This window comes from Pipistrellus kuhlii, unplaced genomic scaffold, assembly GCF_014108245.1.
Source record: "Pipistrellus kuhlii isolate mPipKuh1 unplaced genomic scaffold, mPipKuh1.p scaffold_m20_p_13, whole genome shotgun sequence".
NCBI classification, from domain to species: domain Eukaryota; kingdom Metazoa; phylum Chordata; class Mammalia; order Chiroptera; family Vespertilionidae; genus Pipistrellus; species Pipistrellus kuhlii.
Window position 1 is genome coordinate 39,227,366 of NW_023425438.1, and position 143,808 is coordinate 39,371,173.

The 143,808-nt window shown below is 45.8% G+C and overlaps 2 protein-coding genes and 2 pseudogenes across 5 annotated transcripts in view; 2 read left to right on the plus strand and 2 right to left on the minus strand.

Annotated features, from left to right (window-relative positions):
• Positions 1 to 6,312: 6,312 nt before the first annotated feature.
• Positions 6,313 to 6,666, minus strand: LOC118717821 (annotated as a pseudogene).
• Positions 6,667 to 20,415: 13,749 nt separating this feature from the next.
• On the minus strand, positions 20,416 to 20,579 carry LOC118717889 (annotated as a pseudogene).
• Positions 20,580 to 41,243: 20,664 nt separating this feature from the next.
• Positions 41,244 to 99,920, plus strand: HK2 (hexokinase 2). Of its 4 annotated transcripts, XM_036435818.2 has the most exons (18): positions 41,245 to 41,771; positions 60,740 to 60,902; positions 75,169 to 75,317; positions 79,189 to 79,308; positions 79,917 to 80,012; positions 80,803 to 80,902; positions 81,233 to 81,416; positions 84,388 to 84,543; positions 86,111 to 86,344; positions 87,800 to 88,104; positions 89,747 to 89,895; positions 90,144 to 90,263; positions 92,545 to 92,640; positions 93,167 to 93,266; positions 93,364 to 93,547; positions 94,661 to 94,816; positions 95,429 to 95,662; positions 97,619 to 99,920. In XM_036435818.2, the coding sequence occupies exons 1-18, from the start codon at positions 41,709 to 41,711 to the stop codon at positions 97,761 to 97,763; spliced, it is 2,754 nt and encodes a 917-aa protein (XP_036291711.1). In that variant the 5' UTR covers positions 41,245 to 41,708; the 3' UTR covers positions 97,764 to 99,920. The 4 variants fall into 4 exon arrangements, with proteins under 4 accessions (XP_036291712.1, XP_036291713.1, XP_036291714.1 ...); XM_036435819.2 differs by lacking the exon at positions 92,545 to 92,640 and having other exon boundaries at positions 41,244 to 41,771; XM_036435820.2 differs by lacking the exon at positions 90,144 to 90,263 and having other exon boundaries at positions 41,244 to 41,771.
• Positions 99,921 to 135,082: 35,162 nt separating this feature from the next.
• POLE4 (DNA polymerase epsilon 4, accessory subunit) overlaps positions 135,083 to 143,808 on the plus strand; it is an 11,751-nt gene continuing 3,025 nt past the window's right edge. Inside the window, exons 1-3 of the mRNA XM_036435823.2 lie at positions 135,083 to 135,353; positions 136,088 to 136,172; positions 136,835 to 136,876. Coding sequence (XP_036291716.1) covers positions 135,141 to 135,353; positions 136,088 to 136,172; positions 136,835 to 136,876 — 340 coding nt within the window. The 5' untranslated portion in view covers positions 135,083 to 135,140. The remainder of the gene's footprint in view (positions 135,354 to 136,087; positions 136,173 to 136,834; positions 136,877 to 143,808) is intronic.

Genomic DNA, 143,808 nt, shown 5'->3' on the forward strand with positions numbered 1-143,808 from the left:
ATTTCATAACATTTTATCACATCTGGTTTGGCTCTGCACATGTACATTTGCTGAGCCAAATAAGTAATAGCAAATATAGTAGCAAATATTAATATGGCATTTTACTAAGGTCATAATGATCTTACTGTTCTAAGGTCATTAAATTTGTGAACCTTTTTAATTCTCAAAATAACTCTATGAGGTATTATTATCCTTATTTTACAGATGCCTAGAGAGTTTAAATAACTTACCCAAGTCACCCAGATATTAAATGGTGGAAGCAGGAATTTTTCTCTCTTCTGAAGTCAGTTTGGGTAGTTTAGATTTATTAAATGGTATTAGCATAATGGAGTAGCCTTCAGGGGAAAACAAAACAAAACAAACTAGGTTGAGTTTCATATCACACTTTACCTTTACTACAAATTCCAGATGAATCAAAAACTTAAATATAAAAGATAAAATCTTAAATATTAGAAAACTGGTTCTCAATACTGGCTGAGCTTCAGAATCACCTGGGGAATTTATCCAAGAATTATCTATTTAGCCCCAGCTGGTTTGGCTTAGTGGATAGAGAATCAGCCTACAGACTGAAGAGTCCTGGGTTCCATTCTAGTCAAGGGCCCTGGTTGCGGGCTTAATCCCCAGTAGAGGGTGTGCAGGAGGCAGTCGATCAATGATTCTCTCTCATCATTGATGTTTCTATCTCTCCCTTCCTCTCAAAAATAAATAAAAATATAGTGAGGGAAAAAGAGAATTATCTGTATAGCCCAGGTTGGGTGGCTCAGTTGATTGAAATGTTGACCCGTACACCAAAAGGTTGTGGACTGAATCCCCCGTTGGAGCATGTATGGGAGGGGTGGATGGGGGCTCAGAGGATGGGCCGAGACCTGCCCCTGGAACCACTGCAGCCTCATGGCCCACAGTTCTCCTATTGGGGATTGAGCCCACAACACGGGCATGTGCCCTTGACTGAAATTGTACCTGGGACCCTTCAGTTTATAGGCTGACGCTCTATCCACTGAGCCAAACTAGCTAAGACTATGTTTCTTAATATTGATTTTTAAAAATAAAATCTTGTCAATGTTTAACCTTTCCCAAATAATTCTTTATTCTCTAAATAAACTTTCACTGGGGAGGGAAAGAACACTATAAAATGGAATCTGGTAGAACAGAGCGTTAAGGGTTTATTGCAGTGGTCAGCAAACTTATTATTCAACAGAGCCAAATATCAACAGTACAATGATTGAAATTTCTTTTGAGAGCCGAAAACCAACTTCTCTGCATGGGCCACAAAGTTTCAATCGCACTGTACCTGCGCACCCGCACGTGGTATTTTGTGGAAGACCCACACTCAAGGTGCCGAAGAGCCACGTGTGGCTCGCAAGCCACGGTTTGCCGACCAATGGTTTATTGTCATCTGCCTTTGTTTTTACTTTATTACTATTATTATTTTTATTCATTGCTGACACTATTATAGGTGTTCCCCATCTTCTGCCTCTTTGCTCACCTCCACCCAGTCCCAACCCCCTCTCTGCCCATCACCACACTGTTGTCTGTCTATGGGTTATGCATGTATGTTCCTTGACTAATCCCTTCATCTTTTTTAAACAGCTGGGGGGAAGACTCAGGTATGTTTATGTTGAGAAGACTAACCCCCATTTTGTAAAACTACTGTTTGGAATTCTCTGCCATTTTTTTTTAGACAGACTCTTATTCTAAAAAAAAATATTGATAACTTTGCCTACCAGCCTGCTTTAGCCTGCTTGAATAATGAGGAAGATAAACTTAGCTGTCTGACCTTGTAGGCCAGAGATTAGATATGCCCATTCTCTCAATGCCATGCCAGGTGCATTTTTTAATTGGATAGAACTGTGTTGTTTTCGAGGCCAGCAGTGAGATAACCACTAAGCACATATAGGGTTGGCTGGCTCTTTAATAAAAAGGGAAGTTCTGCTTGTAGCCTTGCTTAGAATTTGAATTCATTTTCTCTGAGCCCACCGCGGTGAATAAAGTATGACTCCAAACTCTCTGAGCGTTGCTTGGTTCTTCTCCGGTTTTCTGTAACAATGGGATGCAGGGGTAACTTCAGAAGAAAGTTGTTTGGGGAGGGAAAGCAGGATCACTAGGGAAGCCTTAGCTTTGGGCATATCTCCTTCCCTGCGATAAGGGGAGGACTGGTCCTCAGAAGACACAACTGGGGGCAAAAATGTCCAAAGCGCTCAAAGAGATGACCATCCTGGCAGGCAGGTGGAAACTAGACAGGTAGGTATGCATTCCTTGAATCCGGCAGTGGCCGTGTGGCCCCAGCTTCTGAATAGTTGGATATCCTGTGGCTACTTCTTGCCGCAATCTCCCAGCTTTTAACTTCAGTGGCGTCCGCCACCTGGAGCCTTTCCAGGTCTGTCTGGGTCTGCTAGCAGACTGGGGGGGACATCTGCACCAGGATCTCCAGAAAGGCTCTTCGATAAGGCATTCGGGTTGGACCTGAGTCCCCGGACATGCCCTGGGAGGAGTTGTTGCAAAGCTTCCATCAGGCCTTTCACCTCTGCAGGACGAAGTTCTGTCTAACTGCCCTGGAGGGCTGCCCTGGCCAGGGCTTGATGGGGTGGGGCCTTGTCCAGAGGGACTGGGAGCCCGAAGCTTCAGCCCTTCAGCCGCTCAGCCTTTGTTTTCAGAGGAAATGATAAGTTGTCTGCTGCTAATGAGGGAGGAGATGGTGGCCCCTGGAGCAGGGGTGAGGGCGGAGGCAAACACCTGCGGTTAAAATTTACGGCAGCTGCTGTGTGAGAGTGAGCCAGCACGGGGGAGGCTCTGAACTCTGAAGGTAACAGTTTGGCAGATCGGAGGTCCCCAGGAACCTCAAGGGATGGCAGGCTGTGTGGCTGAGGTTTCTCTAGCAGTTTCCAGGATCCAAGGACACCGAGTGAAGAAGGGAAGGAGCTGGCAGATTGGGGGTTTCAGAAGGGATGCTGACTGAGGCCAAGTGGGGAGAGGAGAAGCAGTGATGTCCTGTGGCTGCCTCTTTGTCTCTCCCCAGTGGACTAGACCCCTTTTCACCCTCAGGACAGGGAGCCCCATCCCATCTGGGGCCTCAGACGGTGCCTGATCAGGGGACACACTCCTCACCATCTGGGGCCTCAGACGGTGCCTGATCAGGGGACACACGTGAAATGGTTTCCTGAATTACTCATGGACCCTGTAAAAACAATAACCACACACACCAACTAACCCTAGCATTTATCATTTGGTTAAAGCTGGAAGGACTCTTTTATCCCTCATGGTGTTATCTGGCTTATTTACCTAACTTGTTCATCAGACTCGTCTGCTATCCCAAATATGAAAACTACTTAAGAAGATGCATTGACTGCATGCAGTAATGCAGTGCTGTGGGACTTGTAAGGAATTAGCTTGCATTCAGCACTTTTCCTAAGAAACATACAGCAATGAAATGTCCCCTTAATAATGTGAAACCCACTTTCAAAGGAAGATAAAGAACAATGTTTTTAATGATGATCCAGGCTATGATTATGTTGGCAAATAATTTTCAGGACAGTGTGCATCTCCTCCCCTTTTCTAAAAGCAGTTTCATGGCTGGTGCTTGAAATTCCATTCTTGGGCATCCTTTGCTGCATACCTCTCTCCCAAAGTGTGTGTGCTTCAGGGGTAGGGGTTGTGGGGGGACGGCTCTGTAGAGGGAGGGGAACATGCTCCTGGGCAGGACAACACTTTGTTACTGACTTTTCCTTCCTTCCTTCCTTTCTTCCTTCCTTCCTTCCTTCCTTCCTTCCTTCCTTCCTTCTTCTTTTTTTTTTTTTTTAATATGTTTTTATTTTTAAAGAGTCAGGGAAGGAGAGGGAGAGAGAGCGAGAGAAAGCTAGAAACATCAGTGAAGAGAGAGAATCATTGATCGGCTCCCCCCCACCCTGGGGATGGAGCTGGAACCCCGGCATGTGTCCTGATAGGGAATCCAGCTGTGACCTCTTGGTTCATAGGTCACAATGCAACCACTGAGCCACGCCCCGCTGGGCTGTGACTGACTCTTTTTCTAAAATATGTATCTTTATAGCTGAAAGTATTACAGATGTCCCCTTTCCCCCAACAATGACCCCCTCCACCCTGCATCCGTTTAGCACTGGTGGCTTGCAGCTCAGAGAGGCCAGCAGACACTTGGTGTGTGAGGAGTGCAAAGCGGAGGCTCTCTGGTGCCATTTGGAGATGGATATGCATCCTCCATAGTTGGGAAGGGCCTACTGCAGGCTCTGCTCCGGTTTTCTCGCACCTGCAGGAGCAAAGGAACTTCGAGAGACTCGCGTGCCCAGCCATTCATCCAACAGCTGCGCGCCAGCTCCTGTCCAGGAGGAGGATGTGAAGGTGCCCAAGTTCCAGTCTCTTCCCGGAGGGTCTGTTTCCTCAGCTCCCCTGGCTCAAGGTCCCACGGACGCCTCGGATATTATTATCTAAATACCAGGATTAGCAACTCATTCCTGAACCCTGAGCCGGAGAGAGAGAGGGCACGGTCCAATGTTTTCCAAGGACCAGGGAGAGCGCACATGCCGGGCAGCACGTAGCCGCCGGGGCAGGGCATGTCCGTGTTGCTATGGAAACAGCTCAGGCAGCCTTCCCAGTGACAACCTCTAGGTTGCTGTCTCTGTGCCATTTGTTCCAAGGACACACGTGCATAGCTGTTTCCTTTTTATCATCTCTGCGAGCTGTTGACAAATGGGGTGGGGAGGGGTTGAGTGGAGCCTGGGTAGGGAAACAGCTGGTGGGAGGTGGGACAGCGGGACAGCGGCTCAAGTCCCAGCTCCCAGCCTCTGCCACTGTGGCTTAAAAGCCCCTCAGACCTGATCACGTTACACCACACCCACTGCCCACCCCTCTCCCAGCCCCCTCAGGCTGCATGGTGTTTAGGAGCAAGGCCAGAAAAAGCAGGGCTCCTGCTCGGTATCCCAGAGGCGGGAGCGGGAGTCTGGGGACTCCAAGGCTGCGTGCACTGTCTACTGTCGTTGCAAGAGCATTGGACTTGGAGCCGGGAAGCCTGGATCCTGGTCCTAATCCTGGCACAGTGTGACTTAGGCAAATCCTTTTCACCCCCCACCCCTGGCTCAGTTTGCTCATCCAGAAGACAAGAGGACTGAAATGGAGCAATGATTCCTGAGTGTTGCACCAGAGTCATCTGAGAATCTTTGTGCAAAAGGCAGGTTTCTAGGCTCAACTCCAGGGAGTCCTATTAAACATGTGTCCCAATTATGAATTGATTATCTGTCTAGACTTGGTGGGACTAACGCAGGTGGCCTGTCCCCTGGCTAGACAGCTGAGCCGAACTGGAACACAGGACACACAAGACAGATTAGTATGCAATCACACAGGGTTTATTTACCTATTCCTAGCGGGTCCTGGGCTCCAGCAAAGGCCACACTGAAGGACGGACAACGAAAACAGACAGGCAGGCGCCACAGTTGGTTCAGGCTCACACAGCAGAGCAGTCAGGGGCTTGTCTCAGGGAGTGACGTGGAGTCCTCCTCTTATCGGGCAGGAGACGTCAACTGAAGATGGTCCCAGGCTTATATAGACGGAAGTAAACAACGTGTGTCCTTATCAGTGTGGGCCACACGGTGTGCCTTACGCTAGGAGTAGAGCTTTTACATCAAGATAGTGGGAAATTCATTTTGGAATTTACAGAGTATTGGGGTTTCCACACAGCCAACATTTCACACGATAATTACTTCATACATTAGAGGGGTTTTCTCATGACCATAGGGCTGTGGCCGCTCTAAGCCTGGCCCAAGCCATGAGTGGTTGCAGGCTCAATCCTTGGTGGGGGTGAGCACAGAAGGCAACCAGTTGGTGTCTCTCTTTGTCTCTCCTCCTCCCTTCCACTGTCTCTGAAAATCAGTGGGAAAAAATATCCTCAGGTGAGGATTAACAACAACAAAAACAGTTCTCTGCCTTTAATGCAATCCTATCCCACATCCTCTACTCATCCAGGCCCAGGTCAGGTCCTCAGTTGCCTTCAGTCTTCCCAGAGACTGGTGGTTGCACTTGTTGCCAAGTGGCTTTTACTGGGAAGTCTCAGCCCTCTGGGGATTAGCCACCTAGAAGGCTTGGCTCTGGGGGGAGAGGGATAAGCATGCTCTGTGAGCAGCCTGGCCTTCCCTGTTTGGAAAATAAATGTTTCCACCTCAGAATTTTAATTTGGGCTTTGTCAACATTTAGCTAAGAAGACAGATAAGACTTAATTACACACCTGTCTTCCTCAAAGCATTTATTTGAACAAGATTCTCCCAGGAGATTGGCTGAAGATAAAGCAGAGGGAAGAATTTGTTTATTTTCTTTTTTATATTGAAATTATTTTAATTTAGAAACAGAAAACATCTTGGAAAGAAAAGGAAGAACACACAACATGCAGGTGATATTTTTTTTACTTTATGAGGTTCTCAAATCTGCACTGTCCACCAATCTCTCCAAGATGAAACCCTCATCCACAGGCCTCCAGCCACTGACAATGACGTTATTAATGGGGATGTGGATCAATTTTATGAAAAAGCCAATGAAACCCATTATAGCAAATCCTACGGCAATCTCCCAGAATTCTTTTCTGTTGGGTTTGGTAGATCAATTGACTAGCCTGGTGGAATCCTTCACAAACTGCAGACTTGGCTCAACAAACTGCATTACTTGGTCCATGACACATAGCATTGGCAGAATTTGTTTCTTAGGAGTCATTTTTTCCTCTTATAATCTCAGCATTAGCTTTTGGAGCTGGTCTCCGATGGGGTTATCCTGGAGCTTGATGTGGACACAGCAGGCTCTGGCCATTGATATGGTGCCCCAAACTGACAGGTGAAGACAAGGATGAACTGAGTGTGGAGAGAAGGGTGGGCCAAGGAGGGGAGAAGGGAGGATACTCCTTGGGATCCAGTTTGATGAAGAGGACATTGAACAAGATAGAGAATATAGGAGGAATAATGCATTTGGGGGAAGACATCATGACCTCAGTTCTAAATGTTTGGAGAAGGGCTAATTTGAGATAAAACCTGTTCTTTTGTTTTGATTTCTGTAAATATTGTTTGATGTGGTGTAGTAACTAGTAATAACAACAATAAGATTTTTAAAGTCTCCTCATAAAATTGGTTAGTAAATACTTAAAAAACAAAAACCCTTCTTTAATAAATTCCAGTCTTTTTTCAGATAAAGGAAAGGATCACTCAACTTAATTCTAGTATAATGATAGCTTCCAACTTCTGGGACCAAAAGGGGTCCTACCCTAATCCCTCTACTCCTTCCAAACAATCATGTACACGGAAATTACACTGGATCTGAGCTGGTCCTGGGCAGGAAGGTGGTTAAAGGGCCCCAGGGGTGAGCTGTGGAAGGCTGGCTGAGGCATGGCAGGGTGGGGTAGGTTGGTGTTGCTGTGTGGGGAACTTGCAGAAACAAGCTCAATGTCTGGCATACGGTATGCACTTAATAAATGGTTGTTGTTACACTACTTGTACACTATTGTTTTTCAAAGCATTCTGTATATTGAAAATCCCAGACAATATAAATGTTAGTAGATATGAGAATGCAAGTGAGTTTATGGTAGCAGGGACCATATCCATGGAGGCAGGGACGGTGGGGATACATTCACCCCCAAATCCACAGGGCCCAGCAAACTATCCAGCACATAGGAGATGCTCAATAAATATTTATTGGCTAAGTAAATTAATAAATAAAGTCAAGCCAAAGCCATTGATCTCTGCAGAGATATAGTAAAATGTACTGATTAAAAAAAGACTCCAAACAAGGTGCTGGTGTTCATATTCTGATACTGATTAGCTGGGAGACCTTGTGCAAGCTACCTAACCATTTGGTGCCTTGGTTTGTGCATCTGAAAAAGGGAATGATAGTAAAAGTAACTTCCTCAAAAGATTGTTGGGAGGTTTAGGCGAATTAATATCTGTGATGTGCCCAGAACAGTCTCTGGCACAAAGTAAGAGCTCTATAGTGGTTTGCTATTATTGTGGTGTCTTTTTTTAAAGTTTTTAAAAAAATATATATTTTATTGACTTTTTACAGAGAGGAAGGGAGAGAGATAGTTAGAAACATCGATGAGAGAGAAACATTGATCAGCTGCCTCCTGCACACCCTCTACTGGGGATGTGTCTGCAACCAAGATATATGCCCTTGACCAGAATCGAACCTGGGACACGTCAGTCCGCAGGCCACGCTCTATCCACTGAGCCAAACTGGTTAGGGCTATTATGGTGTCTTTGGGAGCATTTGCATTTTGAGAAGAGACTCTCAATGTAGAAGAAGCATTGATGTCTGGGTATAGCCCACAGAATGAGTCAGTAATGACTGAATTCTAGTATCTTTCAAAATACACCAAGAAGGCAATCAGTGTCGTCCCCATCCCAGGTCAGATGTTATTGTGCTGAGTCTGAGAAGATTTAGGAAAATCATTGGAGCAAGGAGGGTGGTTCTTGCTTCCAAGCAGCCAGAAAAAAAGCCATCTCCTGTTTCTGAGGGAGGAAACGCGTGGGAGAGGGCCACACCAACTGTCTTGTGAGGGCGGGAGGGAGGAGGTGCCTCAGAGTGATGCTGAGTCTGTCCACCTCTAACCCTGCCTGCACCTTCCCGTGGGCCTGAGTCTTGAGGAATTTTCTCAGCACTGGGTGGAACCTTGTAGCATTAGAAATGCTTCCTGTCCAGGTTGGGATCTCAAAACAAGGGCATTTTCTTTCTTTCTTTCTTCCTTCCTTCCTTCCTTCCTTCCTTTCTTTCTTTCTCTTTTTTTTTTTTTCAGAGAAGAAGAGAGAGGGATAGAGAGAAACATCGATGAGAGAGAATCATCGATCAGCTGCCTCTTGCACATCCCCCACTGGGGATGTGCCCACAACTAAGGTACATGCCCTTGACTGGAACTGAACCCGGGACCTTTCAGTCCAAAGGCTGACGCTTTATCCACTGAGCCAAACCAGTTTCGGCGAAATGAGGGCATTTTCATTTAATGAGATCATACCTGGCCAATAGCAGAAGTTTGGAGTTAGGAGAGAAGTGTTCCTTACCAGTAATCCTACTTGTAATAAAATATGCTACATTGTTTTATTGGTCCAGGTTCAGTCAGGGAAGTGGATCCCTATGAGTTTTATAGAATAAGTTGGAGGAATGATACCTTACACGACTGTGGGAGAGTCTGAGAGAGCACAGGTCTGGGAAGAGGACTGAAGAGTCACTAACCAGCCCTAGTGCTGGTCACTGAGCTGAGACTTTTAGGGAAGTCAGGAGGTTGGGCACGTCCTGCAGCTGGAGTTCCCCTGCAAGGGGGGGTGGAGGGGCTGGTGTAGAAGTTAAGTCTGTGGAAGGTGGAGGGTTTGGCATGGCTAGTGCTCCTCCTGGTTTGAAGCAGAGTGTCTGGTGGTGGCATCTGGGCTAACTGCTGGTCCACAGGGCTGGCAACTGGACAGAGCTAAGAGAGGAACCCGCCTGTGTCTCTGTGAGTGTCTCACCTCCTCTAATGAGGGAGGCCTTCGCTGCTGCTTCTGCCCCCACATCTCATTCAACTTCCCCTCTGAGACCCACAATCATACAGTCAAAGGGGTTTTGTCATATAGTTCTCATCACAGACAAGTTGATGATAGAAAAATTGAGCACATTTATAATGATGTAATACAATCCATAGTTTTTTGTTGTTGTTGTTTATAGTTTTATTAATTCCCATTTTGCCTTATTTCAGAAGTGGCAAGGAGAAAACAGTTATAATTGAGTAGAATTTTATTATTATTATTATTTAAAATTTGTTTTATTTATTTTTTACAGAGAGGAAGGGAGAGCGATAGACAGGAACATGAATGAGAAAGAAGCAATGATCAGCTGCCTCCTACACTCCCCCTCTCTCCACATGTGCCCACAACCAAAGTACATGCCCTTGACCAGAATCGAACCCAGGATCCTTCAGTCCCAAGGCCAGAGAGCCAAATCAGCTAGCGCAATTGAGTAGAATTTTAAAAGAAAGCGATGAAAGCTAAGAAAAAAATGTAGGGCAATAAAATAGTTCCAGGGAATATTAGTGTTCAAGAAATTCATCTAAGAGCCTGTTCCTTGAAGATGGCCTATAGATTGGGCTTTGAGCCTCCTTGGAGCCCAAGCAAATGTTTTGTGGTAGGGCTTGTCACAAAGGAGTGGCACAGATTATCCCGGTCCTGAGACCGAAGAGAAATATCTCCTGGGGTCCTCAAAAACAGCTCTGGGGTCAATAGTGCCTCAGGACTGTTCAATGAAAGCTGTCTTACAAGGGGACAAAGCAAAGCAGACCTCGCATGAGCCCCAGGCTCTCTGGACCCTAACCAGACTCTTTCCTGCCAGAAAAGGGGCAGGAGACAGATTCTAAATATTATATCTAGATGAATGGATGGTCTGCATATCTTTCAAACCAGGAATTGACAAACATTTTTTATCAAGGGCCCGATAGCAAATATTTTATACATTGAGGAAGTGATGTCAGTGCTGTCATTATGGGGTAAAAGCAGTCTCAGAGAATCAGTGTAGCTGGGATCCAATAAAACTTCCTTAAGGGACACTAAAATTAGAATTTTCTATAATGTTCAGGTGTCACAAACTTATTTTCTCTAGTCTTTTTTTCTCTAGCTATTTATTTTTTTAATTTAATTTAATTTAAAAAAATATATTTTATTGATTTTTCTTACAGAGAGGAAGGGAGAGAGATAGAGAGCTAGAAATGTCGATGAGAGAGATACATCGACCAGCTGCCTCTTGCACACCCCCTACCGGGGAGGTGCCCGCAACCAATGTACATGCCCTTGACCGGAATTGAACCTGGGATCTTTCAGTTCGCAGACTGACGCTCTACCGCTGAGCCAAACAGGTTTCGGCTCTCTAGCTATTTAAACCCTTCCTAGCTGTAGACTGCAGCCATACAGAAACAGGCAGCAGGCGGGGTTTGGCCCACACGCCATGGTTTGCTGACCCTAGCTTCAGATGATCTTCTATAAACAGTGATTTTTAAACTGATCAAGAAAGTGGGTGGTGAAGGGTTTGAGGTTAGGTTGGGTAACATTAACTATTGTAAGAGACAAACCTCAAAATCTCAGTGGCTTACCACGAGTGTATTTCTGCCTGTGTAACGTCCAAGCAGGTCTTCTTGGCGGGTGGGCTGCTCACCTCTGGGTAACGCAGGGACCTGGGCTCCCTTCACCTTGCAGTTCCACTCCCAGTTAGCAGATGTGGGAAGACGAGGTGATAGTGAGCCTGCTTCTCAACCACATCAGCCCAGAAGTGACACCCCTCTGCATATAAAAGGGGTTTATATGCAAAGGGGTTGGTGGGGGTTGTGCTGAGAAAAAAGCCGGCCACTGCCTGATAATGATGCTCGCCTGTGAAAAGGAGTGTGAGTCTGTCCTGGGTTACTAGCTCTCCCTGCTACAGCGATGTTCTTGGGCAAGAATTTGAGTGTAGATAGCGATGCTGACAGAGTGTAAAGAAAACATTCTATAAAAGTTAAAGCCACTAACCAGCAAACACAGAGGGCCAAGAGTCTGCCCCGAAAACTACTCTGGGTGTGTCCAGTGCAAGCTCCAACATGCAGGTAGAAGCTTCAAATGTTCTTCATTCAAAAGCATGATTGTAACATATGTTTTTTTCTGGAAAAACTTCAAAGAGTTGTGACCAATTTCTCAACATGGCCATAACAAATCATCATTATAGGGATCTCTTTCACGACCCGCATGGGAAGAGTTCCAATTCAGAGTTTGCGTTCTGGAGAAGGGCGCACACGAATGAAAAGACTTGAGACTTGAAGAAATTCAATTTGGCGATATGGGGGGCCTGGTGGTAGTCCAACTCTAATGGGAGAACTACTACTGCTCTGGCCCTGCCATCTCCTTTAATTTGTGGTAGGGCTTGTCACAAAGGAGTGGCACAGATTATCCAGGAGAACTACTACTTTGGGGAAATCATCTTAGGCTACATAAATAGAAATTTACATGTGGCCCTTAGGCAGGAAATAACAGAAACTTACATGGGACAAACGAGGTGGAGTCTGCTTCAGCTAACAATGTCTCAACTAAAGGGTGAGTGGTTAGAGCAATTAAGGTTGTTGACCAGCCTTCCTGGCTTCCTGTCAACATCTCTTTTATGTGAAACTGATTTGTTTTCCAGCATATCATCAACCAAGAATTCAGGGAATTTATAGTATTAAGCAATATATTCTCCCACTGAAAATTCCAAAAATATAGTCATCTTTTTTGTTTGTTTGTTTGTTAATCGTCATTGAGAATATTTTTCCATTGATTTTTTTTGAGAGAGTGGAAGAGACACAGAGAGAGAAACATTGATGTGAGAAAGACACGCTGATTAATTACCTCCCACACATGCCCAGACCTGGATGGGGGATCGAGCCTGCAACTGAGTTACATGCCCTTGACCGGAATCTTCAATCTGTGGGCCATTGCTCCAGTGAGGGCCAAAAATATAGTCACCTTAAAATAGTATTTCCGTGTGACTCAGGGATTCTCAGCCTTGGCACTCTTCCTATTTTGGGCCAGATAACTCTTTGGCATGGAGGCTGCCTAGTGCATTACAGGAATTTAGTAGCTTCCCCAGCCAGCTTCTACATACTAGCTGCCTGTAGTATCCTCTGTACACCCTGCCACCCCTCACTCCTCTAGATGCGACAACCAAAAATGTTACTAGACATTGTCAAGTGTCTTATGGGGGGCAAAATTGCTCCCTATTGAGAAATATTAAATAACTAAATGATAAAACTTACCAAATAAAATTGAAAACGAGCCAATCAAATGTTGTAGGACTAAAGCCATGAATGACTATGCTGATTTTAGAGTGGTTGGTCTTGGGTCATGCTTTCTGACAATTAGGAATTGGGCTGATCTGTTAAGACATCTCTTGGTAAAAGAAGATAGCATTCGATCAGCAGTGTAGACTAGAATAGCTGCCTTTAGTGTGTTCCTTTCAATTCTCAATAGCAGGAGAGTATTCAGCCATACACCCCAAGGTGGTTCCATGTCAATATATTTAAAGTAAATACAATAAAGCCTAAGATATTGGGGTTAAACTATGCCAGAATTGACTTGCCTGAAACTAGTTTCCAAACTGCCAGATTGTTCCTCACCCTGAAGGTGACTGTAAGTCATAAGCTCTAAATACAGGAGTATTGCTCAGAGCCTCTGATTTTTACTATTTTCTGGTTTCAGTCTCAGAGGTAAAGATGTGTCAAATAAATGCTGAAAATGAATTCATTCCTAAGTGTGATGGCAGAAATAGAATAGATAATAAATGCTAATTATCTTTGTCATTATTATTGCTATTATTATTATTACTAGAGGTCTCATGCATAAATTCATGCATGGGTGCGGTCCCTTGGCAATTGAGGCCTATTGGGGGACTGGCCAGCTGAGGAGAGGGACCCTGGGAGGTTGGCTGACCAGGCCCCTGATCGAGACCTATGGGGGCTGGGGGAGGCTGGCCAGCCAGGGGGAAGAGCCGCAGAGCTTGGCTGTGGGAGCGCACTGACCATCAGAGGGCAACTCCTGTGCTGAGCATCTGCCCCCTAGTGGTCAATACGCACCATAGCAACTGGTTGACCAGACGTTCTGGTCATGTGGTTGAAATGCTCACTTAGGCTTTTATATATTTAGATTACTACTACTACTACTACTACTACTACTACTGACAATTATGGAATGGCTTTGCTGGAAGTCTTGCATGCTGATAGTATAGAATATCTCTCTGCCTCCTCGTTCATTAAAGAGGAAATTTGAACAGAGTATAATTCAGGCTCTTTAACAGAACCTTCAAGACCCTGAGTGATCCAGCTTCTGCCTAAATCTAACCTGATCTTTTTTTGTTAATTCTCACTAAGGATATTTTCCCCCTATTGATTTTTAGAGAGTGTAGAAGGAAAGAGAAAGAAACATTGATATGAGAGAGACATATCCTCTGGTTGCCTGCTGCATGAGCCCTGACTGGGGCCGGGGATTGAGCCTGCAACTGAGATACATGCCCCTGACTGGAACTGAAACCTCAACCCTTCAGTAAGATGGCCAACGCTCCAACCACTGAGCAACCAGCCAGGGCTAGCCTGATCTTGCCCCACCAGACTCTCTATTCCAGTTCTCTCCTTATATGCACTTCTTCCACTCCCTGCTTCTCCTACTGCAGAAGCTTCAAGATTCTGCTCACACTGGGCCCTGGGAAGATGCTGCCCATTGGCCTCCCTCCAGCTTCCTATTCTTTAGTGGGGCCGGTAGAGCTCACTGCTGCTGTTTGACACAGTGAATCTTGTATTTGCTTTTTGGACTTGAACTAGCTATGGACCCAAAGTACCTAGTGGGCAAACCCATGTAAGTGATGAAGATAGGACTTCAGTGTCTAAAAAATGAATGAGTAGGGGAAGGGAGGGAGAATGAAGTAGGAATGTAGCTGAGGGTGTTGAAGAGGCTGGTAAGAGAGGCAGAGAGACAGTGCTTAGAGGTCTGGGAGCATTTCAGCCAGAACTAAAACAGGTCTGAGGATCTGATCATTACCACCTGATGCCATCAGCAGGGCATGCCAGGAAAGCTCAAGTAGGGGGTTTTGGGCGGGTAAGGTTGAAATCAATTCTGCATGGAGACAGATGAGAGGTGACCTGAGCTGGAAATAGACTCCATGCAGGTAGTCACTGTGCAGTAAGATTTAGAGCCCTGCTTTTCTAGCTCATCCAGCTCCCTGACCTAGACACTTGCAGGGCATAGTGGAGACAGAGTGGGGGAGGGTACACCACTACAGGGGTAGACAGTGTGCTTGCTTTTGTCAAGAGACCATCCCAGGAAGTGGTCAATCATGTTGCGGTAACAATAATGAGGCCCTGGTAGGAAAACCTCAAAAGCAGAGCCTGGAGCCAGAGACCAGGATTCCAGTCTTGATTCTGTTGATTAGACCTTGAGTAAGTCTGGGCTCTCATTCAGCAAACACTTAACACAAAGAAGACAACATATGCCAAAGTGCTTTGTAAATTGCTATACAAAAACAAGACATCATTCCCCAAATTGGGCAACTTTCATTAAGAGGGCAATCCTTGCACATGGGAGAATGCCTTCCTGTGGCGAGGGGGCTGCTGCTTCACACTCCAACATTGAAAAGCAGGCACTTGAGCCAAAACCAGTTTGGCTCAGTGGATAGAGCGTTAGCCTGTGGACTGAAAGGTCCCGGGTTTGATTCCGGTCAAGGGCATGTACCTTGGTTGCGGGCACATCCCCAGTGTGGGGGGGGGGGGGGTTTGCAGGAGGCAGCTGATTGAGGTTTCTAACTTTCTATCCCTCTCCCTTCCTCTCTGTAAAAAAATCAATAAAATATCTTTAAAAAATAAAATAAAAGCAGGCACTTGAAAGATTTGTTTGCAAACTTTCCTCCAATGTAACTTGCAGGCAACTCATTCAGTTCTTACCAAGCACACCCATATGTCAGTGGCAGTTATCTCTGGGTAGGATAATTAGAGTTGATGCTTATTTTATTTTTATAGAGTTCTGCATTAAAAAAATAACAAAATCATGGGCATGTGACATAGTGGGGAAAGTTTGGGGGGACTACAGAGGTCAGGTGTGACTGGAAGGTGGGGTATGTGGAGAAGTGGTAGATGGGGCGGGAGTTCAATGCCAGCAATAATGGATTGTTGTTTGTGAGTTCTTTGATAAAAGGCTGTTTAACTGCTCTGCTCCAGTTTGAAGACTGGGCTTTCCAAGTGTGTTGCCCAGAGTAGCAGCATTGACCTCACCTGGGAACTTGTTAGAAATGCTAAATTTCAGACCCAATCCTAGATGTATTGTACTAGCAAACCTAGGGTAGCCTGGCCTGGCATGGCTCAGTGGTTGGGTGTTGACCTATGAAACAGGAGGTCATGGTTTGGTTCCTCTTCAGGGTACGTACCTGAGTTGCAGTCTCGACCCCCCAGTGTGGGGTATGCAGGAGGCAGCCAACCAATGATTCTCTCTCACCATTGATGTTTCTCTCTCTCTCTCCCTTACTCTCTGGAATAAATTTTTAAAAAAGATATATTTTTAAAGAAAATCTGGGGTAGAGCCCAACTCTCTTTTAATAAGCCTGCCAGGTGATTTTGATGCATGTTGAAGCCTGAAAACCACTGAACTGAAGTGTTCCCAAGTCTGGACAATGCTCTCTGCCCCCAGGGAGCTAGCAAAACAGAGACAATGCCCTTGATTATCTATTGGTCCATCCTCTGGTGTCTGGTCCCCCAGGTTGGTTCTCCAAGTCCCAGAAGTCCTCTTCTCTGACATGATGGTAGTGAGGTGAGGACTTGCCTCTGAATGATTAGTTGGGATTTTCTTTACCGCCAGAGGGACCGCCTTCACAGTGCTTGCTCAAATCTAGTTGCTTCTCATTTTGGGTTAAAAAAGATCTGGAAACAACCCAAAAGAGATACTGAGAAGGCACTGAGCCATCTAGTTCTGAGTGTTACAATGTGTTCTCTGCTGGCTCTCCAGACTCTGGCTGTGCCTGCTTGTTCCCATTATCCAAGGACAGAGCCTCCCACCTGGGCCTCCCACGGACAGGAGACCAAGGGTGCATTGAATTGCTGTGAGTTCCGTGGGGCCAGATCTGCCACCTCTGACCCTCAGATTTCTCACCTGGATGCCATCCCCGCTTCACCTGCACTTACTCTGACCACACCACCTGGAATTACAGCTATCTCTGTATGTCTCATCTTCCTTACAGTTCACAGTATTCAGCATAAAAATAAAAAGTAAATAAGTAAATAAAGGGATCAGCATATAAGCTCATGATAGTTATAGTAAATGATAGTTATTACATTGTTATTATTGTTTTGTGCCAAACAGTGGAGTCTTAGGTAGAGGAAACAGGAGAGTTAGCTACATAATTTGTGGGGCCTGATGCAAAGTGAAAACATGAGGCCCAATGTCCCAAACCATGTCTGATGGGTAACTCCAAGAGACTGCAACCTCTCTGCAGGGTCATGCTTGGAACCTGGATCAGGGGTGGCTGAGAGGCCCCCACTGAGTCACTTGCCAAAGACAATCTATCACCAGGGCACTGCTAGCCTGGGCAGGGATGGCTGCCACCGCATCCTACAGGGAACAGGCCCATCTTGACCCTCCCCACTCATGCCGGCCCTGGCTGGGGCTGGATGGCAATGGAAGAGTGACCTAATTGTTGCCCAGGCAGAGAGCAGAAGCTGTTATGGAGAGTCAGAGGTGTCAATTCTAGCCCTGAGGCTCTCACAGCAACTCAGTACACCCGTGGTCTCCTTGTTCTGTGTCCCATGGAGTGGGAAGGGTGATATTGGACTCCCACGTCAAGGACCAGGTGGCCAAGAACTCATCCCATGAGCTGAGGCTTCAAGCTCCTGGTGCACATCCCATTGAACTTTGCTTACAGGTTCAAAGACATAGTTATTAAGAATGTCAAGTCAGCGATCAGAGTATTAAATTGTAAGCATGGGGCCTTCTGAGTGCGAAGCCCTGTGTTACTGTGCTGGTCACATTCTCATGAGGCCAGATCTGTGGAACAGAATATGTAAAGATGTGGCATATTAGTGGAATTGAAAGGTGTTCTTCCACTAGAGAAGAGTAAATACTGAGGTGAGGAGGGACAAACACTGAGATTGGGAAGGCAGATAAGGACATAATATTTAACAGATAGGGAAAAGAAAAGCTATAGACTCATTTATGTTAAAGAACATAGTTTATATAGAAAAATTAGAAATATTCAACTGTATTAGTCCTAGAGCTGCTGTAACAAATAACCACAAAACTGGCCTAAAGAAACAGACATTTATTCTCTTCTAGTTTAGGAGACCAGGCATCTAAAATCAAGGTGTTACAGGCTTGGTTCCTTCTGGAGTCTCTGAGGGAAAACCATCTGATGTCTCTTTCCTAGTTTCCTAGTTGCTGGCAATCAGTTATTGGATTTTGGACCCACCTTAAATTCAAGATGATTTTATTTCAAGATCTTTAATTACATCTGCAAAGATTCTTTTCCCAAATAAGATCGTATTCTAAGGTTCCGAATGGACATGAATTTTGGGAGGGCACTATTCAAGTCATTATAGGACAGTAAATGGATGGAGAATAAATCACCCATGTTTCTGCTACCTAGAATAAACAATGTCGGTAGCTCAAAATCAGCCATGTTGGAAGTGTTTATAGATATTGGCAAGTCAGGACTTATTTAATCATTTTTAGAAGACCCAATTTACTAGTACATCAGTGGACTCTTACCTGTCAGAGAAGAGAGAGAAGAAGAAGATTCTAGGCAGAGAGGATTTTAAGACACGAGGCAGGTTGATACAAATGCTTGTTTGGAAAAGCCACCTCTCTGCTGTCCTAGAGAGGAGCTAACTGGACTAAGGCTGGAGTGAAGGATGGAAGGTTTTGTTGGGAGGGCCCTTATGAGCCATGCAAAAGCACTGGGGTTATATTTTAGAAAGATAATAACAGAGTAGTTGGTAGATGGATGTGAAGTTGAACTGACATCAGGGAGACTAGGTAAGAGGCACCTGTAATAATACCGGTGACAACACGAGAGTCTTAACAGAACATCTCCAAGTCTCAGTTTGTGCTGGTCCCAAGGCAATTCTAACAGCAAGATTTCCTTCTGGACCTGAGCCCAGCTAGTCGCACTAAACTTCAAGTAAAAGTATAGTAAAATTCATGCTATTAAATAAATAAACAAATAATAATAAACAAACAAACAAACAAACAAACAAATAAATAAATTTTAATTGTTTTTGAGAAAGAGAGAAAGAGACAGACATCGATGTGAGAGGGAAACATCTATTGGTTGTCTCCCATACAGATCCTGACTAGGGATCCACAACCTGGGTATACGCCCTGACCAGAAATTGAACTCACCAACTTTTGGTGTACAGGACAACACTCCAACCAATTGAGCCACCTAACCAGGGCCTTGCTTATAATTTAAAACTTCAAATGTCTGCTAACCTCAGAATTCAAGTCCCATTACAATATATCTCTGGAACCTGGTTTATAGTAACAGGTTCCAGACAAGCAAACAGAATTTGGTTCTCTCTGGAGAGCACAAGGCTGTTTATTCACAGCTCCCATCTAGAGAGTTGAGGGAAGGTTGTCAGAATTCTTCTAGCAAAATTTCCTCCAAAAATTTCCCCCACTTCTTTTAAAGCCCTTTCTCCTTTGGAGCAGTACTAGCTTGTCTTACCAATGAGCTCTGTGTTTCTTCTTCCTAATCCTTGATGTCCAAAGGACCCAGATCATGAGGTGGATCCACCCTATATCTAAAGTTCCCTGATCCCATGGTTGACTTAATAAATCTGTATTAAATTTTGTATTCTACAAACAGATAATACACTATATTTTCCAGCACTCCTGGGATATTTAGCAGGAAGCAGAAGTTATCACTATTCTCCAAACTCTTTCCTAACACATCACTTTTCTATTGTCTCCTTTGTTTTTCAGAAACCAACTCTTTTGAGGACCATGCTATCTGATGATGCCACTTTGTCTCATCACTGACATCTATAGTCCATGGGCATGTGACCTGGACAGTCACACAGGGGCCCACACTCAGAAGCACCCCACACTTGCTTTAATGCTCTGCTCTTGGCATCTTAAAATTCTGTGTCTGAACTTGTGTTTAATAAGTGAAATCCAATGGGACAAATGGAGCATGCATGTGAAGAGAGGAGATACATGCAACATGTGTGCCCACCATTAATTGCTGCCTCAATTGTATGGCATTTATGATGCCCCAGGAGCACAGAATCCTGGCATATTCATGATGAGTGGGAGTTCAATGTGACTTAAAGTGAGTACAGGGTAAGTGGGTTACGTCAATAACTGAGTAAATGAGGGCATTTATAGCTCCAGAAGCCACACTTTTCTGATCAACTACAACAGGTAGCAAGTGCAGAAAGAAGGCATTAAAAAAACAACAACCATCAAGGAACCCTATCAAATCCTTTCTAACTGTGTCAGCCAACCACTTTGAAAATGATGACAAGGAAGGAAAGGGAAAGATTGGGCAACCCATAGTTCCTTACTAAGGTAGAGTGTTAGTAGAAATATGTATACATTGGGAAGTGAAATACAAGCAGGTGAGTTAGTTTTGTTTTGATAAGAATGACATACACATGCATGTACCAGTTACAAAATACAAATTCTGTGATTTCAGTGATTCCATGTATGTGTTAAATATTTTTATGTGCATTTATAACTGACATTGCACGACATAAAGATAAACAGCAAAATTCAGGACAATAATTTTAAATTTTAATTTCCTGTACTCAGAATGACATTCGATAGTAAATTAAACACATCATGACCAGCCAAGAGAAGGAATGTGGAAGAAAGAAGAAAAGCTTTATAGACCCACAGGCTTCCTTTCTACTCTAAGACCTGGGATCTCACCCTGCCATTTCAATGTTCATATGATTGATCCACAGTCCAGAGATAAATGTTTTATTTTTTATTTTATTTTATTTTATTTTTTCAAGTCATCATGGCGGAGTATGGGGAAAAGTTTTCAATTAGCAACAATTGAGCCTCGGATAAACCTCATTGGCTACGATACTGCTACTGGGCAAAGCTGAGAGAGATAAATGTTTTAGAAAAGAGGATGTATTATCTTCAGATACAAAGTCGTATGTACATGGAATACTTAGAAAATGTTTATTTCAATGTTTCTTAAAATAGCATAAGTTAAGAAGCAGAGATGATGTGGTGCATCAAGAATGTACAGTATTGAGTGGAAAGGCAGGGGAAACAGAAGGAATGATTCTTGAGTTCCATAAAGCAACATTAATTTACTGGGAATCTGCTAATGCCAGGTACTAAGCATGTGTATGAATGTTCCACAGGGTAACATGAAAGAGCCAAGTAATGTATACATGGGTGGTTGGTTACATTGTAAGAAAAGAATCCCAAGTTCAGGATCTTTTCTCTCTCTCTCTCTCTCCCTCTCTCCCTCCCTCCCTCTCTCTCTCCCTCTCTCTCTCCCTCCCTCTCCCTCCCTCCCTCCCTCCCTCCCTCCCTCCCTCCCTCCCTCCCTCCCTCCCTCCCTCCCTCTCTCTCCCTCCCTCCCTCCCTCCCTCCCTCCCTCCCTCCCTCTCTCCCTACCTTCCTTCCTTCCTTTTAAAAAAAAAACCCCAACATATTTTATTGATTTTTTACAGAGAGGAAGAGAGAGGGATAGAGAGCTAGAAACACCAATGAGAGAGAAACATCCACCAGCTGCCTCCTGCACACCGCCTTACTGGGGATGTGTACCGTGTACATGCCCTTGACAGGAATCGAACCCGGGACTTTTCAGTCTGCAGGCTGACGCTCTGTCCACTGAACCAAACCGGTTTCGGCTCAGGGTCTTTTCTAATGGGCAGTAAGCCTACCTGAACTTTGGCCTGAAGGGACACACTATCTTTATTATACCAAACAGTAAACAAATTTGCCGGTGCTTTGGAGGGATGCGTTATTTCCATCTTCCAAGACTGTTTGCTATACTGACATTTAAAAACAGATAGTGTGGAATAAAGGCTCAGCGGTGTCTGCCCCCAAGATATAAAGAAATGCCTGAGAACGGTGGAGAATTGCCTCTTAACATGACGTGGTTCTGATCGTGATGACAATTTCCTTCACCCCCCCTTTTCTTCATTGGATCCGTAACGCACAGGTGACTTTTTCCAGTAACAGAAAAGGTCAAACCTCTATTACACTGACATTTTTTACAATGTCTCAGAGATCTGACTGCTAGCTATTTGAAATTCTAAAGGGAAGTTCAACTTGTTTGTACGTGGTTAGTTTAATGATTCGTCACTGGTGGGTTCTTCAAGCTACTTGGATTTGTTTTATCTCAAAGTTCTTAGCTTCCTTACTAACTTGAACTTTATTTTTTGTTAATCATCATCTGAGGATATTTTTCCCATTGATTTTTAGAGAGAGTGAAGGGACAGGGGAGAGAGAGATAGCAGCATCTATGTGAGAGAGGCACATTGATTGGTTGCCTCTCACAACTGCCTCAACCGGCGCTGGGCATCCAGCCTGCATCCAAGGTACATGCCTTGACTGGAATCAAACCCGGGACCCTTCAGTCTTCCAGCCAAAACTCTAAGCACTGAGTAAAACCAGCTAGGTCACTAACATGAAATTTTGTAAAACTGAATCAATCTTATTTACTTGGACCCAAATGCCCAGCTCATAATTAAGAGATATATAAGGAATGTTCAGAAATTATCCTACATTTTTTCTCAAGTTTGAGAGAAATAAAATGCATATAGAAATTTTCAGATGGAAGTTGTATAATAGAGCAGCTGACACCCCAATGAAATATTTTTATGAGACAGTTAAAGAGAGTAATTTTCCACATCTTAAAGGTTTTTCTAAGTCACCAGTCTTGTTACTTTACAATCTGACCCGACTGGAGATTCATATTCTGGCACCTTTAGATGAGGATGAGTGGTAGCGAGAGCCTCAAAGGTAAAACCAGGCAAAGTCAATGCTCTACACGGGGATGTATCCTCAGCTTTTTCTGAGACCAGACCACTCAAATAGGGGCTGCATCCTATGATAGTGGCTTAGGCCTGTACATGAGTGAAACTTACCTTGTTTCTATTACAATGACTGACTTCACCAGTGGTCATTATCAATACCAAAGGCAACTAGCTACAGATTTGACATCATGGAGCTCAACCCATTGATAGGAGAAAAACCCAATTTAGTACAGGGGAGCCATATTGGATGGGACAAACAAGCTCAACCAAATCCTCTCTATTGAAGAAAAAATACAAATGTCAGATCCACAGAGAGATGTTGGCATACCCTTAGTAAGCGACACTGTCAGCGTTCACTTCTCCTTGAGCCCAGGATATGTTGCAACCAGACGAACTGAAGAGTTAAGAACAAAGAGCTCCTGCATGCCTTCACGTTCCTCGTTTTGCATCCATCCTGAAACCTTAAAGTGTAAGATTATTATGCTTTGAAACAATGAGAGGGCCTTTGACTCAAGGTGTGACTAGACCCAGAATCAGAAGGGGGGAATAAATTGAGGAGTCACACATATGTGAGAGCCGAGAGGCTGGGAAACAAGGCCGTCATTCTACTCCAGCCCAGGACACCACAAACACCAAGTTGGTGCAACACCTGCTGGTAAGGAGAGAAGTTAGCTTTGCTGTGTTGTTCTGTTAAAGATGAAGGCAAGGACATGCTCCCAGCTGCTCAGGAAAAACGTCATGTAATGCGGTCCACATATGTGGGAGACTGAACATTTTAAGCACGTTTGAAAATAAAGCTTCTTTGTCCACACTTCTTCTACCCCCAACTTGGGGTTCACCCTTACCCAAAGCTTTAAATGAAACCTTATGCTGACAACTCCCATACTTTGTCTTCAGTCAAATCTCTGATACAAAGAAAAATTCATAGAACCAGCTGTCTACTTGTCATTGCCATTTAAATGATCACCAGCATTCTAGTTTAGCATGTGGGAAATGGAACACGGGGCCCAACCACTGAATCTGGTCTCTGCATATTCCCCTCTCTCAATAAATGGTACTGCCCATTGGCTTAAGCCAGAAACTTGAAGTCATTTAAAAAAATATATATATTTTATTGATTTTTTCCAGAGAGGAAGGGAAAGGGATAGAGAGCTAGAAACATCGATGAGAGATAAACATTGACCAGCTGCCTCCTGCACACCCACTACCAGGGATGTGCCCAAAACCAATGTACATGCCCTTGACCGGAATTGAACCTGGGACCCTTCAGTCCGCAGGTCAATGCTCTATCCACTGAGCCAAACCGGTTTTGGCTTGAAGTCATTCTTTATCTCTCACACCCAATCTACCAGCAATTATTGTCAGTTCAATCTGTAAACATGTCTTGTTTCCATCCATTGTTCTCTTTCTGGCTACCATCATTGCCAAGTCACCTTCATGTTTTGCCTGGTTGACTCTGTGATCTCTTAACTACTAGTTACCTCTTCCTCCTCCTCTTCCTCCTTCTCCTCCTCTTCCTCCTCCTCCTCTTCTTCTTTTTCTTTTTTGTTAATTCTCACCTGAGGATATTTCCCATTGATTTTTAGGGATAGTTGAAAAGAGAGGGAAAGACAGAGAGAAACATTGATGTGAGAGAAACACATCGATTGGTTGCCTCCTGCACGAGTCCTGACCGGGGGCCCCAGACCAGGGAGGAATTTGCAACCAAAGTACGTGCCCTTAACTGGAATTGAAACTGGGACCCTTTGGTCCACAGGCCAATGCTCTGTCCACTGAGCCAAACTGGTTAGGCCACCACTTCTTATTCTGCTCTCTTCTAATCCATGCTCCAGACAGCAGCCAAAGTGTCTTATATATATATATAAGTGTCATATATATATATATATATATATATATATATATATATATATATATATATATGTATATACACACACACACACACACACACACACATTGAACCATGTTACACACCTGCTTAGTACCCTTGAACCTTCCAATAGAATTTAGAATATAAATCCCACCTTCCTCACATGGTCTTCCACATTCTCCATGAATCTGAGCCTCAGTTCCCCCTAACCCCCCACGCCCCTCAGCTTCTTCTATGTTGCCTCTACTTTGTATTTCTGCAGTGGCTTCTCTGTGCCAAAATGTTTGCTATTCTGGTGTCTTTGGACATACCTTTCCCTCTCCTGAAAGTCACTGTGGCCCCACTCCGCCGTGCACAGTTTCCTGTGTGCAATATCTGTGCATTGAGAAACCCCTTGCTCCTGATCACACAATCTGAAATGGACTGCCAGCTTCTCACTCTCAGTGCACATTTCCCCCCTCATAGCATGTAATACAATTTTTTAAAATATATTTTATTAATTTTGTACAGAGAGGAAGGGAGAGAGATAGAGAGTTAGAAACATCGATGAGAGAGAGTCATCGATCAGCTGCCTCTTGCACACCCCCTACCGGGGATATGCCCGCAACCAAGGTACATGCCCTTGACCGGAATCGAACCCGGGACCTTTCAGTCCCTAAGCCGACGCTCTGTCCATTGAGCCAAACCGGTTTCAGCAGCATGTAATACAATTGGTATTATATATTTATTTGGGTTTATACCTTTTAACTGTCTGTGTCTTCCCTAAACCGTAGGCTCCATGGAGGTAAGATCATATCTATCACATTAACCACTGTCTCTCTGGGTTTGATATAGAGCTTGACATCATAGGCAGTTAATGAATCCTCATGGAATGAATGAATGAGTGAATGAATGACTGTCTAAAGGGCAAAGGGGACAGGGTCCTACAGGGCTGGGTAAGGAAGAATTAAACAGATGCCCGGTATCAATATTGAGAAAACTTGGAGCTTGACATCGTGGGTGTTTCTCTCTGAGAGTCCCATCTGTCCAAGCTCTTAGAACTGTGTGCTGAGCGTTCTCTAAGTGGGGATAAATATTAACACACTGTCATTACTCTGAGCGTGACCTCAACCTGCACAATGCTAGTTGAAGACATTATCTCTTGATATGATCATCAGACACACAAAATAGAGATTTGGCAGTCTCTACCTTGGCCACACTGAAACCTTTCTCCTTTTCTTCTCCTACTCCATACCCTGGTATTCTTTGCCCTCTCAAGCCGATGTGTTCTGCCTCTGCTACTTATTTACGTTTTGTGCACTCCCTTCTCCATGCCAGAAGGCTGCCATTTCTTTAGGTCACTGCGTTCCAGAGGGGTCTCAGGCATTTTGCCCTTTAACCTGAGTCGTGACTGTGGAACCAACAAGCCCTGTGCTCCTGTCTTCCCCCTGGTCTTGCTGACTGTCTTGGCTGAAGAGTCCCTGCCCCCAACCCTCACTGGCTCTCACCGATCAGTATGTCACCCTCTGAGGCTCTCAGAGGGAGGAAGAGCCATTTCTCATGCTCCTGTTTGAGAAAGCAGGCATTACTTCATATCCAAGTTTCCTGGAGAAACCAAACCCCAGAATAAAAACAGACATTCTCTCTAGTCTCTTTCTACTTCCTTTTTAAATTTCCCTTTTTTTGCTTGTTTACATATACAGTCAACAGAAATTAGGACTATAACTCAGTGGATACCAAAGTTTCTGCTGGGAAAACTGGTGGCATTTGATAATATTTATTATTATTATTTAAAATTTTATTTCATTTAATAATGATGCTCATGCTAGAATATTCAATGGATATAAACAAGTAAACACGAAATGTTAAGTCTCTCTCCAGTGCCCACACTGTCCCCACTTCCCCTCTGTCAGTTTCTGTCTAACCTTCCTGAGATGTCTAGGCACTTACAAACCTGCATATACTAGTGTTTTCACGCTCCTTCGCCTCCCCCGTCTTACATTGCTCTGTGTCTTGCTCTTTTCTCTGAATATGTTCTGCATCAATAATCCAAAAGCTTTACAACTTTTTATAGCTGCACAGTTTTGCATTAGTTGGACATATCACAATTCACATTAATAAAATGATATATGTAATTTCACACATATTTAAATACATTTGTGAATATGTTCTTAGAAATCAAAGGGCATGCTTATTTTTAATATAATAAAGATTTGTCAATTGCACAGTGGAGAAATTTATGAGAGTGCTTGTTTCCATATATTTTTATCAGTATAGTTTCAAAAATCTTTCAATGTTGCCCATCTGTGAGCTGCACAATGCATTGCCATTGTAATTTCAATTTTTCTTATTATAAGGGATCCTGAGTATATTTTTATTCATTTAGAACATTTATATTTTATTTTCTATGAATTATTCATAGTCTTGCCCCCCCCCCCTTTTTAAATGGGACAATAGTCTTTTTCTTAGTGATTTGTAAAAATTATTTATACTTTAAGGAAGTTTACTTATAGTAGTTTTATCTTGAAGAATTAAAAATATTTTAATGTAGCTAAATTCATCTTTCATTGGAGTCATCTGGTTTTTTGTGTGATGCTTAGAAAAGCTTTAGTTGGAAGTTATTACCAAAATTCTCCCATGACTTTTTCATATAATTTGATGCTTTTACATGGAGTTTGGAATTTATTTTGTTATAAGCAGTAAGATAAGAATCCAAAATAATTTTCTCTCCAGATGGCCACCCTGATGTTCCAATACCATTTATTAGTCAATCTGTCTTTTCCTTGCCTATCTGAAAAACTACACTAAGCATATACTAAACCCTATGTGTCTCTGGATCTGTTTCTGGGCTTTTTAATTCTGCACACTGGTCTGTCTGTTTAATAAAGTCTGGCTGCATGTTTTAAACTCTTTAACTTCTATCATTATGTTAAAGGGGTTATATCAAGATTTTAGGCTAGTGTTAGGAATGCTCTTGATATCTGGCAAAATGAACTGGCCCTATGGGGACTGAATCCTTAATCCTGGTCCAAATCAGTCTTCATTCAGCCTTTGCCAATCACAACAATCTAACACTCAGGGGGCAATGGGCCCGGGAAGTCTAGACACCACATCCTGTTCTCAGTTAAGTCTCACAACTACCTCACAGGGTAGTAAGTTCCTCAGGTTATTGTGATCATAAGAAACAGAGACTCACTGGGGCTGGTTCAAATAATAAGGAGTGAATTGTTTATAAATACACACACACACACACACTGAGTGGCCAGATTATTATGATCTCTGAATGCATGATAATCTGGCCACTCAATGTGTGTGTGTATGTGCGCGTGCGCACATATATGTATATATATATTAGAGGCCCGATGCATGAATTTGTGCATGGGTGGGTGGGGTCTGGCCAGCCTGGCCTGGGGGAGAGAACATGGACAGTTGGCCGGCCTGCCTGCTGGTAGAACTCCTGGTTGAGGGGACAATTTGCATATTAGCCTTTTATTATATAGGATATACACTGAGTAGCCAGATCATTATGCAATCAGAGATCATAATAATCTGGCCACTCATTTTATTATTAAAATCCTATATAATAAAGTTGTAATATGCAAACGGTCATTATGATATGAAGCATAATGACTGACTGCATAACAATTGACCACGTAATGACTAGATTGAGAATCTTCAGGAAGGTGGGGTAGCAACTACAAGCAGGTCACAGAGAGTTACAGGAGGGAGCAGGCAGCAAGCTATGAGGGGGAAAAGGCAAAGGGAACTACAGGAGGGTGGGGCAGTAGGCAGAGAGCTACAGGAGGGTGGCAGTGAGCTACTAGTGAGCTACTGGCACACGGTTTTGTGTGCAGAGCTACTAGTAACCTATCTAATAAAAGAGTAATATGCAAATTGATCGTCACTCCAAGACACAAGATGGCCACCCCCAAGTAGTCAAAGATGGCTACCCCCATGTGGACACAAGATGGCTCCCACAAGATGACCTGCAGGGGAGGGCAGTTGTGGACAGTTAGGGGTGACCAGGTCAGAAGAGGAGGGCAGTTGGAGGTGGCCAGGCCAGAAGAGAGGGCAGTTGGGGGGGTGACCTAGGCCTACAGGGGAGTGCAGTTGGGGGCATCCAGGCCTGCTGAATAGAGCAGTTAGGGGGACTGGGCCTATAGGAGAGGGCAGTTGTGGGTGATCGGGCAAGCAGGGAGAGCATTTAGTAGTGACTGGGCTGGCAGAGGAGGGCAGATGAGGGGAGACCAGGTCAGCAGGAGAGGGCAGTTAGGGGTGACTGGGCCAGCAGAGGAGGGCAGTTGGAAGAGACCAGGCCTGCAATGGAGGGCAGTTGGGGGTGACCAGGCCTGTAGGGGAGGACAGTTAGGGGTGACCATACTGGCAAGGGAGTGCAGTTAGGGGCAATCAGGCTGGCCAGGAGCAATTAGGTGTCAATCAAGCTGGCAGGGGAGCGGTTAGGGAGTGATTAGGCTGGCAGGTAGAAGCGGTTTGGGGCAATCAGGCAGAGACAGGAGAGTAGTTGGGAACCAGCAGTCCTGGATTTTGAGAGGGATGTCCTACCGAGATTGGGCCTAATGGGCAGTTGGACATCCTTCAAGGGTTCCAGATTGGAGAGGGTGCAGGCTGGGCTGAGGGACACACCCCTCCCCCATGCATGAATTTCATGCACAAATACACACACACACACACACATTAGAGGCCCATTGCAAGAAGATTCCTGCAATAGGCCTTCCTGCTGTGGTCACCACCCCACCTGTTTCCCTCCCTTCTCCCCTGGCCCATCTGTTTCCCTTCCTCCTCCACTTCCCTGCTTGCTTGTTTCTCTGCAGCTTTGCTCCCTTCTGCAGCACTTGGCTTCTTCCTACACTGTCTTCAGTCTTGGCTCTGGCCTATATATGCAAATTATTCGCCATCTTGGTTAGGTTAATTTGCATACTCACCCTGATTGGCTGGTGGGCATGGGCATAGCAAAGGTATAGTCAATTTGCATGTTTCTCTTTTATTAGACAGGATATATATATATGTGTGTGTGTGTGTGTGTGTGTGTGTGTGTGTGTGTGTGAGAGAGAGAGAGAGAGAGAGAGAGAGGGAGAGAGAGAGAGAGAGAGAGAGGAATCCTAGCTACCTTGTAGGAGAAGCCACAAGGAAGGAACCACATAGGAAGGACTCATACTTTTTTTAAATTGCACATCACTTATGTAATTTAAAAACATAAGCGTACAAAACTCATTTTATAAGGGTGAAAACCTGCATATTTAAGAACTTATATCAACTGTATTATAGTGCTGGCCTATGACAAGGGCTGGAGAGGAAAAAGTTTTAGGAGTCAGGGTTGAATGGTTTAAGAAAATGAAAATGAAAAGAAATAAAGTACAAACAGAGGGAACTTTCATGGGTGAATGACATTGTGCTATGCATTGAAGAATAGCAATTCCTATCTGAGGCCCTTTAAAAAATTAAAGGTCAAAATGTAAGAGGCCATGCAGAACCCACAGTTCACTGGACTCCTTGGGTTAGGACTCTAGTTGTTGGCAGGTTCCATGGGGACTGATTAGCACTTAAAAAGGTAGCAATGGGCTCTTCTCATAGGACGAACAAAAGCACAGGGCAGCTAGGGTTTCATGGACACTTAGTTCCTTACCATTCAAAATAAGGTCCATGGATTAGAGGTATGGCCATAACCTCGGAGCTTGTTAGAAATGCAGAGTCTCAGGTCTCACTTCAGATCTACCTTTAAAAAAAGTATTTTTTCCATTGATTTCAGAGAGGAAGGGAGAGGGAGAGATAGAAACATCGATGAGAAACATCAATGATGAGAGAGTCATCAATTGGCTGCCTCCTGCACACCCCCTATAGGGGATTGAGCCTACAACCCAGGCATGTGCCCTCAGTGGGAATAGAACCTGGGACTCTGCATTCCTCAGGGCAATGCTTTATCCTCTGAGCCAAACTGGCCAGGACACTCCAGACCTACTTAAGTAGAGTCTGTCTTTTAACAAGATTCCTGATTACAATAAATCATTAAAATTTGAGAACCTCTGCTCTCGGACATATGCACTCTGGGAAGTGGAAAGTTGCTTAGGATCCAGGGTAGCTCAACCTACTCAGTCTTCGCATTGTCTCTCCACAGTGGTCATCACAGCTTTGACTACAGAAGGGAAGCAGTTCTGAGTGGTGTGGCAGGGTTTAGGATATAGTTTCGGAGAGAGTGACCAGAATACAAAGAGGGTGAAGGTCATTGGGTTTGGAAAGGTCAAGAAGCTATAAGGCCAGGGTGTTTGATAGCTGTCCATAGGTCACTGAAGTCAACCAGGATTTGGCAGGACTTGCAGAAGAGCGGGAACTATGATCCAGGTGCCCAAGGGCGCAGTGAAAGAGAAGATGTGACCAGATATCAGTAAAATGAGAAAAGAACGGGGGTGATCCAGCTGGAGGTTGTGAGCCTTTTTTTTTTTTTTTTTTTTTAATTTTAATACATTTTTATTGATTTGAGAGAGAGAGAGAGAGAGAGAGAGAGAGAGAGAGAGAGAGAGAGAGAGAGGGAGAAACATCAATGATGAGAATCATTGATAAGTTGCCTTCTGAATGCCCGCTACTGGAGATTGAGCCCGCAACCTAGGCATGTACCTTTGAACCCGGGTCCCTTCAGTCCACAGGTTGAGCCAAACCAGCGAGGGAGCGGTCATGAGTCTTAGAGGACTCATACTCAGGGGCAGAAGCAGCGTTGATCTGGAAATACCAATCTCACCTCCCAACATTCAGGGTGGACTTTGTGGGAGGAGAAACCTCTGGAGGAGAGGTAGGTAAGACCCAGGAATGCAGGCCAGGTTCTGTGGAGAAGCTGAGGATGCAGGGGGAATTCTTGGGCTCAAAATTGGGGCTCCAGAAAGCACACTGTAGATATTGGGATGTGAAGAGAAGTCCAAAACTAGATGGAAGAGAGCAAACTTGGGGCAACACAGGGAGAAGAAGTAGGGAGAAACAAAAGATTGGAGGGAAGCCAGCATGTTGGGATTGTCAGGATATATTACTGCAGTAAATGACCTTAAATCTCAGTGGCTTAAAGCTACAAAGGTTTTTCTTGTTTATACTATTTGTCCACTACAGGCTGACAGAAGCTCTGTGTCTGTGCTTCCATGTGGTCAAAGCCCAACATTTTGTGTACACTTGCTGGAGTTTTCATTGACCAAAGCAAGTCACATCTAAATTTAAAGGGACAGAGTTATGTAATCATACACGAACTTAGAGGGAAAACTAGAAATGTTGAGTGGTGAGGACTAATTATTACTACAGGTCATAACCATAACATATAAGGATGTGAGCCATAGAATGAATTAACCCTAATTTAAGTTTTGGAACAGAACTCTGGGACAGGGTCATGTTGGCATGGAAACCAGCTGCCATTCACAGGAGGAGGGAGGCTGAGTCCTGATGACACCAAAGTCTGTGCCTCTCCTGTGGGCATGTTTTTAAGGTATTTTCAGAGGCCTGGTAACCAGAAATCTACACAGGTACACAATTCCTAGGATGGCATATCAACCCTGCACTTTGCTGTAAAAGTTGGTATTTGTAATGAATGGTTTTGTGTATGGGTCAAAGAGATATTAAATAAATAACTGTATCAGCAAGAAACAAAGAACAGGCATATGTTATTCTTCTGGATGTTTCAGCTGATACTTTAATCTTGACTCCTTGAACTCCCACGTCTCCTGGAAATATGCACCAATGTTGCAAGTGGGAGCAGAAAAGTTCACATTTTCCCTAATGGCTAAAATCCTAACAATAGTAAAATCTCTCTCTCTCTCTCTCTCGTGTGTGTGTGTGTGTGTGTGTGTGTGTGTGTGTGTGTGTGAGAGAGAGAGAGAGAGAGAGAGAGAGAGAGAGAGAGAGAGAGAAAGAGAGAGAGAAGAAAATTTGTTATGCTCTTGGCTGATCAATGAATGAGTGTCCTATGGTCATTTTGAATGCCAGCCTTCTAGTTATGCAAAAATATAAATATTAAATAAAAAATGTTAGTCTTATTGAGTCCTGGAATTATAGATCCATGTAATCTATTGCATCCACATGTGTCAAACACAAGGCCCGCGGGCCAAATCCGTCCCGCCAGGCCTTGCAATGTGGCCCGCACCGCGCTGTCATCACTGCACTCCGCTGCGTTTCCATCGCAATGACAGTTTATGACTGTTCAGTAAACCATTCGGCCCGCGATTTAGGCTGGATTTTAGATTTTGGCCCCTTCTCTGATTGAGTTTGACACCCCTAGATTAGACAATAATTTTTTTATTTTTGGATTAGACCATAATTTTTTTAAAACATTTTTTATTGATTTTTAGAGAGAGAGGAATGGAGAGGGAAAGAGACATAGAAACATCAACGAGAGAAAAATTTACATTGATTGACTGCCTCCTGCATGTCCTCCTTTCTCACAGCCGGTACTCAAACCCAGAACCTGGGCATATGCCCTGACCGGGAATCAAACCAGTGACTTCCTGGTTCAATGCTCAACTACTACTGAGTCACATGGGCTGGGTTAGACCAATTTTTAACTTCCCCATCTGGATGCTAGACCCCCCGCACCTCTAATACAGTAATATAGGGGACATTGTTGGCTGTCATTTCTTCTTCTCCCTAAAAAAAAAAACCAACCTGATATTGTTTAGGATTTACCAAATGACCTCAGATCTAGGTGTGGGTCCTGATTAATCTAAGCCAGGATGTCTCCATCTTGACACTCAACATTTTGGGCTGGAAAATTCTTTGTTTGGAGCTGTCTTATGTATTACGGGATGTGTGTCACATCTCTGCCAGCAGCAACCCCTGATTCCAGTTGAAACTGTCTCTAGAAATTGTCAAACGTCTCCTGAGAGGCAAAATCACCCCAGCTGAGAATCACAGTGTAACCAGCTATGATAATCCCATTCTTCTTTCTAGATAACTGTGCTAGAATGGGCATATGACAATTCGGCCAATAAGATCCAGGGGAAAGGAGGCTGTTGCGGAGTTTTAGAAAATATATTTTCCTGATAAGGGAGAGACTGAGGAGGCAACAATGTCTTTTCCTTTCTCTGGATCTTGTACTTTATGGATGAAATCTGGACATGTTGCAGCCATTTCACTGTCAGCATGAAGATGAAGCTGACTCAGGAGCAAGGCAGGGCCAGGAGATGCTCAGGAAAGAAGGGCTAGAGCCCTGACTCACCAGCCTGCAGCGTGGCCCACCCGCAGGAAACTTTTCATTTGAAACAACAAATACCTTTATTGCTGGAGCTGGATTGTTCCGCTCCTGGCACCTGAAACCATCTGAACTGAAGTCATCAGGAGAGAGTAGCACAGAGAGACAGGGCCTTCAGTCATTTCTGCTGGGACAAGTGCCTTCTTTAGTATAAGTACAGTAACACATTCCCATCATCGAAGTATTGAAGAGACAGGCGGTTAGAAAGTTTAGTTGGATTTTTGCCAAGTTCATAAAAACAGCTGCTGCTGTTGGAGAGGGGAGGGAGGAGGCCACTACAAAGATAAGGACCAGATGCTGCTGAGTCAGGAACAGGAAAAAAAAAAAAAAATCAGACAAATGCAAGGGGATTAAGCTGGTGCTTAGCCCGAGGAAGTCAGATTTAGATGCTAAGACTGACACAGGTTAAGCCCCGAGACTGAAGCCAAAACACCCAGAGTCACACTACGGCTGCTGTTTTTACCACTGGATGCACATTAGAGTCATCAGGAAGCTTTAACAAGAACTGACTCTTAAGTCCACCCCAGACACACTGATGTAATTGGACTGGAGTGTGCCCTGGGCATCATCGTTTTTTAACTTAAATTTTTGGTGGATTCAGGTGTCTAATCCTATGTCCTTTCCAATTTATTGTGTTGTCTTTACATGAGTAGGCACTTTTCTTAATTTTATTTCATTTTTGTGTGTGACTAACTGATACTTGCACCTGTAAAAAAAGACTATAGGACCAAGTTTCTCCCCCATGCCTGACTCCCAGTCACCCAGTCCTCTGCTTAGAGTAGGGGTGTCGAACTCAATCAGAGAAGGGGCCAAAATCTAAAATCCAGCCTAAATCGCGGGCCGAATGGTTTACTGAACAGTCATAAACTGTCATTGTGATGGAAACGCAGCGGAGTGCAGTGATGACAGCGCGGTGCGGGCCACATTGCAAGGCCTGGCGGGACGGATTTGGCCCGCGGGCCTTGTGTTTGACACATGTGGCTTAGAGGAAAGTTTATGACTACACACAGGTATATGCTTGTTTTATCTTTAGTTTCTTTTTTATACACTTTAAATTTTCTGATGCAGCATAGTCAGTGACTACTGGGTGTGGCAACCAGATGTAAGATGTCAATTTGGAAGCAAATACCATAAAGAGGTGCTGTCTTGGCTGGTATGGCTCAGTTGGTTGGGTATCGACCTATGATGACTGTATATGTATACTCTTCAATATCTTGTGCTTTTGACTTAACTGTATCTGGGAGATCATTCCATACTAATATTTACAGAGCTTTAAAAAAATATGCAGTTAAGTTATTCCATTGTATGGATGTGCTTTCTCCTACTTAACCCATCCTCAAATGATAGGATTTAGGTTGTTTTCAGCCTTGCTATGGCAAACAACGCCCTAGTGAATAACCTGGCACAGCATATGTCAGTATACTAATAAGAAAAATGAGATCTCAGGGTCAACAGGCAGGTGTACTTGTAATTGATGGAGAGTGTCTAATTGATCTCATGGAGGCCGTGTTCTCCCATCAACAACATGTTGGGAGAGAGAATCTCTCTTCCTCCAGGAAAGTAAGGTGTATTATTATTATTTGACTAGAGGCCTGGTGTATGAATTCGTGCACGGATTGGGTCCTTAGGACTGGTGGGTGATCAGGGCCAATCAGGGCCATCTTGCCCAGTCCAAATTGGAGCCTGCTGGCTGGGGCTTGCCAGTTGAGGGAAGGGACCAGCCTGAGGGAGGGATGGGGGAGGTGTACTGGCTGTGGGAGTGCACTGATGACCAGGGGGCAGCTCCTGTGTTGTGTCTTCCCCCTGGTGGTCAGTGTGCATCATAGTGACTGGTCAACTGGTTATTCCAGTCATTTGGTATAATGGCTACTTAGGCTTTTACATATATAGATTTTTGCCAAGCTGCTGAGTAATACACGGTATAGTTAAAATCTTCATTTTTACTATTCTGAGTGATGTTAATCATCTTTTCATACATCAAACAACTATTTGTTCTTTTTCTGTGAACTTTCTGTATCCTTTACCAAAGAGTTCTTGATTTCTCTTATTAATTTGAAGAAGCTCTTTATCTAGTAGAAAAATGAGCCTTTTGTATCTGGTATATGTTTTTGTCTAGGTTGTCTTTTGACTCTGATTAATAGAAACTTTTTTATGGGTCATTTATGACATTTGTGATTTTAGTCTTTCTTAGCAAATGAACAGTTTTTTTCCTTGGTTTACAAACTTTTGGGTGACAGTATTCTTTACTTTTTTTGTATGAATGTTAGAATCAGCCTTTTTTAATGCATTATTTTTAGTTGAATTGCATTTACAACTAAGAGGAAATGAAATCCAGTGAAGCAATGTTAAGCCTCTTTACTTGTCATCTGAGTTCCTTGTACCTTTAAATTCCTAGACATTTTGTCTTTTTGTTCACTATTACAATAGAAGAAATCAAATTTCTTGATTGTTTATATGGAATCAGGATTTGTAAAAGCTCTCCAGCTGATTCTAGAACAGCCAAGGGTGAGAACCACTAATTTTGGAGCCTTTTCTGTCCCATCCCTCACACTCAATCATTTATCCTGTCTTGTTTGGGCCATCTCTTACTTTTCTCACTTCTTTCACTTCTCTGTCCTTCTACCATAAGTCTAGTAGAGACTTCTACATCCTGCCCTAGGATTCGTCTCAGTCCTCACCAAACTGCTCTCCATGCTGCATCCAGTCCAGGTGCTGTGTCTTTGAGTGCCGATGGGATTCTGTTACTCTTCTTTTGGCTGTACCTTCCCTGCCAATCTGCCTAACCTTCCTCCTGCCATCCTCCTGAAATCATCTCTCTAGACAAGAGCATCACAGGCCATTAGAACAAACCTATCTCTTCCATGTTCTTGAGATTCTGCATTTGCTATTCCTGACATCTGACATTTTTCCTTAATGACCGAGTTCTTTTTGCATAGAAGACTTGATATTATGAATGATGCATTTAGGAAACTGGTAGTCAGGGTCTGTCTACTACGTACCACGCTCTAAACTAAAGGTGTTGCCTATTCCATACCATGATTTCCACTTTGCAGAAGAGAAAACGGGGTCTCAGGAAGGCCCAAGACCACACAGTGTTCCCATGCCAGCCTCAGCATGCCACCATGCTCTTCTCAAGCAAACTATTTGGGGGAATACATGTCCCCATGGCCATCAGAGTGACAGGCTGAGACATGATATCCTTCAAGATTTGGAATGGAATCGGAGGGGGCCTCCTGGCAGTATTTCACAGTGGCCTTTTCCTCATTTACTGTGACACCGACTACATCATTTAGCCTATTGACTACTTCCTCCCCAATATACCTCCCATTGAGAACAGATGTGCTATATTTTAATATTTTTGATATATTTTGTAATTTTAAGAAGCCAATTTGTTGAAGGGCACTTTAAATTTCTGATGCAGCATATTCAGTGACTACTGGGTGTGGCAACTAGCTGTAAGATGTCAATTTGGAAGCAAATACCGTAAAGAAGGAGGTGCTGTCCTGGCTGGTATGGCTCAGTTGGTTGGGTATCGACCTATGAACCAAGGAGGTCACAGTTCGATTCCCAGTCAGGGCATATGCACGGGTTGCAGGCTGATCCCCAGTGTGGGGCATGCAGGCGGTAGCTAGTCAATGATTCTCTCTTATCATTGATGTTTCTATCTCTCTCTGTCCCAACCTATCTGAAATCAATAAAAATATATTTGTCAAAGTTAGCTGTGGCATATCTGGGCTCCTAGTTTAAAATCCTGTGCGCAGGATCAGTGGTGTGGGCAGAGATGCCTGAGCCCAGTGGCCATAGCACTAGCATTTCCACTAGTGGAGTTCAGTGGTATGACGTGGATGGCTCTCCTCTGAGCCTGGTTCTCTGGCTCTCCTGAAGATCCTGAAAGGCACAACTATTCTCTGTCCACTCCCTTTCTGCTTAAAGTAGCTTGAGTGGGTTCTGTTTTCACATGTGACTGATAAAATGAGGTTGATGTATATCCCATGGCTTCCATTTTTCTTTTTAAACTACTTTTCAATGCCTTTCTTTCCCAATCTTTCAAATTCATACATTATAATTGAGCCATACAGATAATTAGGACCCAATATTAAAGACATCATGATGTGAGGAGTCCTATGTATTTACACTTAGGGCAGGCCCACCCTCAGTCTTTAAGTCTCTACATAATTCCACACATATAAGATGCTGCAAACTTGATAAATCCTAATTAGAAAAAGGAATATATGGCAGCTGATGGTCTTTTAGTAAAGAAACATCTTCCAGAACAGCTCCCGGAAGCCTAAGCCGGGCTCAGGTCAGTCCTATGTGAGGCCAGACCCAGACTGGCATTTGTTTCCATCAGACTACCTTTGGCTGGGGCTCGTCTTTTCCTCCCCCAAAACTCCATCACCTATAAAGCAACACACACATTTGGCTCTCGATGGCAGACTTTTCCATTCTGTAATCATTGTTTCATGTATGGATTTTATATCTCTGATTAAAGAGATAATCCCTAAGGAGCCAGGACCACATCTTGTGTTTCTTTTGCTTTTCTCACAGCACTGAGCAGACTGTATAAACATTGTAAGGGTTTGTTTAATGAGCATTTGCTGATTGATTTCTCTCTTGGGGCTATGGAATCTAAATTACATGGCTGTCTCATCACTCTTCAATGAGAGAGGGAGAGAGAGAGAGAGAGAGAGAGAGAGAGAGAGAGAGAGAGAGAGAGAGAGAGAGAGAGAGAGAGAGAGAGAGAGAGAGAGAGAGAGAGAGAGATCCGAGAATCAATATACAATAAACTTGGAGCATGAAGTTTAGAGCCAGAAAAATTGAAGACAAAAGCCTCAGCCTTTTGTGAGTAACCAACCTTAGTTTGTCATGTATAAATTGAGGTTGAAATAAACCTATCCCAACCACCTCCCAGGCTTGGGAGCATTGTAAGAGATAATATGCTCTTAAAGTATTGTATATTGTGATTATTATTTGGTCCACATAAAATGGGACCAGAGAGGGGAGTGGAGAAGACAATTAAAATTAGTGTGTGGAGAAGGGATTATAGCTGATATGACTCACTGGGTTTGGTCCCACCTGCCTGGGGCCAGTGGGTTTTGTAGCTCAGGCTTATTGGGCTTCTAAGTGTATTAGGGAACTTGAATCCTCTTCATCCACCACTCCTAACCACAGCCATCAATTCTACCTCAGACTTTAAAACATCTAAACCCACACCTTAGCTGGTTTGTCCCATTGGTTAGAGCGTCCACCTGCGGACTGAAAGGTCCTGGGTTCGATTCCAGTCAACGGCACATACCTGGGTTTCGGGCTTGATCTCATGCAGGGGCCATGCAGGAGGCAGCCAATCAATGATTCTCTCTCATTATTGATGTTTCTATCTCTCCCTATCCCTTCTTCTCTGAAATAAAACACATTAAAAATATCTAAACCCATACCTCATGCCCTGGCTCCCCGCCCCCTGCCCCCCATGATTCAGGTTCTCTCCCACAGCTTTGGCTGCTTTCTCTCTGGTATTTGACCCTCCACTCTCCCTCCTTCCCTCCCCCATCCACATGGAGGAAGTCTATATAGTCTTAGTGATTCTTGTCAGAGATTTAAATTTTCATCTAAGATTGGAAGCCATTAAAAGTGGCTTTGAGCCATATATATATATATATATATATATATATATATATATATATATATATATATAGGTTTATATATTAAACAGGTCACTTTGGCTTCTCAATGAAGGAGAGCCGATAGGGGTCAGAGTAGAGATAGGTATGAATAGAGTTAAGGGACAAGGTAGGATGGTGTGTCATTGGCTCTGGCTTGACTAGGACGTGTCCCAGGACACGAAGAAAGTGGTCAATTACAGGTTCCACTTTATGGGTCACACTGACTGCTTGCTGATGGAATGGCTAGATATGAGGGTGGATGGCAGGAAGGAACAAGGATGGCTTAGGGTGGATGGTGATGCCATTTAGTGAGACAACTGGGAAAACAGTTTTGGGAAGAAGGGTTGACTTCATCTTTGGACATGCTCAGTGTGAGAAGCCAGTCACTTCAGTGGACATGACACACGGTAGCTGGAGAAATATGTCTGGAGTTCTGGGAGAGGTCCTCACTGTGAATTTACGGGTGTGAGTCACCAGCGTGTAGATGATATAACAGTCATGGGGCTGGGAGGGAATACCCGGGGAGAATGTAACCAGATCGGGGAAGAGGGAGGAGGACAGCCCTCCTTTCTAGTAGAAAAAAACCAGGGCTGAGTTGCCTGGAGGCTGAGAATAGAGGGAAAGCAGGAGGGCGGAGCTTCCCAGGCTCCCACAGAGGAAGGTGTGTCCATTGTGCCTGACATCCCTGAGAGGTGCAGCAAGACAAGGGAAGAAAAGTGATGGGAACCCAGGATCTGGTGACCTGTAGGTCATTATGGTGATTGTGACAGAAGCAGTTTGGGACCCAAGCCTGACTGGAGTGCAGAGAAGGAGGGCTGAGAATGCGTAGCTGGCAAGGGGACCTAGCTTTCAGGACATTTTGCTGAGAGGCTGGATCATGGGTGCTTTTGCTTTTCCTGTTGGTATATTCTTATTTCCCAACAACAACCATTCATTACTTGTATGATATATACATTGCAGATAGCACTTCACTGTTGATGAGAAAAGGGGTGAATTTCTAGTAAAATATGGCAGACTTTCATCTACCTCCCTTTACTGTGACCTCTCCAACCCCAGGCTTGCTATTCTCCACAAGCAGCAATCTCTTGTCTGCTGAAGCCATTATTTCACACCAGCTTCCACAGTGTTTATAAATTTGGAGTCTGGCATCAGTGGTGGCTGTGGCTTCCATTCCTCTTAGCACCCAAAAGCCACCCCACCCCAACCCACACATGTCCAGGATTATTTGGGTACCCATTTGCCACTCACCCAGTTTCACCCACGCATCAGTCCCCCAACTGCTTAAAAAGCTCATTTCCTCCTGCCTTCTACTTTCCTGGCTGGCAGAGTGTCAGGATGGGGTAATCGGGGAAAGAATAGGGTCTCCAAGTCAGACGCATACGGGTTCCTTCCCCCCCCCCCCCCCCCTTATTATCAGTGTGACCTTAGGCTAGTAAGTCTATCTCCTAAGGGCCCTGAGCCTCAGTTTCCTCACCGGTAAACGAGGCTAGTAAAAGCCACATCCCATTAGTTTGGCGATGGCTTGAATAAAGTAAGCAGCAGCGGCGGTGGCTCATTTTGCATCAGCGTTGCGAGGATGGTTGAGCCACAAGAGGTGAGAACTAAGATGCTTCAGAAACGTGACCTGCCAGGGGGGCCCCCTCACATGACTGGGAGATGCCAGACTGTATCTCTCTCTCCTCTCCTAGGGCGTGTGCTGGTCGGGTGACCCGTCTTTCCAGTCGCCTCACACACCAGGTCTGTGATCACGCGCCCCCCAACCCAACCCATCTTGGAGCCTGACCTGGCGGCGGTTCAGGCGCCTTTCCAGCCCAGCCTCTTGCCACGGACCACACGTCGCATCCCGGCCGCCGGCCCCGCCCCCGACCCCGGGCGCGCCCCTCTGGCTCGGAGGCTCGGGTGTCTGAGCGGCCGCGCCCACGGGCTCTGCGCGCTCATTGGCTGAGCGGAGGTGGTGGGCGGTCCGGGGCGCACACACCCTCCCCGCGCAGCCAATGGGCGTGCCCGCGTCACTGACTGGGCGGCCCGCGCGCCGGCAGCCCCTCAATAAGCCACATTGTTGCACGAAACTCTAAGCGCTGGACTCCCGGGCCGCCGCCAGCAACGCCGAGTCACCGAGCCCAGAAGGTCCGCGGGCGAGAGCAAGAGAGGTCCGATCACCCCGTGGAGCCGGGTGGAGATTCTTCCCAAGTTGAGCCTTCGTGATCCTGTGGCTGCAGTTAGCGCCTTGACAGCGGGGCCACCCGACACGTCGCCGGGAGTGATTCCTTTTTTTGGGGAAGTCTTTTAGCAGTTGTGACTCCCCAAAACCTGATCCTAGAGACCAGAGACCCTTCCGCCGGCGGGCCATCATCGCTTGTGAGCCTTCTTGGCGGGCAGCTCGGATTCACAGCGCCCGGTCCCTCCAAAGCAGTCTGACTGCGCCGCCCTCCTTCCCCACAAGCGCTCCAGGCTTGGTTTCCCTCCAACTCGGCGCCGTCGGGCCGTGGCACAATGATCGCCTCGCATCTGCTTGCTTACTTCTTCACGGAGCTCAACCATGACCAAGTGCAGAAGGTAAGGAAGCGCGGGGCTGGGGCGGCTGGGCTCGCCTCTGGCAAAGTTGTGTGGTTCCCTCAGCCATGCTCTCCCGGGTCCCGGCCGAAACTCTCCTTCACCTTGCGGGGGCACTCTTCCCCCCGATTCGGGGCGTCTCGGCGGCCGGGAAACTCCTGGGCATCCGGAGCCACGTCCGCTAGTCCCGGGCAGGCGGGTGCGCGTGTGCTGGGCAGGGGGCTGGCGCGCACTCCGCTCTCCCTCCCCACCGCCCTGCGCACGCTCCTGCTTTTCTTTTCTTTTCTGGAGGGGCGGGTCGCTTGGCCAGTAGTCTTAGATTGATGGGCCCACGTGGGAGGAGCCCCTCATTCGCTGCCTGAATTCCGGCGAGAGCACGTGGGGAGGATCGTGGCTTGGGGAGCAGGCTCCGCTGCCGCGTGGGGCTCGCCCGGACGCTGCCCGCGCGAAAGGGCCGCGTTTTGGGGAAGCGTGCTTCCCTTTAGGGCTTCCACAAGGCCCTGCAGACGTGGGCTCGGAGAGAGACGACCAGAGAGAGAGAGAGAGAGAGAGAGAGAGAGAGAGAGAGAGAGATAGTAAAGAGACAGGGGAACTCCGCCCGCCGCGCCCCCTCCCCGGAACTGAGGTGCCCGGAACTGAGGCTCCGCGTGGGGCGCCCATCACCTCCCCCCAGCTGCCTCCGAACCGCCCCGCCTGGGGCCCCCGGGCCCGCCTCCAAGTGGGGGGAGGGCTTGGGAGGTTACTTTTGGTTACTTCTGTGCGTTTTACATTCGGAGAGGACCCGCTGCCCCCGGCGCCCGTCTCCCTGAGATTTTGGTGGTTCCGAAAATCAGCGTTTTCCTGACCCCATTGGCCCTGGAACTAGCAGCCCTCACCTCCCTCTGCCCCAGGCCGAGTCCTGTCTGCGGCGCGGTCATTTACATAAGAAAGCGCCTCTGCCCGGGCCGCGAGCCTAGCTCCGCGCGCCTCCGGCTCTGGGGTTGGGGATGGGGGTGGGGCTGGGCCGGGCCCCAGCCGCTCCCTCTCCGGGTTGAATTGTTTCTCAAATGCTCTGGATTTCAGGATTGGCTCTCCTGGCCACGGGCTTCAGCTAGATTTGGGAAGAGGGGATGGGCTGGGGCGGGGTTGGGGGTTGGGGTTGGGGTGTCTAGTGCTGTTAGGCAATGACAGAGAATTGCTCAATGACCTCCTTGAAGTTTCTGCGTTTTAGTGGGAACGTATTTTTTGGGAAAAAAAAAAATCTCTCGACGTTGTCTTTGGGTGGGGCAACCTGCTCATGCTCCCATGTTGGGGGTCCTGAGAGTAAAGGATAGATGGTGGGCTGCCGTGTGGGTGTTTTTGAGCCGTGGCAGACGATCACGCAAGTAAAGCATGGCATTTGCCTGCCTCAGCCTGGAGTCGGAGCAGAGAGGTTGGCTGTTTGAGTTGAGTTTTTACTCTTCGTACCTACAGCTGTCACTCTCTAACTCATTCCTGGGATGTCGCCCTGCTCTGCACTTTAGTTCAGTTTATTTAAGAACACGTCTGTGAGCCGGCAGAATCTTGGCAACGACGTTGGGCTTCTCTGCCCAAGGAGTGAGTTAACACTTGGAAGACTGTCATCCCTTGGCAAGTCCTAAAATGCAAAGCTGTTGTATCTTTCCTCCATGCCCGGGTCTCCTTTGTTGGGCAAATATCGATCACCCCAGGACATTTGAATTCTTTTACAAATTCGCTACCCCCCCAATCCAGAGGGAGGAAGTTAGGGAACTGTGGAGTTGTTCCACTCCGATCTGGAAGAGGGGGCCATCTCTTTGGAAAGAGAATTAGCCAGGGTATCTGGGAATGAGTTCTAATCTCTGTTTCGGGGTGTATGTTTGTTTTTTTTTTAAACCACAGGACCTCTTTGGCTCTTTGGACTGTCGATTTCTTTTTGTAAAATGAGTATGACAACAGCGGCCTTGCCCACTTTATGGAGTTGTGATGATAAATGAGAAAATGTCCTTCTTCTAGGCTTCTCTCTCTACCCTGGCAGCTAGCTTTCTCCTTTCTGCCTGTGAAGTATCTGAGTGTATTTCCTCTAAATTACCAATGGGGGCAGAGTTGAGTCAGGCCTTTAACTCATCAGGTGTCAGAACCTAAGACTCTGCCTCCTGACTTAGGTGAGCATACTAGTAGCTATTATATTTGATTCCATAGGAAGAAGGAAGAGAATCAGAGAGAATATTGTGGAAGTATCTTTTCATGTTGCCCCTGGAAGGAAGAATAGGGAGATAAGACATGATTTTAATTTTAGAGTCTTTTTGAAAAGGCCTTGATTTTGATTCTGCAGAAATCTATCCTCTCACATCTTCTGGGTTGTAGTCTGAGGCATGGAAAGCTTGGGCGCACCTGCCCAGAACTAGCCCTGTCAGAGTCACTTGTCTCTTGATGGACAAGCCTAGTGTTTTGTGCCATTAAAAGGGGAGTAAGGGCTATTTGTTCATTTTTGCCAATTGACACTTTGAAAATCAAGAAAAACACACATAGCATATACTGTTTTAAGCTCTACACGTATGTTAACTCATTAATAACCCCATGAGGTAGATACAATAATAATATGTCATCACTTATTATAATAGGCCTGGCTCAATGTTTGAGCGTTGACTTATGAATCAGGAAGTTATGGTTCGATTCCCAGTCAGGGCACATGTCTGGGTTGTGGGCTCCATACCCAGTCTGAGGCGTGCAGGAGGCAGCCGATCAGTGATTCTCTTTCGTCATTGATGTCTCTATATCTCTTTCTGTTTCTATCTCTCTCCCTTCCTCTCTGAAATCAATAAACATATATTAAAAAAAGTAGCAGGCCGAAACCGGTTTGGCTCAGTGGATAGAGTGTTGTGGACTGAAGGGTCCCAGGTTTGATTCCGGTCAAGGGTATGTACCTTGGTTGCAGATACATCCCCAGTGGGGGCTGTGCAGGAGGCAGCTGATCAAAGTTTCTCTCCTATTGATGTTTCTAACTCCCTATCCCTCTCCCTTCCTCTCTGTAAAAAAATCAATAAAATATATTAAAAAAAATAATAGGCTCTATGACTTTAAGTTAAATGATGTACTATGTGGTTAATGAGGTACAGTTTGTCTCTTAGTCTTTCAACTTGTAACCAAATACTTAGTATCCTAATATTGTCCCTTCCTTGCTCAGAAGATAACGGATGGCAGTAGGAATATTTTTTAGCTTTTGCCTACCATTTGTTTTGTATTATCAAACTTATATTTCAGAGAGCTCTAGGAAGCACTTTGTTCTTTATCCCCGAATGAATTAAAATTCCCTCAGAGGCTCCTCAGACAAAGCCAACATTTAAAAAACCCCACATTTTTACTTTCAAAGTTAAACGTTTTCAGCACCCCAAGGGGTTTGAGGGCAGTGAGGGGCCCTTTTACAGGGGGAATCAAAACAACTCAAACCACAACAGTTTTCTCGAAAAAATCTGGCAGTCAGAGTAAGGAGATCTGAGGTACTAAAAGAACTCAAGAACCCCAGAAAACTGGCTTCCTTTGTTCAGATACTTCTGGTTTATAAGACAACTCCTGATAACAGGTTTCTCATTATCATTGTTGGGTTTTGAAGTCAGCAAGTTTGGTTTGTTTTCCAACACTGTGTGTTGTCTGTCTTAGCCTTTCTAAAGCAGTAGGAGGGCAGTGGAGAGTGGGGGGTGGCAGAGGGGGGCAAATCAAATCCCAGAATTCATTGGCTGTGTCTTAATATCACACTCCATGGATCACAGGGCATGCTTCCTTGCACTTGAGTGGCTGTTTCTGCTAATTTCTAAAGCAGGTCTCTCCACCTCAGCAATATTGACATTTTGGGATGGATAATCTCATGTGAGGGGCTGTCCTACCCTATCTTAGAGCAAGAATTCCAAAACCTGTTTTATGTTGTTGTTGTTACTCTTCCTTTAGAGCAGTGGTTTTCAAATATTCATAATTTTTGGAAACATTTGGTTGTTTCAAGGAAGGTGGGTGGCAATGTGTTATTACGTCTAATAAGTAGAAGCAAGAGGTGCAGCTAACATCCTACAATGCACGTTACAGCGCCTCCACAACAAAGACTTTTTTGGTCCAAAATGTGTACAGGTTGAGTGGAAAACTGTGTTAGAAGATCAGGGTATGTACTCCACCCCAACCCCCCCTTTAGTTTTTCAGTGGCCTTACAGCCAGTTAGCAGCTGCAATGAGCACCATAGCTCTTAGCCCTCAGCGTGCCATGCCATGGGACAGTCATGGTGGGAGTGGCCTTTCACAAAAGATGAATTTAAGGTGAGATCCACAGTAACGAGAGGATCTTCATTATTCATTACCCTTAGCTGAAGGGTGGGCTACCTGGGTTACTGTTTTTCTGCCTTCAACCAGGAGAATGTGAGCAATATTGGCATTCCAGAAAGCCAGTGGGAGGGAAATCTGCTCAGTGGTCCCAGAAGAGTCTCACCCTGCTGTTGCTGGTCAAGTGTCTGAACAAGGCAGGTGTGTGTGCTGGTGCTGGATGAACGTGAGCTCGGGAGCTTCCATAGCTGGGAGCAAAGAAGAGGGGCCATGACACCCACTGAGGGACAGTCAGTGGGAGAGGCTTCATGGTGAGGTCTAGAACCAGGCTCCCTGGGCTTGAATCCTGGCTCACCATGGAACCAGCTGTGTGCACTTGGGCTGGTTATTTAACCTTTCTACGCCTGTTCTTCCTCTAGGAAAATGGAGAGTGTTTGGTTATCACCTTGATAGGGCTGTTGTAAGGATGAAATAGAGAGGTAATGTATGTGAAGCTCTTAGAGCTGTGCCTGACACATGATCAGTACTTTGTGTGTTCAGGATCAGTACATAGAGAAAGATACCTTTACATACCCTACTGCACTATCCATCTGGGCAAGAGCAAGATACCCTATTATTTCTTTTTTTCCTCCCAAGGGCTTTTAGGACATACACGTTTGGCCCACTTGTGCTCTCTGTCTGATGTCGGATTAGAGCAGAGGACAGGGAGGGCAGAAAAATGGAAAGTTCTTAAAGCTGAGGTATAAGGGAGCGTCCTCATTGTCCCTTCAACTGCTAAACCCTCCTCTTTCTTGGACAGAAGAGACCCATCATTGAGCTCTTCCTCCATTTGCTCTCCTTTTGGTTTTCTGGGGAGCTAGCACCCTACTGGGGAGTCTCTGGGTCACCTTGGTCATTGGTGAACCTCAGATTGAAGCATCCTCCTTGGGAAGCCACGAGAGACACAGTTGCACTGAAGAGTCACGGCATTAGTTCAGCCCCTTCACTGTAGAAACCTAGTCCCCTCCTCGATGTCCATTCCTCCCCCCTAACCCCCCAGAGGGCAGAAGGACAGAGGCTCCCAGGGCAGTTGCTGAGGCCACTTTTGCTGGTGTTGGCCAAGGAGACACTTGCCCATCCTTCCTCACATCTGGCCCTGGCTCTGGCTTCCCAAGGGAGAAACTGCCTGAGTTGCCCTGGGCTGTCATAGGTGTAGGTCATGGTAGGTTTTGGTCCTACTGACCCCTGTGGTTTCCCTGAAGGGAACAGTCATTCCCACATTGTTTTGTTGTATTGGGTGTAGGGTCCTTAGCCATTTTGGGTCTCAGCAAAGAGCTTTTTGGCCCTCATAAATAGGATCTGGACTGTCCATTGTGGCCCCTCCTGACACTGGGATGTCTGGGGTTCTTGACAGAATCAAGAGGACCCTCTGTTGGGATCCACACTCCACTCTCAGCCCTGTCCAGCCTTTGTCTTGTCTAAACCCAGTGGGGAGTCTTGGCTTTGTTCCCACGGGAACAGAAGCCAAAGGATCCCGTTTCCCCTGGAGTGCTGCCCTCTTTTAGTGGTGGCTGTGCTTTTTGCATTTTCATCTGTGGATCTGTATGCATTTCCTTGACATTCCTTCCTTGGAGGGACTTTGATTAAAACTTATCTTGGAATTAATCAAGAGAGTGAATCAAGCCCAAGAACTTGGTTGTGGGAGCCCATGGCACCCACCCAGCCAACCATCCTGCCCCTCTTCACCCTCAGCTCAGCAGCCCCTTCCTGAAGAGGATCCCTATTTTTGAAAGGCCTTATTCCCAGTCTCTTCCTTTGGCACCTCCATATTGTCTGATAAAGGAATGAAGCCAGATAAGCCAGAAGGCGGCTTTAATGAGGGTCAAATGAAGGCGTTAGAAGCTACCACTTATCTTTTTATCCATTTGAGGGGTTTTCCCCTCTGCTTCCTGCTTCCTCCTCAATTTTCCTATCTCATCCCCTCCCAAATAAGCCTCCCAGTCTGGTCCATCAATTCCTTTCCCCCTCAACTCCCAAAGGTCTTAAAACAACAAACAGTGCCGCACTTACAGTGCAGGGCCTTTTACTATAACTCAGGCCTTCCGCAAACAGCCCTCCAGGGTAGACACTGCTGTTACCTAGTATTCTACGAGGCACAGAAGGTACTGGCCCAAGGGCAAGTCAGGATTCAAACCCAGGCAGCCTGACTCCAGAGCCCAGGTCCTGATCCCCAGCCTGGGGCTCCCGGGATAACTAGAGATGGCCATCTTGTGTTTCAGCTTCATGGGATTATGAGTTGGGTGCCAGTTGAGAAGGAAGACCTTGGGGTTATCTAGTCCAGCCCTTCATTTTACAGACCAGCCCAAGCTTCAGAGCAAGAACCTATTTGCTCGGTTTCCATCCTGTTCCTTTCAGCATCCTTTGTGTAGTATGAGATCTCATGGTTCAGCCGTGGGTTCCCTGAGAAGAGAGGCAGGCTTTGCTTTGTGGCCTGTACCTGGGGTGGACCAATCATTTATATCGTCCAAACTTGGTCACTGCTTTGTTTTGTTAATCCTCACCCGAGAATAGATTTCCATTGATTTTTAGAGAGAGTGGAAGGGAAGAGGAGAGACAAGAGAGAGAAATGCTGATGTGAGAGTTGGTTGCCTCCCACACTTGCCTGGACCAGGGCTGGGGATCGAGCCTGCGGTCTAGGTGTATATACCATTGACTGGAATCAAATTCTGGACCTTCAGTCTGCAGGCTAATGCTCTGTCCACTGAGCAAAACCAGCTAGGGCCAAACTCTGTCACTTTTTCTCTTTATTTCAAAGAGTAAAGGAGAGGGAGAGAGAGATAGAAACATCAATGATGAGAGAGAATTATTGATTGGCTGCCTTCTGCATGCCCCACACTAGGGATTGAGCCTGCAACCCTGGGCATGTGCCCTGACCAGGAATCGAACCATGACCTGGTTCATAGATTGATGCTCAACTACTGAGCCACACTGGCTGGGTCAAACTCGGTCACTTTTTAGGGTGAAATGAGGCACCATGAATAGTTACTTATTTTGCTACCACAGTGTAAGCTGAGATTGTCCCAGGCAAATGGGACCTAAGGTAGGTGTAATTGTGGGTGGGACGGCAGACTGGGAAAGTCTGGGGCTGAACATGGTACAGAAGCACAGACACAAATGGATTTGGTCCAGCAGGTGGACAGTGGACACCAGGTGAGAGTGGGGGCATTTGGGAGGAGACAGAATCTGACCCTTAGGGGACCTGGGTTATTGGCCTGAGCAGACAGGTAGATGGAGAGGAAATTGTGCTGCTGGCAGGATCATGGACAGCAAGTGCCCAGACCTGAAGAACAAGGTCAAGCTCAGAGCCCCTGGCAGTCTGGAGGAGCTAGTTCTTGCCCTTCACCCAAGTTACTCTGCTCCTTTCTTTGGCACTACTGAGGCCCCTTGTATGTAATCGTAACAAATACGTCTTGGGCACCGACTATATCTCGCTACTGAGATAGCTGCTGGCATCACAAATATGAAGTTGGGAACAGGGAGTCAGTGTCTTTAGTCCTTTGGGACCCATGAGGGTGTCAGAAGTGGCTTGGCATCATGGCTGGGGAATTTGGGGAGGCATTTGGGGAGAGGCCCTGAAGGGCAAATGGGAGTTCGTTAGGCCAGAGGAGGAGGACATTCTAGGCATGGCGTCAGCATATACGCTTTTCTAACCTTTGCAAGACAAACACTCCTCAGAATTGTACTGATGATTGTGACAGATTGTCGAATCTCAGAGGGAAGGCAGGGGTGGGTGGGTGGATGGGAAGAGATCTACCAAAAAACTAATATGCATAACACATGGACACGACAATAGGGTGATGAGGGCCTGAGGAGGGGGTGGTGCGGGAGGGCTATAGGGGAATCAATAGAGAACAAAGGGGAAGTATGTAATACTTTCAGCAATGAAGATTTAAAACTTTTTTTTTTATAAAATAAAAAGATTTAATTTATTATGAATCTGTATTTTATTACAGTGAAAGAAACTGCCTAATCTCTGCCCTGACCTTCAGTTTGCAATTATTTGCTGACATATTTGCCTCCCACCAATAGACTGAGCTCCTTGCAGGCAAAGCCTGGGGTTTCCTTGATGCCAATGTCCTCAATGCCTGTCGCTGGCACACTCAATTTAGTTTTCATTCAATATGTGTGGGTAAGTGAACTGTGCCACCGTCATGCACAGTTGGGACATATTATTCATTTGTCCTGCTCCCTGCACTCAGAACAGAATGTTTGAGGACAGGAGGGTCCCGTGGTGGTTGTCCCAAATGCCCATCTCTGGACCCCTGACAGGTGCTGCTGCCCAAAGTCTGTCGGCTGTAATCTGAGGCAGCTCAGAGCAAGAACTGGAAGAACAGGAAACCCTGTGACTCACAATCGCGCAACAGGATCCTGGAGGAGTGCCTGTCAGCTCCACACTTACCCTGCCACCCAGGGTTGTTAGTACACAGCGCTCAGAGCTGGAGTCTCCCCGAGGTGCAGGGTGGGACAGCGGACTGGGAAGGTCTGGGGCTGAACATAGTGCAGAAGCACAGACACAGAAGTACAGGGTCTGCCTTGCCCCATCAAAGAGTGTTGTGGCTTATCTATTCCTTTTTGTTAGCTGTGTTTCAGAGGTCTGGAGCCTTAAAGAATCCAGGGTCTGGCTCAGCCAGTGTGGCTCAGTAGTTGAGCATCAACCCATGAAACCAGAAGTCCCTGGTTTGATTCCTTGTCTGGGAACATGCCCTGATGTGGGCTCGATCCCCAGTAGAGGGATGTGCAGGAGGCTGCCGACTGATCTCTCATTGACATTCTTATCTCTCTCTCCCTCTCCCTCCCTCTCTAAAATCAATAAAAATAAGGTGGCTTCATCGCGCAATGGATAGCGCATTGGACTTCTAAAATCAATAAAAACATTAAAAAAAACACACAATAGAATCTAGGATCTGCCCTGTCTTTTCCTCCTCCACTCATCTTTTTGCTGCTCTTTGCACAGCCTTTGTCTTCTCAGGAGTCTGAAGGCATTATTATTGTTTTCTTCTCTTTCTTTTCCTCTAGTCTTTTTTCTTCTTCCTCCTTTTCATTTCCTCTTTCCTCCCCTTCCCCCTCCCCTCCCTTCCTTCCTCCCTTCCTTTCCTTTGAGAGAGAAAGGGAGACAGAGAGAGAGAAGAAAAAAAACAACACATTGATATGAGAGAGAAACATCAATCATTTGCCTTCTGCACGCACTCTGACCAGGAATTGAACCTGCAACCTGGGCATGTGCCCTGACTGGAAATGGACCCAGTGAACTTTTGGTGCATGGGACTATACCCAACCAACTGAGCCACACAGGCCACAGTGACATTATTATTAACGAGGTCACTGACAGCAGTTACCTGGCTTTCCTAGGATGTGCCCCAGGTTAGGGCATTCACCTGGCCACCAGGTGTGTGGGTCCTGCCTTGGTTTCCTCATCAAAGATTTGTAGTAAAACACTGGCAAAGGAATTGCACAAAAAATATTAAATTATTTAAATTTTTTTAAAATTGATTTTTAGAGAGAGAGGAAGGAGAGGGAGAGATAGAAACATCAATGTGAGAGTGATACATCAACCAACTGTGCATGGGATGACGCCCAACCACCTGAGCTACACTGGCCAGGGCTGAAATTCTTTCAAAACTAAGTTGCAAATAGTCATAGCACATAAGAGCACATAGTCATTGGAAGGTCATGTGTGACTGCATTTAGATTATGGCTCTCCCCTCTGGCTTGACCACTCTTGAGCTCTGAACTCCTTAGGCTCTCTGACCATACATAGTGGATAGACTAGGGCTTAGTCAATGCCTTGCCATTGTTTCTTCCTACATTTTATTATTTATTTATTTCAAAAAATATTTTTATTGATATCAGAGAGGAAGAAGAGGGGGAGAGAGAGAAAGAAACATCAATGATGAGAGAAAATCATTGATTGGCTGCCTCCTGCATGGTCGCACCTAGGCATGTGACCCTATCAGAAATGGAATCATGACCTTCTGGTTCATAGGTTGATGCTCAACCACTGAGCCATGATGGCTGGGTTCTTCCTACATTTTTAAATTGGAGATTATATACACAGGAAACAACACCTCCCAGTACCACCATCAGCACTAACCACTACTTAATCACCATGCTGACTTGTACCAGCATAAGTCTATTTCTGTCCTTAGTATAAATGGATTTAAATATGGTGTCTCTCCTATGTATGTTGTTACATGTGGTGGTAGGTGATGCATTCTTTATGCTATGTAGTATCCCTGCCCTGCACCTCCAATCCTGTTTTGAATTGTTGAATTAAAACAGAAGAGGCTAGTCAAGAGGGCATGGTGCTTCTTAAAATTCTTCCAGAGAGGCTAAGTTGGAGCCATATATATTTCTTGACTTTTATATTACCTTATTGTATCTTCAGGACAAGAACAGAGTACTAGGAAAGCTTAAATGTGGTCTGCTGGAGGTCTAGAAGAAGCTGAAAGGTAGGAATTAGCTAGTGTTCATCAGCATTTCTTAGAGAGAAGGCTTTAGTTACTAAATCAGAGATATCCAAAGACTGGAGGAAGGAAGTCCAGTGGTGCCTCTGTGTCTTTGGCCCTGATGCTTATATGCTTACGGAATTGCTTTCTTATCCGGTTTGGTCACTTGAGTTCATTCTTCTACCAGGAGGGTGTGTCCTGTAGAAATGAGCATTTGTTCAATCATGTATTTCTGTCTACTTACTAAAAGGCTTAGGTGATATGGTTCAGCTGCCAATAAAAAATAAAATAAAATCCTGGCATAAAAAAATTCCTAGAACAAGAGTCATAGAACAGGCAGGAATGATTGCCAAGAAAACTTAAGGCTGAGGGTGGTTCATTGGATTTGAGTACAGAGCTCTGAGCTTCTTGTCAAAGCTAAAAGAACAACTCTTGCCCAGTTGGTATGGCTCAATGGTTGTGCGTCAGTCTACCTATGAACCAGAAGGTCACGGTTGGATTCCAGGTCAAGGCACATGGTTGGGCTGTGTACTCAATCCCTAGTAGGGGGTGTGCAGGAAGCAGCTGATCAATGATTCTTTCTCATCGTTGGTGTGTCTATCTCTCTCTCCCTCTCCCTTCCTCTCTGAAATCAATATATATAGCTATTAGAGACTTCGTATATGAATTCATGCATGGGTAGGGTTCAGCTGACCCTGCTCCAATAGGGGCCAGGCCTGTGGTGGGCGGGGTGTAGGGGGGGAGGGGGGGAGGAAAGTGAGAAGGAGATGGCAGGAGGTGGCCAGCAGGCCCATGGGGATTTGCCCAATCAGGGCCTGGCTGGCTGCAGGGGGAGGGGGGAGGTTAGCTGGCTGGCTCCACACCCCCATCGGGCTGTCAGTGGCTTTTTATATATACAGGTATTTTTAAAAAGGACAGTTTTCCTTGATTTGGTCATTTTAATTTCACTTAGCAGGAGGCACAGCAAGTCTGGGCAGCCAGACTTTCTCCTGAATTAACCCTACAGAGAACTGACTGGCCAGTGCAACTTTCCTCAGTGGGGTGATCTTTATGATCCTTCCCTCCCATCATCCCTTGATTAAAAGTGATAGGATTAAATCATACTAATTATGAAGACATTGCATTTAGGAGGTAATGTTATGTAGTGAGGTGAGTAGCTTTCTGGTTCTAGAATTCACAATGTCCTTCCAGGATCTTGGGTTGCCCTCACCTCTGAACCTTTTCATATGACTTCCCTACTCTCTCCAGGTCAACATATATCCACTGACTGACATATGTGTATATTCTTAGCCCTGAATGCTGGTCTCACAGACCACTTATTCATACCTGTGACACTTCCCATGGGGGCCTGACATTGTGCTTGCCTTTGTTATCTGCTGAAACCCATCCCTTCATTTCAGAGACATTTATTGGGTCTATAATATGAGCTGAGTTCTGTGCTCTAAAGTTCTAAGGAATAAGAACTTTGATTTCTTTAAAAATTTGTTTTGTGTGTATGCATTGTTATTGTTATATTATCCCCCTCCAGAATTGATTTCTTTTCAAATTATGTTCCTGTACACCATTGTGCTATGCATAAACTGGTTTTCAATAAAAGCTGTAAAATGGGAGAAGCTGGGGTTCCAGCAGTGGTCAGTGACCCAGGGGATAGATAGTGAACTGCTTTGCAAAAACACAGGTTTCTGACCCATTTTATCTTGAAGCATGATGGAACACACACACACACACACACACACACACACACACACACACACTTGCCATCTTACAGAGAAAAATATCCAAAAGAAAAAAAACATTCAAAAGAGACTAAAATAAAGCAAATACAAAAGCCAACAACCCATTTGCAATACAATAGGGGAAAGAAGGATTTTAAAGAAAGTAGAATCTTAAAGATTTAAATGTTGAAATTTAAAGTTTCTTCTTCACTGCCCTTGGAAATCACCTAAGGCAGTGATCGGCAAACAGAGCCAAATATCAACAGTACAACAATTGAAATTTCTTTTAAGAGCCAAATTTTTAAAACTTAAACTTCTTCTAATGCCACTTCTTCAAAATAGACTCGCCCAGGCTGTGGTGTTTTGTGGAAAAGCCACACTCAAGAGGCATGTGGCTCTCGAACTGCAGTTTGCCGACCACTGGCCTAAGGTATTCAAGGTAGGATTTACAGTACTTTAGATAACCAACTGTCGAAGTTGGAATAGTGCTCATTCTACATATAAATAGTTTGATCAGGACCATTTTCCCACTGGGACTCAGGACCCAGGCAGTAGCACCAGCCATTAATAGGAATCAGCCTGCAGGATGACATGGGCCCTTCTGGACTTGGAGTAGGATTGCCATTTATTGTTTTTAACAGTAGACTAAGGTGTCTAGGGATCCAGATTCTAATCTCAAGTGTGTGGCCTCAGGTCAAGTCTACTTCCTGGCCTCAGTTTCTTTGAGATCTAGATCTCACCCCCATGCCATTCCTTCCAGGGCTTCTGCATACCTGGCAGGGGCTGTGTCTGTCCCACCAGGCTACTGTACACTTTGAAGTGGAGCTCCACCAGGGTGACCTTTTACTCCCTCCATTCCTTGCAGCGTTGCTGTGACATGATTTCCTCTCTTTTTAGTGCTGGTCTGGAGGAAAATGTTGGCCCTTAAGGAAATGGGGTTTCCACTTGGATGCCTTCCTATTTCATAAGGAGTTTGGGGTTAATTTCTCTTTATAGCTTTTCCTGCCTCTACCCATAATTTCATAGAGGAAGTGTGTCTTATGGGAAGAAATAAAATGACCTAAATTGCCTCAATGAGGAAGTCCTAATCTCCTCAGCATTGATAAGTAGGTGTCCTCTGAAACTTCTGTCTCTTTCTCTTTAATGCACACCCTTGTCTATGCAGGCAGGTGGCCTTCCCATACCTCAGCCAGGTTTTGTTCCTGGCCTACCTCTGTTTCCCCAGCCTGGAATGACCCCTTCTTTCCCTTTTTCTCCCCAGTAGAGATTTAAAGAGAAGTGGTCCAAGGTAATAGGCCACACACCCACCACAGAAACAGAAGGGACATTTTGGAGAAACAGCCTCTTTTTGTTAATCCCGAATGTGACTAAATAGAGTTAAGAAATGCCTTTGATCTTCCAAGAGGGTGCCAAGGGAACTGTGGGAGAGAAAGGAGAAGGGGTGCAAATAATAAGGGATTTATAGAGCTTTACATTCACCATCCCATTTATGCCGGTGACTGTTGTGTAGGGCTATGCATCTCTGCATAGGGAGGAAATGAGCTCAGATGGAGAGTGACTCATCCAATATTACACCTATACACAAGCTGGAGCCAGGATTTGAACATTGATTTTTTCCGGTGCCACAGCCTGCACTTTACCATCAGCAGCTACAAATGAAGTTTGGCCTGAATGGTTCTGTTTTGATAATTCCCAACAAGTACTAGGTTTGTCTTTCCATTCCCAGCACCCAGGATCAACCATTTTACGCTTAGCCTAATATCTTAACTATACGGACTTTCAAAGACCCCAGGCAGAAAAATGGTAAAAATGACCTTGAGCAATGTTGGCCAGAACACAGCCCACCATTATCGCATTATTGGCTTGGTGTGTATCAATCCAAAGAGATGGGAAGATGTTCGGGCACAGATCTTTGGAATTCTTAATATTTCTTAAAAAAAAAAACTCCTTGTGTCATTCTAATATGCAGACAAGTTGGGAAGTCTTGCCCCAAGTGGCAGCATGGAGGCTAAAACAGAAGTTATCAGAAAATAGATTTATCTTAAACCAAAGAAAAGCTTTCTAACAAATAGAGCTGACCAACGATAGAAACTAACTTAGAGAAGTAGTGAGCCTGTTAGCTTGGAAGCATTCAAACTCAGGCCCGATGACTTTAGGGTTAGGGGGACAAACCAGACAGACTCGAATGCTGTCTGTGTTCAGTGGAATTAAGCTTGCTTCCCCAAGGGCCTTTCCTTTCTAAGAGTGAGTGTTTTCTAGCCGAAGTCCTACTGTCCCGTGCACATTTGTTATCTCTTAAATGACTTTCTCCCATGACTTTGGGCTTGGTGCTCCCTCCCTCTGGCTGCACTGTGGGTGAATGTTGGCAGGATTCCGCAAAGTGCATTCACTTCCTCCCCATTCCGGGAAAACTTTCTTTGTATGGAGGCTGCTTCTAGCTTCTGACTTCTGCTTCCCTTGGCCACCCTTCACCCAGCACAGCAGTGCCCGCCATGGCTGGGTGGGCCCCAGTGGTGTGTTTAAGAAGCTGTGACATTAGATAATTAATCATCCCTCCTTGAATAGTCTAATAAATTCAGGGTGGATACACCATCGTGTTGTGTAAGAGGGGAAGTTTGGGCCAAGGTGATACAGTCATGTTTTTTATAGCTGTTTCACATCCTTTCTTGATTTCATGTGACAGAGAGGAAACTAAGGCCCCAGGGTCATCCAAGAAACACTCTCTGCCCATACTAAGAGGACCCAGAGGACAGGTGAGACCAGGTGCTGGTCCAGCGGCCTAGCTTTAGAGCCAGATATACCTCACTTCCAGCTCTGCCCCTCACCACCAAGTGACCTGTTACAAAAGGTCAGTGAATGCCTGGCCCATGTGGCTCAGTGACCTATGAATCAAGAGATCACTGTTCAGTTACTGATCAGGGCACATGCCCGGGTTGTGGGCTCAATCCCCAGTAGGGGGGATGCAGGAGGTAGCTGATTAATGTTTCTATCTCTTTCTCCCTTCCTCTCTGAAATCAATAAAATAAAAAAAAAAGTGTATAACACACACACACACACACACACAGACAATGGAGGTCAAATCAGTAAAGCCATAGGTTTGTGTCTTGCACGTAAGAAAGACTTGATAAACTTTAGCTGATAATAAACTTTCATCATTTTCTTCTGTCATTGAACACTGAAAGATGAATATAATCTCTTGAGTAAGGGAGATCATTACTGAGTAAAGGTTTACTGTTTAGTGTGTTAGAGTTTTTTGATGGTTAATGATGAGGAGTGTCAGCTGGATTTCCGATAAACCTTGTCACAGCTTACTCTTCATGTCTGCATCCAGCATTTGGCAGCAAGAGAAGATGGCTTTTTGTTTTATTTTAATTTATTTTATTACTTTTAAATATATATATATTTCTTGATTTCAGAGAAGAAAGGAGAGAGAAATAGAAACATCAATGATGAGAGGGAATAATTGGTCAGCTGCCTTCTGCATGCCCCCTACTGGGGATTGAGCCTGGAATCCTGGGCACATGTCGTCTCTGGGAATCAAACCATGACCTCCTGGTTCATAAGTAGATACTCAACCACTGGGTCACACCAGTGGGGCAGAAGATGACCAAAAGGGTGTGGTTAGCCTAAACGTCCCACAGTGCCATTTGGGCATTCATCTGGCGGAGTGGACAAGAACACAGGTGAGCCAGGTGCCCAGTCTAATCTTGGCTTGGCTTTTTGTGTTTATGTGACTTTGGGCACATTTCCTTTCCCTCTTGGTAGAAGGTGGTTATAACACTACTTATATAACACTATTTATAATTAGCCCCGTGAAAACTAAATGACTTAATGGGTGTGAAAACCTTGAGAATAGTGCCACGGAGGGTTTGCTGTTATTACTATTGCTCTTGAGGTCATCCTGGACTGTTCCTGGATGTGGCCTGGTGTTGATCGCTGTCTTGTGGTCCCAGACTTTGTACATTCAAGATGTGTAAGCCATGAGGCAGTGCTTTTGGACCAGCCCAGGTGTCATTGGATCTGGAATCAGCAGTCTCTGCAGTGATTAAAGTTGTCCTGGGCCCAGGGTCACCAGAGATGTGTCTCCCATACACTAACAGAGGGGACTTGCCTGAAGCTATACTCTTTGACTTCTTGGTAAGCCTCAAACAACATTGTGGGAGAGGCCAGGCCTCCTCAGGAGCACCCTGGGATCCCACATCAGTGACCCAGCTTGGGCTGGGGCTGGTGCCACACAGCCTGGGTGGCTGAGTCACACAGTGGGCTCCAGACAAGTAAGGTACCAGGAACCTAAAATCAGAAAACAGAATGGACAGTTGGATTCTTCCTGATTTAGACTGGTGGACTTACTCTGGGGCAGCTCTTTAACAAATGCTGGCAAGAGGGAGTTCTGGGAAATCCTCATTTCTCCAAATTGGAAACGCTGTATGACAAGCCTGATCTCTCAGCTGGCTGGGGAGGGAGAGAAGTGGCGAGGGCCTTTACCACATCTCTGCTGCTACTCACCCTTTCCCACCCTGTGGGAGGATGGTTGCTGCTGATTTTGCTGTATTATAACCACATAGCTGTTGTGAGAAGGGGTAGACCAATTCGATTCATCAGAGGCCTTCACCTTGCTTACAGCTGCTCCCAGCATTTTACTCCACACACTGATCTTCACCTTGTGGGATTTTATGAGAATGTTAAATGAGTACTGATCAGGATATTGGAAATGATCTCAGGAGGGCCACTCTCATTCTACAGTGGCAGAAACAGGCCCAAAGAGGACATGCATGAACCCATAGGAAATTAGGATACACCCAGGAAGAGAGCAAATGTGAGTAAGGAGACACAAGGGATTGTCCTTTTCTTAAAGGATTTCTCTGGAAATCTGAGGCTGTGTTTGTTTAAAAGGAAATCCAAGAAGACCTGACTCAAAATGCTGGAAACTATATAATAAGCTATAATATTAATTAGGATTTTGGGAAAGCTAATAAAAATGTATGCTTCTTTGTCAGACCTGGGTAAAGGTGAGGGACAGGTGGGCACTGACTTGTGTTACCATCCGGAATAGCAGTGGTGGTCTTCATTAGCCAAGCTTTGCCTTTGGGAAGCCTGGAGTTTCAGAGCTGGGTGAAGCAGGGTTCCTTCTGGTCCCTCAGTTTGCTGACAGGACTGGGAGGACCACCATCTTCACACCTTGAGGGCACTGCTGGGGCCTGGTCCAAGGTTCCTGATTCTCTAGCTCCACCCTCTATGGTCAGCAGTCTTCCCTGTCCATGCATACTGTTGCTGAGAAGAGGGATATTGTGGAAAGCTTTGTCCCTTCTTGGATGAATTTCTATTCAATCTTTTCCTAGTAGGAGAAAACTGGGAATATTTATGGCCAAAGCAGACGGGTGTTTTCAAGAAGGAAACTGTTTGAGAAGGACTCCTGGTGCTTCTCCTGGTTTTAAATTGGAAAAAGTTCTTGTAAATTTATGTTGGAAATAAGATCAATGAAAGAGCTATGGAAAGTTGCCTCTGAAGGGAGGAGAGGTTGGATAACTATATATGTAGAGTCTCTATTGTGCATCAGGCATTGTGCTAGGCTCCAGGGATGCAGGGAGCAGAGAGATGAGGCTCTTCTGTGGTGCTTATATTTGGACACTATTAAATGTATATTTCCAAATTGCGGGTGGTTTTGTGAAGAGAAAGGTCTGAGTTCTTAGAATAATGGGAGACCTGACTATTTTATTGGGAGAAGGCCTTCGTGGAGAGAGGTTTCAAGGATTGATAGGAGGTCCGATGGCAGCTAAGCGTGAGGTGAGGAGCTGTAGGGCCCTTGTGAACAGGCTCCAGGGCAGGAAGTGTGAATTGGGTGAGGTGGGGACTGAACCGAGGATCAAGTCTGCACAGGAGTGAAGAGACATGCAATGAAATTAGAAGAGGAGGGTGTGGGGAGGCCAGACCACATAAAGCCTTGGAAGGATTTCCAAGGAGTTTGGTTCTAATGGAAAGCCATTGAAAGAGTTTAAGCAGGGGAACAATAGCCATGTTTGCTGGGGGTGGAAAGTGAATGGGAGAGATAAAAGTAGAATTGGGGATTGTGAAGTCCAGGTAAGAGGTGATGTAAGGCTTGGCCTACATTGAGGGGTGATAAGATTGGCATGACTGGCCTTGTGAGGTGTGTGTGAGGGCACAAGAGATGAGGGTCAGTAAAGAACTCTGGATTAAAGGATGTTTGAGACATTAAAACTCAATGTTTCCAAAAAGAATTCTCCTTTTCCCTAATAGGCCCTTCCTCCAGAAATAAAATTAAACCTATTTTTCTAATTTCAATTTTTTGTTCAGTTTCTTTTTAAATACAAAGTCCTAAAAAGAAGATTCTGGTTAAATGGTCTTTACATAATAACTGTCTGTTTATGACAGATTTTATTCTTTTGAAGGGCTGAGTGATGTTCTTTGACATAGATGCATGCTGTACATTATTTAACTTATAGGTGTCTACCCTTGTTTTTCCCCTTCTGCAGGTTGACCAGTACCTCTATCACATGCGTCTTTCTGATGAGACCCTTTTGGAGATCTCTAAGCGGTTTCGTAAGGAAATGGAGAAAGGGCTTGGAGCTACCACCCACCCCACTGCTTCAGTGAAAATGCTGCCCACCTTCGTGAGGTCTACTCCAGACGGGACAGGTACTGCCCTGTGGGGCAGCGTGGTGGAGGGCATGACTCTGGCTGCTTCTTTGCTGGTGGGATATTTGGATGGCTTTGCTCAGGGACCTTAAGAACAGTGAAGGTTCTTTGGTTTGAAGCCCCAGAAATCAACACTGGCTATTTTAAGCATACAGGGAATTTTAACGAAGTCTGTGGGATGGATTAGATAGGAAGACTGGGAAAACAGGTAGCCTTGGCAGTTAAGGTAGAAGTACATCCTTGTCAACCCAACTGGGGCCTCTCTGTCATGCGTTTGTTTCCCATTCATTGTGTGCTGAGAAAGGCTGCTGGGCTCAGTTTGTAATTTTATGGTCCTGCTGAGATTCTATTCAATGATGGTCACGAACAACAAACGTGCCTAAGATGGTTATGGCCATGGGCCACGCTATCTCTGGCCCACCTGACTGGCACATTCCAAAGTCTTGCTGGAGAAACAACATGGTACAGATTGTCCTAGATTGTCCTTGAACTCCATGAAAATAGAGTATTACACGTCTGAATAAACTTAGGAGAATGTGAAGAGCCACAGTGCATAATATCAGGGTATTAAAGGCTCTGAACTTGTGCAATAAGAATCTGTCAAGCTTTGTTTAATCCCCTTATTTGGATACAGAATTCCTATATCATGGTGCAGCACCCAGCAGACTGAATCAAACTGGAGAAAAGGGCCGTGGTGGATTGAAATTGGAAGGTGGGCTGGGGCTGGATCACAGAAGGCCTTGCATGCCTGCCTGAAACATTGAGTCTTTCTCCAGTCTGCACTGGGGAGTAGCTGAAAGGTTTGAGGGATGGGAGAACTGTCTTGGTGTGGCAGGTAGCATCAGCAGTACATGCAGAGTGTGGGAGGGGTGAAGCAGCCATAGGACAATAGTGCCAGTGGGGTATGGTGAGCAGGACTGAGAGAGGATTGAAAGTGATGCCAGGATGTTGGGCCCAGCAGTCTGGGGGTGGCAGCATCCTCAGAGAAGGGAACAGAGCTAAGTTGTATCACACAGATTGTTTCATTTAATTAAGCCTTCTAATAATCCTCCATTTTATTTATTTATTTAAAAATATATTTTATTGATTTTTTACAGAGAGAAAGAGAGAGGGATAGAGAGTTAGAAACATCGATGAGAGAGAGACGTCAATCAGCTGCCTCTTGCACACCCCCTACTGGGGATGTGCCCACAACCAAGGTACATGCCCTTGACCGGAATCGAACCTGGGACCTTTCAGTCCGCAGGCCGACACTCTATCCACTAAGCCAAACAGGTTTTGGCTAATCTTTTATTTTAGAGAGGAGGTATTCGTGGGGCCATGAAGGGTAAAGGGTGTGGGATAGCTACCCACTTCTAGAGGGTGGGAGAAAGAGCCCAAGGGGCAGCTGCCAGGACAGTGGAGGAACCAGGAAGTTTGAGATCTTGAGGGAGAAGAGAGCCAAGAAGCCGGTCACTAGTGAGGCATTTGCAGAGAAGGCCCGAGGATGGGGGTTAGGGGAGGGCATGGGATAGGGCTTGTTCACACTCCACGTGCCTTCGGTATTTCCACCCGTGTCCTTAAGGCTTATGTGCCTGAGAACCTCTAAGGGACCTAGTTTGTCTAACAAGACTTTGTACCTTTCTATGATTACTAAAATAAGTACGTGTTTGCCGAGGCCTTGGGACCCAGCCTGGACCTGAGGGTGTGATTGTTCAGGATTGTTCTCTGTGTGTCTGAGCCCTTCAAAGAGCTCCTTGAGTGAGGGCCTCCCCTCGTTCTTGACTGTTCCTCATATGCCCTCGATGTTGGCACGTTTTTGGTACCTGCCGCTCCCTCTGACGGGCGGCCACACCTGTTTCTATTGTTTCTATTTGACATTCGGATAAATTTACCTTCTTAGGGCCAGGGACCTTGTCTTTATTTCAGGCAGGAGCACTAATCCTGTACCAGAATATTTACTAAATCTATTGTATGGGTGAGGGCTTTTCTGAGCTCCTACGGGCATTAACTCATTTACTTTTCACTAGACCCTACAAGGAAGTAGGTACCAATTTTATCTATACTTTTTTCAGGCGAGGAATTTGAAGCTTGGATGATCAAATAACCTGCCTACGGCCACAGAGCTAATGAGGGGCCGAGTCAGGGTTCAAACTCATCTATGCCACAGGTCAGGCATCAAGACTGCACGGATCCTTCCTGTATGTGAGCACGAGCAGAGAGCACAGCACATGCTCAGCTGAGCCTTTTTAAAAATGTATTTTTATTGGTTTCAGAGAGGAAGGGAGAGAGAGAAACATCAACAATGAGAGAGAATCACCAATCGGCCTCCCCCTGCACAGCCGATACTGGGCATTGAGCCTGTAACCTGGGCATGTGCCCTGACCATGAGTTGAACCGTGACCTCCTGGTTCATAGGTTGACACTCAACAACTAAGCCACCCTGGCTGGGCTCAGCTGACGTTTTTTGAATTCAGTTTGGGTTTGGATGCTGATTACAACCCATGGCATTGTTTTCAACTTGCAGATGGAAAGCCACTGCCTTCAGTGCTCCTCAGCAGCCTTGTGCTAGACAGGCATCTGTAAAATTGGCTGCTTCTTGCCAGGGACGAGAGGTGGTTTCAGGACTCTGTGGTGAGAAGTGAAGATCAAAATTCTAGGTTTCAATGAGGATAAATAAGAACATGGAGGATCAGGGCATAAAAGGTTTCAATGAGGATAAATAATTCTAGGTTTCAATGAGGATAAATAAGAACATGGAGGATCAGGGCATAAATTCAAGCTGTGTGTTGTAGAGCATTTCTTTTATGCCCTGATCCTCTATGTTCTTATTTATAAAAAGGAATCATTAGAGGGTTGACTAAACCAAGAATTAATGGATAATCAGATATGTGGCCTTCCATAAACAATCCTGTGTAGCCACAACCCAACCCCTACAGCAAGAGGCATGCCTAGCACCAGTTTTATGGAGAGAGGGTCAGTGAGCCTCCCAGGGTCCTTTTAGAGGGAGCAGGTCAGAGGGATCACCCCCATCACCAGAGGCCCTGCATTAGGAGTGAGGACCAGACCCTGCCTTTCTTTTACTAGGACATAGGTCCTAGCTGTCTAATGGTGACCGAAGTCCTGGTAGAAATGTGAGAGAGATGTCAGAATGTTTCAGGTCAATCATTTAAATGATAGAGACCTTCATTACACTGAAGAATAATGAACCCCAAGCTGGTTTGAGTTCTTGGTGGGAAGGAAGGGAATGTCAGAAGCCACTGAGCCCTGTGGGGGCTGATTCTAAAACAAACATGCTTCATAGACATGTGGACTTCTCAGTATGAATAAACATGGTTGGTGCAGATAAAAATGAAACATATAGCCCTCGCCAGTTTTGCTTAATGGTTAGGGCCTCAGACTGAAGGGTCCGAAGGTTTGATTCCGGTCAAGGGCATGTACCTTGGTTGCAGGCTCCATCCCCTGTTAGGGTGTATGTGAAGGCAACCAATCTATGTGTCTCTCACATTAGTGTCTCCCTTCTATTCTCTCTTAAAAAAAAAAAAATCAATGGGAAAATAAATACCCTCGAGTAAGGATTAACAACGACAACAAAACCCCCACAAAAAAAACAAAAAAACCCACAAGTGAAATATACATAAATGGTCCAAGAATATCTTACTTAGATGACTGAATTTGGTGTCAGCCAGAATATGCATATAAAAATGCCCCCCCTCTCCCCCCCGCCCCAAACAGTTTTTTAAAAGTTGAAGAACTGTGTGGTGAACATTCATTCATGGGTCTATCTATTGTAGATTTCACATTGGTATTTACTAGGTTTGCTTTGTGACATTCCTCCATCCTTCCATGTATCAGGCCGCTTTGTTTTCTTTGAGGCATTGCGAAGTAAATTGCAGTTCAAACCTGACACCTCAACATGCACATAATTAAGTAGAGTTTAGTATTTTCTCTTGGCGCAAAATTTAGTATCATCTGATGATTTGACATACACCCACCTGTTTAATGCAGTCCCTGATAAGTAGAGAACATTACCATCAGCTCAGGAAGTCCTCTCATGCCCCTTCCCTGGCAATCTCTATGCCTAGAAGCAAACACCATTTAAACTTATTCACCTCTATTAGTTTTGCCTGTTGTAGAACATTCCATAAGTACAATCGAACAGTTATTTTGCCTTTATGCAAGGCTTCATGTACCCACTACAATGCAGGTTTTATCCATGTTGTGTGTATTAGTAGTTCGTTCCTTTTTGGGTGCAGATGAGAAGGCAGGGCGGGGCGAGGCTAACTCCTGACTCCATTTGTACTTTGGGGCAGGGCGGAGCTATCCTCCATTTTGTGTAACCGGACCCTAACCCTCACCCAACCAATCAGGGTCAGCTAAAGCAGTGACATCACCACCCATATAAAACCCCTTGACTTGTCGAAGTTCGGTCTCTCGTCCACCATGCTGTCAGTGTGAGTGGGACATAGCCCATTGCTAGCTTGAAATTCAGGCTTTCTGCAATTGCATTGGATTCGGCTCTCTGGTGGTCCTTGGGCATCACGAAATCTGGGCACAACACTTCCAGATCTTTTCCCAAAGTGGTTGAACCATTTTACAATCCCAACAATGATATATGAGAGTTCCATGTGGGATACCTTAACACGACCTGCCTGGTTCAGGATTCCTCTTCAGGGTCCCGTTTCTGGAGAAGGCCGCACTCAAATGAATAGACTGGAAAAAAGTTAATTTGGGAAAATGGAGGCCAGGAGGGAGTCCACCTCTCAGGGGAGGACTACCCCTGCTCTGGCCTTTTGCCATTCCTTTTATTGAGATTCTGAGACAAAGTCATCTTTTAGGCAGAAAATTCCAACAACAGAAAATCAAGAATTTACATATGATTAACAAATTAAAGTTGCCACAACTACCACTATCTCAATTAAACAATGAGTTAATAGCTCCGGCCATTCAGAGCCATCAAGGTTGACCAACTCCTTTTACATTTTACTACCAGTGACAATGTTCGATTTCAGTTGGCCAGCTCTTTTTACATTTTACCACTAGTGACTCAATCTAGACAATGAGTTAATAGCTCTGACCATTCAGAGCTATCAAGGTTGGCCAGCTCCCTTTACATTTTAACACTAGTGACAATGTTCAGTTCTGGCCTGCCATTCCACTTGCCCAATATCACCAATGTTTGTTGTCTGTAACTCCCCCTACCCTGCCTGCCGCCCTTTTGCTTTTGGCAGTGCAGAGTTGAGTAAAGAGGTTGTTCATTTGTCTTCACCAGGAATCTCACCATCATAACCTCTGTAGGCAATCCTAACCTAAGCTATGGCTATTTATGTGATTGTCCTGCCAGTCCAACCACAGTCCTGGGGCTCACCACACACATCACAGGAGACTGACAGTTTCACCTTAAAGAGCAAATGCAGGAATAATTGGCACCATTTAATGGCACCCACAATGTCTGTGTTAGGCTACTTACATAAATAATCTGTTTTACTCTCCATGCAAACCCTATAAGAGACACGTTCCTAATTTAAACATGAGGCAGCTATTGAAGGTTGGTGCCTGTGGCCAGTTAGTGGCAGAGGTGGGATTTAAGCATTGGTAGTCCTGACTCCATGGCCATAGTCTTATCTACATTGGTTCATGTGGCTGAATACATCTCTACAGCACATCAGAAGGTTATCTTTTTAAAAAGATAATAGATATAGGTTGGCTTTGTAGCATAAGAAGAAACTCAAGTACAACTCATTGAAAATCTTTGAGTAGTCCAAGTGCATATTCCCACTTAGAAATAAATTATCTTTTAGTGTCTCCATCATCCTTGTCTTGACATTGAGATACAACAAATGTCTTATGGATAGAGTGAGATGAAGGTTTTGCTGTATTCATCATTTGACACTTTCCCACTTCCCCAAATCATGAATTATTTTCACAGGTGAGTATATCTCCAATCTCTAGCCAGACTTAACCACTTAGAGAGCAGGGAACGATGATGGTGATGATGACAGTGATGATAATGAAAAGTTGTAGGCTTTCTAAATGCCAGGTACAGTGGTAAGCAATGCTTTTGAGCTATTTTGTTAATTCTCACAGTGACCCAATGTTAAGCATTTTGAACCCTATTTTATAGAAAAAGACTAGATTTAAAGAGATTAGGCAACTTGCCCAAAGTCACGTAGTGAGCAAGTGGAAAAGTTGGGATTTGAACCCAGCTAGCTGTGTGCCAAGCCTGGGCCTGGCCATACCACTAGCAGTGCATTTTATGCTTATCTATCATGTTCCTCGCATCCAGTACTAACACAATGCATTAATTTTTCTATTAGTAACCTAGCCTCGCTGTTCAGTTCATTCAATAGAGACCCCTCCGAAGCTGGTCTTCTGTAAGGCTGAGCTGCCATGTGCCCTGCCTTTGAAGAGGGAATATTGGCCTGGGGAAAGTAAGCTTACACAGTGAAATGATTACAGAATGATATGGGCCATATAATGCAAGCACATGATATGATAAAGAGAGAGTAGGCTCGTGATAGATTGCATGGAGGCTGGCAAACCCTGAAAGGAGCCCTTATCTTGGTTGCTCAGCATCGTATCAACAGCCAGGCAGTGGAGATAGAGCAATAGCACACACGCAAGTTAAGAAGTGGGGTTATATGGTGCCTACAATATAAACTGAGGATTGTGTTGATAAATGGCCTCCTTATAGTAGTAGCTAGAGTTTATTAAACATTTACATGCACCGGGCATTGTGCCAAACACCTATGCCTTCTTTGCAATGAATTTTGACCAAAAACTTTGTGTGTGTGTATGTTTCCCCATGTCCTGGGTAGTGAAGCGGGGAAGGTGCTGGCTAGACAGGAGGTTATTACTATCCCCTTTTAGCAGATGATGAAATCTGAGTATCAGATTTCTAATAATTTATCCTAAACGTATGGTTAGTACATGTTCAAACAGGATTTGAACCCAGGTTTGCCTGCGTAAAAATGTTAACACACTCAGCACCTGCACAGTATTGAAACATAGTCATGTTTTAGTCCTTCAAAGGGTGATTTCACATCTGGAGCTAATGCAGTACTCTGTGACTGGCACATATTTTGAGCTTAAGAAACATTTCCTGATATAAAACCACCAGGCAGGTGCATTCCAATGGTGTTCTGGATGCTTTGGGGTGGGGGGCTCTTACAACGTGTTTATGTACTGCAGGCCCCTTCCTCCCAGCGGAGCAGCTCTATTTTTCTCTGTCTCTGCATTTTGGCATTTGACATTCTGTTGCTTAAAATAGTTAGAAAACCAATGACGGAGAAGATCCGATTTCCCATTCCTTGACTGTGGCGAACACCAGCACTAACTGACTGTGGTGATTCGATACCTTTAATAACATGGAGTTACTTTATTTCTGAACTACAGAATGGAGACCGGACTTATATAATTATATATAATGGAACCTTGGATTTTAAAAAGAGGCTGTCTGAAAAAAGAGGCTGCCAGATGTGGTCCTGCTGTGGTGGTCCCAGGCACGTGGGAAACATGGGTCTTAGAACCTGTGTCTGGGAAAGTTTGTTTTGTTGGATTACCTACCCAGGACCTGGAGATTTATCTTTTTTTGATTAGTCTCTTATTGTTGTTAATTCTCACCCGAGGATATTTTTTCCATTGATTTTTAGAGAGACTGCAAGGGAGGGAGGAAGGAAGGGGAGAGGGAGAGAGAGAGAGAGAGAGAGAGAGAGAGAGAGAGAGAGACAGAGACAGAGACAGAGAGACAGAGAGAAGATTGGGAGAGAGAGAGAGAGAGAGAGAGAGAGAGAGAGAGAGAGAGAGAGAGAGAGACAGAGAGAGAGAGAAGATTGGTTGCTTCTACCAGGCACCCCAACCAGAGCCAGGGGTCAAGCTTGCAACCCAGATACACACCCTTGACCAGGAATCAAACCTGCTACTACCCTTTAGTGCCCAGGCTGACACTCTAACCACTGAGCTATGCTAGAGCTAGAGAGCTATCTTTTTAGTTCTCTTAATTGGAGTCCATTGAGGTGTTCTAGCAGGCACTGGAAAATGAAAGGACAAACAAGGCCTTACTCAACCTAGAGGAAGATCAGAATGTTCAGCACAGTCACCTGGGGACCCCCCAACATTCCTGCTTTCACACAGTGGGTAGGACTGTGTGAAAGCAGGAATGTGAAAGCGGCTCTCTAATAATTCAATGTCCCTTTGGGAGCATTGAATTATTAGAGAGCCGCTTCAGGAACTTGATGGGAAAGGATGGCTGTGTGTCTTTGACCTACCTCAAAGTTCAAGGCTGCAAGCCTGGGGCAGTGGGTGCCAAGGAAGGGCTGATGCCCCAATGGTTGGATCTAACATGGCTCTCGGGTGACCAGCTATTCTGTTTTGCCCAGAACTCTCCTAGTTTTAGCACTAAAAATCCCATGTCAATCCTGGGCCCACCAGAGTGGTTGGGCACCCTACATGGCCATGGAACCCAGGCCTTCAGCACTGCTTGGCTCGACTAGATGGAAACAGCCTCTTCCCCAGCTGCTGGCTCTGGACCCATCATCTACAGTGCTACTGAGTCACAAATCTGACACAAATTGGAAACACAAATCTGACCCTTAGCCTAAAAACCAAAGCCCTTGTGTCCTGGCTATGTCCTCACATCATCTGGTATTCCTAAAGATTGATTGTGGGGTTCAATCCCTGGACAAGAGGCAACCCATTGTTTTTCTGTCATGTTGATGTTTTCTCTCTGTCCATTCCTCTTTCAAAAAAAAAAAAAAATCAATAAATATATCCTTGGGTGATGATTCAAAACACACACACACACACACACACACACACACACACACACAAAACAAAGTCCTTAGCATTGGCATTTACTGTGTTCTTGTAGCCATATTACAGGAGCCACTCTGGATGTGCCATTCTTTGAGCATGCCACGGACTCCTATATATGTTTCCTTTTCTCTGATCGGCAACTTCATAGCCGTCCACCGAGAGCTGGCTGTCTCCTGTTGCCTTGGAGAAGCCTTCCTTATCTGAGCAGAAACAATGGTTCCTTCTCTAGCACTCCTACCCCTGCCCTTGCCCAGTGCATCTCACTGCCCCCTTTCTCCCTGTCCAGTCAGGCAGTAGGCTGCGCACAGCACCAGGCAGCTAAGAAGCTTTTGGTAACTGTCTTCAGTGCTCACTGTCCAAATAACTATCCACAGTGGAAAGTATTTGGTTGGTAAAGCCTAAAACAGATTCAGTGTTTGACTCCCAAATGAGTGATTTTAAAAACTTTTTTTGTGTCGACCCCATGCTCAACTTTAAGCAGAATGAAATCTTTTATGTTGAATGCCATTGGTAAGACAATAGGGAAAAGAAACAAAACTGGAAGTGAGGAGGCAGGAGGTGATTCTGTGCCTTAGTTGGCCACCCTTAACCCTCACCAAGGCAGATCTTGCCACCTTCAAGGACCCTGGAACCCCGGGAACACTGTACAAGCCACTGGTTTCAAAGGAGGCTGCTGGAACTTGTGGTTCTGAAGAAGCCCTGGAGGGAGAGGCTGGGCTCTGGCTCCAACCTTAACTTGAGAGGTCCAACCATTGAGGCATCAGCCCTTCCTTGGGCACCGTCCCTTCTGAGCACGGCTGCCTTCCACCTTACAAATCCCCAGCTGAATCTGCAAGTCACTCTTAGAGCCCGGGCTGGCACACCGCTCCAAGTGCCTGATGCGAGGAACAGGTGGAGATCTATTTTAATTAGTGGCAAATACCTAGTGATTGAAAATAGACCCTTTTGGAAAATTCCGCTGGCCTTGCCCCTCACCCCCCAACATTGCATGGGCATTGCCAGGTACTAAGCTATGTTAACAGTGCTGGCGGTATGGCCTGCTCAGATACAGTCCTGATGATGTGTCAATTAAGATGACGGTGACTGTCATGTGTGGGCAGTTAGCCAAATGCCACCTGAGTCCTTCTCAGAGACAGGTGAGTTCCCAGGAGAAATAAAAGCACGTTATCTTGCTGACCTAATGCATTTGTTAAGAGCCTCACTGAAAGTGGGCAGAGTGATAGGGAGTTCATGATGGGAAATCACTTAACAAATATTAGTTTCTCGTCCATAAAAAACACCTGCATGTTGGGCCGTCCATCAACTAAGTCTCCTCACACCTGCCTCTGTCAGCAAAGCTACTAACAACCTGATCTTAACTGTTGGGCAATTTGAAGGAAGGTGACATGACCTAATCTCATTGCCAATTCCTCTTAACTGTGGGCCAGCGTCACTTCTTTAAGTCCTATTTTCGTTTATTAGAGGGGTTGGTACCTTTTTTCTTGTCTATTTTTTTTTTTTTTTTGAGGATACTTCTAATTAGAAAGATCTTCAGCTAAGAGGGCTTGGCGAGTATCCAATAAGGAGGGAGTAGAGGTTTGGTATAATTGCATGAGATGACACGTATTTGTGGCTACAATAAAGCCTGCATCAACCAGCTTAGTAGACTCTGGGTTCCCCTGGGGAGAAGGGCGTGCCACTTCTTGCCAGTGGGTGTGTGTCTGGCGCCTGCCACTCAATTCTGAAAGCATTTGGCCACAGTTACTGATAAAGATTAGGGCATCTTTGCTTTCATTTTTACCACTTTATGGCTTATTTGCTTCCATCCTGGATTCTGTGCTGGGCCATCCTCAGCTTCCAGGAACCAGGGCCACAAGAGAAGTGGGTGTGGTGCAGAGAGCCAGGCATGGGCTGTGGGGTCTGCCAATACCCATTGACCCCTGCATGACCTTCACGAAGTGATTCAATTTATGAACCACAGTGTCACTTCCTCTGCCACCCAGGCCAGCTTGGAGACTGCTGGTAACCTTTGAGTTTTATGCTCTTGGCGCTGTGAGTGAAGATTTCCTTATTTAAGGATTGACAAATGTGCCCTTGGGCAGCCTCCTTGCTCATCAATGTTAGTTTCTCGTCCATTAAAAACACCTGCATGTTGGGCCTTCAATCAGCTAAATCTCCCTCACAGCTGCCTCTGTCTTTCGTTGTTTTATTCTTACAATAGTCCAGGTGCCAGCGGGCAAGTGTGAACTCTGTCCTAGGGACAAGAGAGACAAAGACAGGATTCTTTGCTTCATTTTTCAAAATGGTCACCTAAGGTAGAAGGTAAATTTTATTTTTTAACCAAAGCGATGGTGAAACCTTGCTTCCTTTACTTGAGCAGTGGTGGTGTCCACATTTGGAGGAATCAGAGCGATTTAGAAAGAGGGTGAGCTAATGTAATCTTCAGAATTTCTTGGGACATAACCTAAAACCCAGAAACAGAAATACTTTGACAACATAAAAAAAAAACACACACACAACCCCCACCCCCCCCCACACACACACACATTTCTGAATAGCAAAAATACCTTGGGACAAGGAGGCGAGAAGGAGGAGAGGGATCTGTTCATGGCCTCGAGGAGTCACCTGAAGATTTGACTCCTGGGTTCGTGATGCTGGGACTGCGCCCGAGATTGCGGACTTTGGGAAGAATCTAGTCCTGGGCTGTGGTCGTGGTGGTGTGTTATTGTGGAGGTGGTGCTGAGGAGGAGGGAAGCAGAGGAATGTCTGTTCCAGCGGATTCCGAAAAGAAAGCAAAGATGACATTCTGACTTGGGAACAGAACTATTGGCAGCACTTCATTATTTGTGGTTTCCCTTCAGTCCATTAGAAAATACTACTGCAAAACTGCCATTCTTTAAAAAATAATAATAATATTCGATAACATAAGAATAAGTATATGTTGATTTCAGAGAGGAAGAAAGAGAAAGAGAAAAAGAGAGACATCAGTGATGAGAGAGGATCATTGGTTGGCTGCCTTTTGCATGCCCCCTACTTGGGTCTAGCCCACAACACAAGCATGTGCCTTCGACCGGAATCAAACCCAGGACCCTTCAGTCCGAAGGCCAACGCTCTATCCACTGAGCCAAACCAGCCAGGGCAAAAGCACTACTATCGATGGAGCTTCGTCTGTCCCTCCAGTGAACTGAGCTGGGATCGGGACCAGCCAGCGGGCAGCCTCCGCTGCCTCAGTCCCCGGTGGCTGCCGATTCAGCAGGCTGCGTGTGTCCGGCTGCAGAGTGCTGATGCGGGCAGTTCCTCTTTGATTTCTTTTTATCCCTCATGCAACCACACATAGTGTTTCCTACAATCTGGCTGAGGTCCCGCTCCCTGGGGAGGCCCAGAATTGGGGTGCCTGGAAGCATCGCCCATGGCCAGGTGGGGAGCAGAGTCCCCCAGACGGGGCTGAGGTTGTCCCAGCTACTCAACAAGTAGATAGTAAAGCAGGAGGGGGCTCTAGATGCCCGGGAGGGGACAGAAAGCTCGCACCCCCCTGGAGGAATGCCCACGTCACGGGAGCAGATTCCAGTGGCTTTTCTTGGACTGGTCACTTCAGTCTCCCCTGGACGTTGATGTGACTTTTCATTCTGAGAGGCAACCCTAACTCTGGGCCTGGGAGGCTCGGGTCTAGGCCCGTGGGAACCTGGATGGAAAGTTTCTTTTACTTATGTTGTGTGTCCCAAGCGCTTGGCCCCGTGCTAGGTGCCTGAGGCACATTTTCTAGTTTTTCCTCTCAGAACAGCCACGCCGTGACTGATGTTGCCATTTTAGAGGTGAGGCTCATGAAGTTGCCGTGGCCAAAACATGGCCAGAGTTCTGTAGGAATGTGGGCTATCATTCTGACATTGTCTGTGTATCAAACCACCAGGCCACGGTTGTGTGGAGGCAAGTCCCCATGGAACCTCGGGTGGGTCATGTCCATCCCAGGGGCTGTAGGGGATGTGGGGTGTGCCCTCAGGGCTCTGGGCACAGGTGGCTTGTCTCAGGGCCTGAGAGTGAGCTGCTGAGGGGGGCTGGGCACCAATAAACCCTGGGAGGTTCATTTAATCGGAGCATTTCCCTGGCCCTCCAGCCTATTCCCGCGTACTTCAGTGGCGGTTTTCCATCGGGGAAGGGGTTGCGTTGACAAACATGCCAATCAGTGAATCCCAAGGACATAACCCTGTGCCCTTCGAGAAGGTGTGCAGCAGGAGGGTGGGAGACGGGGAGCCCTCACGGTGGAGGAGGCTGCCCTGCCGAGGGGGCGAGCCCAGCTCCCTCCCCCAGCCCTGGCTCTGGCCTCTGCACCTCTTTAGCACTTCCATTCTGTGCCATACAGCGGAGCAGGTCCCTGCAGCCTGCTCTATTACTTACTGCCTACAATCGGGGTGTTTTCTGCGTGCACTGCTTGTTTCCCAGGGGGAAGGGACTTTGCCTTCCTGGTGACACCTGAGGATCTTGATCCACTGTGCCTGTGGAGATTCCCTCTTCCCGTTTGCTCAGCTCCGTGGCTGGTCCGAGCGGAACAGCGCACTGGCCTGACCTGTTTTACATACTCTTGGGTCAGCCTTCTCTCACATGTGAATGGGTCTGGAATTTTTCTTTTTTCTTGAGGGGCACCTGCTTATTTGCTAGGCCCCTTAATTGATAGCCATTTGGGCCCCAGCCCGCTCCATCATGTGACCCTCTCGTACATGGCTGTCACTGTATGCGAACATTAAAAGTACATTTGGACAGGATCACCATTTGGCAGAACGCCCGGGGCCCCCGGGCCTGTAGCAGCGCGCTGGGTGTCCTGGGGGGACGAGGAACAAAACGGAGTCCTGGCGCAGGGCTGGCTGGGCCCCGCAGGCTCGAAGGAGACTTGGCTGGGAGCCCCTGGGAAATAGCTCTGTGAGGGGGTGGGTGCCCATCATTGGATGTGAAACTGTCTCATGGTTTATGTGAATTCTAAAAGTAACATAAGAGTGCTTAGCATTGAGAAAAAGACTCAGCTGAAACTGGTTTGGCTCAGTGGATAGAACATCGGCCTGCAGACTGAAAGGTCCCAGGTTCGATTCTGGTCAAGGGCATGTATCTTAGTTGTGGGCATATCCCCAGTAGGGGGTATGCAAGAGGCAGCTGATCGATGTTTCTCTCTCGTCGATGTTTCTAACTCTCTATCCCTCTCTCTTCCTCTCTGTAAAAAAAAAAAAAAAAAAAAAAATCAATAAAATATATATTAAAAAAAGAAAAAAAAAAGAAAGAAAAAGACTCAGACAGTAAGTACATAAATGTGTGTAGAAAAAAATTAAGACCCAATATACACCCCATGAGCAGAGATGACCAGTATTTATGGTCTCAGGGGTTTTAAGGACTCCATGGGTATGAAGGACTCCGTCTATGTCAGGACTTGTGGGTTTTAAGTCTTGGTCTGTGTGAAGCAGTTGGAGCTTGTCTGTTCCGAACTAAGAGTGGCCCTTCTTTCTGTCTGCAGAACACGGAGAGTTCCTGGCTCTGGACCTTGGAGGGACCAACTTCCGTGTTCTGCGGGTGAGAGTGACGGACAACGGGCTCCAGAAGGTGGAGATGGAGAACCAGATCTACGCCATCCCCGAGGACATCATGCGCGGCAGCGGCACGCAGGTCCGAACCTTCTCTCAGCCGCCCGGGGTCTCCGGGCCCCACAGGGGGGCACACTGCTCCTCCTCTGTGTCTGGAGGGCGGAGAGCCAGGCTGGAGCTGGGATCCCCTGACCTCTCCGCATGGTGATCCCCTCTATGCCCGGAAGCAGGTGGGGCCTCCATCAGGAGAGGTGCACATGGTCTGGAGCAGGCGCATGAGGCCCTGGGGGTCTGGATGCTTTGCAGCAGGAGGGGTTTTGAGGTCTGCTTACACGTGCTGGTTGTTGAGAAAAGCCCATTGTCAGGAGGCTGGGCCCACACTCTGGACACCTGGTCGTTAGTGGTACCTCTGAATGGTGAGCCAGGGGAATACACAACTGTGTTTTGACATGGTCACTTGCCACTGTGGTCACTCTGCAGCCCCTTTTGATTCACAGTTGTCATCATATCATCACATGAAAATGGAACCTGCCCCTTTGCTTTTGTGATTATTGGTCTTCTCTGTCCTTGACCATCTAAAAAAGAAAAGGTTTTGCACACAGGGACGGGAACCTGTTGAGAAAACATTAAAATCAAGCTTTGGGGCATCGGCCCCAGCTGGCATCCCAGTGGGCACCATGTGTTTCCGCATTGATCCCCAAATCATGCTTAGTTAGCCTCATACCTCGGTGGCCTCTAGAACCACATTTTGTACTCAGAATTCCCCACAATGAAAGAAGTGGATGGAGAAGAAATGTTGAAACCCAAGTAAGGATCTTCTCAGTAATAGAAAAACTTGAACAAGGATGGGATTGCCATCAAGGTAGTCTTCAAACATAGACTGAACACCTACCATGCATTGTGCATTGATCCTTGTTGGAAATCAAAGTCCTGCCTTTTCTCCTTCAGGGCTTAAAGCCCAGCTGGACCACCAGCAACTGTCCCCCTCCCTACTCCCATAGAAAGCAGTGATGTTGTGTTGAAGGGAATGAGTAACCATCAGGAGGAGGAGCTGGTATGTGAGGACCTATTGTCTGAGCAAAAGCACTTTATGGATATTCTCATTTCTGTCCTCACATGAGCCCCATGAGGCTGGGTTCTCCTGTCGTCTGCACTTTATACATATGGGATTGGGCTTTGAAAAACAGAGAGACTTGGCCTTATATCACAGAAATCAAAGGGGCCAGAGGCAAGACACAAAGCCAGAGCCATGACTAGAGCCTGTGCTTTCACAGCTCTGGGGGAAAGAAGGGGGCTCTGTCCACTTTGTAAGCTACTTGATGAGGTTCATGAGGACTGCCTACCTGTCCCTGCTTCCAGTGTAGGAGGTGCACCCTGAAGGGCTGGTGCAGACTTGAGACCCTGTGGGGCAGGCCCTTTGGGGGTTCTTCCTCTCAAAGGCTCCCCCAGGAGAGCCCTCTTACAGAGGGACACTCATTGCCACCACACCAGAAACATCTGGCCGATGGGTGACTGCCACCGACCAGCCATTATTCTCAGCCTCTTTAGATTTGTAAAGTGTATCTTATGGGAAGGGAATTGAGCAGATTCTCAGGCCAATAAAGAAAAGGAAACCTTTCTAGCTTCATAAAATGATGCCCTTTGAACCTTTTTATGGCAGGAAGGTAGTAGTTCTTTCTCTGCATCTTATCTTCAGATCATCAGCTAACAGAAAAGAAGCTAGTCTTCTAATTAAGGAAGCAGATGGTCTCCTCTTCCCCACTTGTAGGTTCTTCCAACTCGGCACTCACTGTCCAATGGAACTTTTCGCAACAGTGGAACTGTTCCTTATCAGCTTGCGCAATATGGTAGCCACGAGCCACCTGTGACACCGAGCCCTGGAGATGTGGCTAGCGTGACTGAGGAAGTGGATTTTTAACCAGTTAACTGCCACGCGTCCGAAACGGAAACCATCCTCGTGTCTACAGATGCTTATGGAGTACCATGGGTTAATTTTTGAAATTCTAATTCATTGAAATAGCCACGGATGGTTCGTGGCTGCTATAGTGGGCAGCACGTTATTTAATGCCTCTTCAGTGCCTCTCTCTGTTCTGCCCCCCTTGTTGGCAGGGCAGTTGGAAAGTAATCAGTGGGCAGGGCTGGGTGAGGGGAACCCATTTTGTTTTTACCTCTTCTAAAGCTCCCCTGGCCCTGATGCCTTATCTCTTTGTATAGCTTCTATAGCTTCCTCTTTTTTAATAAAGACTATTTGTATTAAAGATCATTTTGACTAGAGAACCAGGAAGAAGGTGCTGGGAGTTGGTTTAACCATATCATAAATGTTGTCTCTGACTGACTGTCCAACAAAAGAACAGAACTTTCTGAATAGCTTTCTAGAAACCATATTTACATATTAAAATACTTGATCTCTGCTCAAGGGAGTTGGCACTTGTGAGTAGGTGAACCTCTTAGTGAGAGGACCCTGTCTTTGCCCCTGAGTGTTTTGGTTCAGACTCCCCTGAAGTGACTTGCAGGTGATCAGACAGAGGGACAGGATCCGTGCAGGAAGTTCAGTTAGAGCTGCCTACCTTCTAGATAAGTGTGGCCTTGTCTTCACGGATCCCTCCCACTGAGATAATACCAGATATCCACCTAGCCTGTCACTGGGATGTCTTTAGTTCCTTTACAAATGCAAATGCTTTTTGTGGTTTAGTGCTGTGGTTCCCTAACCACTGCTTCAGGATCAGCTGGAGGGCCCTAGAATTTGCATGGGGGGTTGGAGGGAAGGGGTGTGATAATACTGCTGGTTGCAAACCACACTTTGGGAACAGCTTATTCAGTGGAATCTTCCTGACTTCTGTCTGTCTGGGGAGGAAAATGTTGCCGGTATTCTCTTTTATCCCTTTAGTTTTTAGATTTTGTCATCTTTGCCAACCTGGCCCTTGGAATCTGCTCCATCTCTTTGGCCTCTGCTTACTTTTTGTACCAGAATACCGTGGCCTCAGCCTTTAAGCATCTGGAGGGGCCACCAAGTTCTTTTTGAGGATGCTGAATAGGCAAGAAGGAAGGGTGACTGTGAGCTTTGGAACTGATCGAAAACCTGGGCAATTGTCAATACAGGTTTTCCTTAAGTTTAGGATTTTTCCTAGGTGCCACCAGTCCTGCTGAGCATAGTCATGGTTGTGAGGCTGCCCATCCACAAAATCCTATTTATTCTTCGGTGCCTTTCATGGGCTTATTGGGTGTTCCATTTTTTTCTTCCTTTTTTTCTTTTAGAGAGGAAGGGTGAGGGAGAGAGAGATAGAAACATCAATGATGAGAGAGAATCACCGATTAACTGCCTTCTGCACGCCCCCTACTGGGGATCCAGCCTGCAACCTGGGCATGCGTCCTTGACTGGAATTGAACCCAGGATCCTTCAGTCTACAGGCTGAGGCTCTATCCACTGAGCCAAACCCGCTGGGGCAAAGTTACTTGTTTTTATTAGGTGTCTCTTCATAGAATGCCAACAGAGAATGTCCCACCCACTCTCCCGATCAGAGGAGACAGGGATGTTAAATGCTTGTTAGCACTGTGATGGGCTTCCCTTTCTGGTAAGGCATTCAGCTGTGCATCAATGTCAAGGATGTTCTGACAAGGCCACCAAAGGTTGTTCTGTTTCTAGGGCATGCAATGCCCTTCTGATAGCTCTGGCTGTGCTTTCCCCCGCCTCATGGGATTATTTTGATAGTGGTTTGGGTAAGTGGTTGAAGTGGAAGACTTATTAAGCACTAACGGTGTTAAGCCCTTATGTGTACTGCCTCATTTAATCCTTTTGGTTAGCATTCCCGTGCTATAGACTGAGAAAATAGACTTCACAGGGGATGCGTACCTTGCATGCATTCAGCTAGTTCCTTTCAGAGCCCAGAGTGTATGCTCTTAATTGCTGTGCCATTTTGCCTCCCTGCTCATCTTCCTGTGTCATGTTCCCCTAGCTGTTTGACCACATTGCCGAATGCCTGGCTAACTTCATGGATAAGCTACAAATCAAAGACAAGAAGCTCCCCTTGGGCTTTACATTCTCATTCCCCTGCAGACAAACGAAACTAGATGAGGTGAGTAAAATGAGCTCTTCAGACACTTCTATTGTTTCATTCTTTGGGCTGGGAGGATGAGGAGGAACTCTGAGACATGTGCTGCTATGGTGTTGGAGGTAGCTCTGATAGTTGTGTGGATGAGGTTTGTATCTTGAGAGTTCTGAGCTTCTGAGTGCGTGTGTGTATGTGTGGAGGGGATGGTGAAGAAGTATCAGAGAACAGTGCACAATCCCACATACATTGCACATTATCCTGATCCCTTTTAGGGACACAGGAGTGAGAAATTAGTCAAGAACTCTTTTGATCTAAAGTTTTGTGATAAATATCTTTGTAAGAAAGATGCCTGGGGAGTCTCATCAGAGATTGCCATACCTTATTTTGGCAGTTCTATAGCCTGCCCTTTCACTTTGGGGGCAGTTGATCATGAAGAAGTAATTTAATTTTCTTTCTGGGTTTTTGATCGGGCTCAGGCTTCTTCCTAAGCTAGTTAGGAAGCAATATACACATTCAAGCATGGCAACAGTTTAGTTAGTTAGCCCCATGGCAGAGCCTCTACTAATGGTTGTTTGAGGAGTGTGGTCTGAGTTTTGTAAGGAATTAATGTTCAATCATTGGTTCTTTTCCAGAGTTTCCTGGTCTCATGGACCAAGGGATTCAAATCCAGCGGTGTGGAAGGCAAAGACGTGGTTACTCTGATCCGGAAGGCCATCCAGAGGAGAGGGGTGAGTAGGGGCAGCAGGGATAGGGAGGCAGGACTTAAAGGTTCTTTTGAGTCCACTCTGAAGCCTTCCCCAGTCTGTCCTCAACACAGTATGAGGACCTTTGTGATTCTTAGGTGACATTTTCTTTCTTCCTTGCTATGTTTACTCAATTTTTATTTTTTCCTAGTTTTAATGAAATATAATTGACATGCAGCTCTGTATTTTAAGATACACCACATAATGATTTCACACACATATATTGTAAAATAATTACTACCCCAAGAATCTTATAAATGATCAGATATCTTTGGGGTTAACATTATCATGATGGATAAAAATCTTAGCTATGGTACAAGAAGAACCTTTAGTACTTAATCTGAAGAAGACTTGACCATCATTTTCAAGTAAGAAAGTTGGGATGCTGTTGGCATTAGGGTGGAATGGGGCAAAGAAAAGACAAGATAAAGGTCACAGAAAGATAAGACTTTCTGGGAGGGAGAGAGAGGTAAAGGAAAAGAAGAAAGAGGAGAAGATGACCATGATGACATGACAGGCTATTCTTAGGGCAGTGATGGCTTTGAACCACAGGGCTGGTGTCGGGAAGTCCTCCAGGATGAGGAGTGAGATGCAGCTGTTGGGCTCGATCTGGACCTGATTTCCAGCTATAACTTTTCTTTGGTTTTGAGTAGGGTTAATCAGGAGGCAGTCCTGTTACTCTTAAGCTGCGTGTCTTGCTACTCTTTCTCTCCATCTTCACATCTGTGACCTTTCTGTGAAGGTGAAGGTCAGATCTCTCCTTTTCCCTCTGCAGGACTTTGATATTGATATTGTGGCTGTGGTGAACGACACAGTTGGGACCATGATGACCTGTGGCTATGATGACCAGAACTGCGAGATTGGTCTCATTGTGGGTATGTGAGCACTGGGTGTGAGGGCTGATATTGGCCAGTGGAGTGGGGTGTGGGCTGGAAAGGGAGGAGGGGAGGGGGTCCATGGCCTGGATGTCCCTTTGTACTTCATTTTGGAAGATAATGGTATAGTCACTTTGGAGGGCTGAGCCAGTACAAGTGGAGTTGGGGGGGGGGGTGTTAATGGAGTGGACCATGTTGGAATGGCCCAGTAGTCTGCTCGGAGGAATGCCAGCCACCCTGGGCAATATCAGGATTGTGGGACAAGTGGGAGATGGGTGCTGGGCAGAGGACACTGTGGATATGCACTGAGCAGTCTCTTGCTTTGGACAGGCACGGGCAGCAATGCCTGCTACATGGAAGAGATGCGCCATATTGACACGGTGGAAGGCGATGAGGGGCGGATGTGCATCAACATGGAATGGGGGGCCTTTGGGGATGACGGTGTGCTCGATGACATCCGTACTGAATTTGACCAGGAGATCGACATGGGCTCCCTGAACCCCGGGAAGCAACTGTGAGCAGAGGGCTTAGGAGTTGGTTGGGAGCTGGCCAGGCTGGGTGGTGGTTCTCATTTTTGCTTTACAGTCTTATCCCTCAAAGGTTGCCAAGGTGCCCATTGGTCACGGGAATTTGTGCTCATGGTGACTGTAAATTTCTGAGGGTTCTCTAAACAAGACAGAGCAGGCAGACACATCAGGTAATAATGTGCTTTAACCTTCAGAACAGTAGTTTCAGAAAGTCATATTCTGAGTCTTAAGAGTGTGGCCCGGCTCTGTCTTTCCACCTTCAGTTTGCAAGTTGCCCTTAGAAACAGTTTGTGAGCCACATAGAAAAGTGTTCAGATGGCCAAGATGTGGGCCTGTGGAAACTCCTTTTGTAGCTCCCACCCCTTCACAGCCCAGACGACGGAGACCCTGTGGTAGATGGCTCCTAATGACTGGCTGAAGCTCTGACTTAGAGCTCCAGTACAGCTGCCTTTGAACTCAGCTGGACCCCATGGGAGTCCCAGGGCCTCTCACCCCAGCAATACCCAGACCCAAGACCTCCTTGGCCACCTTCCCTGGACCTGTGGCTGAGCAGGGGCCCTGAGGTGAACTAACTGGAGGAAGGGCTCCATCTGGACCCTGAATATTACACTCTCCAGCCTGGCCAGGCCTGGTATTTGGTTACTTTTGACTCTTACAAAATATTATTTCACTCTCACAAATGTTTTCCAAATGTCCCTTAAAGATCTTGAAATAGGGGTTGCTGCAAGCTTCACAGGCAATTACAAAACCCCTTGAGCAGCAGCTCAGGCTCTCTCTGGTCTGGTTGCTGGGAGTGACAGGAAAGCTTGTGCTGATCTCTGCTTGGAGAGGAAAATCCAACCCTATAAACCAGCTCAACAGTGGGGGCCTTTTTCTCAACAGGCAGAGAGCCCTTGCTCCACCAAGGACGCAGGTTTATTTAAGTCACAAGCTTTCCCACAGGTTGAAACGAGAGTCCATTTACTTGAAGCGTTCACAGGAACAACCTGGCTATGTCTGCCATGGCTGGGGAGGAATTTATGGACTGAAAAGTCACTCATTCATTGCCTGCCTCCATCGACGAGACAACCCATGCCATTCCTAGGAGCTATGTGCCCTTTGAAGTGTTAGAAGACAGAATTGCCAGCCCGGCCTTGCCATCCCACCCCTGGCTCAGCCTTAGACAAATCAAATCAAAGTCTGGGAGGACCTATCCCAGTGTCAGCCATGGTAGTTCCAAGGTTATTTTTGGGCTTGAGGAGGAACTTTGACTCTTTATATGTCTCTAAGTAAATATTTTTCAAACATTGACAGAAACAAAGTGTTTTTGAAAACTGGAATTAGAAACTTTAAAAAACTGCCCACACTTCAGAACCCCACTGGACCCCCTTCCTACCTCCCACAGGATCACCTATTTAGAGAAATCCACACACACACACACACACACACACACACACACACACACACACACGAGTTCCTTGCTCTTGAAGCCGGTCTGCCTCCCAGGCAGTTGGCTGTGCTGGCCTTCAAACATTTGAAATGTATCCTCTGTTTAAGCAGTTTAGCTAGCTCTTCACTTAGCTCTAATTCTGCCATGCTTGACCTTGGATCTTGAGCAAGTCCCTTCCTGAGGGCCCAACTTCCTCTCTTGTAGACAACACCAAGAGACATCTGAGTCCCTTCCCCAGCCCCGCTGTGGGCCTCCTCGGTGAAGCCTGGCCCAGTTAGTGCCTGCAGGCCCCGAGGGCCTCCTCTCCCTAGCATCCAGATCCTTTCTGAGATATGGAGAAAGGGCCTTCTTTGCCAAGAAGAATTGTAAAGGCTTAGTTTCTCATCAGTCTGAGACAGGAAGACTGTCTTTTGAAGATAACAGTGCCATCTAGTGGCGAAGAAATAAATTCCCTGACTGCCCTCTCAGCTTGGGCAACTGCCTTGGTGGTTCTTAAACATGCTTTATCTTATCACCTGCCTGCTCAGGAACTTGCAGCATCTCTCACTCCCTTATTTCTGAGAAACTTTAAAGCATTTTGAGCTCTTTCTAAGCCGCCCAAACTGCTTTTCTAATCTTGCCCCATCATTCCTTCTCCTTATACCCTCGGAGTTTTTTACACGTTAGGAATTCACAAATGGCCTGCAAGATTGATCAGGGACTGTGTGAGGTGATGAATTGCTGGACTTACAACCCCCTCCCCCCAATTTAATCATATGGACCTTTCTGTCTTGTAAATAAATATTGGGGTTCATTTTACATTAGGTTTCATTTTCAAAAATCACTTCCTTGCTAGAGAAAAAAATTATAAAACGCACTACCTTGTGTGTAACTTACTATACTGAAGTTTCAGACTATTACAGAACTAGTAGCCCTGAGCACAAATCCGTGCACCACTAGCTCTCTGCAGGGGCTGGCCACTCCGTGCCCTCTGCCCAGAGGCTCTCCGTGGCTTAAAGGCCCATCCGTGTCCCGGCCTGGCCAGAGGCCCATCAATGGCCGGGCATGGAACGCTTGCCTCGTCACCGCAGCAATGAAGCAAGCATTCTGTCAGGCTGTGCATGATGCCTGCTCTCAGCAGCTGCCCCCCAGGACTGGGGGACTCCAGCGGGGCTGAGAGGACTGGGCACTGCCATCTTGCACCACCATTTTTATGATGGGTGATGGTTAATTTGCATGTTACCATTTTATTAGATAGGATGTCCCACACTCCTTGATATTTTGCCTGCTATTGGCCCATCCTCTCTACAGTTCAAGGCCCACCTGCCTGCGGAGACAGCCCATGCTCCCCAGCTCCTCCAACCCTGCCCGGGCTGTCACTTCATACAGCTCACTCCCAGGCGGTGCCACACAAGTTAACCCTCCCATGTGCATCAGCCTCTAACGTTGTTGAAGTTGCACATGTGTGCATGCTGCCTCCTCCGGGAAGTTGAGAGCTCACAGACAGCTGGGACTTCATTGGTTTTTCTGGTGTGTGTGTATCCCTGCAGATTTGAGAAGATGATCAGTGGGATGTACATGGGGGAACTGGTGAGGCTTATCCTGGTGAAGATGGCCAAGGAGGAGCTGCTTTTCAGGGGGAAGCTCAGCACTGAGCTCCTCGCCAAGGGCCGCTTTGAGACCAAAGATGTTTCAGATATTGAAGGGTAAGTTTTCGGGTTCCTCTCTTTCCACTGAAGAGTGGTCAGGCCATTGGGGATGAAAAAGGGGCATTGGCCTTTGACCCCTCAAATGTGGACAGCAAGAGGGGTTTGAGGTCAAACTCTCGCCCAACATGGGCCATGGGGAAGCCAGTGGTTTGAGGTCACTTAACAAATAGTCTCCGCTCTAGTCCATTAAGCGTGCTGATTTCCAAAGTGCCTCCTGGTGCTGACTGGCCTCCATGCTCAGAGATGTCACACTTGCATTCCTGCTTGGTGTGGAGTGGGGGTCGGGGTCTTGGCTTAATGCTAGAGGCTCCCCCTGGGCCCCTTAATGACTCATTTCCATCCATTTCCTTTCCCTTCTGACACCCTGACATTTCATTCTCTATTGGCGATTCTCAAAAAGGACTCCATTCTGACCCCTGCTTCATAACCGAAGAACAGGTCCTTGGGTGAACCAGAGAGATACCCATTTAGTTCCAGTAGCTGGAGCCGAGGCTGCATTTTCCTGGAGCAGCAGGGGTGGGAGCGAGGGTGGCCTCATTCTGGTATCCCATTGAACAATATTCAGAGTTGGGCCTTGTCTCCTGTTCCTGGGGCCACTTGTGGCTGGAGGCGGCCCTGTCTCAGGGACCAGCTGGTGGAGAGGAGGTAATTTGGGTGTAAAGGAAGCAGTGAAACAGTTCAAATGACTGGAGATGGAAACTCTTGAAGGAACTGATCCTACTTGTTAAACCCTGAGGGGGAGGAAAGCCCTAAAATTTGCGAGGCACTTAGTTCCCCTAAGCAGTGTGCTTCTCTTGCAACACCAGCCCTTCAGGGCCGTCTTTAGCACGAGTGAAAGCAGTGCCCACTCCGTCTTGAAATGCAATAGACTCTGAAAGTCTATTTACAGAAGTAGGGTGGGCTGAAACCGGTTTGGTTCAGTAGGTAGAGCGTCAGCCTGCGGACTGAAAGGTCTCAGGTTCGATTCCGGTCAAGGGCATGTACCTTGGTTGTGGGCACATCCCCAGAAGGGGGTGTGCAAGAGGCAGCTGATCGATGATTCTCTCTCATTGATGTTTCTAACTCTCTGTCACTCTCTCTTCCTCTCTGTAAAAAAAAAAAAAAAAAAAAAAAAAAAAAAAAAAGTCAATAAAATATATTAAAAAAAAAAAAAAAAAAAGGAAGTAGGGTGGGCTCCACAGCTGGGATCACACCAAGGGAGGTGGTGGGTAGCAGGGACACTCTTCCCTCTACCCCACAACACAAGCAAACGCACAAACTCTTACACACAAATTAGTATATAAAGCCCTGAGAACAAGTCTATTTTTTAAATAGTTTTACTCACCTGGGAGGAGGGAGGGCAGAGTGTCTGTCTAGGAGAGGAGCCTTGTGTTTCTCCTCTTTGTTCAATTCCCTCATCAGTGGGCAGAGCAGTGAAGCGGGCATCTGCCCTCCCTGGGAGATGACATTTGCTGAAGCTGTGGGTTTTCCTGGCCAACCAACCGCCTTCCCTCCCCCCACCCCTCTCCCACTGGCCACAGAGGGTTGGACACGTGCCCACCCGCTCTCGCTTTCTGTTTCCCAGGGAGAAGGACGGTATCCGGAAGGCTCATGAGGTCCTGGTGCGGCTGGGCATAGAGCCGACCCAGGAGGACTGCGTGGCCACTCACCGCATCTGCCAGATCGTGTCCACGCGCTCCGCCAGCCTGTGCGCGGCCACCCTGGCGGCTGTGCTGCGGCGCATCAAGGAGAACAAGGGCGAGGAGCGCCTGCGCTCCACCATCGGGGTGGATGGCTCCGTCTACAAGAAACACCCCCAGTGAGTCAGCGTGTGGAACCCGGAGGGATGGGGCTCTCAGGGCACTCGGGGACCCCTGACAACCTCAAGTGACTCTAGGCGCCAACTCTGTTTTACGTTCTGGGTGGTGGAGATGGACCGTGGAGTTGAGGGTCTTTGTAGAATAAAGCTCCCAGCTAGGCAAGTGGGAGCTGGGAGGGTGACCTTGGCGAGGAAGGAGTTGATTTCTGAAGGCTGCTGGCCACTGGAGTGGGGGGGTGGGTCTACTCAGAGCTCTCCTGGCCACTCGGGGTGCTTGTCGCCACCCTCTTGTTTAGGAGTTAGTGTTTCTCTTCACTTATTTTTTTGAATCTCATGATTCTTGATGGTCCCTTCAGATACTGTGTCCTCTGCCTGGAGCCACCCAGCCCAGTGGATTATCAGCCTCTCTGGCTGATCTGGGTATTGAATTAATTCTTCCCTGTCCTTCATGATTTTTATTCATTCATTTATTTATTTATTTGTTTGTTTGTTTATTTATTTTGGTGGCACCCGGATAATCTGAGCTTTATAAGGATTTAAACACCCAAACATTTTACAGAGGGCAGAACCCTTCATGTTTTGACTCCTTGGTTCATAAGTGCAAAACTATTCAAGTTTCCGCTGGGACCCAGAAGATCTCTCTCCGTTGTGCCCACTTAGCCATCGTGCTCACCTGTTAGGAGTGCCAGGCCGGTGGGCCTTCATTGACTGAACCGTCTGGTGCAGAAAGTCTCAGCACCCCCCACTCAGTCTCGGGCCTCCCAGTCCAGGGCTTCCCGCACTTTAGAGTGCACACAGATCAGCTGGGGATCCTGCCGAGAGGCCGGTTCTGATTCAGAAGTTCTGGGTTCAGGATGCTGCGGGCCCACAGACCACACCTGGAGTGGTGAGGGCCTAGAAGTCATGACTCAAAGCAGCCACCACCCAAGAATTTCTTGCTGAGCATACCTACCTGTTCAGACATCTTGGGAATCTTTGTGGCAGGAATTGGCCAAAGAAACCAAAGTCCAGAATAGCATTTCAACTTTTTCTGATTTGGGTCTTTCCCGGGGAGCATCTAATGAAATGAATAATGAAACATGAAAAGTAGTTGGTGTCAGAATCACCTGATTCCATTGGGTTCTTCCAGCAAAGAGGATACTGGGTGGGGCAGAGGAGCTGTGGCCTGTGGGATGAGGGAGGTCTATGTGACCGCCTGCAGGGAATAGTGGCTTCCTAGAAGAGTCTTCCCTTTCAACAGGCATTGGACCCAGCCAGGGTGGGCATAGTTGGACACCTGAGCTTTTGTACAGTGACCTCTAACTTGGGAAAGAGTGGGGAGGGGATATTCGGGCAGATCTGCTTCTGCGTTGCCTCTTGGCATTTGTGTGGAGGTGGCGCGCTAACACTCCAACCATCAGCACCATTGACCCTGGCTGTGGACACTCACTTCTCACCCCGTCTCGGTGACTGCAGTTTCGCCAAGAGACTTCACAAGACGGTGCGGCGCCTGGTGCCGGACTGCGACGTCCGCTTCCTCCGCTCCGAGGATGGCAGTGGCAAGGGGGCGGCCATGGTGACAGCGGTGGCCTACCGGCTGGCCGACCAACACCGGGCCCGGCAGAAGATCTTGGAGTCTCTGAAGCTGAGCCAGGAGCAGCTGCTGGAAGTCAAGAAGAGGATGAAGCTAGAGATGGAGCGAGGTCTGAGCAAGGAGACCCATGCCGTGGCCCCGGTCAAGATGCTGCCCACCTACGTGTGCGCCACCCCTGATGGCACAGGTAATGGCCGGGCTGCCACTCAGCTCGCCACGGTGGGCCTTTGTCCCGGTGTTGACACTCTGGGAGAACTCCTTAGCCTTAGCATTGGATGTTTGGACCAGAACATATATCTCCAACCATAGAACAAATGCTCCTCCACTTATGATAGCGTTACATCCCAATAAACTCATCATAAGTCGAAAATGCATTTAATACACCCAACTTACCGAACCTCACAGCCTAGCCAAGCCTACCTTACATGTGCTCAGAACACTTGTGTACATTAGCCTACACTTGGGCAAAATCATCTGACACATGAATACACTGTGGAGCACTGGTTGCTTACCTTGGTGATCGATGGCTCATTAGGAGCTGTGGCTCGCTGCCGCTGCCATCACAGGAGTATTATACCACATCACTAGCCCCTGTCAAGGTCAACATTCGAAGTATGGGTTCTACTCAGTGCGAATTGCTTTCACACCATGGTAAAGTTAAAAAAAAAATCATTAAGTCAAACCATTGTGAATTGGGGACCATCTGTACTAGGAAATTCTAATGCTCAATAAGCTCAATCACGGCTAAAATTTGAGCTGTGGTGATTTAATGCTTACTATGTGCCAAACACATGTCAATTCATTTAATCTTTATCTACTAACAGATTAGTAGTTAATTTTGTTTGTCAACAAACTGTTATGGTTGGCACAGAGCTAAGGCACAGAGAAATAAAGAAACCTGTCCCGTTCACACAGCTGGAAAATGGCAGAGCTGGAATTCAAACCCAGGGATTTTGGTTCAGTGCCAGCTCTTGTAAGCGCTAGGTCAAGGGTTGGCACTCTAAGGCCCATAGACTGAATCTGGCCCACCATCTGTTTTTTGTAAATAAAGTTTTATTACTGCACAGTCTTGCCCATTTGTCCACGTATTGTTTATGGCTGCTTTGCACTACCATGGCAAAGCCATGTGGCTGCAGAAGAGACCGGCTTACAAGGCCCAGCCCTTTACAGAAAAATATTGCTGACCCCTGGTTTACATCTCATGACCAAAATGATGGCAGTCCCCCCCCCGCCCCCCAATTCATTGGAAACAATCACTTGGTACACGTTCCAGAGGCAGAGACTGGAACTTGGCCCGTGCTCCTCCCTCTGCTGGCTGTGTGGCCTCCAGCAAGTGCCTCCCTCTAGGTCAGCTGGGTCGTGGGCTCTCATCAGAGGGGAACGCAGTGCTTGCTGCCTGAGGGTTGCCTGGGCTCTGTGTGAGGGAGGAGCACATGGTGATTGCCCAATAAATGAGGGTGTTTGTCTCTGCCGTTCCTTCTCTGGTCAAATAAGGTGGCCTTTGACTTAGCAATGAATGGCATGTTAGATGTTTTTGAGTGCACGGTCTCCCTTTCCTCTGTTGTGAATGCACAGGTCATTGTGTCTTCTGGGTACCCCCCCCCTCCCCCCCCTGAACTCACTTGAGAACCACTAAGGAGCCAGCAGGTCTCTGGTCCTGGGGTCTTCTGTTCTTTACTGTTAGGTGGAGCTCACAGTCCGTCACCCCTGAGGTTGTGGAGGGCTCCCTCCTTCCCCCGATGAGACCTCCCCATGAGGGGAAGGTGCTTTAGACCCTGTCACGCTCTGCTGGAGTCATGTGGTCGTCATCTTCCTGGGTTTGTTTTCAGAGAAAGGTGATTTCCTGGCCTTGGACCTCGGGGGCACCAATTTCCGGGTCCTGCTGGTGCGTGTGCGGAACGGGAAGCGGCGCGGAGTGGAGATGCACAACAAAATCTACGCCATCCCGCAGGAGGTCATGCACGGCACGGGGGACGAGGTGAGGCAGGGCAGCACCTGGGAGGGGACCCCAGCAGACATCCTCTTCTTCCCTGAGAGGGCATTGCTCCCTCTGCTCACCATGGTCCCGGGAGGGCTAGGTGGGCCAGGACCCAGGGCTGGCCTTACTCAGGATCGCACCTGGCTTGCATTTCTCCCGGGTGGAGGCCTCACTCGCGCTCAGGCCTTGCTGGGGGAAGCCTGCCCTGGCCAAGGGCCCCTCCCTGAGAGCGCGGCTTCTCCCCACAGCTGTTTGACCATATCGTCCAGTGCATCGCCGACTTCCTGGAGTACATGGGCATGAAGGGCGTGTCCCTGCCCCTGGGCTTCACCTTCTCCTTCCCCTGCCAGCAGAACAGCCTGGATGAGGTGAGAGGCCCTTCCTGGAGGGCTGTGCTGTGGGTTTTATAGACTGTATACCAGCCATAAAATTCCGCTCAGAGGAGGAAAAGAAGGGCATGCATGAGCCGTCTGGAGGAGGGGCCTATTGGTGGGACCGAGTGAGTCAGAGCTGGCCGAGGATAACTAGCTTCACTCGGCTGCAACAAGCAATCTTTGGGATCACAATGAGGATGCTAATCAAGATATTAACATTTTTAAAGCAGTTTTTATGTCAGGTACTGGGCCAGGCTTTCTACACACATTATTTCATTTAATCCTCATGGCAACATATAAGGTTGGTGTTCGTACACCCATTCTGCGGAAAGGAAAATAAGGTCTATAGCGATGCCCAATCTTAAAACCCACCGTTTCTTAGGTTGCAAAACCTAGACCAGGTCAGATAGCTTCGGAACTACCAAAGCCACGACTGGAATTCTGGTTTCCTGACACCTGAGTCCATGCTGTCAGTGAAGCTCAGCTGCTCCTGAGGCTCTTGCTTTGGGCTCAGGACATTTTCGTTCATCTCAGGTCATTCGGGTGCCCTCGCTCTTCTTTAGTCTCACCTTTGCTTTCATTTCCTTGGATGAATGAAGCCAGTGGCGAGTGCCGGTGTTCCCAGGTATTCTGGACATGGGTGTGTTGAGAAGTGTCCAGAGACCCGAGTAGGTGGTGCTCAGGCTTGATCTGGGTCCCTACTTGGTCTATTAGGTGTCAAAATCCTGTCGTTGAAGCTGTTGTTCCTCTGTTTTTGCTGGGAAGCTTGCGTGCCTGGTGCAGGTGGGTAGTGAGCTGTGGGTGGGGTTGCCAGGGGACCAGAGGCATAGTTCCTGCTCTGGGTGCTTCCAAAGAGACTGGACTGATGTTCCTGCTCTGGGTGCTTCCAGAGACTGGACTGATGAAGCAAGCTTAGGAAAGCCAGAGCTGCCCTGTGTTACCAATGGGTGCAAAAGTCCTGGGGAGGCGGGGTGTAATGTGTTCTGAGCCCATGCATGGAGGGCCTGAGGAATCCTGGGACCATCTCAGTCAGGTGGAGGGGTTGATAGGGCTGAAAGGCAATCAGCCTGCAGTGGGGAGGAGGGCATGTAGGTGAGTCACAGGTTCCGTGAGCTCAGCCCAGTGGTGAGAAGGGCTGAGTTTTCTACAGCAACCCTCAGGTGGCTCAGCTGTTGTGTAACTGCCTCCTACTCCTCTCCTGGGAGAGCCATATTCATTGTGTGCACTAAGACAGCTAAGGTTTGGGGCGGATCTGCCTTAGAAACCCTGCCTAACCCAGTGTTTCCCAGTATCTGTTAACATCGATTCAGAGAGGAAGGGAAAGGGAGAAGGAGGGAGGGGGGGGGAGAGAGAGAGGAGAGAGAGAGAGAGAGAGAGAGGGAGAGAGAAACTTTAGTGATGGGAGAGAATCATTGATTGGCTGCCTCCTGCATGCCCCACACTGGGGATTGGGCCCACAACCTGGGCATGTGCCCTGACCAGGATTTGAACCATGACCTCCTGGTTCATAGATCAACACTCAACCACTGAACCACGCTAGCAGAACCTTCATATTTGTTTCTTGTTAGCAGCAAAGAGGAAACCAGGGAACAAAACCCTTTCTCTTTTGAACATTTCTCTTCTGTCAAAGCTACTATGTTACCTGTTCCCGGAGGGGCCCATGGCCTGGCTCAGGGCCACAATAAGGATGAGAGGGCTGGGGGGGGAGGGGGGGCGGGGAGGAGAAGGGGAAGGGGAACTCCAAGGAGCTCCGAGTGCTTCCCTCACTGGGAGGGTAGTGAAGCTTAGATGTCACCCCAACCATGGGTAGGGCATTTGTTCACTGTTTCCTTAGTTTGATGTAGATGTAGGATGGGGGCAGGGTACACTGCCTTTCCCAACGAAGGAAATAAACATGTAGAACTTAGTTCCCTGGCAGGCACAGTTGTGTGATGCTTGTGGCCCGGCCATTGGAGTCACTGGGCCTGGGAGTGAGTCTGCTTCTCTTCTCCAGGCTGCAGGCCTTCGGCCAGTTACTCCAGAGCTGTGGTTATCTGTAAGATGGGCATGACAATATTGCACAGGGTTGCTGTGAGGATTAAACGCTGTGATGCATGAGATGTGCTTCGCCTGGCACATTGTGGGCACTCAGTAAATCCAAGTACAGGAAACATGCCTGTTTGGAATCATGGTGGGCGAGACGATGGGTTACGAAAGGCATCTGTAGAACCGGTGTAAGGGAATGACCGGGGAGTCCTTCTCTGATGCCCTAACTACCGCTCCGTGTGATTTTTAGAGCATCCTCCTCAAGTGGACGAAAGGTTTCAAGGCATCTGGCTGCGAGGGTGAGGATGTGGTGAGCCTGCTGAAGGAAGCCATCCACCGGCGAGAGGTGGGAGAGACACGACGGGCCTGTGTGTGCAGAGTGTGGGGAAGTGTTGAGTGTGGTTGAGTTGGTCAGGTGGAGAAGTAACATAGTCCTTCAGCCGTTTGTGGGTGCCTGCTGTGTGTCAAGCCTGCTCTTGGTCCTGGGGACTCAGGAACAACCATAACAGACTCTCGTCCTGTAAGCGAACCCAGGAGCTAATGCCAGTGCTGTAGAGCTATGACGAGAAATGAAGTTGGGCGAGAACATAGTGAATGGGTTGGGGAAGGGGCACTCTTTTCAATAGTTATAACCAGGGAAGGCCTCTGAGGAGGTGACCTTTGAGCAGAGACCTGCTTGAAAAGAGAATGAGCCATGCTGTATGCGTCTTCTGTTCATGGAAATCTCCCTTGCAAGTGTACTGTGCAATATACTTTGCAAAACATCTGTCTAGAGTAGAGGTCACAGACAACATTAGTGAAGGACACACGCTGAGGTAAAGCAAGATATTGTGATTCATTTGTGAACTGGGGATCTGCTTTGGCCCTCTCAGGAGTTTGACCTCGACGTGGTGGCTGTGGTGAATGACACAGTCGGGACTATGATGACCTGTGGCTACGAAGACCCTCGCTGTGAAGTTGGCCTCATTGTTGGTAAGGACCTAGGCTGTCCTTCCCCCATGGGGTCACCTGGCCTCGGGTGGGTGGGAGGCGGTGCTGAGTGAGGCCCTGACATCTCTGTGATTGGCAGGCACGGGCAGCAATGCCTGCTACATGGAGGAGATGCGGAACATAGAGCTGGTGGATGGGGAAGAGGGGCGGATGTGCGTCAACATGGAGTGGGGAGCTTTCGGGGACAATGGGTGCCTGGATGAGTTCCGCACGGAGTTTGATGTGGCCGTGGATGAGCTTTCCCTCAACCCGGGCAAACAGAGGTAGGTGCCCAACTGCTTGTGGCCTCTGGGTCGTGTATCCCAGAACTGGATTGAGACAAATAATCCGTTCCTCTACTACAGCAAATCCCACAATGTTCTTTCTCTTGAGATGTTAATAGAAAGGATTTCCTTGGGATGGGTTTCTTATCCAATACATCTGGAAAGTTCTGGGTCCTTTTCCCCCTGCTGGACAGTGATGCTTTCCAAGCCCAGTTGGGAAAACAAATCACAACAGTATATCGCAAGGGGATTTCATACAGGGGACTGGTCACGGAGGTTTTAGAGAGATGAAAAGACAAAGGGGACACAGAGTTAGTACATGTAAGTCAAGAGAGAGTGTTGGGACCTAAGTCTGGGACGGTGGGAAAAACAAATGAGAGTTGAACCAGTCATGCTACCAGGGAGAAGAAGGAAGCATCACTGGGGAGGGGCAGACAGGAACAAGAAGCAGGCAGGAGCAGACCTTTTCCTGTTCCACTAGGAGGATGTCGTGTTTCCTAACCCCATCAATCAGGGACCAATGTACTGTGCAATACACTTTGCAAAACATCGGTCTAGAGTAGAGATCACAGACAACATTAGTGAAGGACACGCTGAGGTAAAGCAAGACAAGTAGCAATGGGGTCTTGGTTGAAACTGGGCACCTCCTTGGCTTTTGTAAGGCACTCCTCGAGGCCCAAAGGCCCTCAGCCACTGAGTCGTCACATACCGTTTTGGTGGCCAGGACAGGACGACTCCAGCTGGCACAAGTTACTTGGCTGATAATGACTAGGTGTAGGAGAAAGCATGCTAAACGCCTAGTGAGATTAAAGATTAAGGCTCCTCCCCTTCTCCTGGAAGGGTGGTCACTTTGGGTATATATTCCTTCCTGAGGCATCAGGAATAAGCCTTGGAAAGATGGGCCAATCCCAAGGACCCTGTGGGCCTCCGGCACTGTAGCCAGCTTCACCGAACACGAGGAATCCTGTGAAGCGGGTAGCATGTCCTTTCCCACAACGGGGAATCTGCATACCCTGTGCTGTCACATGGTCAGGGGACTGAATTGGTCTGTCGTGTCTCATCACATCCCACCACCTTCCCACTTAATCTCCATGGATGTCGCCCACATTGCAGGTTTGAGAAAATGATCAGTGGCATGTACTTGGGCGAGATTGTCCGGAACATCCTCATTGATTTCACCAAGCGCGGACTGCTCTTCCGTGGCCGCATCTCAGAGCGACTCAAGACAAGGGGGATCTTTGAAACCAAGTTCCTGTCTCAGATTGAGAGGTGAGGATTTCAGTCCTAGAGGAGGGTGTGACTATGTCCTCTTCATGGAGGAACACGCTGAAGGATTTCCACAGCTCAAGTCATACCAAGTACACTAGGGTTTCTTTTCTTCCTACAATTTTATTTGCATTTGTTTTGTAAATAGTACTCAAGTGGATTTCAGATCATCCAGGGTAGGGGAGTAGGAATAGAACATGGAACTGATGTTGGCCAGTGATGCTTGTCTTGCTGACCCATGCACAGCATCGAGAGAAGGGACTTGAGAGACTTTGCAATCACCACATGTTGTTGTTGTTATTATTATTATTATTATTATCTTTATTATGTCCAAGTGAGTGGAATACCTAGACAGCGAATTTCCTTTAGTTTTGTGTATCATTTCTGCATTAGCATTGCTGCACCTCATCTAGGCCAAGTGGAACAGGGAGCTGCTTCTTCGTGTTACAGCCGCACCCAGGAGGAGTCTGTGTGGTCCCACGGGATGAGCTCAGAACAGGAGCCACCTTGCAGGGTGCTGGCCTTTACACCAGCTCCTGGATGGCCAGGCTCCTAGAGTGGCCTCTGACCCCTATGGCACATGACTGACCACTTGCTGTCTCCCTCCCGCCCCAGTGACTGCCTGGCCCTGCTGCAGGTCCGAGCCATCCTGCACCACTTGGGGCTCGAGAGCACCTGTGACGACAGCATCATCGTCAAGGAGGTGTGCACCGTCGTGGCGCGGCGGGCAGCCCAGCTCTGTGGCGCAGGCATGGCCGCCGTGGTGGACAAAATACGAGAAAACCGTGGGCTGGATACTCTGAAAGTGACAGTGGGTGTGGACGGAACCCTCTACAAGCTCCATCCTCAGTGAGTGACCACACTCCCTGCCCATCTTTCCCCCTCTCTCTCTCTTCTTTCCTTGCTTTCCCTAGAGCAAGCCATCGGCATTCCAAAGAGTATATGTTATAGATTAGATTAATGACCAGAAGTAGGCCGTTTTCCCCACTCAACTGCCTTGTGAGCCCCTTCCCAGTTGCACTGTTCGCTGTTCCCTGCCTGGGGTAAGTGCTATGGTGGCTCCATCCCTTGCTTCCTTTCTCCCATGTATCTATGTATGCACCTACATAATTTTGAGCCCACCATATGATTCTTAGGGGAATCATATGGCATCTCTTCTTTTGGGACTGACTTTCCCTACACAGCATTTATGGTCTGGACATGCATCCTTCTGGAAGTATCCATTTGTAGTTCATTCATTTCCAGGGCTGTAATAATACCTGTGTTATTCCAGGGCTGTTGAATGTTGGGTTGTTGTTAGATATTAACTGCTAGAGGCCCGGTGCACGAATTTGTGCACGGATGGGGTATAACCTGGTTGAACTCCCAGTTGAGAGGACAGTTTGCATATTAGCCTTTTATTATATGGGATTGCAGAAAGTGCTCCGGTGAACATTTAGTATATGTATACTGAAACATACATTTCTGGGGCAAAGTTTTTATACAGTCTAAAGCACAGCCTGGCAGGCTACAGCCTCAGCTTTTTGTAAATAAAGTTTGATTGGAACACAGGGAATGTCTTAGTTCTTCTCCCCTGGAAGCTATTCAGCTAAAAACTAAAATAATAGAGCTGTGTTCCTGGCCTGGACTACAGGTGGGATGCAGTGAGGGAGGAGAGACTTGTTGATTGAGTTGTTACCTGCTGTCACCAGGGTTGCTTCAAGGAGCTGAGGGACTTGCCCAGAGTTTACACAGTTAGTGAACAGAGTAGCCCTTGAGAAGTCCCGAGTCCCTGTTGCTGAAGCTCATTGTCACGGTGACAATAGGAGCCTTAGTCCCAGGTGACGGCTGGGAAGCGGACAATGCCAGCTACCAGCACTGGGGGGTGTTGGGAGCCTCTGTCCTGGCGTCACAGGTCCCCACCCTGTGACAGACCTGGTCCTGTCCCAGCAGCAACCCCCTGAGGCTGCTCCTTTTGCCTTCAATGGCATTTTGGACTCACTTGGGTCTGATGAAAGTCAGTGCTTTTGGAAAACAGAATGCGGGGAATGAAGGGGGAGGGTCCTTCCCTCCAGAGTTTATGACCAGGCTGTGCACACCTGTGGCAGCCAGGAGGGTTGAAGGAACTCCTCTTTCACTAGGTAGTTTTTTTAAGAACATAACTCTTAATGAACAGCATAGACTGATGAACAAGAACAGACCCAGAGACAGGGAGGCATGGATCAGACTGTAAGACCTCAGAGGGAGTGTAGGGGAGGGGAGGGATAAAGGGAAGAGAACAACCAAAGGACTTGTGTGCATACATATGAGCCTAACCAGTGGTCAGGGGGGTGGGAGCATGCGTGGGGAAGGATGGGGAATGGGAATGGGGGGTGGGGGGTGATGAAGTTAAAATCTTAGCCTGCTCTGGTGTAGAATTTGGGCATTTCGCCCGTGGCTGCAAGCCTCTGTTTTCTGATGTGCAATTTGTAGTAAGTGTTTACTTAGTCCACAGCAGCTGTCATTCTCTCCTTCATCTAAGTTAGGGGTGTCGAACTCAATCAGAGAAGGGGCCAAAATCTAAAACCCAGCCTAAATCGAGGGCCGAATGGTTTACTGAACAGTCATAAACTGTCATTGTGATGGAAACGCAGTGGAGTGCAGTGATGACAGCGCAGTGCGGGCCACATTGCAAGGCCTGGCGGGACGGATTTGGCCCGCAGGCCTTGTGTTTGACACATGTGATCTAAGTATTCCTGGGTTTCCAGCATCATTTCCTAGGGTCGCATCTCTGGGACACAGAGCAGTCGTGACTAACCTCCAGCTTCATCTCTTCCCAACCTCCAGCTTCGCCAAAGTCATGCACGCGACCGTGAAGGACCTGGCCCCGAAGTGTGACGTGTCCTTCCTGGAGTCGGAGGACGGCAGCGGGAAGGGGGCGGCCCTCATCACGGCGGTGGCCTGTCGCATCCGCGAGGCCGGACAGCGATAGAGTCCCCGAGGCCAGCAGGGACTTCCTCTGGTTCCCCCCTGCCCTGCTTTCAATGGAGATGCCATCCCCTGTGGCAGAGACAGACTCTCGGCTCGTCCTTGGCAGAGAGGACCCTGCCAGCCTGCGTCTTGTCTCTGTGTGTCCTCGCTGTAGAGTTTGGTGCCCACACCTTGGCCCTCGTGAGAAAAATGCCAAGATTTGTTCGCATTAGTCACCACCATTCCCCTCGGTTCTCTTAAAACTTAGAACAAATGTTAACCTTTAGTCAATCCCACCCCCTGGCCGACTTCCAGGTCCCTGTGCCATCCTGCAGGGGGGGGACACTAATGAAAAGATACGGCTGCTTCACCTTGAACCCCGGACACGTATTTCTAGTGGAAAGCATCCCCTGGCACGGAGGTTGGCACTGTTTCTCTGAGGCTGGGGAGGGCTCCACTAACCTGAGCCTGATTCTCCCACCGGCAGAACGTGGGAGGTGGGGAGGAGAAGGGCACCATGGAGGGAAGTCCCGGATGGCCATGCGAAAGCCCCTTTTCAGCCTCCTCTGCGAGCACCGCCTGGCGAGGGGCTGTTCCTGGAATCAGAGCGCCCGCAGTCTGAGCGTGCAATACCAAAGCCACGAGCTGACACGTCGTGGACGTGGACTTGTTGCGTCTCCTTGTGTGGGTTCACCAGTCGTCCACGGGCCATGGACCTTGAGAAGAGGGTGGGGACTTTGGCCTGTTTTTTTTTTTTTTTTTTTATGTTTCCTGCCGAAGTGTAAACACTGTATTTTCATTTTAACTTATGTTTGAAATTTATTTAGTTCCACAAAGCACCTGTGCTCCCTCATCTGGATACTGGATGCCATGAACGGTTGTATGTATGTATTTATATGTTAGTTTGCCATGTATATAGATACACAGGGTCTCCTCAGACCCGGCCTGTTAGTAGGTGGGTAGTAAAAGGACGGAAGGAGGAGAGACTGATGGGTTAGTAGAAATACCTCATTCGCCTGTGGGAAGAGAAGGGAAGCTCTTCATGGTGAGTGAACGGCCACGCACCTCCCTCCCGGTTCCTCCTTTCCCTGCGGACTCCTGACATGTGGAAAGCGAGGGAGAGCGTGGAGGAGGCTGGGCCTCTGGGTTGAAGCAATCACAGCCCTAGCTGCTCTGTGGGAACTTCCCTCGGGAAGTGTTACCCGGATGTTAACCAAAGGACTCAGACTCACTGCTTAGGAACCTTGATTCGTAAGGCGTGCGCTAGAATTGTAAAGCTCTCTAACAAGACGGGAGAAGCCACCGAAAAACATTAAAAAATAAAATAAAATAAAATTTGCGCCCGACTGTGAATAACAAACCAAAATAATGAAATAAACAATGGAACGAAGCCTCGGGGATAGCACTTCAGAGATTGGTGTCCTAGCAAAATTGGGTTTGTAAATGTTTTACAAGGAGCGTGTGGAGGGTTTCTTTAGCCTGAGCTGTTTTTATACACAGTATTGATTCCAAATTTCTGGGGGATAGGGGAAGCAGCGTAAAACCTTTTCTTATCCTACTCCAGAGTGACGTTAATTCCGAGTCCTCAAGCCCACTTCATCCCTAAAATATGGAGCCCTCACATGTGGAGCCTGAATACTGAGTTACAAAGAAGGAATGGCCTTGCAACGCCATTGACCTGGACACACAGGTCAAAACAGGAAGATGGAAGAGACAAGTTGCAACAGCACCCTATTCTCGCGCATTTATCAGATGTGTGTTGAGAACAGTGTCTAGATTTGTGTGTCACTAAAGGATGCCTGAGAAATAGAGGTGAGTTTTAACTTTTAAACTTGACGGTTAGGCTGCTTCTAGGAAGTTGCTCATTTTTTAAAGGTCGAGCTGTGTGTGGCTGTGAAAGATGTGCTGTAGGTTTCCAAAAAGGAACACTGCCAAGTGCGTTCTGAATGTGTGTGTTCCCACAACGGGGTGACAGTTCCTTGCTGATGCTGCTCTGCCTGATGTAAATACAGGGAATCTCAATCTTGGACTGGGATGTGCTGAATAGCGAGCGGGTCGTCTCAAATCCTCGAGCACTCTAGTCTAGTGAAGATGTTGTGTACAATAAAGAATTAATTGCATTAACAATGTGATGTTAAGTGTTATTAAAAAATTGAATAAAATAACATTTTCCAAAATACTCCATATGTGATTCGTGAGTATTTGCAAGAGTGCAGTCACATGTTCTGGGCATGTAAGAACTTCCTGGCCAATATGAAAAATGTACGGGTGTCATACTCTTGGACAGGTGTACACATGAAGCAGGAGGCGGCCCTAGAATTAAATGACGTTTTATTCAAGGGCCTTAAGGCGAATTGCCATTCAGGAAGCCCTACCAGCTAAAACCAGAATATCCTGGAGAAAAAGAAAAGTTTAGAGTGGTTTTTGTTGTTGTTGTTGTTTTTTTTTTTTTTTAAGAGAGAGAGAAACAACCATTTGTTGTTCCACTTATTTATACATTCATAGGTTGATTCTTTTTTTTTTTTTTAATGTTTTATTGATTTTTTTTTTTACAGAGAGGAAGAGAGTCAGAAACATCAATGAGAGAATCATCAATCAGCTAGCTGCCTCCTGCACACTCCCCACCAGGGATGTGCCCTCAACCAAGATACATGTCCTTGACCGGAATCGAACCTGGGACCTTTCAGTCCGCAGGCCGACGCTCTATCCACTGAGCCAAACCAGTTTTGGCAAGTTGAGAGTTTTTATAGTAAAAAAGCACATCCTTGAGAAGAATCAGTTCTGCATTTTTAGCTTCTGGATATCTTCCAGATATCCTATGTTCTGAACAATGAAATAATCTTTAATAACTTCTTCAGAGGGTTACCTAGAGGACTTGTGCATTTCCAGACGTTGGTGCACAAATGAGAGTTCCAAAGTTGACGTTCGCAGGCTACTCAAGGAGGTAAAATAGATTCCTCATGTCTCCGCCCACTCTGCGTTAAGTGGTTTGGTTCGCTCGCCTACAGGAACTCCATTTTGTCCTTCCCTCTTTCCTCAGAGGCATGTGGCCAGGACTTGGCCTGGACCCCAGGTGTTTCTCTTCCCGAAAACTCCGCACTGCAACTGGAAGGTGACTTTCCCTGGCCCCTCAGTTTCTAACACCATTGAAGAATCACAGCTGGCCCAGAAGCCTACCCTTTTTTTTTTTTTTTTTAAAAATATATTTTATTGATTTTTTACAGAGGAAAGGAGAGAGATAGAGAGCTAGAAATGTCGATGAGAGAGAAACATCGACCAGCTGCCTCTTGCACACCCCCTACTGTAGATGTGCCCGCAACCAATGTACATGGCCCTGACCGGAATCGAACCTGGGACCTTTCAGTCCGCAGACCGACCCTCTACCACTGAGCCAAACCAGTTTCGGCAGAAGTCTACCCTTTGAAGAGTTTGTTGCGATACAGCAGAACCCTCTGAGGTGCTGGCTGTATTCTGCAGGCACATGTAACTCACTCCCAGGATAGACAGCCCTTATGTGAACATCTCAGGAGCCCTTGCCTGCATGCTCTCCCTACCATCCTGCCTCGACTCCCTAATATGCAAAACACAAACCTGGGAGATAAATTCCTCTCAAGTCCTTAATGATACCCACGGACATTGACATGGCCCTGCTTGACTGGCAATAATAGGGAGGAAACTGACCAAGGGTCACAGGAGACTAGCTGGAAAAAAAATGGTCCTCACTAGTGGTGAAAGAAATTAAAATTAGACCCTCGCTTTCCAACTTCAATTTGGAGCGTTTAAGGGAGCATTCTCACACTATTGGGGGGAGTGCAAATTAGTACAATCATTTAAGAGGGGAAAAGGCACTATTCATCAAAACATGTTTTGGATAATTTTCTAGAAATTTGTGCAGAAGAAAGACACTGAATTGGAGACTAAGATTTAGCTGTAAGGGTATTATCTACTACATATGACTTTTAATAGCACAAGGGGGCACTCCATACGATGGATTGGCTCATCCTGTATCAGAGTCAAGTCAGGAAGACAATCCACTTTATTCAAACTTGAAAACAAGGACTAGGGCCCAGATGAAGTGGCTCAATAGTTAAGCATGGACCTATGAACCAGGAGGTCAGGTTTCGACTCCCAGTCAGGGCACATGCCCAGGTTGTGGGCTCCATCCTCAGTAGGGGGTCATGTATGAGGCAGCCAATCAATGATTCATTCTCATCATTGATACTTCTATCTCCCTCTCCCTCTCGGAAATCAATAAAAAAAAATTTTTTTTTAAAGAAAATAAAGTAAAACAGGGACTTGATTATTATATAAAGGTGATGGGAGAGCTCAGAAGCCAAGCACTAGAGAAGCACCCCAGAGATTAACATCAATAAAGCCACTTCTACCTCACTGGCTGGGCCAGAGTCCAAAAGCTGGGAGGGGATGCAGGGGCTGGGAAGGGGGTGGTTAGAAACACCTTAACTGCTCCCTCTCACTCTCTCGTCTTCTGGAGGCTCTCCCCTGGGCTGAGGCTGGCAGGATGCCAGCTGGCAAAGGAAATCTGGGAAATGTAGTGTCTGTGACTCAGAGCAGGGGAGGATGGGCCTGGGGCTGAGTAATAAGTAACTGCATGTACCCTATAAAACAGTGATATTGTTTTAGAAGAATATTTACTATCATAGAAATTGTTGCCAAAAGTATGTTAGTTATGGATCCTGTTTTGTTTTTTTTTTTTTTTTTTTTTTTTTAAATTAAAATACATGACATGAGGTATAATGTGTTTCCCTGACTGTCTCCTTGGCCTGGCTGGACTGTGGAGGCAATGGCCTCAGCTCTAGTCCTATCTGCCCAGGTCACTGCTGCCACCACCAGGGAGCCTTGGGGAAGAGCTGCTCTCACAGTCTCACTGGGGCCCCCTGGTGGGCATAGACCCTTATGTTACAGAACAGAAAGAGTTCATCCACTCCGAGCTAGCAGAGCCAAACACTGGACACAGAAATACTGGCTATTTTATCTTGAGTGGTTTTGTTAGCTTGCCTATAAGGGCTCCATTTTGTTTCTTCCTTCTTTCCTCATTGGCAAGTGGCCAAAACTTGTTGGCCTTACCCCAGATTTTCTCTTCCCAGCTATTCATTCCTGCCAGAGCTAATGCTTAGAAGCCTGGGCTCACCCATGGCATGCGGATTACAAATTACAGAGGGCAAAATAACAGACACTGTGGGTGAGGGGTTCGGGTGGTGCTGGGAGCTGACTGGGCTGAGGTAAAGTAAGGATAATAAATAATTTCTGCAGGTCTTGAGAAGTTCCTAGGTTTTTCTGTCTGGTCTCATGGGAAAGTAGACAAGAGGTGGCTCCACCTTAGGGCTTGGGCATTGAAACGTAACTTAGGACAAGATGTTTCCTTAGCCTGCCAGAGGCCCGTCCCTGTGCCCATTAGTCTGTTTGAGCTACTGTCTTACTGTCTTCTGTTTCCTGGGAGGTGGGGACAAAAGGCAGTAAGAAAATACAAAAATAAAAAAGCAAGAAAGATCCTTGTAAAAACTAAAAAATGCCTGGAACTGGGTAGGAGTATGAGTAGCCTTCTGCACCTCTGGTTTAAATTAAAGAAAACAAAGCAATAAAGCAAGACCAAAAGTTGCCCTAGCTAGTTTAGCTCAGTGGATAGAGCATTGGCCTGAGGACTGAAGGGTCCCTAGGCTTTTATTATATAGGAGAGAGAGAGAGAGAGAGAGAGAGAGAGAGAAAGAAGAAGAAAAAGAAGAAGAAGAAGAAGAAGAAGAAGAAGAAGAAGAAGAAGAAGGAGAAGAAGAAGAAAAAAGAAGAGAAGAGAACAGAGTTTTTCTAGGGCTAGGATTTAAAACTAAATTTAATTGAAGTCATAAGGACCCTTGGTTTCACTTAAAGAGGACAAGGCACTCTGGAGGGAATTGCAGTGTGTAACTGAACCTTGGCTTCTCAGAGACCCTCCAAGCCCCGGCCACCTGTGCTCACGGGTTTTCCTCGGGCTACCTCCCTGCCCAATCCTCCCTCCTCCATGGGCCCCTCACCACTAGGTCCATCATTTCCTTCAAACACAAGGACAGCCCACACCCCAGTTGTGTGCAGCTTGGAAATAGCTTTTCTCACTTTTGCAGAGCCCACCCAGCTCTTTCGGTCTTCCTTTAAAAACATTTTTTAAAATCATATTTTTATTGATTTCAGAGATGAAGGGAGAGGGAGAGAGAAAGATAGAAGCATCAATGATGAGAGAAAATCATTGATCTGCTGCCTCCTGCACGCCCCCAACCTGGGCATGTCCCTTGACTGGAATCAAATCCGGGACCCTTCAGTCCTCAGGACGATGCTCTATTCACTGAGCTAAACCAGCTAGGGCAACTTTCAGTCTTGCTTTATTGCTTTGTTTTCTTTAGTTTGGGCCAGAGGTACAGAAGGCTAAATTACTCCTACTCCTACCCAGTTCCAGGCATTTTCTAGTTTTTATGAGGATCTTTCTTGCTTTTATTTTTATTTTTCATTTTCTTACTGACTTTTGTCCTCATTCCTCTTCTCATTCTCCACTCGCAATCTGCAACCATGTTGATGTACAACGTATGTGTGTCTTTGTGAGGCATACATTGTTTTGTGTACATGTTTTTTTAATTTACAAAATGCTATTGGCTAAAAGTTTTACTCTGTGTCTCCCCCACAGCCCCCCAAGCATCGTGCTTTGAAAGACTCCTGGCGGCTGCTGTGTGCACATATAATCCATGGCTTGTCCTAACTGTTTATATCTCACTGTGTGGGTGCACTGCTTCTACCCAAGCTCCCAGCGACGGACAGGGGGATGGACTCGGCTCTGGCTACACAAACATAATCACAAGAGCATCTTTGCACTTGTCCCCTTATCACCTTTGAGATAATCCTGCTGAGCGTGTACCTAGGAACTGGAGAGCTGGATTATATATAATAGGTTGTGCTTTTGCTTAATCTGACCGTTCCCCCTCCTTCCAGAGTACTCTCTTAAAAGCTGCCCCAGTCTCCCATCCCCCCAGCAGCAGACCTCTGGGCATGCTTGGCATTATCCAGCTTTCTAACTTTTATTAATCCTGAGTGTCAAATGAGGTTGTATGGTTGCTTTAATTTGCATTTTTCTAATTAACTATGAGCTTGAGCATCTCTTCATATATTTCTTAGCCTTTTAGGTTTTCTTATGTAATTGCCTGTTCGTATTCTTTGCTGATTTTTCAACCACAGTTGTTTTTCCTTGATGATTTGCACCTCCCTTGTCAGATGTAGATATCAGCCCCTCACTGGCCTTACATATTGCATGTCTCTTTCTCATTTGTTACTTTTGTCCCTGGCATCCCTGTTGACCAGGAATCCTTTCTTTTGATGTGATCAACTTCACCAATCCCTTTTGCTTTTATAGTTTGTACTTTTGACCTTTTCCACTCTTAGCCTGCTAATGTTGTCTTCTTTTAATTTTATTTATAGTTTTATTTTGTATTTTAAAGAGTTTGTGTAAAACCCTTTGGGAGTCCATCTTTTTTTTTTTTTTTTAATAAATCTTTATTGTTCATATTATTACAAATGTTCCTCTTTCCCCCCCCCCATTGCTCCCCTCCACCAGTTTCTCACCCCACCCTCTGCACTTTCCCCACTCCCCATTGTCCTCATCCATAGGTGCACAGTTTATGTTCAGTCTCTTCTTACATCCCCCTCTCCCTTTTTCCCCAAGAATCGTCAGTTCACTCCCCTTCCATACCTCTGATTCTATTATATTCAACAGTTAATATTGTTCATCAGATTTTTTAATTCCCTTGGTTTTTAGATTCACTTGTTGATAATTATTTATTTGTTGTTCATAGTTTTTATCATTATTTTCTTCCTCTTTCTAAAGAACCCCCTTCAGCAATTCATATAATTCTGGTTTGGTGGTGATGAACTCCCTTAGCTTTTTTAAAATTTTTTTATTAGTGAAGCTCTTTATCTGGCCTTCGACTTTGAGTGATAGCTTTGCTGAGTAGAGTATTTTTGACTGTAGGTTCTTGCTATTCATCACCTTGAATATTTCTTGCCATTCCCATCTGGCCTGCATGGTTTCTGTTGAGAAATCAGCTGACAGTCATATGGGTGGTCCTTTATAAGTAACTACCTGTTTCTCTCTTGCTGCTTTTAATATTCTCTCTTTGTCTTTTGCTCTTGGAATTTTAATTATGATGTGTCTTGGTGTGGTCCTCTTTGGATTCCTTTTGTTTGGGATTCTGTGTGCTTCCTGGACTTGTAAGTCTAATTCTTTCACCAGGTGGGGGAAGTTTTCTGTCACTATTTCTTCCAGTATGTTTTCGGTATCTTGCTCTCTCTCTTCTTCTGGGACCCCCATAATTCTGATGTTGGTTCGCTTGAAGTTGTCCCAGAGGTTTCTTACATTATCTTCAACTTTCTGGATTCTCTTGCCTTCTTGCTTCTGTGGAGGAGTGTCTTCTGGCTCTTTATGTTCCAAATCTTTGACTTGATTCTTCCAATCTTCCATTTTGTTTTTAGGACTTTGTATAATATTTTTATTTCAGAGAATGTATTCTTTATTTCTAGTTGATCCCTTGTTATTTCTAGTTGATTCCTTTTCATATCCTCATAGGTCTTTTTTATTTTATCGGCCTTTTCTAGGAAATTCTTGAAAAACCTTATAAGCATGGTTTTGAATTCTATATCCAGTCACTTTTTGTCCTCCATTTCTTTTGTTTGTGATCTGTTTCCTTGTCTCAGCATTTTCGCAGCTTCTCTGAGTTGGTAGCCTTAAGAGTCTTTGTGTTCAGTTTGGATGGGGCGGAGTTTCAGGGTGGAGCCTACAGCCTTGACTTCTAGCAGCCCTGCCCTAAGAGGCTCCTGAGTCTCAGTGTTCCTCAGTGTCTTTTCAGTACTCGCTGCAAGCACCTCGATTTTTGCCACTACCAAACAGTCTAGGCTCTCCCCCAATGAGCCCGGAACTGGGGTTCATTTCAGTTGGAAGTTGGGTTGGAAGTGGGGTTCAGAGCAGTCTGGAGCTTTTGTCTCCTTCTCACTAGGACAATCCAGTGGCACAGTCAACCGTCAGTTCTTTGTGCGTAATGTGGGCGCCTCCTGGACTTCTTTTCGCCGCTCCCCTGAGTTTCCTCCTTACAGCCCAGGCTCCCTCCGTATGAGCCTGGGTGCCCAGGGTCTGGCCTAGAACTGGGGTTCAGTGCAGTCGGAACTGGGGTTCAGCACAGTCTGGAACTTTTATCTCCTTCCCGCTAGGGAACACCAGCCAGGCACTCAGCCTCCCCCTCCTCTCCGGCTCCGTCCTCTCTGCGTGCATAGCGTGTCTCCGTACCTTAGGCTTTTACAGCTCCTCTGCTTTTCCTTCTGGTTTTCTCTTTCCTTCTCATTGTAGAATTCCCAGTCAGTCAACTTTCCTGCAGTTCTGGGTAATGTCCATTTTGTATTTTAGTTGTATTTTATTGAAATTGTTGTGTGAGGCTGCAGTTAGGTCTTTACCTATGCCACCATCTTGGCTTTTTCCTTGATTCCATCTTTTTATGTAATATCAGGTAGGACCCAGTTTTGTGGTGCTTTTTCATGCCTTTAGAGTTAGTCTGCCTTTGTTCACTAATTCTGAAATACAATATTAAATTTGAAAGAGTCAGTTTCTAAGTTCTCCTTTCTGCCACATTGGTCTCTTTTGTTTACTTTGAACCAGTAACAGACTGTTTTTATTACCTTGACTTTCCAGTGTGCCTTAATATCTAGCAGAACAAGTCTTTCTGTTTTTCTTCTCAGATTTGACTATGCATGGTTCTTTGTTCCTTTATGAAAACTGTAGAATATGTTTATTGAATATCTGAAAAAAAATCAGCTTAAATTTTGGTTAGCGTTGCAATAAACTTGTGAGTTTTGGGGGTGGAATGAACTTTTCATGTGTTCACAAAAGCATAGAATATCTCTCTGTGTAGTTATATAACCTTTTTAAAAATATATTTTTTTTATTGATGTCAGAGAGGAAGGGAGTGGAAGATAGAAATAGAGACATATATATATATATATATATATATATATATATATATATATATATATATATATATATATAAAGATATAGAGACATCAACAATGAAAGAGAATCATTGATCGGCTGCCTCCTGCATGCCCCCTACCAGCAATCGAACCTGAAACCTAGGCATGTGCTTTGGATCATCCATCGATGCTCAACCACTGAGCACAGTGGCCAGGCAGTCATATAATCTGTTATGCTTTTTCTCAGAGTTTCAAAGTTTTCTCTGTAGAGGGCTAGGGAATTCTTTGTTGCTGTGCATGGCCCTAGATTTTTATTGTATTGTCTGACTGGTTGTTGAGGGTTTCTCAGCCTTGACACTACTCACAATTGGAGCGGGATAACCCTTTGTTGTGAGGGCTGTCCTGTGTATGGTAGGATTTAGCAGGATCCCAGGTGTCCCCCATCAGGTGTTAATGGTACCTTCCCCCAAGCTGTTACAAAATCTTTAGACCTTGCCAAACGTCCCCTGGGGAGGAGGTGCCATATGCAATATTGACACCCAGTATTTTGTCCCAAATATTGCATGGGATATGTTTTACTAAATATTAATTGCTTCTCTGAAATTCCAATTTAACTGGGTATTCTTTTAAATTTTGTTTGTCTAATTTATCAAATCTACCCTTAGAAGCAAAACAGTGCCCGACTGAGAACCATTGGTGTAAAGAAACATTAGAAATTTGTGTAAGTTGATCTTATTAATTATAACAGGGCTATTATCCTGTTGGTTTTCTATGTAGATGATTATATTTTTTATAATCTCCTTTAGTCTTCACTGTGCTGAAGAACACTGATTCGTTCTCTCATAAATCTTCCTCTATTGGTGGCATAAACTGTCTTTTAGTGCACTTATCTTTTTTTATATATATTTTTAAATTGATTTTTTACAGAGAGGAAGAGAGTGGGATAGAGAGCTAGAAACTTCGACGAGAGAGAATCATCGATCAGCTGCCTCTTGCACACCCCCCACTGGTGATGTGCCCACAACCAAGGTACATTCCCCTGATCGGAATCTAACCCAGGACTCTTCAGTTCGCAGGCCGATGCTCTATCCACTGAACCAAACAGGTTTTGGCTAGTGCACTGATCATCACTTGAGCAGATGTGAATTTAATAGTTTAGCACGACTACTTCAAAAGGGTTGTTGCATTATTCTTTCATTCTTATTGTGTCTGTAATTGTTCCCCTACCCCCTTGTCATTGTGCATTTGTATATTTCATCATGTAATTTCTTCATCAGCCCTTTTCTTGATCACTCTTGCCAGAATTTTATTTCATTCATGTTTTTGCAATATTAGCTTATGAGGTTTGTTAATGTTTTGCTTTTTCCTTCCTTTCCTTCCTTGATTTTTGCCTGTATTTTCCTTCTTGTTTCTTGAACTTGCTTTTTTCTCCTATTCCAACTTCTTAAGTGAACTGTTTAGCTTGTATTTGGAGTTATAATTGTTCCCATGTCAACTGTTTTAAATCCTACAAATTTTGATTCATTGCTATTTCATTGTAATTCTAAGCAATTAGTAATTTGCTATGTTTTCTTTTCTTTTTTTTCACTTCTCAAAATTTAATATTCTCCTATTTAGTTTCCAGTAATATGTTTTGTAAATGACGGCCTTGTTATTCATTTCTAATTTTGGCATGAGTCTGAGAACACGGTCCATTTGGTAAAATGTAAAGGGATACCCAGTTAAATTTGAATTTCAGATAAGCAATAACTATTTAGTAAAACATATCCCATGCAATATCTGGACAAAGGGTAACGTTCGCCACTGTGGGTCATACACACCCATCCTTCTAGGTTCCCAGTCTGCTCCGTAAAATGAGGAGATTTCAGCTCTAGCCCAGCTTGAACATGTATGTTCTGTTGTTTACTTGTAAGCCCCATCTGCTGTTGGAAAATCCTGGCACCACAGGCCATGGTCCGGGCTCAGGTGCCAGCCAGCATCGCAGAAAACCTGGCAAACCGGGCCCTGGAGGGAGAGCCCGTCCCTGGCTGCATTATCAGAAAATGTGGCCTTTCCCAGTCTTTCGTTGAACCATAAACATGTTTCTTTCTCCAGGCTGCAAGCCGGTGACCAGGGGAGGCAGACGTGAATGGCTCCAACAAACACCAGCAATCAGCACGCCAGGCCACCGAGGGACAAGCGTGTGTTCTCTGCTTTATTGAATGTTTCCTTCGCAATAGAGCAGCGGGAAATGCCGGAACCATCTGCAGCGGCCTGCTGACTGCGGAGGGTGCAGCAGTGGGCTTGGGGACTTCTATTTTTTTTTTTAATATACTTTATTGATTTTCCACAGAGAGGAAGGAAGAGGGATAGAGAGCTAGAAACGTCGATGAGAGAGAAACATCAACCAGCTGCCTCCTGCACACCCCTCACTGGGGATGTGCCCGCAACCAATGTACATGCCCTTGACCAGAATCGAACCTGGGACCTATCAGTCCGCAGACCGACGCTCTATCCACTGAGCCAAACCTGTCTCTGCGGGACTTCTATTTTTCATGTCTTCACCTAGGGGCCCTGGAACCGGTCTATCTGGCAGAACCAAGCGACCCTTTCCTTGGCAACTTTCTACCCATTTCTAAGCCCCAGATGTATCTAGAGGGCCATTTCCCCCTGCTCCAGAGTTTGTGCATGTGTATTATTCAGTTTACATACATAATGCATGAAGCGGGTGTGAATTTGCCTCACAACACTTGTTGCAAGAAATGCCCCACCGCTGAAATTAGCTCTGAGCTCTCCCTCACCAAGATGAGGAGATACCAATATCTGGTATTACCGGGGTGCTCTTCCCCTTTCCAGGAGGGAGCGGGAGTCCCTGGGGCAACAGTCCAGAGGCATCTGGGAAAAGGCCTCTGTCTTCAGGGCATTGTGATCGCCCTGCTTTTCTGTTGGAGAGCCCCTGGGTCTGCCAGCTTTCCTCGGCCTCTGCTCAGGTATCCGCCCCGCCTGGCTCCAGACGCTGGCCCAGGAGATGGCGCCCCTGGAGGTGGCACTGACACCTCATTTGGCAAATACATGGTCCTGCGAGGCCAGCAGCTCCGTCTCAGGGCGCCCTCGTGTGGCTGCATATGGGAACTGTTCCCCCTGCAGTAACCATCCCCCCGTTTTCGGGCTGGTTAACCCCGCCCCCCATCCGCCCCCAGCTTCTCTTTTGAGTACTATTCACTTTAAGGCTGGAGGCTGTTCCAGTCTTAGACACTGAATGGATATGTTTTTAATTTAGATTCTCAAAGAAGCACATCAGTTTAAATTATGCATGTTTGATTTCTACCTTATAGGCAATATGTCAAAGGAGGAGGGGAAGGGGAAGGGAAGAGGAGAAGTTGCTAAGCATGCCTGAACACTCCAGACGCAGGCGTCTTCAAACTACGGCCCAGTGAGCGCAGCCGAGGTGTTACAGTAGGAATTAGTAGTTCATATAGTCCGGCCCTCCAGCTCTCTGAGGGACCGTGATCTGGCCCCCACTTTAAAAAGTTTGAGGACGCCTGCTCCAGAGGGTAAACAGGGAAGCAGGAGTGAGGGTGGTGAGGTGCAGGGAGGACCACAGAGGGCTATGGCTGGCAGGTGTCCACCCCCACCTTACTGTCACCCCTGGTATCTCTGAGTCCTCATCTTGCAGGTCTCTGATTTGCATAGGTGTCCTGAATAGTACAATTCTACTAGTAGAGAGAGCTGTCTTAAAGAGATGGCCAGACTCGCCAAGGCAAGTGGTCTACCCTGGACAGTCTAAAACAGTGGTTCTCAACCTTTTTGATGTCATGACCCTTTAATACAGCTCCTCATGTTGTGGTGACCCCAACCATAAAATTATTTTCGTTGCTACTTCATAACTGTAATTGTGCTACTGTTATGAATCATAATGTAAATATCTGTGTTTTCCAATGGCCTTAGGAGACCCTGTTAGCAGCTCTCAACCTGTGAGTCTTAAAAAAAAAAAAAGCCACAGTTGGTTACTGTAAATCAACAATTTAATAAATAAATCACCAGTTAGGTTTATTGCTAATCAATAATTTAAATTTCCCACCTGAATTTTTTGGTGGGAACAGAAAGCAGCCTGGCTGAAGCCCGGCACTCTTGTGAAATACACACCCAGACAGCCCGGGCCTCTGGCTGGAACCGTCCCAGGGCCTCCCTGAGCTTTGTTTGGCATCCCGCAGATTTCAGAGGCTTCCAGGCGCTCCTGCTTTCTTGTCTCTCTGGAAACCCAGGAGTGTTCATTTTTCTCCTGCTCACACTATTTTTTTTTCCTTTATATTATTGTCTCTTCTTGCTCTCTGCAATCCATTTTCTTGCTATGGTTCATTGCTGAATTCTGACTTGTCTGTAAATAGAATGAGGGACAGTTTTGTAGAAGACTAGAAAGGGATGTTTTAATCAGAGTGTGGGGCAGGGGAGAGGTCTATAATATTTCCCATTAACAACACCTCACTAGGCAGAGGGAGGTCAGGGATCAACCCCCCAGGCCCCGCCCCAAGGTCCCTCACTGCATAAGCCAGATGCCCAAAGTCTATTGCCATTGGGCAGAGTCCACCCTAAACAGGCAGAGCCAAATCTTCTTTCCATCAAATCCAACATCTGCCCTGGACAAGTAAGAAGGTAGTTGAAAGCCAAGTCATATACATAGATGGCCTTACAAACCATTATGAGTCTTCGGACTTTGCTCCAAATGAAATGAGATGTCAGTGGAAATGGTTTTGAGAAAAGTAATGCCAATATCTCAGTTATGCTTTTAAAAAGAGCACATTAGCTGCCATGTAGAGGATGGGCAGACACAGAAAAGCCAGTCATGAAGCTATGACAACAAATCAGGTGAGAGATGGTAGACCAGCAGGTTGCGATGCCAGAGATGAGGAGCTTTCAATCTGGGTACATTTTGAAGATAAAGTCAACAGACTTTCGATTGAAATGAATAGGGGGTGTAAAGGAAAGAGATCAAAGTTGACCCCAAGGTTTTTGGCCTGAGCAACTGGAAGGATGGAGTTGTCATCCACTGAGATAGGGAAAATTGGGAGAGGGGCAAGTTTTCAGGAGAAAATCAAGAGGTCTATTTTGGACCAACTCAGAAGCAACAATCAACCCAGCATCCAGACTGTGGTCTTGAAATCCCTTCCCCAGGTTTGCTGATCCCAGGTCTGAGGCAGGAAATGCACCAGAGGATCCCAGAAGCACCAGATAGAAAGGATGCTATCGAAGACAACTGGGATCCTGTCAAAAGCTCTAAGTCACTTAGGAAAGGTGGGGACAAGTGGGCATCACTAAGGATTAAATTGCAATGTATTGAAATATCACCAAAGATGTTTAAATTCATGAGTTTATGATGACATTAAAATTGGTCTCTTAATTGCTCTCTGTTGGAGAATGACAGGGAACCAACTCTATTTCGAAAACTGGCTAATAGAGTGAAATAATCAAGCATTTATCCTGCCTTTTCTATACAGATACACCTCAGGGCACATGTGTCAAACACAAGGCCCGCGGGCCAAATCCGTCCCGCCAGGCCTTGCAATGTGGCCCGCACCGCGCTGTCATCACTGCACTCCGCTGCGTTTCCATCACAATGACAGTTTATGACTGTTCAGTAAACCATTCGGCCCGCGATTTAGGCTGGATTTTAGATTTTGGCCCCTTCTCTGATTGAGTTCGACACCCCTACCTCAGGGTATCAAATATTAGATAAGGGAATATTTCTCTTTAAAAAAATATTTTTAATTGACTTCAGAGAGGGAGGGAGAAAGGGAGAGGGAGATAGAAACAAAATGATGAGAGAGAAGCATTGATCGGCTGGCTCCTGCATATCCTACACTGGATATCAAGCCCACAGCTCCAGCATGTGCCCTGACTGGGAATTGAACCGTGACCTTCTGGTTCATAGGTCAATGCTCAACCACTGAGCAATGCTAGCCAGGTGGGGATATTTCTCTGTATTGAAGTATGCCAGCTATTGAATGAAGAAGAATGGTAGATTTAAATGTCAATCTTAATGAGATAATGACCCAGGCAGGGAGCATAAACTTCCATGAATATGACAAAAAGAGAGGAAAGCAGACATTCTGTGCCTTCTGATGGAAGACTACACCATCATCTCTAGAATCCAAGCGCCAGTTTGTAGGTAATCCAGAGGAGGAAGAGATATGTTGAAAAACACCACTGGTGCATTCAGCAAAACCCAAAATGAGAAAATTCTATGGGACAAATGGCCTTGTTCCCACAAATAAATTGAAGAGAAAGAGAGAAGGAAGAAGAACCTATAGGTTAAAAGAGACTTAAAAATATATCAAGTGATCACATTATGAAGATTTTATTTGGATCATGATTCAAACAACACACACAATAATTATGAGACAATTGGAAATTTGAACACTCACTGGCTATTAGATGATATTAAGAAATTGTTATTTTCTATGACTGCAATAATGGTATGATGATCATGTTGAAAAGTGAGGGCTTATTTTTTAGAGATATACACAGAGGAAATGATGCAAAATCTATGTCTGGAATTGGCTTCAAAATACTACAGTGTTTGGGGGATGAGAAATAAGATTGACCATGAGTTAGTAATTGTTGAACCTGGGTGATGGGTACATGGGGATTCATGATATCAGGCTGTCTATATACTTTTGTGGATGTTTGAAAATTTTCATTGTAAGTTAAAAAGAGGGAAAAGATAAAAACAAAAAGAAAAGAAGAAAGAGAGGAAGAAAAGAAGGAAGGAAGGAAGAAAAATAAGGGAAAAGTGGGGAGGAAGGGTATAAGAAAAGGAAGGAGACACATTTTTGGGGGGCATGTCATATTTGAGCTGCTAATCTGATACCCTGACAGTGTTAAGGCTAGAGAGAAAAAAATAAGGAGTACTAAATTTATAAACATATTACAATCATGGAACTGAATGACAGCACCTTAAAATGAGTATAAATAAGAGAAAAGAGATATCACAATCTTGAAGGTCCCTCGGACTGAGAAGTCTATAAGATGAGGCAGAAAAGGAGCTGCAGGGCTGCCGGTGACAGAGGGAGGTCACGGTTGACCTGGACCAGAGTAGTTTTGGGGGAGGGTGCGGTGGATTCTGAAAGGCAGAGGAGGAGACCAGAGGCAGTGCATGTGGTTGAGTCTTTAGAGGAGTTTTGCAAGAAAGCAGCAGAGAATGAGTCAGAGGTGGGAATGGGGTTGACAGGTTATTTTTCAAGAAAGGAAGGAATTATAGCATGGTTTCGATCTGATGGGAATGATCAAGCAGAGAGAGAGAGAGAATAAATCATAACGGGCGACAGAGGAGAAATTGCTAGTTGGACGTCCTGGTTCACCCACGTAGCTCTGAAACAGGTTCATGGGCAGGTTAAATATGATGCATTTGGTGTTATGATCACATTTCACTGTCAGAGGCTGGATATCCCCCGATGGTCTTCCCAGGGACCCTGTGAAAGTGCTGATGTAGCTTATGTGGCCATTCTGGAGCTGTGTCCACTGCAAAGCAACTGATGACTTCCAATTCCATCACCGCCCACAGCTTCTGGCAGCATCCCATAACTCAGGCTGTGCCTTTGTAGCTTCCATGATCAAGGACACAGTGAGTGACAAGGTATAGCCAGACCACACCGACCACATGCTGGGGAAGGACCTGGGAGAGCCAGCTGGTCAGCCCTGGCGCCCTCATGAGGCCAGGTTCTGCCAGGGCAGGCAGTCTAGCTGCTGCTTCTGAGTCTGAGGAGGAGGTCAGAGATGAGGCTGGGGTTGCAGCTGGGACCAGAGCAGGAGCTGAGGATGAAGTGGTTCAAGGAGCTGTGGCCCCTATGTTTTTCTTTTGATCAGCACATCCTCTGTCCCCATAAACACTTGCCCTATATTTAATCTCATTTTATCTCCATTATGTGAACAATAGTAAGTCCAGTAGACCCTGGGGTACCAATCACATCTCTGTCACCACTGATTGAATCAGCCTTCTGGGCTGTCTGCATGTGGCTCCTCTAAACGAAAGCCTCCATGCATGCACTGGCGAGCAGAGTGGCTTCCTCTGGCCGCTGCCCACACCTGCTGCCCACAGCGAGGGGCCCTGGGAGCAGAGTGCCCTCGGTTTCCTGTCCCTGGTGTTAGCTCTGGTTTGGGTAAGTGGTAGCTCCTCATTTCTCCCAGCAGTGCTGGACCCTGGTTTGGCTTTCTGAGATGCTCCATGGAATACTGGGAAGAGCCCTGGTCGGAAGGTCTGAGATCTACGGCTTATTTCAAGCTCTGGGCTGACCAGCCTGGGCCTCACTTCCTCAAGTTTAACACGTTTCATGTTTCAGGCACTGGAAATGCAGCAGCGACCAAACAAAATTCCTGCCTGCATAAAACATGTTTTCTAATTGAGGATAAACGGTGTAAGTAAATTAAGCCAAATATATAATACTAGAGGCCCAGTGCATGGATTTGTGCACCGATGGGGTCCCTTAACTTGGCCTGCAGGGACTGGGTTGAAACTGGCTCTCTGACACTCCCAAGGGATCCTGGATTGTGAGAGGGCACAGGCCAGGCCAAGGGACACCCCTGATGCACAACTGGAGCCAGAGAGGGGCCACAGGAGGACTCCAGCATGTGCCTGGCCTGTCTTGGCCAGTCCCAATTGGCTGGACCCCACCAGCAAGCTAACCTTCCAATCAGAACACCTGCACCCTAGTGGTCAGTGTGCGTCATAGTGACTGGTCAAATGGTCAAATGGTTGGACACTTAGCATATTAGGCTTTTATATTATAAAAAGGATGCCAGGCAGTGACAAGTTCTATGAAGAGAAATGAAACAGGGGGTGGGGTGGGGAGTGCTGCTGGTGTGTGTGTGTGTTTGTGTGTGTGTGTGTGTATGTATGTATGTGTGTGTGTGTGTTTGATTTTAAAGGGAAGACTTCCATGAAAAGGAGATATTTGAGCAGAGATCTGAAGGAGAAAGACACATGGTTACCTGGTGAGAACATTCCAGGTGTGAAGGGTGAGGATGAGCATGCTTGGTGTCCCAGAAACCCCCAGGGCCCAGTGAGGCTGGGCAGTAGTGACTGAAGGAGAAGATGGTAGAAGATTAGGTTTGAGAAGTGGGGGCAGGGTTGGCAGAATATGTAGCCTCCTGCTTACCCCGAGCCTCTGGCTATTCCACTCACTCAGATGGAAACATTGGAGGGGGGGAGTCTGGGAAGGGGAGGGACACGGTTAAAAGAATGACTTCGGTGCTGGGTGAGAATGGGTTGAGGGGCAGAAGCAGAAAGTACAGTGAAGAAGCTACGGCAGTGGCCCTGACTGGGTAGCCCGGTTGGTTAGAGTGTCCTCTTGATATGTGAAAGTTTTGGGTTTGATCTCTGGTCAGGGCACATATAAGAATCCCCCAATTAAAGCATAAATAAGTGGAACAACAAATTGATGTTTCTCTCAAATTAATATATATATATATATATATAATTTTTTTAAAGAAGCTATTGTGTTATCCAGGTGAATGTTGTTGGTGCTTTTGCTGAGGCATTAGGAGTGGCCATACCCTGGGTAGTTTTAGAAAGAAAGACAAGGTGTGCTGGGGCATTGCATGTGCCATGGGAGAGAAAAAGAGAGGTTGAGTTATTACCACTGTCCACAATATTTTTTTTTCTGGGCACATAATAGGCTTGCATTTCCCTTCCTCTTCTAGATTTGGGATGGCCATATGACTTGCTTTGGATAACAAAATGTGAGAAGAGAGGTGTATGGCACTTAAGTGTGAGTGCAGGACCCTGCAACAGGCCCCTTTGCCCATCTCAAAGAAGGTGGAAATATTTGGTCTTGCCCCTAGTGAACATGAAGAACAGAAGACACATTTGTTGTGTTGTGCCTCTGAGATTTCAGGGCTCTTTGCTATGCGGCATAACCTGATTCAGTGGTCGGCAACCTCACTAGTCAACAGAGCGGCAAGCGAGCCGCGGTTTGCTGACTGCTGACCTAATTAATCCTGACAATTTCAGGTAACAGGACGAGAGGGTTTGTTCTGAGCAACCTGAAGATTGGGGTTTTCATTTCCTGAGACAGCAGAGAGTGTGGAAGGAGAGGTTTTGGGGAAGGATTGGGGGTTTGTTTTTGGACATGCTAACTTTGAGATGCCTCTTAAGCATTCAAGTCCAGTTGTGAGTCAGCAGTTGGACACAGGGACCTGAATTTCAGGGGAAGAGTCAGGCTGCAAATATGTACAATTGGGAACGTAAGTGGAGGCCAGGGGAGACTCCTAGGAAGTGGGAGCAGGTAGAGAGGATTGTAGACAGTCTTAAGTCCAGGGACTCAACTGTGCTGAATGCTGCTGACAGGTTACCTAAAATGAGGCTTCTCAGTTGGCTGGTGATTGCCACGTGGAGTGATCCGTGGGCTGGCCAGGAGCCATGTGGGTGGAGCTGTGGGAATGAAGATGATTGAAGTGGGCTCAAGAAAGACTGAGAGGTGAGACAGTGCGGCCTGGGTATAATTAAGTCGTTGGAAGAGGGTTGGTGTAATAGAATGGTGATGGTGGCAGAGAATTGGAGTCAAGGAGGTTTTGTTTGCTGTGTTTTTCTTTAAATGAGAGAATTAGAGTACACACGTATGTTTCTCAGACTGATTCAGTAGAAAGATAAAATTGTTCAGGGAGTGCGAGAGGGGCCAGTGGATCAAGTGGCCTCGGTGAGTAGCCTGAGGATGAGATGCAGCTTGGTCCCTCCTGGCAGGGGCGGGGGGTGAGGGGGTTAGAATTGAGGACACATAAATGTGGGTTGATGCGGGGCCAGGGCGTTTGCTTTGGATGTGAGATGCTATTTTTTTTTTTCCAGGTCTAAAAATTTATCTGAGAAACGGACGTTTTGATTATAAACTCGTCGTCAGCTCTTTCCTATTCCCTATCTTGCAGATCCGAACTGTCGTTCAGCCCCGTGGATTTCACCCACTGGGCGGGGTGAGGGGGAGGGGGGGTGGCTCTGGTTCCTCGGTCTCCAAACCACTGCGCTGCCCTCCCTCCCTCTGGGGAGCGGAGGCCTGGCCCCTGGGGACTCGCCCCGGAGTCGGAGTCCGGCTGCAGTCTAGTGGGAACTAGGTAAGATTGGAATAACAATAGCGCTTACGCCATAGGCCCTTTAGAAGATCGGGATAAAAGTGAGTGCCCAGCGCTCAGCTCATCCCTGGCGCTCGTGCGTTTGAGCTCCTAGTTCTCTCACTGGTCCTCGCCTTTGCAGCTCAGGCCTCTGCGTGGGAACAGCTGCTGCTGGCTGCCGTCTGGATCCGGTTCGAACTTCCTCACCCGCCACACAAGCCCTTCCCTGATGGCCCATCTCCGTGGCCAGCCCCGGTCCCAGCTCCCACACGCCTCTGTCTCCTACACTCAAACTGCCCCTCCCCAGCCCGTGGCCTTTCTTTACCCCTCCTCCACCTCCCAACCTGGAGAAATCCTACAGATAGATCCTCCCTTCCTCCAGTTGATGGAGGGACTAAACCCTACCTGTGGCCAGACATACCTGAGCACTGAACCACCACTCAGCTCCTGCCAGATATCCTAAGCCGCCCCCCCCCCCGCCCCCATTCCTAAGTCCCCAGGTCCCTAATCATAGGCCTTACATTAGGGGTGTCGAACTCAATCAGAGAAGGGGCCAAAATCTAAAATCCAGCCTAAATCGCGGACCGAATGGTTTACTGAACAGTCATAAACTGTCATTGTGATGGAAACGCAGTGGAGTGCAGTGATGACAGTGCAGTGTGGGCCACCTTGCAAGGCCTGGCGGGACGGATTTGGCCCGCAGGCCATTTGTCAAACACAAGGCCTGCGGGCCAAATCCGTCCCGCCAGGCCTTGTGTTTGACACATGTGCCTTACATGAAACCACCAATCAGCGTGTGCTGAGTGCCCTAAGCCCCGTCCCCTCTCCTCCCCTTAAAAAGGGCGTAGACCCCGGCCCTCGCTCTCTTCCTCTCTCTCTGGAAGCAGCCGGCAGTGGTACTCTCCTCTTCAATAAAGCCTGTGTCCTGGCATCCCCGTCTCCGGCCCTTCTCTATTTCATCTTTCACCTTCCATCCTTCAAGATGCAATAATCTAAATATCCAACTTTCTTGGGAGGCTCCCTGAGCCCTGGGACAACTCTGATCCGGGCTGGCGCCTTCTAGCACTGCCCCCTCCTTCCAGTTTGCCTGGCGGTCCTCATGTGAGCTCCCTTTTTGTGTCCCCTTCCCCCTCTTTTTTTAGTGCCTCGGACAGTGCCTGGCACCAATAAACTTGCTGGGGAATAACCAAGTGGGTTGTTCCCTCTGTATCTACCTCTTCCCCAGCCGTTGGCGCTGCACATGGAGCTGTTTATTCGGGGTCTGTCTTCTCCAGCAGCTGAATGCCGAGGGCGCTGAGACCTTTTAGCTGCCCATGCGCCAGAGTCTGCACTCAGCAGCGGCTTAGTAGACGTTCAAAGGATAAAATGGAAAGAAAGGACCCACCACCTTCCTTAATGAATTTGCCATCGCCGCAGATCTCGAGGCGGCCTCCAGGTGGCGCTCGCCGCTAGGAGGTGCGGGCTGAGGGGCTGGTCCAATTGCAGGGCCCCACGCACAGCCCCGCCAGGCGGGATTCCAGCGAGGAGCCAGCGGGATGGATACACCCCAGTCGCGGGGCCTGCTTCAGGAGTGCGTCCCCTTTCTGGGCTCTAGCGCGGCTTCGCAGCTATTTTAGAAATGTTAATGGGGGTTGGGGGGTGGCTGCAATCTTCCCGTGCCTGTCTTCTCTGGGGGGGTTGGGAGGGGCGTGTTAGCTAAACCTCTGGTGCTAGCAAGTAAAGGCTTCATATCTCTGCTGCTGTCTGACAGTTGCAACACATACACTCATTTATCTGTCATCTATAATAATAAAAGCATAATATGCTAATTAACCAGACATCCTCTGGACATCCTTCCGTCCTTCTAGAGGAGGCCCAGGTCCCAGGTGCCAGAGGGAAGTGGTGCCAGCAGCTGGGGGATGGAAGGCCTAATCTTGCACGAATTTCGTGCTTTGAGCCTCTAGTAATAATAGCCAGTGCGTGGCTTGTCCAGTGTATTTACTAGTTGTCAAGCACTGTCCTAAGTGCTTTATATACATTAACCCAAAAGGTACAAAATGAGACGATAAGAAGAAAATCACATTTCATAATCAGGAAACTCTGGCAGAGAGATTAGGTGACTTGGCCAAGAGTGCCGATTCAGCCAGTGGAGGGAGAGTCAGAGCCCAGAATCTGGTGTCAACGTGTGCAGGCTCCTGGCTCAGCAACCCTGCTTCCCTCTGACCATTGAGCTGAGTTGCCATGGAGCTTCTGGCCAGTGAGATTACACTTATGAAGCAGCTACTCTGCCCCATTTGCATTTGCATTGAGCGTGAGCAGGTGAAGGAGAGAAAGTGCCCATTTCGGAGCCTCCATGAGCCAAGGGGGACAGAAGTGTGGGGACAGGGCTGCACCAAGTAGGCATGCAGGAGAGGAGCCTAGTGTCCCGTCTTGCCATCTGCTGCGATGGTCTTGTTCGGACTCCCTGTGCTGGTTAGGAAGGTGATGTCTCTCACCTCAGACCCACTCTTATTTACCCTGTGATGTTGGGGCTGAGGCTTCCAAACAGGGTTCTCTGTGGCCAGCTGGCTCAGGCTAGACTTCGCCAACAAGGTGGGTTGCAAGGCTGGAGGAGGGAGCAGGGACTTGCTCTTCTCTCTGTGAGCATCATCCGAGCAGTGACTCTTCACCCTGAGGCGACAGTTCCTTCCGACAGCAGTGTGCTCCGGTGTCCAGCTTTTCCTGCAGTCCCAGCACCAGCCTCAGAGATACAGGCAGTTGCTTCCAAGTGGTTAGCACCCAGTCTCCTGTCTTTGTTCTCCCCCCACCCTCCCCCAGCAGTGAAGCTGCTTCCTGCATTTGTGTTTACCTCCATATTCCCTTCCCACCCTTTCGGCCTCCTAAACCTGCTTCCCCGGTGGCCTAGACCAAATTCTCGCGGTTAAAATAACTGGTGTGGTTTCTGTTTTTCTCCTTCATGCCCCTCAGAGACCTTGCCTGGGCAGCAGGTAAGAGTGTAGTCTTACCTGCCTGGGCTGCTTGACTCAGAAACATTGTCAGCAGCCCTAACACGTCAATCTCTATGGTGAAAGGGCTCCATCGCAGGGAAACTCTCCGAATGTAACACAACCTTTATAAACAAACTCACTCCGGGAGGGAGGGTTTAATTTGAGAAAGTCAGAAGGGACCCTACATCTTTTTATCCCAATCAAAGCTGTCAAAGCCGGTTAATGCCAGGCTTGTCAGGTGGCCCTGAAGCCGCTGTCCGCCAGGCAGCCCTCCTGTCACCAAGGAGCAGAAAGCCATGAACAGGCCCCAGGAACCAGCCCAAAACTCAATTGTCTGACATGCTAGTCATGATCAGCTGTGCCGAAGTGCAGCATCTCTTTCAAGAATGAGTCTCCTGCCTCAGCTCCCCTGTCTTCTCTTTCCCACATCAGGTGTATGCCCACCTCTGCGAAAGACAGTTCCTAAACCACAGATAAGGAAGGCTGCCTGCTGCATTCACACCGGGACTGGTGTCTTTGGGGCGCCCCCACCTACCTTCCCAGGCCCCAGGGACTTCTGGCCAACTAGGACCCTGCCTGGTAAATGGTCATCAAGTCTGCCCACCCTCCCCTAGCAGCAGTACTGGGAGAGCATGCGCCTACCCTTCCCTCTATCTGAATGGCTGTTTGACATCACCACTCTGCAGATAATCACACATACCTCCACTCGTCAACGACCGGTAACTTCAAAAGTGACAAGGGGATTTATTCTCTGATTCGGTCACTCCACAAATATTCATTGAGCATCTGTGTGCCAGGCTCCAAGCTGTGCGTTGAGGTTAATCATAATAACTAACCATTTACCGGTGACGAATGGAGCCAGTGGGCACTTAGGATGGCCAGGGAGGGCGGCTCTGAAAAGGAGACATAGCAGCTATATTCCAGTATCTATGGCTATGTAACAAAGCACCCCAAACTTAGTGGCTTAAGACGATGACAGCAATTAGTTTGCTCATAAATCTGCAATTTGGGCAGGGCTCCGTGGGAATGACATGCCTCTGCTCTAGCATCAACCTGGGCCTGGGGGAGGGGGTCCTCTGAAGACTACTTTCTCGTTTACAGTCTAGTGGTTGTTGCTGGCAGTTGGCAGGGACCTCAGCTGGGCTGTCAACTGAGACCTGTGCTGTGGCTGTGGTCTCTTCAGGTGCCTGCTTGCCCTTTTACAGCATGGTGCTTGGGTTCCAAGGGTGAAGAGAGAGAGAGAGGCGAGAGAGGGAGAGGGGGGAGAGAGAGAGAGAGAGAGAGAGAGAGAGAGAGAGAGAGAGAGAGAGAGAGAGAGAGAGAGAGAGGAGGGAGAGAATGAGAGAATGAATCAGGTTGGAAGTTGCATCACCTTTTCTGACCTAGCCTTAGAAGTTACACGGAGTCACTTCTGCAGCATTTTACTCATTAGAAGCAAGTTGCTGAGGCCAGTTCGTAATCCAGGGGAGGGGAGGAACAACAGCCCGTCTTTTGAAAGGTCGAAGTAAAAGGATCTGTGGATGTGTTTAACACCACAAGCTGTGACCTAAAGAAGACAGCTATGGAAGAGCATTCCAGGAAGAAAGAGGCCTCTCGTATGGAAAGGTCCTGAGGGTGTGAATGAAAGGATAGCAAGGCTGGAGCCCAAGGATCTCGAGGGGAGATGAGGTCAGCGGTATTGGAGTCATGTTAAGCAATCATAGGAGATTAGATGTTATTCGGGTGAAGTGGGAGCCAGTGAAGATTTCAGATGTGTGCCCCTCACATGGCAGGCAGACACTCAGTAAATATTTGTTGAGTGAATGAATAGTAAGTGAATAAGATGGCAGGTATTATTATTTTCATGTTATAGTGGAGAAAATGGACGGCTATAAAGAGATACTTAAATACAACCCAGAGACACAAATAGTCTTTCATTCACCAAAGTTAATTGAAAGTGGACCAGGATGAAATAACATGTTCAAGCACCAATTATATTAGGAATTGCTTTAGCCGGCTAGGGAAAAGGGTCACATTTGCTTTGACTTCACTCTGGTGTCCTCTCTAATCAGCATCAGAGATTTTTCAATTTACATCTGTTTCTTTTCCCATAAATCACTGCTCTCAGAGTCAGGAGACAGATCCAAAGCTTGGAGGACTTTCATTGCCAAAGGCAATGTGGGGATTTCAGAAGATGAGTAGTTGGCTGTCTCCCAAGAGACCTCACAGGGTGGCACTGTCTCTGCCAAGGGTCTGGTCTCCACCGTGCAGGTTTAGAAACTGGCACAGTCTACTAAGTGTGGATCCATTTCTTAGCTGTAAGTCTAATTAATTAAGCTTACAGAGCTGATGCATGAGACCAGAATGCCTGCATATTGATTCACAGGAGGACTGGAACTGCTTCTGTGTCTGGAATGCTTGTCTCCACATGGCTTGCACATTTTTTTAAATTTTTAAATTTTTTTTTTTTTTTTTTTTTTTACTGAAGACAGACCTCCAAGGAAGGCAAATTATCAGAAGATTGCTTAGTGAGCATCGAATCCAAATGAGGGAAGTGAGTTACAGGATTCAAATGTTTAATGGCTTAAGCTGGGAAATCTTTTTTTAATATATTTTGTTGCCAAAACTGGTTTGGCTCATTGGATAGAGTGCCGATCTGGGGACCGAGGGGTCCCAGGTTCGATTCAGGTCAAGGGCATGTACCTTGGTTGAGGGCACATCACTGGTGGGGGGTGTGCAGGAGGCAGCTGGTCGATGTATCTCTCTCATCAATGTTTCAGTCCACAGGCTGACGCTCTATTTACTGAGCCAAACTGGTTTCAACAAGCTGGGAAATCTTGACACGACCATTTTTACTATAGAAACTGTCATTACTATAGAATATTCACAGTCATTGACTGAGGGGCCATCTCCAGTGGACACTTCTTAAATGTTCTTGGCTGATGCTTACCATCATGATGCTCCTTTTCCTATGCTTTCATGGCCAACTAACATTTCTTTGACTAGCTTTGTGTGTGTGTTGTAGAGCTTTGTGTGTGTGGTTGCAGAGCTTAATTCTCAGAGGATAGCCTATTCCTCCCTCCCCCATTTTTATTGATTTCAGAGAGGAAAAGAGAGGAAGAGAGAGATAGAAACATCAATTATAAGAGAGAACCATTGATTGGCTGTCTCCTGTATGCTCCCTACTGGGGATTGAGCCCGAAAACGCAGATATGTGTCCTGACCTGAAATTGAACCGTGACCTCCTGGTTCATAGGTCGATGCTCAACCACTGAGCCACTCTGGCAGGGCCTATTTTCTTAATTTAGACATATTTCCTCATCAAATTCCTCAATAGCAAAAAAGCTCTCTACTATTCTTGTGGTTCTATCTTCATTTAAAAACACTTGAGGACACTTGTCAGAGATCCTTTGTCTCATCTTGGTACTATGCCAAATTACTAACTTTCTTCATTTTTTGATAAACTCTATTTTAATTGCCACCTATTGACTTTTAAAACTGGCCCACTGATTAATTCTTCCCAAGGCACAAGATTACATGTTAGTGCAAATGGCAATAATGAGACAGAGTCCGTTTCTTTCCATGATGGTGAAATCCTGTTCAAGTCACCTTTAAGTATATTTTCTTGGTTGAACATCTGGCTGTTTTTTTTCCAGCAAAAGGTTAGTTTGTTGCTTGATGGTTTTAAGTGGCTTCACAGCAGAGGTCCTCTCCACCTGCACACCCTTTTGGTGATAGTCTTACTCTGAACATCTTTCTATCCGAACCTTACCAATTGTCCAGATTCTGGTTCTCCATCCTGAAACTCTCTGACCTCCTTATTCAACCACCATCTCACCCTTCTCTGGATCTTTACAGACTTCATGGTTTGCCCTGTAGAATCCACCACCTTAAATTGTTCTTTGTGTGCTCCTATCTTGGGCAGATGGCAAAACTTGCAGCGTCAGCATCATTTTTCCTCTCTTGCATTTCCCATGCCATCTGGCTTGGCTGGAGTGAACAGCCAGTGTCCCCTCAATGCATCAACTTGACCCTACAGAGGTCCCGGGAGAGGCTGAAATAGGAGTTGCTGAAGACTGTGGAACTACTCTGAGGACATTTGTTTGAAGGAAGAGTTTTCACCAATGTTTTTGAAGGTTAAGAAAGGAATCTGCTCCCCTGGAAATTCATACTTTGCTCTAGAGCATGTAGGGCCACCTCTGTTTTGTTAAAATAGGTAGACATGGAAGCTCTTGAAGTATTCTTCAAAAGCTCTCAGTTCTGACATTCTGTGACATGAAGACCACAGAATGTCAGAACTGAGAGAAACTAGGAACAATCCAGTCCTCCTCATATTTATTTCATAAACAGTGATTTCCTGTTGTGTGCCAGGCACCATGCTAGGGCTCAGAGATACAGGGGTGAATGACAGAGTCCTTGCTTTTTAGGAGTGTGTGGTTTCCTGCAGAGATCACAAAGAGGTGGCTCAAGAGCTCCATGGGGCCATTTCAAAATGAGAAGTTTTGGAAAACTGGAAGATCCAGTAATCTGAATTTGCATCCCTATGGCTGCTTCATCATTTATATCAGGGATTGACAAACTTTTTCAGTAGATAGTAACTATTTTAAGTTTTTGGCCTATGTGGTCTTTGTCACAAGTACTCAGCCCTTGTCTTTATAACATGAAAGCACTCATGGAAAATACATAAACAGATGGGTGTTAGTTGGGTTTTAATAACATTTTATTTACAAAAAAAGAAAATGTGGCCGTTTCAATTTGGCCCATAGACCATAGTTTTCCATCCTCTGGTTTGTACCATCAGCTTGACCAGGGAAGGGATATGAGTTCACTATCTCCAGTGTTGAGAAAGCAAACTTTACAGATATAGGTGGCAAGTTTAGCATAGTTGTGGACAGGTGCTGTAGGAGCTCAGGGTTGGGTGAAGGTTCTAAATTTACTGGGAGGGAGAGAAAAGAGCATCCAGAAGACTCTCAAGTGTTTGGTTAAAAGACCATGTGGATGTAGTTTCAGTCTCAATAGAGGAAAAGTTACCAGGTTGAGCTATGCGGGCATAAGAATGTTTATTATACTATTCTTTTAACTTTACTGTATGTTTGAAATTTTTGTGGTAAAAAAAATAGAAAAAAATGTAATATGAGATTGACAAATATAAATTATAAACATTGAATAAAAATGTACTAAAAGTTAAAACTTCAGAACTTAGGAGATAATTGTCTGTTGAAAAGTTGAGTAATTCCTTAACCCTCTTAGGTTTCTGCTTTTAGACTTCAAATGGGAGGGGGGGTTTGACTTAAAGAATAATTGAGTTCTAAATTAATCAAAAACCAACCAACCAATAAGTATCTATTAAGCAATTACTTTGAAGCCATTTGTTAGGTGCTGTGGAGAGTATAAAAGAAGTAGGACTTGAACTTTGCCTCAAGGAACTTAGTGTTTTGGGGAAGACCCAAATGGCTATTCACAAAAGAATCAAGGAACAACCTAGGATGTTATAGTTCTCTAGGATTTCTAAAAAAGAGAAAGAGAATTGAGAATCACTTGGCTCGAAGCCAAGAGATAAGAGAAACTCATTCCATTTATAATCAGTAGTATTTAAGTATTTATCCTTAATTATATTTGTTTAATGTCTCTTATCAGAGTCTGACTCTCTTAAAAAAGTAAGACAGTGGGGGAGGTCAACCTGGGATATAAGTTGGCAAGGAAGTCCAGTAGGATAAAGGTTTACTCAGGAGACACAGATGAAGAGGTGGTTGGGTATTGAGCCCTGGCTGAAACATTGGAAGTGGCTGTTGGGAAGTTGCTTTAGGGTCTGGGGCAGGGTCCAGATAAGAGGTGAATTTAGCACAGCCACCGAGGCTCAGTGGTTGTATGTCGACCTATGAATCAGGAGGTCATTGTTCTATTCCTGGTCAGGGCACATGCCCAGTGTGCGGGCTCAATCCCTAGTGGGGGGAATCTAGGAGACAGCCGATCAATGATTCTTTCTCATCATTGATGTTTCTATGTCTCTCTCCCTCTCCCTTCCTCTCTGAAATCAATAAAAAATTATATATATATATATTTTATTCCCAGTGCCTTAAAGTCAAAGTTGTTTGTTCAGACTCCTCCCTGCAAAGGTAATTATCTCCTCATTCATGCCTGGCCAGGTAAGGCCCTGTTTGCTTTTGGAGTGATGATTGCAATTATCAACATCCTGTGGGACCTGGCGTGGTCTGGAAGAATAGGTGTTTCATCTTAATGGCCTTTGATCTAGGTGAGTGTATTTATTCCCCAAGCATTTTTTCCAGTACACAATGCAAATACCCTCAGCTACTCTTTGTAAACCATTTCTTCTTTCTTTTCCGTTTTACTATGATGGGAACATTTTCCTTTCTTTTTAATTTTGTTATAATTTTTAAAATAACAAGAGTAACATATATTCATTGTAACCAAAAGATAATGCTAAGATCTGTGGAGAAAAACTATTTCAAAGTTAAGTGGAAAAGACTGGAAGCCACTGTTTAAAAAATTTCTTTAAAAAATATTTTTTATTGACTTCAGAGAGACAGGGAGAGGGAGAAAGAGATAGAAACATCAATAATGAGAGAGAATTATTGATTGGCTGCCTCCTACATGCCCCCTACTGGGGATCAGTCTGCAACCTGGGCATGTGCCCTGACTGGGAATTGAACCATGACCTATTGGTTCATAGGTCAATGCTCAACCACTGAGCCATGTCAGCTGGGCTAAACAATTTCTTTAAATACTGAATCAAGAGTAGACTTAATCCTATCATTTTAGGACTTAAAAACTTTTCCTTTTGTTTCTCCCTTTACTTTTTCTGAATATACTTTCTCTTCCTGATGATTTGACTTTTAAGTGATTGAGCAATCCTGCATCCCAACGTTTTTATTGCCAAGCCATGATACTTTATCCCCTCCACCTTTTTAATCCTTATCAAGGATATGTTCTTATTGGAGAGAAGGAGAGAGAGAGAGAGAGAGAGAGAGAGAGAGAGAGAGAGAGAGAGAGAGGAGAAATATCAATTGGTTGCCTCCCATATGTGCCCTTATTGGGGATTGAACCCACAACCTTTTGGTATACAAGACAATGCTCCAACCAACTGAGCCACATGACCAGGGCTATTTTTCCATTTTAAACAGTCCATGGATTATTTATTTTTTGCTTTAGCATGCCCTCTGTTATCCCTTTGATTTATTTAACATTTGACCCTACAAATGTGTATATGTCTATACATATGGATATATACCTATGTGTATACACACACACACACACACACACACACACACACACACAAATATATATACATACTAGAGGCCTGGTGCACGAAATTCATTCAAAGGGCTTGGCCCTCACAGCCCTGGCTTCATCCAGAAGGTCATCAGACGTCTGGAAGGTCGTCTGGCTGTCTGGTCTAATTAGCACATTATGCTTTTATTATTATAGATGTGTACATATGTCATAGTAACCAGATTAAGTCCAAGATGGAGTTGTTCATGCTAAGCCCTATGTCAGCAAATCAAAACTTAACTGAGTTTCTATGCTCGGCTCTTCCAGAAGAGGAAGACCTACATCAATCAATCAATGCTTGCTTGCTCAGCACAAGTTACCTAACCTGGTTCCGAGATCTCCCTTTGCTCCACATAAGTAACCCTGTTTGAACCAATCAGCAAATGCCCAGCCTAACTTTTTTGTCTCTGTTCACTTTGCTCTTTCTTGCTTCTGTTCCCTTTGCTCTATAAAAATCGCTTGCCTTGTACAGCTCTTCAGAGCTGCTTTCTGTCTGCTAGATTGGATGCTGCCTGATTCAGGAATCACTTAATAGAGCCGATAAGATCTTTAAAATGTACTCAGTTAAATTTTGTTATTTAACACTTTAAAAATAGGACAACAGGCCCCAAAAGGAGTCACTTGTGCTAAGTCCCACATCACCAAACTGAGAGACAGTTTCAGCTCTGACAGAAATGGAATTTCAAATTAGTCCATCAGGATCGCCTGATTAGCACTAGTTATGTAATCTGCCTGGTAGACTCCTGCCATTCCCTGAACTAAGCAATCATGCAACAATCAACCTGCTTTTCTTTGCCTGTGTTCTTCTGCCTATGAAAGCCTTTCATTTTGTACAGCTCCTCAGAGCTCCTTTCTCTCTACTAGGTTGGATGCTGCCCAATTCAAAAGTTGTTAAATACAGCCAATCAGATCTCTAAAACTTACTCAGTTGACCTTTATATTTTAACAACACATACAATTAATTTAAAAAATAATTTAGAAATGAAGGGTTTTTGGTTTACTTGGAGTTCACATCTCCTGGGCAGAACTCTTACCCCAGGAGAGTAGACGATAAGTTGTCTTGAACACTCATTCATTACATAAAATGTTCACAGGACGTTTCTTTTCTTTCTTTTCTTCTTCTTCTTCTTTTTTTTTTATTTTTTTATTTTCTTCCTGAAGCCTTTAAAAGATATTTTTAGCCTTTCAGCCAATATAGATTGATATGCAAACTTGTTTTGTGTGTGACTTTTTTGACTTTCATCTTTCTACTTCCTCTGTTCTTTTGCCACTGAAAACTGAAAGACAGTAAAAGATAATTCCCCCCTTTAACACGATTTAGTGCCTTTCAATGCTCATAGTCAGGAAGTCCTGTGTGGCCGATATAAACCTTTCTGTTAGTCATAGTAAAACTGGGGAAAGGAGTATGGGGTTAGGCCAAGTGATAAAATATTCATGTGACAAGGAAAAATTGTGGGGAAAAGAAAGAGGGGAAGAGAGGGAAAGAGAAGAAAGGTAGGGAAAATATAAATAAATAAGAGAAAACTGGGAAGAAGGGGAGGTTAACGGGAGAGCTCTTTAAAAGCCAGTTTGATTTAGAACCTTCAGGTGGTCTTAGTGAATCCTGCCCACACAGTCGTCAACCTGTACTGTTAACTCAGAATTAAAAAAATATATATTTTATTGATTTTTACAGAGAGGAAGAGAGAGGGATAGAGAGTTAGAAACATCGATGAGAGAGAAACATCAACCAGATGCCTCCTGCACACCCCCTACTGGGGATGTGCCTGCAACCAAAGTACATGCCCTTGACCGGAATCGAACCCGGGACCTTTCAGTCCGCAGGCCGACGCTCTATCCACTGAGCCAAACCGGTTTGATTTAACTCAGAATTTATGTCTCCTGTATGGTAAACAGAAACACCGGTCCCTTCCCTTGCTCCAACTCCCCATCCCACCCTCTGGGAAATAAAGTGAAGACCATCTGTACGGTAAGCAGACTGTGAGACCTTGGGAACCTGACCAGCAACTTGGTCGAAGAAAGGTCAAAGAGAAACTGCATCTATATGTGAGCCTGGATTGTAAACAACTAGTATTTGCATCTTCCTGCATACCCTGTTTTTCTCTGTTTTCTGCACTCCATAAAACCTTGCGTCGTGGGTGGCAGCAAAACAGAAGCACTGGCCAGCAGCCCCTGGTGTGTCCTGTCCACAGGCCGGATGGGACTTAGCGGGACGACTTCACCAGTGGCAGCTGGCACGGTGGTAAATTTCACTGGCTGGCTCCCACCAGTGCACACGTAAGTCCTAATAAATCCATGTCTCTCACAGCCAGCCCTCCGGGTTATTACTTTGGAACCCACAAATTATACACTGAGGTTTTCTGGGACCTCAGCACTTTGCATAACACTGCCATTAGTACTTATTTACTTTGAAATACTCCCCATGAAGTGTCCTACTGCAAGGTGACACAAGAACCTGACCATGCTTTTATACACTGTGTGGAGCTTTCTAGGTACAGGAGTATCCACAGGTGAAATCTGAGGGTGGACTCAGGACTGAGGTCCTAAAGGAGGCTGAAGTGAAATTTTCAGTGACTCCGACCCCTGCTTCTGAGGGTTGTAATCTTGGCCAAACCTCTTGCTCTGCCACAGTGGAGCCGCTCAGCCACTCTAGTCAGCAGTGTGTGCGTCATTTGGAATGGAGAGTGATATCGGACGTTATCCAATTCAACCTCATCTTGGCTGCAACACATTACCCTGTGGGTGACGTCAACCAAGCTTAATAAAATCAGGAGGCTTTGGCTAGAAACAAAAGATAAAGATTTATTCAAGGGCCTTCGGGTTTGCAAACCGTAAACACAATTAGGCACCATCCAGAGTGTTCTGAAGCAAAAAGAAAAGCTAAGAGTAAAAGTACATTCTTGAGAAGAATCCATCCTGCAGTCTTAGCCTCTGGATGGTCCAAGATGGTAATTTTCTAGAAGATGATTGGTGGTCTGGGTAACGGATGTCAGTAGATAATGGATATTAGGAAGACTGGATGCATGAATATTCTTTCCTTCGTCCTTCAGGGTGGTAATCAGAAGGTTACCTGGAGGTTTGAAGTATATCTGGGCATTGATACAGGACTGCAAAGTTCAAAAGTTTAAGTTCCCAGGTTAGTTAAAACAAGAATGTAATTGTTTCCTCACACGTGAACCCATTTGATTTTCGAAATTTAATAACTTGACTATAGTGACTCCACTTTATTTCTTCACGCTATTCCTCAGTGAATTAACCATCTGTCTCAATGTTCTCAACTGTAAAACAAGATTAAAATATTACCTACTTCAAAAGGGTGTTATTAAATAATGTAAGTCAATACCACACACATAAATGTAAAACACTTTGGACCATGTACATAGTAAGTGCTTAAAAAAATGAGAGCTATTAAAACAGAATTGCCTTAGGACAGTGTTTCTCAAACTTCTCTCATGATGAGAATCACCTGGTGGAGTTGTTAAAATACAGATTCCTGAATCCCAACTAAGAAGTGCTAAACTAGAATTTTTGGGAACATATAGGTAAAATTGAATACTTAACTAGTGCTCTAAGCTCCTAGATGGGATTCAGGAATCTGCATTTAACAACTCTACCAGGTGATTTTCATCATGAGAAGTTTGGGAAACACTGCCTTAGGAGAAACCTGTAATTGTAAATACCAACTTTTTATGCCAGCACATTTCAAAGTGTGGTGTGGGGACCACTGGGGGTGTGTTCTGAGGATCATTTTTAGGGGTCCATGAAGTAAAAACTATTTTCTTTTTTAAAATACTTACTGGAGGATTTGAGAGAGAGTAAGGGAGAAAGAAAGGGAGAAACATCAATGTCAAAGAGAAACATTGGTTGCCTCCTAATCCTGCAACCTTAGTATGTCACGGACTAAGAATCAAACCCACAACACTTTGGTGTTCAGGACAATGCTCCAACCAACTGAGCCACCTGGCCAGGGACAAAACCATTTCCTTAATGTAACCAATCCTGGTAAGTGGGTTCGTTGCGCACTGCATAACTGAAAAGGCAGTGGTTTTTCCGCAAAGAGGATTCATTTAAAAAATATATATACTTTATTGATTTTTTTACAGAGAGGAAGGAGAGGGATAGAGAGCTAGAAACATCGACCAGCTTCCTGCACACCCCACCAGGGATGTGCCCACAATCAATGTACATGCCCTTGACCGAAACTGAACCTGGGACCTTTCAGTCCTCAGACCGATGCTCTATCCACTGAGCCAAACTGGTTTCGGTACAAAGAGGATTCATTTTGAGGCAACTATACAAGGATACCAGAGGCAAAGCTCAAATCAGTCTCCCCACCAGCAAGCTATTAGTGACGTTCATGGTGGAGAGGAAGGGGTCGGTTTAGAGGAGATGATTGGGTAGAGCCTTTCAGAAAGTCTTTGGTTTTCCTATGCAGGGCAGCCAGGCTTCATGCCTCTTCCTAGCCATGTAGAAAATGGCTAGTTAGCATGATTGGAGGGTGGAGTATGAGGCCCTTTAACATTAAAAGTTCACCTGCTGGGCAAGGACAGTCCATCTGCACAAACTCTAGCTGTGGAGACTAGTCTGATATGGTTTGGCCTGGCTGTTGCTAGGGCTTTGGGAGGAAGCTTGATGGTATCTCTAGAAAGATACTAAAAGGAACAGTTAAGGTTGAGTTTCATTAATAATATGTGTAGAGGGCTCCCTGGGAAGGCACATGGGCATTCTTTAATTATTGTCCGCTGAACCCAGTGACGTAGGTAAAGCCACGCCCTGGGAACACATCTTGCCAAAAGAGCAAGGGTGTTGTCAGCTTGACCTTCATTTCAGCCCGGGGTGTGGGGAAGTGGGTTTTGATATCTAAATCCAGACTAGCACCAGGAATGCTCAGGGCCTACTCAAGAATGCAAATAATCTCCTTTGTTGTCTTGACCTTTTGGTGAAACTTCCTGGTATTTGGGGGTATAAAATGAACAGGCTGCTTTGGCTCTGGGTCACTGTCTCTCCATCAGAAGAGGGCAGCGGTCTACCCAGTCCCAGCTTTTCTTTCTATTTCTGTGTCTTGTCTCTTTTATTTCTCAATCTCCAGACACCTCTACTCAGGTATTGGACCTGCTCTCTAGCTGCACTGGATGCAGAAAAGAGAGAATAATTACAAATATAAAGAGGTTATTTGCTGTTTTCATTCTCATCCCTTCAAGAAGATGGACTGCTTTCCAGATCTACATGAAAAGTGATATTAACATACAGAAGCAGCAGAAGAATCTAGTTGTCTATGAAATCTTAAAAGTTTTCTTATTTTAAAAAATTACTTATCATAAAAATGTTATTTATGTTAACATGTATTAGCTATTTTAACTTTGTTTTAGTTTCTAACAATATCAATATAACCTCTTGCTCTTTGGGGTCGTCAATACATTTTGAGAGTAAAAAGGGATCCTTTGAACAAAGTTTGTAAAGCAATGCTGTGCTGCAAGTCATGACGGAATAAACGTGGATGTCTTGTAGTCGCCACGTCATGTTTTCCAGCCTGTATACTTTTTCTTGTGGTTTCTGTCCGGACTGAACTTCTTCCATTTCCGCCTGTCAAAGTCCTACCTACCCGTACCGCAAGAGCATCTAATTCTTTCTGAAGCTGGTCCACATTTCGCTCCCGGCGGGTGGGCCTTCTGGGGAGTCCGGGCCGCCCTCGGGACACTTGCCCTTTGCAGCCTTGGGTATCAATCTGCATTGACCTGACCAAGACTCCATCGGGCCGGGTCTGTGTTTCTCCTGATCTGAGCCCTTGTTCCAGCCCCAACTACAATATTCACCAGCCAAGGGGCGGTGCCCAGGCTCAACCAGGTCGGGCGGCACCGGAGGGTCACCCGGAACCGAAAAGGAGGCCACTCCAGTCCAGTGGCAGCGAGAAGCAGCAGGACCTACATTAAGGCACCACACACCCCGCCGGATGCCCATGAACGTGAACGCGAGGCTGCGCGGGGAGGCGCGAGGGGCGGGGCCACGCGCCCACAGAGGGCGTGGCCTCTGGCGCGCACGGGAAAGGGACTGGCGCCGCCTGCGCGCGCACAGGCGGGGGCCGCGCGCAGCACGCTACGGGCCGGATGGCGGCGGCGGCCGCTGCAGGAAGCGGGGCGCCCCGCGAAGAGGAGGGGTCCGGTGGGGAGGCAGCGGCCCCGCAGCCGCAAGCTCCGACGAGTGCGTCCGGGGCTCGTCTCTCGAGGCTGCCTCTGGCGCGAGTGAAGGCCTTGGTCAAGGCGGACCCTGATGTGACGCTCGCAGGACAGGAGGCCATCTTCATTCTGGCACGAGCCGCGGTGCGGCGGGAGCGCGAGGGACCCTGGGACGCTGGTTGGGGTGTGGCTAGGGGCGGGACTTAGCGACGGCGTGGGGCGGGGCTTAGCGGCGGTGTGGGCGGGGCTCAGCGGCGGCGTGGGCCCGCTTTGGGATGGAGGAGGTGGAGGATGAGGGGTACTGAAGAGCCGGAAGTGGGAGGTGCTGGGGCCGCGTTGGGAGCTGTGAGTGCAGGAAGGAAAGAAGATAAAAGGGGCGGTAATATTAGTTTGTTACACCTGCCTCATCCTGAGGGCTTGGACAACCACTTTAATTTGCATCTCCAGTGTCTACCATAGACCTTGTAGGAGTCTCTAGTGAATGAATGGGGTGGATTTACAAATGAGGGAGGAGAGACGTGTCATGGGCTAAAGGGGAAAGGGATAGGGGGATACACCTTCATGAAGTTTAGGGCAACCTTTAGCTTCCCTGAGGACCTTCCCAAGCATCCGAGCCCCCTTTTCCACCCTCCCCCTACTCACAAATAGAAGCTCTCAAAAACTGTGCCAGGGCCCACGAATACAGCAGGTCCTCAGATAGCTTCGTATCGGTTCATCCACATCCTTTCCATGTAATGTGGATGAGTTGCCATAGGAGCTGAACTGTTGTTTATGTCACTTCGTCTAAGGTAGAAATGGTTTGGTTATATGGCGTTTTGCCTGAGGTCTCAGGATATTAAGTGAGAGCTTACTGTACACCTCTCCCGTTTGCTTCACAGGAACTGTTTGTGGAGACCATTGCAAAAGATGCCTACTGCTGTGCTCAACAAGGAAAGAGGAAAACCCTCCAGAGGAGAGATTTGGGTAGAGTGTCACTGTGGTATCTGCTGCAGAGGAGGCTGGGCGAAGCTTTTCCTCTTTGGGGTTACAAAGGCACCACTGTAAAATGAGGGGCGCCAAAGGGTCTCTGTCTATGATTTCTGTTGGGTTGCCATTGTGCCAGAGAGCCCTATGCTTAGAGTCTCTATGCTTTGGGTGGCTGGTGTGATGCTGGGACAGAGAATGAGAGGAGTCTAGCTGTTGCCAAAGCTGACTACACCTCTTTATGCTTTCTGCCGTGTTGTGCCAGGCTTGGTATTTCTTTTCCCCTTTAGAAACTGGGGATTTGATTTCTGAGTTTTCTTTCTAGGTGGTAGCCATCATACACGTGCACACCTTCACATATCGTATTTTCACTTTCCCTGCTATCTTGCTAAACTCTTCTCTGATGACACTCAAAGCAAAGAGGTTCCCTTTACTGAACAGTATTTTCCCAGGTTTTTCTTACTCTTGTAGAGAGAGAGCTGATAGGTAAGATTTGGTGGTGGAGTAGAAATGGATTTCAAGTTAGCCAAGGGACAAATTTTATAAATAACCTGGTTTGCATAAAGCCTCTTGCCTCCTTCAGTGTATGGGTTATGCTTTTCGTGGGGGCTGATGTCCAAATGACCAGAGGTAATCAAGTGTTCCTTTACCTTGTGTTTCAGATAATGCAATAGAAGCTGTGGATGAGTTTGCTTTTCTGGAAGGTAAGTTCTCTGCCAATGGGTAATTATTTCTAGCTGTCTCTTCCGTGCTAATGATCTGAGTTCAAAACCCTATATAAAATGGATTCATGGTTCTTCTTTGTTTGTGTAGGGATAATTCTATCTATACTTCCTACAGATAGGAACAACTAATTTGATAAATCTGGTGCAATTTAGAAATTTCAGTTCCCTTGGGGAATTAGAACTTCTGTCTGAGGATTGCTAATCATAAAGAAATGGGAGAGAAATTTAGATAAAAGTGGAGGTAGGTGGATTCTGAAGTTTAATTCCCACTTTGATCTTGCCCTAGGTGTAAATCCCCTCTTAATGCTAGAAACCAGAAACAATTGCCAACATTTAAAGGGTACTTCTTCCTTTTTTTCAACAATCTGTGTTAAGGGATTATTTTGCTGCCTTAAGAAATTCCATACTTACCAGTATCTGTTTCTTCTTAGGAATTTTAGACCCAGGTTTACTCACTAAATCTTGTAATTAAAATAGCAAATATTTGAAATATCTCATTTCAGCTACCTTCTTTCAGAACTATTTCTGACTTCACTATACCAAGGTATTCTCATTACCTCCTGCAAGCCTAATTACCATCCAACATCTTTTCTTGATATATTTATTTCATTATATTTACACCTTTCTTTTGCATTTTTATATCAATAGAAATTCCTGGCCCTTTTGAGATGTTCTTTTAAATGTCTTTAAAGATAAATTCCCATGACCAGCTTCAAGTATCTTCTTAATTTATAGCATTTTTTTAAGCCTCTCTGTTCATGTACTCATTATTCTTAAAAATAACTTGTTAGCTACCTACCTAAAGCAGGCAACTTCTTGTGAAGTTGGGCCCCTACTTTACCTGCTCATTTTTAATTACCAGCTCTTTAGATTTGCATTTTAAAGATATAACACCAGTGCCCTTTGGATAATAAGTTAATTAGAGCATGCCGGAAATGGAAGTGGAGAGATCTTAATGCAGTTTTCCATCCTACCCTCTTCCATGGCATAGTGCTTAGCTTGGACTTTTATGAGAAAGATGTGCTACCAACTGTGCTAATGAGGCACCTTAGCTTGGGTTTTTAATAAATGCCATTTATTGAGTACTAGATGTCTTCATTTTCACTTCCAATAGAATAATCTCTGTAATTGAATCCTCTGTTATATTACATTAATATATCAGAATTTTGACCATTTTAGCCTCTATGGATTTAGTCAATACTATATTATTTTGTACCGTTAAAATAAATGTTCTTATTTCCTTAGAAGTGTATGTTCTATGTAGAAAATTACCTTTTTCTTTTTTAAATCAAGGCAATATATATTCATGCTTAAAAATCAAATAGTGCCCTAGCTGGTTTGGGTCAGTGGATAGGGGTGTCGAAATCAATCAGAGAAGGGGCCAAAATCTAAAATCCAGCCTAAATCGCGGGCCGAATGGTTTACTGAACAGTCATAAACTGTCATTGTGATGGAAACGCAGCGGAGTGCAGTGATGACAACGCCGTGCGGGCCACATTGCAAGGCCTGGCGGGACGGATTTGGCCCGAGGGCCTTGTGTTTGACACATGTGGGATAGAGCGTTGGCCCTTGGACTGAAGGGTCCTGGATTCAATTCTGGTCAAAGGCATGTCCTTTGGCTGCAGGTTCCCTGGTCCTGGTCGGGGTGCGTGCAGGAGGCAGTCGATCGATGTGTCTCTCTCACATCAGTGTTTCTCTCTGTCTTTCCCTCTCCCTTCTACTTTTTCTAAAAATCAATGGAGAAATATCCTCAGGTGAGGATGAACAACAAAAAAAAATCAACTATCTAATAGCTATAGTGAAATGCAGCTGTTGCCTCTCACCCTTTTGCTTCTGTTTTTAGCTTTCAGGTGGTTAACTCATATTTCTAAATAATATGCTTCCTCCTTGACTCATCAACTGCAGATGTTATTAATTCCTGATAGATAAATGAAGATTTGGCTAACCTTGTGGTCAGCAAACTGCAGCTGGAGAGCCACATTTGGCTCTTTGGTCCCTTGAGTGTGGCTCTTCCACAAATACCACACCCTGGGCGAGTCTATTTAGAAGGAGTTTAAGTTTAAAAATTTGACTCTCAAAAGAAATTTCAATTGTTGTACTGTTGATATTTGGCTCTGTTGACTAATGAGTTTTTGACCACTGGGCTAGCCTATAAAATTCCTTCCTCCTTTTTTTTTTTTTTTAAGAAATATATTTTTATTGATTTCAGTGAGGAAGGGAGAGGGATAGAAACATCAATGATGAGAGAGAATCGTTGATCAGCTATCTCCTGCTCACCCTCCACTGGGGGTTGAACTCGGGACCTTTAAGTCCGCAGGCTGACACTCTATCCACTGAGCCAAACCAACCATGGCCTTCCTTTTTTTTTCTTTTTTTTTTTTGGTAGTTGTATCATTATTTTTAGTTCCTTTGTTACCTTTACAGTTTATATAACACACCAAAGTGTCTATTTTTTGTTGTACCCAACTTTCATTATATTTCTTGTCTCCACACTTAGTAAAGTATGACTGTCACTGCACAAGTCTTCCTTTCCTGCTTTTAGCCCACTTCTAGCTCTTGCTTTGTGTCATCTACACTTATTCTTTGACATTGTTGAGGCTGATGACATTTATATTGTCAGAATTAAGTCTTCCAGGCTTTATCTGTTGGTTGAGTGTAGAATTTTAAAACAGTACTGTGAATAGTCTTCCTGTGTACTCTTTCTGTTCCTTAATACTTCATATAGGTCCCTTCCCTGCAGGTCACTGTTAGCAGGCTCTGTAATCTTCTGGATATTTTATGTAAATAAATGTATATTCTTATAAGTTTTTCCTTAGGAAATACAACATGAACTGTAAAGACAGTAAATAATAAAATAAACAACATTGTAACCACCAACTAGGCAAAGAGATAGACTATTGTCAGCCCCCAGAAGCTCCATTTATATTTCTTCATCATATTCCTTCCTATGCCCTGTCCTAACCTGTATCCTGACTTTTTGGTAATTATTTCCTTGGTTTTCTTTATAATTTTACCACATAACATGCATCTGTAAATATGAGGATTGAATTTTGTATTTTTTTGAACTTTGTACAAATAGAATTAAACTTTATGTATTCATTCGTCAGCATTCATTTCATTGCTGTTTTCTTTAGGTTAATCCATTTATAAGATACATCTTTGTGGTTACACATATATCTAGTTATTTATTTTCTTTGTGGTATGGCATGCCATTATGTGACACTACCACAATGGAACAATTTTAACGTCAATATTTGGGTAACAATTTTTTGGTGTGTGCTATTATGAATTGCTATGAATATTTTTATATGTGTTTCTCTGGGTATGTATGTGTATATGTGTATGTGTATGTATAAAATTCCTCTGACATAGGATATGTGTATCTCCCTTTTGTAGGTATTGCTGAACTTCCTGTATTACCTCATTCACATTTATACCAATAGTATATGATAATTCTCATTGCTCTTTATTCTTACCAGCACTAGTAATAATTAATGTCGTTTTCTAATACCTTTTTAAAATCTAATTTATTTAAACAATACAACAAAATTTAATCAACAGTATAGTTGCCGTTGTTTTCTACTACTTGTGTCCAACGCTCAGGAAGCATTTTAATCCCTCTGTTGTAAAATTCTTGTGATTTTGATGCAAAAAATTCGGTCAATGCATTTTTGAGGCATTCTTCATTATTAAATTTTTTTCCAAGAAGAAAGTTTTGCAAAGAATGAAACAAATGGTAATCGGAAGGGGCAATATCAGGAGAATATGCAGGTTGAGGGAGAACTTCCCATTCCAACTGGCGCAGTTTTTCAGCAGTGATTCTTGCAGTATGCAGTCGTGCGTTATCGTGGTGAAGAATTACGCCCTTCCGATTAATCAGCGCGGGTTCTTTTTCTCTTAAAGCTTGGGCTAACCTTTCCAATTGGGCACTATACACTGCACTTGTAATGGTTTGGTTATAATAGATGGTAAAAGTTCATAATGAAGAATTCTTTTAAAATTCCACCAAACACACAACATCACTTTTTTCGCATGCAAGTCAGGTTTTGGCGTGGGCTGCGGAGCCTCATTTTTGTCCAACCATTGAGGCCGCCTTTTCAAATTAACATACAGCACCCATTCTTCATCTCCGGTAACAATTTGCTCTAAAAACGGCAAACGTTTTTGACGAGAGAGGAGCGAACTGCAAATTGTGACTCTGATTACGGTTGTTGTCGGTCAACTCATGAGGAACCCATTTTCCAAACTTTTGGACTTTGCCAAGTGCACGCAATTGATTGGAAATTGTTTTTTGTGAACAATTTAAAGTTGTCGCAAGCTCTTGTTGGGTAATTTGAGGATTTTGCACCAAAAGAGCTTGAAGAGCTTCTGGATCAAAATTGGACACACGGCCTTGACCACTCTTGTCATCTAACGAAAAATTTCCCTCGCGAAATTTCTCAAACAACGCTGGCATTTTCTGGCGCTAACTGCATCTTGACCAAGAGCACTACAGATGTTTTTTGCAGCCTCACTTGCTTTTCTTCCTAATTGGAACTCGTAAAGCATGCAGTGCCGAATATGCTTTTCATCCGCCATCTTCTTAGCCCTAGTTTTGCAACAAAAACCAAACCAAACACAAACTTTTTCAAGCAAAACTTGTTAATTGCACTTCACACATTCTGTAGATACCACGTGTTTGAAGGTTATGTCAATACAAGTCAACGCCAAGCAAGATTTTTAACGAATGTTAAAAAACGACATTAATTATTACTAGACCCGATATTATCAGAGTTTTTAATTTTTGTCAGTTTGGTAGGAATGTAATGAAATTGCCTTGTGGTTTTAATGTGCCCTCATTACTAGTGACGTTGAGCATTTTTCCATATGCATATTCATTTTTTATGGGGGGTTCTATTTTTCTTTTGAATATTTTGTCTTTTTTATTAAAAGACAGGAGCTCAATGCAGGAGCTGCCCCGGTGGTCAGTGCACTCCCACAGGGAGAGCACTGTTCAGCCAGAAGCCCAGCTCACAGCTGATGAGCACAGTGGCAGTGGCAGGAGCCTCTCCCACCTTTGCAGGCGAGGGGTCCCACTTGGAGAGCGATGCCTGACTGCCGACTGGCGGACATCCCCTAAGGCACATGTGTCAAACACAAGGCCCGAGGGCCAAATCCGTCCTGCCAGGCCTTGCAATGTGGCCCGCACCGCGCTGTCATCACTTCACTCTGCTGCGTTTCCATTACAATGATAGTTTATGACTTCAGTAAACCATTTGGCCCGCGATTTAGGCTGGATTTTAGATTTTGGCCCCTTCTCTGATTGAGTTCGACACCCCTACTAAGGGGTCCCGGACTGTGAGGGAGGCCCCACTCAGTGCACGAATCTTGTGCACCAGGCCTCTAGTCTTTCGTAAAACTAGAATTGACTTTTTATCTATTAGCTTGAGGTAGGCATCCAGTTTTTTTCCCTTCTTGTTTGGCTATCTGCTTGTCCATATCATTTTCTCTATAGTTTTATCTCTGTTATAAATCAAGGCCTTTTCTGGGCTTTTTATTCTCTCTTATTTATCTGTGCGTCTATTTCCATGTCAGTACCACTCTGTCTCAATTATAGAAGCTTTATCCAAGAGAGCAAATCTTCCCTCCTTGTTCTTTGAGTGTTTTGGCCGTTTTTGATTCTTTGCATTTTCATGTTCATTTTAGAACCTGCATGTCAAATTTCACAAAAAGGGATATTGATATGGATGACATTGAGTTTATAGATTACTTTGGGGGAGAAATGATGTCTTTACAATAATGAATCTTCCAGTCCATGAACCTGGTATATTTTTTCATTTATTTAGACTAGGGGTGTCGAACTCAATCAGAGAAGGGGCCAAAATCTAAAATCCAGCCTAAATCGCGGGCCGAATGGTTTACTGAACAGTCATAAACTGTCATTGTGATGGAAACGCAGTGGAGTGCAGTGATGACAGCGCGGTGCGGGCCACATTGCAAGGCCTGGCGGGACGGATTTGGCCCGCGGGCCTTGTGTTTGACACATGTGATTTAGACCTTTAATTTTTTTAAATTAAGTTTTTTATTTTACCTGAAGAAATCTTGACATATACTGTTAGATGTTTTCCCGTAAATACTTAACATTTTTAATGCTGTTGTTAGTGATATCTTCCTAAAAATGTCATTTAAAAACCATTGCTAGTATATAGAAATATAATTGATTTCATATGTTAATTTTGCACTTAGTCTTTTACTCAACTCTTATTAATTCTAATTATTTATCTGTTCATTCTTTTGGCTTTTCTTAATCACACAGTAATATCTTCCAATAATGATAATTTTGAGAAGTTTTTAAAAATTCTTTAAAATTTTTTCTTGCCATATAGCACTGGCTAGTATCTGAATTAGTGTTGAATATTAGTGATAGCAAGCATCTTTTAAAAAAATATGCTTTTATTGATTTTAAAGAGAGCAGAAGGGAGAGGGAGAGAGAGAAACTAATGTGAGAAACATCAATCTGCTGCCTCATGCACACCCCTTACTGGGGATTGAGCCCACAAATCGGACATGTGCCCTGACTGGGAATTGAACTGGTGACCTTTTGGTGCATGGGACAACATTCAACTAACTGAACCACATGGGCTAAGCATCTTGATGTCAAAGCTTTTAGTGTTTAGTACCTTTCCTCTCAGTCTCAGTAATATGGGATCCTAGAATCCATTCATTTCATTTGTAAGACCCTCTTCTGCCACACATGTTATTGTTAGGGTTTTTGTTTTGTCTTTGTTGGTTCACATAGCAATGATTCAGTCAATGATGTGTTAATTTATTGATAAACTTACTAATATCTTCTTTCTGTTCTATATTTCTGATCTTCCATTTGTGATCATTCTCCTTCTTTTCTGAAGTAAATCCTTTAGTATTTCCTTTAG

Excerpts from the sequence above, each read along its gene's own strand:
- HK2 (XM_036435818.2), top strand. The coding sequence starts at position 41,709 with ATGATCGCCTCGCATCTGCTTGCTTACTTCTTCACGGAGCTCAACCAT. Across the intron at positions 88,105-89,746 it reads CGCCACCCCTGATGGCACAG|AGAAAGGTGATTTCCTGGCC; the intron begins GTAATGGCCGGG and ends GTTTGTTTTCAG. Across the intron at positions 93,267-93,363 it reads TGAAGTTGGCCTCATTGTTG|GCACGGGCAGCAATGCCTGC; the intron begins GTAAGGACCTAG and ends TGTGATTGGCAG.